The following is a 144,179-nucleotide window of genomic DNA, read 5'->3' on the forward strand; positions in this document are numbered from 1 at the left end:
TTTTAACGAAATATAATTAAATGCATGATATTTCAAATAAAAATATATAAAATTTTAAATTTATATTATTTAAAAAGTCAAACAAATGGTTGTATTTACACTCTATTATGACCCTATAGGCTATGTATAACTAAATAACAATTAAATGCATGCAAAGTATGAATTGTTGACCGACTAAGATGACCAAGAATAAATTACAAATCGATGGAGCCAGTAACCAGAGACTCCATGGTCAAGAAGCAACATGAGATGGGGAACCAAATAGTATATTATCTTTAGATTCTTCTTTTACACTGACATATTCGAGAGATATGATTTTGTAGATTAATAACTTAATGTGTGGATTATTTTAAAAAGCTTATAAAGTTAAAATGGAATAATGATACGTGTCCAATAGTTGTTGGAGGTTTTATTTTAGTCCTATAACTAATAGAAAATTACTTGTCATCGAAGGTCATTTTCCACTCTGGTCAAATTCTCTTAAAAATATAAAGCGACTTTTCAACAATGGGGAATAATCCAACTTATCAGGAGACTTCTCAAATTTCATAGACAAATAAAATTCGGGAAAGTGTGGAGCATATCATTTTTGCCTCACAATTTTGATGTGATTAACTTTGAATTTTGGTTAAAATTTGATGACTTTATATATTATATAAAAGTGATTGTCAACTATTCATAATTTACTACTTGAGTAAGTCATGGTAAATGGTGCGGTACTAAATGAACCGATAAAACACACGTCAATAAGTCATTTTTTTAAAGATGATAAGTTTTCCGTATGTCCCATCCCAACCTGACCATCTCCTCGTGTCCCCAAAGAGGACCAGGGAAGAGACAGATTTTACATACCCACCCCTTCTTGAGATTTATAACTACTTGTTTTAGTTACAATTTTGAAAAATAAATTTAAACAAGTTTTCTTAAAATTTATCTCTTGTAATAATTTAGTCCTTATTTCAATAAAAAAAAAATTTTCTAAAATAATGACAATGAAACATCATGTTTTACTCACACTACATTCTGTATAACTACTTAATCAACACACATATCCCCGTATAATTATATCCTGCAAGTGAGTACAAAGATGGTACAGGACAAGAGTGCTAGCTAGATGTTAAAAAGCCATATAATTAATTTGGTGTTTTGCTTGAGCCTACTCAATATTGCAGTTCATCATTGTGGTCCGAAATCATCCCTTAGCAAAACAAAAGGGGAGCCATTATTTGACGGGCCACCCACATGGACACATAATGAATACTCAAATCATATTGGTTGTGTATATCCATTTATATATCTATTTTTTCAATGAGTTTGGGAAGCAAATTCAAACCTTGAACAAGTATGGTACTTTAAAATTAAAACTGAATTAAGATAATGGGATCTTTATATGATGATTAAAATAGATTTCCTTCTTATCAATATGTTCACTTGCAATTAAACCTATGTCATAATGAACTTAAAAAAGAGATAAAAAGATGCTAGGGAGGTTCTAATTAATATAATATATAGAGATATCATTCAACTCAAAAGCTTAGACATGTGAGTTTGAGTTCATTTATATTATAATAACCAATGACTCTTCTGGTTATTATTTAATATGAGACTTCAACACTTTTAATTAATCACATCACTTACACACCTGTAAATATTCCAATAAAAGGTTCTTATTTAAAAACAAATTAAGTAAAATGTTAATCTATAAATTGATACCTTTGACTTTTAGAGATGATGACTCCTGTTCTAAATTAAACTATAATTCCGATGCATCTTAATTTAAGCAGGTTATATCAATGAAGAAAACCCCCGCAGTTCAATAAGGGTATATTGAGAATTTTATTAAAACAAGATAAGGTTTTGATCGAGGAAGTATAAATATGTTGTAAACCACATTCTTTTCTATCAAAAAAAAAAAAAAAAAATTTGTGTCACTTCCATCGACGTAGACATTTTACTAAACCAAGTAAAACTCTCTTGCTAATTTTTTTTTTTCTTACTTCCTCTTTACTTTTGACTAAATTCCTTGGATTTGGCAATCATCAACAATTGTTGTATAAGATGCTGGAGCTAATATTTTGGGCACATATGGTGAGCATCTGCATCCATGATTGTGAAGTGAGAAAAATGTGTCCATAACAATTAAACCCTCAATGATCAAGGACAAGCATGGTTGCCTTGCTCCTTTAAAGTTATTTCACATTTTCAAGGGCAATATAGGATCATTAGGTGTTTATTTTAAATAATTAGATATGATAGAATCCCATCTAATAGTATCCGCTCTATAATGATTATTTTTTATTATTATGTTAATATACTAATTAGTTTTTTGTGTAAACGAAATTTTAACCCTCAATCTCAAATATTTTATTTAATGACAAAAGACTTTACAAGTTGTATAAACTCAAACTTATTATTTTGCCACAACCTTAATTGAAAGGTTTTATGTAGCCATGTGACAAGCACCAAAATGTGGCATGCTTATGGTGACAGCTATCAAAAATTCACCTCCCCCCAACACGTAACACAGCTATGATTTGCAATTATTGAGAGACGCCTACTTGTAGATGATGACCGTACATGAAACAAACGTTACCTAATATTTTTAATTTTGGTGCACAAAATCAATTCCTATGGTCTATTATGTACTAGCCTAAACTCCTAGGCCATGCCCTATAAAACATTAAAAGCCCACAAAAAATGTCCATCTGAAACTTTCGGTCTTATTCTTGCCTGCAGCATAGTTTTCACAAAATTTGGCTTCCTGTTTCACATCATTTTCGGGGGGAAAAAAAATATCCATGTGCAACATATTGTGCACGAGCAAATTGGGCAATTCTTGAACAATCCAAATCAATCTTGTAATAAAAAGCTTGTGAATCCCCCCCTTCTACATGACTCAATCTTAATTAATTTAATTGTCACATTGAAAATTAAGCTCAAGCTAAGGAAAATTCGGCAAATCCATAATTTATACTATTGATAAAAATTACATTAAATTGCATGTTTATTACTTAACATTTTGATATTTGTTTAAAATCATCATTATACTTTTAAAATGTCTAATTATAGTCTCTATATTTTCATTTTATTTTAATAAAAGAATTTGTATTGTCATTTGATGGAAGAAAAATACCAACATAGTAAATAGAATTCATATCACGTCATGGCTCCACACCATCATGGTGAGTAGTGGTTTCAAATTCATGAGTTTCATTTTCTACATCTACATTTTTCATCCATCGGATAATATGGACATTTTTAAAAACATTTGAAAGTATAAGGATGATTTTGAAATAAAGATAAAATTCAAAAAATTAAACTACCATGACAAAATAGTTCTAATGACCAGCTCTTGTCTCACTTATATTTTATAGCACTTACTGCCAATGTTATCTCGTGAATTATTTGTTATGAAATCAATCCATCACCTAACCAAATCCTCCATGATGTTGCTCTTTCAATCAAAATAAATGGGGTAATAAAACTTGTTGTTTTCATCTTTAAGTTTGCTAGTACAATATTTATTAATGTGATCTCAACCTGTTGCCAATTGCCATCGAAGTTTAGCCCAAATTGCTTCTATCCCACCTATGTATAACATAGTATAAGGCACTGGTGAATACATTAATTTACTAAAATAATAATAATAATAATAAAAGGGTCTCAATTTGTAGGACTTGTAGGACTGCAATTTTTGTCTTAAACTAAATTATTGCTAACCCCAAATGAATATACCTATTAAGCAAATGAATCTGAACAGGATTGGCCTATTGTTTTGTTCATTAATTTATGCTTATCAATTATCATACACTGATCATCATGAGCTTAGATCTGATTAAAATTCAGCCACAAACAATGCATGGCCTTAACGGTCCTAACAGGCTAATTAATAAGCTACGAGATACGGCAATGATACAAAGAAGACCATAAATAACACATGATGTGGAAGTTTCTCCATAGACAAATTAGGCATGCAAGTGGTCCATAAACATATGATTCTTACGTAAAGCGCTAAGCAATAAATCATTGACTACAAACTTTGTCCCTATTGGTTTTTCACATTTGTGGAAAAAAGGCACTTCAAACATGGTATAATTGGATTAGACTCCTCAAGCTAATTAGTGGAATATTAAGCTCTTTTTAATCCATTGCAGGCAAACCATTGGATAGTCAGCAAAAAAAAATATTATCTTCCTTTTAGTGTTGGAATAGTTTTAAAGCCCTCCAATTATTTAAACCTTGGCAAGAAGGGGAAGACTTTTTATCCATTAATATTTAAATTGAGGTTGAAATCATTGAGGGTGTAAGAAATTATGCCTTACCACTCGATGTATTACGCTTACCTCTCACATAAGTGTGGATTTCACGTATAGAATCCACAAGTAGGAGTGATGTAAGTCGTGACCTATTAGGAAATTATGAGAATTGCTATTCAATGCGATCATGCCACATACTTGATTGTTAGGAAGAATCACTAAACTCCAAAGTAAGATAGTAATTTTATGAATCAAAATATTCTCTACACTCTTCTTCTTCTTTCTCATTGTTATATATTGCGATTACAATGCTAAAGAGTTAATAAACACTCTGCAACTTCCTAAATAGTCTTTTACATGACCCAAGAAATAGATTACTAGGTTTTAATAGCTATCAACAAGACTTAATAAATAACTTTTACTAAATAATAAAAGGGAAAATTAAGAATATTAGTTTATGAAATATTTTTAGAAAATTTTTATTGAAAAAGAAGAAAAAAAAAAACAATCGAGTTTTTTAACAAATTTTTTTATTTTCCATCAAAATAATATAAAAAATAATTCATTAACAAATATTCTAAAACACCCATTAACAGGACCCATAATAAAAGCGATATGCATAGAATAATATCACCAAAATCTCTCTCACTTTTGTTTATTAGCTTGACATGAACTTTAGATCCAGCCTGGGATTTTAGTGACATGGTAACCACTTATCCACCCAACTATGGACTATGCCTTTATGGTGTCCTTAGATAGCATTGGCTCAAATCATAAATTCCTCTTTCTTGTTGCCAATGTACGATGGCCACTAACAAGAATGCTGTAGTTGTGTTAATCTTGTACTCTGGTTGTAGCGCGTGTACCCTACTATTTATGATGGAAATTAACTTTAAGTTTGTTGTCTTCTTGGTTTGCTTACTATTCAAAGAAATAAAACTCTTTTTTTTTTCAATTAAAAAAAAAGGAATAAAAAAAATTTGAGATGGCTTCAAAATTGTATTGTAAATTTTATAAATCTTGATGCATTAATGATATGTAAAAAATAATAATTAACCCAACAATAATGTATGAAAAACAAACTTGTTCCAAAATGACCTATTCATTGCTATTTAGCCCTTTTTGATAAAAGTGAGATTGACATTGTTGTAAAAATGGCTAAAATTAAAACCAATGATATAAACAGCTCAAGTCAATCAAATTCGTAGGACCCTTATTCACCATAACCCTCTGTGTGGGCCCTAAAATTATACTTAGCCAAATCTTCCACCAGCTGGGACTTGGAAAGCTTCACAAATTTTCCATGAAAGTGACCCAGGAAAATTCAAGGACCACCCTCATGTCTTACGTTCACATAAATAGAGAGGAAATGGAAAAAAAAAAGTCTAGAATGATGATTAAGAACTTGCTTGACTCGCAACCCACAAATTCATTTGTTTGAAAATTATTATTAATATTTCACAAAATATCATTTTAGCCCTTACATTTCAGGGTCACTTTCAGTTCAGTCCTTATATTTTGGTAGCAGTTAATTTGATCCTTACCATCAATTCACTTGAAAACTAATCCTTACAAATTGATTGCAAGTTGAAAATAACATAAACAACTACCGCATACTTTAACGTGAATAGTCACTCCACAAATACAAAGTTCTTGTGGGATGAGGGACAAGGGTTGAGGCTTAAGTCTCCAGGAAAAAGTTTCGTACACATATACACCTAGGTGTGCATTTGACTCCTAATTAAAAAAGTCAACTTGTTTTACTAATCAGCTTATTGTTGCCACTATTCATAGGCCACATTATCTTTTTTAGTACTATTCATGAGTCTCACTATACTATTTCAACTAACTTTTACCTTTATTTATTTACAATACTCTCAGTAAAAAGTTTTCAGTTTTAATAAAATAAGTGGATCCTAAGTAAAATTTCTATCTTGTATCAAAAAAGAAAATAATATAAACACAATTGACTGCTACCAAAATATAGAGAGCTAAATTAAAAGTGACCCAAAGTGTACGGGTCAAAATGGTATTTTGGCCTGAATATTTCTAATTAATAAGGTGAGGATGACATGGGTCACATTTATCAGACTTTTAAGAAATGATATATATGGAAAACTAATCTTGTACACCCCCTATTTCTCCTAACTAGACACTCCACCTATAGCAAAGATAGTGTTGTCCATTTTAAGTCATATTTATTCCTTGTCAGGGTATGGAATACACCAAACACATGGTTTGCCAAAGTATTGGTTGGGGTCTGGATTGATAGGCATTGGGGTGCTGTACCCGGATTGAACCGCACAACCGAATCACCCACACCATCAATGAATAAACCCCTTTGGTTCATATTTTTTGTGGTCCTGTTTTTGATGTACTTATGATGTTTTTTTTTCCCCTTCTAAAGAATTACTTATTGTGATTCATTCATATCAAAGCTTAATGCTGGCTTTCTCTTAATTATAATAAATACAATTTTAACAATAGTTCTTAGTGCAATTGGTTGTATAAGTGGATTTTGATTTATGAACAACTGCTAATAGTAAGATGACATTGATTCATAATGAAATTCTTTAGATAAATGAGTAATGCTATGGGTAAAAATTTATGTGTGCGTGTGTTTTCTCAAATAAAAAAAAAATGCTATGGGTAATAAAAATTTTATTATACAATCCCTAAAAATTTATGCGTCAACTTTTAAATACAAAATAAAAATTTATTTATTATGTTAGCGATGTAACACAAATTACATTTACTTTCATGTTAGTTTATAAACGTTATGTAATAAAATTGGTAGTACTTTTAATATTTTCTAATCTAATTTCATAAAGAGCTCACTTTAAGAAAATACATCGAATTTAACAAAGTATTCGATACTAATGTCATATAAATTATGGTAAATTGTTCACTTTATAATTTGTTTCTTTTACTAAGTTTCCAAAACTAAAGATTTTCATACTAGATTTGCTTAGAAAAAAGAAAATATATATATATATATATTTTTACACTCTTAATATCATGATAAATTATTTTGTACAGTCGATGTATTATACAAATTCATCATTATACGAGGGTAGAGCTTAATATTTGTACCATCACACGTTAAAAAAACAAATTTCCTCTTTACATTGACATCTAAATGTGCTGCTGGCTGCTGCAAAATTTGGACTAAGTTGGCTTTAGATTTGGTCAGCAAGCAAATCAAATTTCCTTGTGAACCTTCCATTCGAATGCTAAAAGATATTAAATGCGTAACACGGTATAATATTTTTTGAAAAAAAAAACACGGTATAATATTTAATTCATATTCTTAACATGCTTTATTTAATTCTACCTTCAATTTTTGACTTTCTTACTCTTAATCTTAAACTTGAAATTAGAAACCACATCATTTCGAGGAAAGAACAAAACTACAAAAAATTCTGAAAAATCAAATTGCAAAGGATATAAGGTCCCCATAATAATTCGAAGCAAAATGTATACGCTACAATTATCAAATCAAGTACTAAATGTTGTCAAAATTAAGGATTTGTTTGATAATGTTGTTCAATTAACATTATTTAAATATTGTGAAAATATATGTGGGTGAAAAAGTGTTTTGAAAATACGTGTTATGTTGTTTACACAATAAAAACTGTTGTTTAAATTCCACATGTTTGTACATGTACAATATCCAAGTAAAGTAACGTTTTTATATTGCTAGAAAGTAGCATTTTTATTATTGGTACTCAATCTTACTTCTCAAGGATTAGATCTATGTCTCTGAATCAGATCAGATATGGTTGTATAGTTGTATAGTTATAATGGAATATTAAATTATAGCATATACCAATGTCAGGCCTATTTCAGAACTGTCTGTTGCTGTCCATAAATTCAATGGTACATTTTTTTTCCCAACCAAAAAGGGAAAACAAAGATAATCTTCTCATGGGGTTTATTTATTTATTTATTTTTCTATTTTATTTTTATTAGACTTTTCTTCTTAGGTTTTTTAAATTTTACAGGTGAGTCTCTAATGATTTTGATACCAATGTTGTGTCTATAGAATCAAAGAGGGGGTCCATTTGCCTTGAAATAAAGAAAGCTCGCTCTATAGTGTGGGGATTTACAAATTTCAAAGTGGTTGTACTACTGCATCATTTAAAATCAATTATTATTTCCTACGTAATCAAATGAGATTTAAATTCACATGATATTGTATTTATCTTTAAATTTGTGAAATATCAAAATTTCGACCTGAATTTGAACATATGCATTATAAGCTATTGCAAATAATCATGTTTCCTCACAAATGCTTTCCCCATTTTGAAGAAGAAATATTCAATCATTAACATTTGTAGTGTGGTCGTGCAAATGTGCACACAATTCAATTCTATATTCATATCTCATAAGTTACAACACAACAATTTTTTTTTTGTGGGATAAATGAGTGTCCAGAACTCTTCGAATATCTGATTATTCCTTCAAGGGTATGCATTTCTCCTGTTTCCCACACACCAAATTATTACAATGAGAAATCTCATTGGGGTCTCAAGATGTTGGTAAGAGGTTTCGAACTCAAGATCTCGTGAATATCATGAAACTTTAAGAACTACTAAGCCAATCTCTTGGAGTAGACACAAATTCTTTTATAATTTTTTTGGGGGAATAAAAAAAAAAGATGCTACGTCCACAACAATTTTATAACATTTTCACAACAAATCACAGGTGGTTAGTTGTTATTGGTTCAAATTTGAACCTAACACTAAGATTACTTTTTTACCCCAACAATAACAACCAGTAACAACCTGCCACTTAGAATTTGTTGTAAAAATATTGTGAAAATATTATAAACATATCATTTCTCTAAAAGAAAAGCAAAACCCAATTTCGTAGGGCCAGTGATTTTTTTTATCCCAATTTTGTAGGGCCAGTGATTTTTTTTATTATAAAAAAATTTGCTATACAGATTATGAAAAATTCAAACCAAGACAACAGTATGTTCCCAAATTTCATAATGAGCTGATATGGCAGTCACAAAAATTAAATTCACATTTGTAATTTTGTTCAGGTAATCAATAAGAGCAGTACTTTTAGTTAAAAGAGAAATACAATGAACAATAACATATGCAATCTCTTTTCCAAAATCTGAAGAAGTATTGCCAACTTTCGATACTACGCAAAAATGTGTGAACCACACTTTATATAATATGGTAATTACTTGAATTAAGTCATAGACCTTAGGTATTGGTCCTAATAAACCACCCAACTAGGTCCCCACAGTAATAAATTTCAAATCCAGACAACTTTTTTTGTTTTGCGGTATCATTTTTAATGTCACGGTTAGAAAATTTTTCACTTTATATTTTTCCTCATTGACAATGACTATTGATAAAAAATAACAACTCACAGCATTGGAGTGAAAGCTGTGACGGGATTCTTCTAAAAAGTAAAAGCAAAAAGAAGGAAAAAAAAAAGAAAAAAAAAACCTTCTATTCTAAGTTTTTAAGTGCTTATAACCAGTCAAAATATTCTTCCCCTCTATATTCCTGATGTTCTTTAATCTTCCTCAAAGAAAAAAAAATGAACTTTAATCTGATTCTTAAATAAAGAATTATTAGTATGCAGGCTTAAATTGACCTACGCCAACAGTTGGAATTTATATATTTATTGCATATAATTTATTATCTCCATTTTAAATTGCCAATAAATCCACACATCTAGGAAATGAATCACTTGCTTCCATCAAATTTAAAATTTCAATACCAAGTAAAATCCTCTGGTAGACCAACTGTTTTTTTCCCACAAATCCCATGCCATATTCCTTTTTCTGTGTAAACAATCAATAATGCGTTTTAAACTTCCTTAAGTACATTGATAATTTATTTTTTAAGAACACTAAGTATTTTAACACAAACACAGAGAGATGGGAGAATGTCTTATATAAAATCTTATATATTTTTAATAAGTCTAAGGTAGAGTTCTTACTCATCTATTTTAGAATGAGTGAATTAGATTTTATCATGTTTTTTATATTTAAACAAATATTGGCTAATACAATAATACCCTTTTGGTAAATCTAATTCACTCTCTTTTTAAATATATGAATTAAATTTCAACATTGTTGCCATAGAATTAAATTTCAACATTGTCAGCATAGAATTAAATTTCAGTGTTGCTGAGTCGTCCCACATTGGTAAGGTGTGATATTGAGAAGAGGTTTATCACTTGTTTCGCGACACTAACTGCCCACATGCAGTTTTGGTGTTGGCGTGTAAGTGTATTTCTTGATCTCATCATTTTTCCCTATATATATGTGTGTGTGTTTCTCCAAAAAAAAAAAAACCCTTAATAACTCTAATTAATTTATTCTTAAAAGAAAAACATCAGAGGATCCTAATCTTAGTATCGTTTAAAATAATATTTGAAATCTCAAGAAGGTTTTTTTTTTTTATTATTGAAATTTTCAACTTACGACGTCTACTCCTAATGATAACTCTTTATCATCAGGCTAAAACATTAATCAGTTTTTGGTGTAGATGAAAATTGAACCCTAGATATTTATTCAATCATCAGAGATTTTACCAGTTGAACTAACTGAAATTCACAAATCTCAAAAAGTTAGATAAGTTTGGAAGAGATAAAATTAAGTTAAAAAAAATTTTGTTTACTTCAAAATTTATTGAAATAAACAGGTTTATCTTTAAACTTTTTCAGAGGAAAGAGTTTATTTTTATTGTCCAATTACACTAACTATTTTAAGATATAAATATGTATCCATATTCTAACTTGTCCAGTTTGATACCCGACACAAGTCGTGTGGCTTTTAGAAATGCATTTTTGAATTTTTTTTCCTCGTAATGATAAAGTGTTTGTTTTAAGTTTTAACATTCTAATTGACCTCGCGCCCATTGTATTCTGCAAAAGCAGCCACGTGTTATGAGTCATGATCTTTCTTTTTTTTAACACTACTTATCAAATAGACTTTGGCACTGTTTACTGAAACAGAGGATCAGCCAATCAAAACCCACCTGAAGCACCAATCCCATTCTTGTAAATATCTAATACCCACAAGGGCATTAATTAGTTGCATACTAAACCCCAAGAAACCTCATCTTTCCCAGAGTAGAGTAGTAAAGTGGGACCCACTTTTTGTCTGCTGCACTAGCCAATTAATCACTACTTAAAATAGAAAAATATACTAATTTTTTGTAGATAAAATCATAAACTATTTAATTAATCATTTTAATTTGAGAGTTAAACACTAACAACTATAGCTTACAAGATTGGTACTTGTCAAGTTTGTTGCGATTGTTGATGTTGCAGTACTGCAGGCTTGTCTATATAAATATTGACTATTATTTGATAAATCAGTAGGTTTTTGAAAACATTATTATTTTATTGTAGTTAACATGATTTGTTGCGATAATTGATTTATAATAATATGATACAGTATTATCTTAAAAAATGGTATTTGTAACGGTAACAGGCGCGGGCTCAAAAGTAAAAGTAATCTCATTTTAGTCCTAACTTACCAACTTAATAAGCTTTTATTTTGACTAAACAACTTAGTGAGTTGTGAAAAATAATAAATCTGTTGACGTAATAAATTTTGTAATATTTTTCATAATTATTAAAATGGCGGAGTAGCCAGGATCATAAGATAAAAGTTGATAATATTGTAATAATTGCAATTAGCCAACTCAATAGTTTAGGAAAAAAAGTTGTGAAATTTATCTGAATTATTAAATGAAAAATATTGTGTCTGTTACTTTGTAGCATTATTCATGATAAATACGTGTTAGACTTTTCAAATTGTTAAATAGGTTAAAAATATATATATTTTTTTAATATATGTAGTTCCAAAAGCAAGGAAGGTGTAGAGAATCTAGAAATACTCATTTCTTTTCATTACCTCAAAAACCCAGAAATGAATTTCATTTATTTATTATATATATATATATAGATGTAAAAAGAAATAGAGTGTGTTTGTAGAGAGAGAAAGAGATAGAGAGAGAGAAGTGAAGAAAAAGCAGAGAATAAAAAGAGACCGGATGTTGACAAATTTCATGTCACTGTTCTTAGAAGGTCGTTTGTTTGTGTGAAGATTTCTTATCTGGGATCTCTCTCTCTCTCTCTCTTTCTCAGTCTTTCTCTCTCTAAAAGAAAAAAAAAAAGGAAAAGAAATTTTTTTTCTGTCTCTCTCTCTCTCTCTAAACTCCCATTTCTTTGAGAGAGAAAGAGAGTGGCCCAGCAGATCGAAATCTCCACCTTTTCTTCAATCTGTTGACGATCTAAGCTTCTTCAATGGTGTTGCAAAAACACCCACTTTGTTTTTTGCTAAGTAATTGTTGCTGTTTTTATCTTTAGTTGTTGCTTTGGTCTTAGTGATGAGAGAGAGAGAAAGAGAGAGTCTTGGTGACTCTTTTTTTATTTATTTCAATTTTCCATGATGTGGAGGTTTTTTGTTGAAATGATTCAATCCAAGCTGGATTCTTGAGGAGATAGGTGATAAGAGGATGTGGGTCTAAGGTGAAATTTTGTATCTTTATATTTCTTTAACTTTCTAAGTAAATTGATTTTGTGGTTTGTTTTGCCAGATGATTTGGTTAATTGGGTTTTACTTTGTTTTGCTATTTTTGAGTGTGCTAAATTGTTGGCTATTTCTTTGGCTTTGTATTTGTGCATTTGTTATTGTTGTTTCATTGCAGCTTATACACTTGACCGATTTTCCTTTTTGATATTTAATTATGTGCCTTTTTAAAATTTAAAAAAAAAAATTATTGAATTGGTTGGATGGGTATCAAGATTCGATTGGTGATATAGTACTTGTTATGGTAGGTAGTGCTGTTAATATTTTCTTATAATGGCTAATTTTAGATTGTAACTAGATAGGATCTGTTCTATTCACTTTGATTACTGATGTAGATTCCTTTTTAATCTTAAGGCTTCTTAAATTTCAGTATGTTGGTTTTTTAATTATTTTTTGGGTTCGATGTTGAGGATTTGTGTGATATGAAAAGCCTATGGTGATTAAGTATTGCATTCATTGTAGATTAATTTTTTGTGAAGGAAACAATTCTATGGGTTCAATTTCATTATGGTTTTCATGGAGGTTTTCTTATGATGAGCGTTTGGTCTTGTCAAATATGTAACCCCTGAAACCTGACCACTTAAATTGGATTATGCTGTTGCACATTTCCATTGTATTTATGGTATTATGGAATTGTTCCTTAAGTTTCTTGTGACTTCCCCAAGTCAATGAGAAATATAAATTGGTATTCTTGGAGAGCATTATATTGAATTTGGTCTGAGTGTAATGGTCAATATCAATGTGGCATGCGAGGAAGGTACTTTTGTATTATTGTTTTTATTGTTATGAAAGCAAAGTATCGGATATCAGTTGAAGTGTTGGTCCATGATTGTATTTATAAGTATAGATGCTTTATGAGCACTACTAATTATTGTAAGCATGTTCATTATATGCAGAATGCATACTTTTTATCATCATTTATTCATGCTAAGGAAAGTACGTTTACGTTTTTCCTTTGATGGTGCAAGAACTTCTAATATTTTACCGTGTTTCCCCTTTATATATGCTCTTAGATAACACATCTTCTTTGCATGATGTGTAGCTGGATTTTGGCATAGGGTGCTTCAGATAGTTTGATGTTGTCGTGCTCTCTTTCTCCCTCATTCCCCTCGCGTCCTCAACAACCACCCCCCCCCCCCCCTTCTTAAAAAAAAAAAAAATCTCTATTCCTTCTAGGCCAATCTAAAAGAGGTGACATTATTCTTCTAAGTTTCTTGAAGTACTCAGATTGTAGATTCTCTTTATGCTTATATGAAGTTTGCGGAGGGAAGAGATTCTTGAATTTCTTGAGTAAAGAGGAATTAGGATGACTTCTGCTGTATTAATTTGCATTTTAGGTCTATAAGGTCATGTGATGTAGGGGTTGGAGTTAGTGAATGTGGAATAACATAATTTAGGAGTTGCTCGTCGAAGAAGATTTAGAATATGAAATTTATAAATAGATATAGAAAGAAGAAGCAAGCGATCAATGTGTATATAGCTTAACTAGGAAACTTGAACCGTTAAAATATTACTGGGGAAAATCTTGGAAAATATTTGGAAATGGTAAGGCAGACAAATAAAAGTGATGTTTTATGTGGATAAAATGTGATGTCTGTCCTCATACAAAATGAGATCTTGGTGTCTGAATCAAGCACACCCTTGAACTAGTGTCGCCTTTTATGTTTCCACTTCCTATGAACATGCCTAATGGCTCATTTAGTTCCTGCAGCAATCATAGCTTGCTTTTCTAGTTGTAGATTGCACTTGCATGAAGAATTTAAGTCAATTCAAGCATCACAGCCATTTATCCATCAATTCATTCTCCAGACTTTTGTGGTCTGTGCATGTTACAGTACTTGGCTGTATTTGGGCACAAACATTCAGAGGATCATCATACCCATATCAATCACTGCAAAGCATCTAGTGGCTTCATAGTGGCCTGTGCTGTGTTTGATTCCTTTTGTTTTGGGATTGGGGTAGGGAGATGATTCATGCAATAGTGATGGTTTATGGGTGCTAAAAAAGCAGTTTCTATAAGCGAAGATTGTAAAAGTTTATCTTTTTTGAAGATATCAAATGAAATTTGTTTTCTACTATGAGAAATTTGTAGAAGAAAATTCTTGTTTTCTTATATGTATATAGATATCAGCCAATGTTGTTGGTTTCTTGATTTTCTTACTAAAAACTACAGTGAGCAGTTCTGCTAATTGGGAAACTTTACATGAAAGAAGATAGTTATTGTTACTTCTATGTCTTTCTTTTTCTTTTTAAAAATAAATATTTCTTCTATGATTGTTATGCATGCTATGTTTCATTGTAAAAATACTTCTTCATTGATTTTCAGGAATGGGAACAAAAGTGCAGTATAAAAGTTATTGGCCAGAATATTATCCAATGAGGGATCTGAATGAGAATTCTAACAGTTGTAGCTGGCCCCATTATTATGGAGATAAAACAATAGCAAATGGGCAGTATTTTAATGGCTTTTTGCCGAGAGCTTCCACAGATCTATATCCACCTTATGATAAGGATGTATTGAAGAAGACAATGCTTGAGCATGAGGAAATATTCAAAACTCAGGTATTCAAATATTTTTTGGCCCCTGCAGATACCTATGTGCGTTTGGATTAGCTTTTTGCTTATTTTCTGAAAGTGGGCAAAAGTACATGTACCTAGGAAAAGTGAGCTTTAAAAAACTTTACATGAACAAATAAGCTAAATAAACTCCCCCAATAAGATAAACCAAATGCACATTAGTGGTTCAATCAATTGGGTCTATTTAGTTTGTGTAGAGGACCTTATTTTGATATGGGTTAATCAAAGTTAAGTTGAGTCTTGTTTGCTTATCTACTCTATTCAAATTGTAAAAACTTGGATTATTAGATATATCTGAATTTCTGTCATCATCCAGGTGAATGAACTGCATCGCCTTTACAGAATACAGAGGGATTTGATGGATGAATTCAGGAGGAAAGAACTGCATAAAAACCGGATGCCTATTGAGACATCGTTATCATCAAGTCCCCTAGCATCTCAAATTACATCTGAGGACGCTAGGAGATGGCATGTCCCCAGCTTCCCTATGGGGAACTCTGCTTGTGCTAGACCATCTGTTACTGGTGCTGAGGATATTCATTCTCCTATGAGTTCAATGAAATTTCCATCCCAAAATGGGAGCATTTCAAAGGATTTAGAGATGCAGGATTCCAGACCCACAAAGGTTAGAAGAAAAATGTTTGATCTCCAACTTCCAGCTGATGAATACATTGATACTGAAGAAGGGGAACAGTTCAGTGAAGAAAAAGTATCTGCCATGTCAGGTAGTGTTTCTAATAGAAATCATAAAGTTGCTCCTGACGATGGTGTAAAGCTGTTTCGTGACAATGGTGGGAAGACTGGCTTTCAAGGAGATGCTTTGACATCTGATTCACGTTTAAAGAGCAGAAATAGTTTGGCTGACTTAAATGAGCCTATTCAGCTTGAAGAAACAAATGCTTCTGGATATGTTGATCTTCTGGGCCGTGGTGCCTGTCTCCAGGATATTCAAGGCCCTGATATGTCTGCTAGACCAAACTCACAGCTTCTAAGTTTGCCAAAGGGAATTTCTCTCAACTCCCATCATGGAAGCGATAATGGGACTCGAGACAACCGGCACTTAGAGAACAATGGAAATGCAAAAGGATGGTTTTCCCATGTGCTTGAAGCAGGTATAATTTCTTCATCAAGTTGTATCAGAATTCCTTAACTTGGTCCTCTTTGAATCTGCATTTTCCCCTACTTTGTTTTGCTTTCGCCATTGTACCTCACAAGCTTACAAATACAGTCACTTAATCCTGTTTTTGAAGACAGTATTTGCAGTTTTATGTTTTTAATTTATCCTGACTGTTTATAATTTAGAACTAGTTTTTCTTACACAATTATCAGGAATATAAACAGAGAAAGCTAGGATAAAGCCAAAGAACTTAGATTGAAGTTCTTGGAGTGGAAGGATCATAATATTCTAAGATTACAATAGAACATGCATCTAGTTGGCAAGAAAAATTTTGAGCTAGGTAAATAGGAGTTTTAGGGACTTCCTGAGCAAACCATCAGTTTAGAACAATATTTTTTAAGTTACAGGTCTGGTAGGAATGTTCCATTGTGTTAGATAATTTTTCATATGGCTGTGATTCTATTTTCAGGGAATGGGAAAAGCAACGTGAAATCTACCTCTCAAGGTCTTCAACCTGAAATATCTTCCCAACCCTTGCAAGTTTTGCTTAACAAAGCTCATGAACCTTCTGCTTACTATCTAACTGATCAAAGCAAGGCAGGATTGTGGAGTGAAAGAACAGTTTGTGGTTTGGATATGACTGATAGAAGTCATGAGATCTCCAGTAATAAGCATCTGGGGTCAACTGTGGCCTCTCATATACCTAGTCCATATCCTATTGCTCCTTCCGACTTGTCCAAGTCTTGGTCTCACTCGGTTTCATCTTGGGAAAAATCAAGTAGTAACTTAAGCCAGAAGTCAATGTCAGTTCAAAAACAACCATGTTTGAACCCATCTGCTACCTTGAGTAAGAGTTCTCAATCATCAGTTCAAAGCAATGGATTTTTGGGAGATGCCTGGCATCTCAAGAGCAATTCTAGATGTAACCCAGGTTTTGGAAGTGAAGTTCCTAACAGAAATGGATTTTACCAAGGGTCCTCATCTGGCTCGAAGGAACTACCGATTCACCTTTCATCAATCAGCTACCTGAACTGCAGTAATGATAATAATAGAGCTCCTGCCCAGTTGATTAATAATGGTTTAGCAAAGTGCTATAAAGGTTCAGATTGCACAGACATGAAATCTGTAAAAGACGAGAACTATGTGGTGCTTTCAAACAGTTCAACCAACAAAGTACCTCCGCAGCAAGGTTTTGATGGAGGACAAAGGCACGAAGACAATCTTGCAGCCTTGCCATGGCTAAGACCTAATTTTGCTCCTAAGAATGAGGCCTTCAATGCCGGGAGGATTTCAAACAAAGAGGATCTGAGTTTCTTGCAATCCTCACCAAACCAGTTGCCCAACAAAAATGAAATTGGAAAGGGGGCTAATCAAATTTTTACCCAGAATGTAAAATCATTTTCATGTTCTAATGATGTTGAAGTGAAGAGGATTGAAATAGGTGACTACCCAAGTAATAAGAAAATTCTTGGGTTTCCTATCTTTGAAAAGTCTTATATTTCTAAGAATGAGTCTTATTCTTTCACCTCCCCTTCTGTGTCCCTTCCTCTCCTATCAGAAGGTGAAGTTGTGGAGAATAATGGGAAGAATAGAGTCCTTGATATAAACTTGCCTTGTGAACCTGCAGTTCCTGACTTGGGCAATCAGATAGCAACAGAAATTCTGATTAAAGATAAGAAAAGAGATGCAAACGTTTCCAGTCTCAGACATAACATTGATTTGAATTCCTGTATAAGTGATGATGAAGCATCCTTGGCACCTTCTACTCCAAGCGCTCATGTGAAGATTTCAGCAGGGATAGACTTAGAAGCCCCTGTAGTTGTTGATGCTGAGGAGGATGTCATTCTTGAAGAAGCTGCAGAAAAGCAGCATGATCCTCCTTTACCATCGCCAAAACACAAAGCTGAGAAGCCATTGGATGAACTTATGGTGGTAGCGGCTGAGGCAATGATAGCCATCTCATCTTCTGTTCTGCACAGTCAGATTAATAATGCCACTTGCAATGAATCAGAAGCTTCTATGATGGACCGTCTTAATTGGTTTGTGGAGATAGTTTCCTCGTGCGGAGATGACATTGAGAGCAAGTTCGATACTCTTTTGAGAGTCAAAGATGGTGAGGATAATGAAGAATCTTCCTCTGAAGGGAGTGATTACTTTGAGTCCATGACATTAAAACTAATGGATACTAAGGAAGAAGATTATATGCCTAAACCTCTGGTTCCTGAAAACCTAAAGCTGGAGGACACTGGAACCACTTTAGTACCAAATCGGCCAAGGAAGGGCCAGGCAAGGAGAGGGAGGCAGCGGAGGGACTTCCAAAGGGACATCCTTCCAGGCCTTGCTTCTCTGTCAAGGCATGAGGTAACAGAAGATCTTCAGACATTTGGGGGGCTGATGCGAGCAACAGGTCATTTGTGGCATTCAGGATTGACAAGGAGGAGCTCTACTAGAAATGGGTGTGGAAGGGGGAGGCGGCGGTCAGTGGCAAGTCCCTCACCTACCGTGCCAACAAGCCCCGCTTGCACTCCGCTAATACAGCAGCTTAATAATATTGAAGTGGGTCTGGAGGATAGAAGCCTAACAGGGTGGGGGAAGACAACTAGACGACCCCGCCGGCAAAGATGCCCTGCAGGTAATCCTCCATCTATCCCTTTAACCTGATCAATGGGAAGAGTCTTTGATTTATTAATTTAGAATTTTATAGAGGCAAGTGAGGAGTTGTTTCTCTGGCTTTAGGGGATGAGGTTGTTCTGAGCCGTCGGGACTGCCTTTTGTACATTTCTTTGCTCAAAATTTGGGCTTGCTTGATTATCTGTCTTTGAGTGGTTACCAACTTTGTATTATCATAAATAATGTTGTATAATTTCTTCCGGGATATATAATAGCATTCCTTCACTTGGTGTGTGCACAGCTACCGTTCTTGGTTCTAGGGGTGGTTTTCTCATTATTAGTTTTTGCTACTTCATATTTGCTTGTCCAATTGCCAGGGTTGTAATAAATATGTATGGCTAAGAATGTCAAGTTGAAGCATGCTAATATGTGGAAAAACAATGGATTCCTCGAAAGGTTTAGGAGAGATTTTTGGGACTATAGGTGGCAAATCTTGATTAGTTTGTTGAGGATCCATAGTTGATCTCAAATTTTTGGGACAAAGTTTTTGTTTTTTTTTGGTTGTTTAGGAGAGAGATTTCTTATGGAAAATGGATGTCCTATGGACTACGTTTTCCACATGTAACATTGATTTTTAAGTCACCATGAATCTGATGAAGAGCCAAAATTTATGGCCAACAAACTTCACTTATCTAAAATGATTGTGCTGCAAAGTGTTTTACAATGTGTTGACTATAATCAGCAAGATTATGTAAATGGCATCATGTTCCACTTTTCTGATAAACCATTCGCTTAATATCGAAGAATTCTTTGCTACCAACATAATGAGAATAGTACATTCAATGGAAAACATTGTTGGCCCAATTTTCATTCCTCCATGCCAAAGAAACAATAATAATGAACATGCTGCGTTGGGAAATGATTTCCACTAACTTTTTTTTACTTTCATTTCCCTCGTCCCATAAAAAATCAACAAGTGGGAAACTATTTTGCGGGTCAGCTATAAATGACCAGCTGTTCCAAAGTTTTGGATTTAACCAAAAAGTGGTACACTGGTGCAGATATGCACAGGTAACACGAGCCCATGTAGCCAAACACTGTGGATGGGTTGCCTAACATAGTGTTTGGTGGTGATAAAGCGGTCTTAATTCACTGTCTGTCCTTTTGCATAAGAAAGTTCCGGCTGAACTGGTCCACTTGAATAGTTGAACCAACAAAAACATTGTTTAGTGTGATTCTAAGTACTTCCATTACCTCTCCTTTTTAGAAAAGGGCCTCAGTTGTCGGTTTTCTCCATTTGAATATGTTGATTGCATTATTGCACTTGTTGAGGAAGAATCGAGTACACTCTGATGTGGGTTTCAGTTAACTCAATTGGTAAACTCTCTGATAGTTGAATAAGAAAGATAAGATTTAATTTTCACCTACACCAAAAACCGACTGTTGTCTTAGTTTAATGATAAAGAGCTATCATCAAGAGCAGACGCTATAAGTTAAAATTCTCAAAAAAAAAAAAAAAAGTGCACTATGTTAAGAAGGAATTAAGCATTCAAAAGTTAATAAATAAAAGAAAAAGTTAACTGATGCGGATATTAATTTAAAAAACTATTTTAGACTTGAGGACATTAATTTAAAAAACTATTTTAGAAACTATTTTTTGGTAAGGAATTACGAATTTTTATATTTTTAATAAAAGTTATGTCAAAATTTTCTTAAAATTGCTTACTAAAAGTTGCACTAAGGTATCTATTAACATGAATGCCCATAAAAAAAAAAAAAAACCCATTTAACTAAATGTTGCTCGACTCCCTAATTGGTCAATTGCAATTAAAAAAAAAATTTGCTTTAATTAATGCACATCAACACTCATTAAGAGTATTTTTTGTTTTAAAAATGAACTGTGTAAAAATATATCTGTATGTAATGATCGTTTGTCACTGTGATTGGAAATTGCACTCACCTTTTAAAGTATGTTATTTTTTTAACTTCTATTTTTTTTCTAGATAAAAAGTGAGTTTTAAAAAGTTATATCTATGTTTGGCATTATAATAGGAAGAATAACTTTAATTATAGTCTTTTTAGTAGTAGTATAACTTCACATATAAAGTTTTAACTAAAAATCTCTTTAGTGTTTTAAGTAGTCATATTTGTAGACATTTAGAGAACAATAGTCAATTGTAGGGTCCCCCCCTCTCCCCCAAGCTCTCAATTGTAGGACCTCCTTTTAAAGCTATTTTAGCTTAATTGTCACTAAAGAGCTTTATCCTTCTTAAAGCACCCTTAGATCTCTTCCAAAATCAAAACTAGACAAAAGCCTTAATTGAAGTTAGAAAAAAAAAAAAAAAAGAAGGTTTAAAGCCTTATTGTCCACTCTTCAAGACCAATAAACTTCATATATATATAGAAAGAGAGAATGTGAAGGCACGCGAGTGAGAAGGCGCGTGGAGGGGTGACATTCCGTGCGACATAGAACGAGAAAATCATTTCTCAATTGTACGCTGTGGTTGTGTGGTATGTGCGGCTTTTTACATAATAAAATATATTTACATATGCGTCAGGCGTGTCGGTGTCTGAGTTGATTTTAAGACTTTTATTTTTATTTTTTGTTTAATTGTACTGTGGTCTTCATCAAGTCCTCTCTTCCCCTAGATACTCTCCCAACCAATCACATTTCTTTCTAAACTCTCTCTCTCTCTCTCTCTCTCTTCTTTTTCTTTTGTCTTTTTTTTCTCTCTCTTTTCCTTATCGTCATGCAAAAAAGCATATAAACCCATCCCACTTTCAGTGCTGCTCCTGCTTCTTCTACTTATCTGTCCTTTTCTTGGACCTAATATTACGTTACTTCCCTTTTCATTTTTCTTATTATTTTTTTTTGGCTTTGGGCCCCTCCCTTTGCTTATATTGTCCTGTTATATGTTCCTATTTCTCTTGAAGATTCTGGGTTCCAATCATATTTTATGCTCTCAAGTCTTGCTTTCTAGCGTCTTTGATGGAGATAAGTATAAGCTTATATGGATCTTTTGTTTCCGTAGGCTCGAACCCAACAAATAGGATGCCATTATGATCATGCTCAGTTGGAAGACGCTAACTTAAGTCTTCTCTTATCCATTTTTTATTGAGTCCGAATTTAGTAAAAATGGGGTGTAAAACTCATGTTTTACATCATCCAATAGGAGATTGTCATATTAGTATTTTATTTAAAATTTAATACATCCTACCACACCTAATAATATTTCAATAAACTTTCATTTTGGTTGGATTTATATATAGATATTAGAATTGATTTGGTGTGGTTATACTTATTCTTAAATATGCGATAAAGTGACGTGATATGTTGAGATTGGAGGAGTAGATACGGGTTTTACACCACATCTTTACAGAATTTAATTTCTTTTTTGATTATCAAATAGGGGAGTTGAACCCATGCATTTTAGTTGAAAATATTAAAATATGTCAATGGAATTAAGGTTATTAGTTCGTACTTGTTTTATATTTCTCTTTTTTGATTCATTCTATGTTTTTTATTCCTTGAACATGCCTAACACACCATCAATATTGGCACCGATTGGGCATTGGAGAACTCTTCACCTATAATTTGACTAGAAAATATGGTATGTGTGTTTCAGTCCATTGAACATAACATTAAAATACATTTTGAAATGTATGCAAAATGCAATTTTATATGAGCATTTATCTTTCCTTAAACCAAACCATTTATTTTATTTAGAGGCGTCACGCACAAGCACTCATGCCTATTAATAAGATTTTTTTTTTTGTTTTATTTGAAAAGAAGATAAGGATGATGTAGGGAAATGAACTTCTATTTTTTTTTTGGGGTAATTTAAAAAGGAGTAATTCTTTAATTTTTCCCCCCTAGCTAGCTCCCCCATATCTTTCTGATCTATCTTCTTTTAACCTTATTTTACAAAATATATATAAAGATAGCAAGTTATAGAATCCTACCTAAATGAGATCATATTAAATTATATATGCATTGTAAAAATTAATGCTTATTAGAGGCCCAAAAAGAGGGTGGGATTATAAGAACTTCCTTGTATAGGTTCCAATATAACTTGATTTTCAAAGTCACTAAGATCCAACAACGTAAGTGAGGACGTAAATCCCAACCAAATCACATAAAAATAAACATTTTTCATAGGTCACTCACCCTTGTCTATATCTTCTTTTATAACTCAAGCATGAGATAATCTCCGCTCAGTGCCGGCTCAATGGGTGAGCCAAATAGGCAATTGCTTAAGGCCCCAATAAAAAAAAAGTTCTTAAATTTTTAACAATAGAGATATTTTTGTACCAATAGAAATATTAATTAAGCCCTAAATATTCACCAATAAATAAAAAGTAGTTGTTTTTTATCAAAGAAAAACCAGTTAAAGAAAAATATTTTCATTGGATGGGTCAATCATTTAATCTTTCACACATAAATGTTAAAAAAACTCATCAATTTTACACTAGTAAATAAATTTATACTCAAATTCTATCAGAAATATCAAATATATAACTTTATTAAAATTTTCAATCATAATTTTTTAGTATTTGGTTACTTCATCCAATAAATAACGTTTATTTTAGTTGTATAGTCATTGAGTAATGCAATGAGTTCATTTTAATTTGTAATTTTTTTCTAAAAAAATAGATTTTAAATGAAAAAAAAAACCAAAAGTTAAATAAATATTCTATTAATATTCAAAATATGAGAATAGACCCCACTTAAAATTGCCGCCTTAGACCCATATTACCTTGAGCCGCCCTGTCTCCACTTGTAACCTAGAAATTTTTCTTTGAATTGCCAACCTTTATTTAATTATTTTTCATGATCCTATTCTTTACTTGAAAATGCAGTTACGACTAATTAGTTTTTGCAATTAAATTAATGTTGACTTTGTTATAGGTGTTGGAAGCGAGAACAAATAATAAAAAACCATTTTATATAATTTTTCTCTTTATATTTCTTAGGAAAGCAATAATTCTATTGTATTAGGTCACCTCCTGGACTCTTGTTTGAAGAAAATAAAGAATTCTAAACAAATTAGCTAATCCTTCATTTTGATTCTCAAAAAATAATAAAAAATATAGAAAAAACTAAGCTTTCATTTTAGCCGACCTAGCAAAAGATAATGGATGCAGATTGTAACTTTGACGAATAAATTTTAGATGATGACCTTCATTTGATAAATCTTGATTTATAATTATTATATTATCGTCAAAATATTCAATATTAATATTATTTTTATTATACACTAATTATAAAAATATTATTAAATTTATTTTTTTACGACGTGCAAAGTAAGTTTCGCATTATTATTGCCTTCTTTGTCCCCTCCCTTTTAGCTATCTTTCTGGTCAAACGATTTTTTTCTCTTTACAAAAAGCATTGTAGAAAGAAAGTTTAGATTTCAATTCAATATAAAAAGGTAAAGATAGAAAGGGTTTGAGTGAGGATAAGTATTGTCTTCAAAGAAAAAAAAAAATTATCACAAGACGCTAAAAAGAATAATATGATATAAAAATAAAATACACATTCAATTATTATTCATTCAGACATTCATTGGCAAAAAGAAAATTAAGAAAAATCTGGAATAGCCTGTTGTAATAAAGGTGTCTTTATCATTTATATTGTACGATAAAGTTATATCATTCAATGACAAACACTGACAGAATAAGCGTGAGAAATTGGGAATAACTAATTGCAATACAGGTAGCATCATAGCCAGTTGGTGAGTGTCCAAAGCAATTTAATATTGTCAAGCATTTATGCTCTATACGATTTGTTTAGCCATGTGTATAGCACACAGCCACATGTTCTTCACATACCTTAGAAAATTATTTGAAATTTATCAGCAAATTAATTGTATTTATATATATATATATATATTTTATTTTCACAAATCTTTGGTCTAACAATATTTAATCTTGGTTTGAAGATTCTATCTTCTACTAAAAAAAAAAAAATCCATTTATGTTGACAACAACTGCAATTAGTTTTAATTTCAAAATTTTGAAGTTGACTATGAATCTTCAATAAATTAGAGTTGGTTATATGTATTATTTTCTTCTATTCTATTATGTTTGAAATTATATTCTCTGTTACTTTTTTAATTGATAAGTTATTCTATATTTTTTAATTGAGAAGTGCTACGTTTAGAATAAATTCTAGGTGACAAGTTATTACTAGTTTTAACATAAGCCCACCATTGAAATTACTTTTTTACTTATTAGTAACAACCAATAACAATTTATCACTTAGAATTTTTTGTGAAAATGTTGTGAACATAACATTTCTCTTTTTAATTCTCTTAACTTATCAATAAATATGAACTAGCGTCGTCACACGTGCTTCGATGAGACTTTTTTGTTGTTGTTAGTGGTCCTATTATGTAGATTTTTTTATTTTATATATATGTATAATTTTTATTTTGAAAATCTAATTTATAAGTGGATAAAGAAATTTAAAAATTAACAGGAGAGTGGTCCTATTTTTTAGGTAATGTTTTAGTGGGAGTTAAAGTTGCATTTTTACCAAATTGTCCTTTAATTTTGTTTCTACTTAAACATAAGGCTGTAAGAGTATTTTTGAACTGAAAAATAAAGAATCTAAATAGAGGAAGCTCCTTAAATAATAGTATAGATAAATCATCTCAAGTGATAAAACTATTTAAACCTTATTTTTTTAAAAAATTATTGAAATTAAATAAGTTTAAAATTCTTTGATTCTTTAGCTAAAAAAAAATAAAAATTCTTTGATTCTTTTAATAAAAAAGAAAAATAAATAGAAGGAAGGCCCATTAAAAAAACTCACGAATAACCCATTTGACCTAGTGTAGTAGCCCAATCAGTTAAAGACAAAACAGGGACATTGCCCATTAATAGGGTTAAGTGCTGAGGTTTTCTCTTGTGGTCCGGCCCAATCTAACTCATTGACCGGTCAACATCCTTATTGGCCCGGCCCATGGGCCAAGTAAAAAGTAGTTACCTGGCTCGGCCCAACGTACATTGCCCATCAATAGAGCTATGGGTCGAGGTTTACCTTGCGGCTTGGCCCAATGACATTATGGTCCCGGCCCATGGGCCAAGTAAAAAGGAGCTACCCGGCCCAGCCCATCGCATACCTTTGGCAAAAGTCAAACCAGCAATTTTCTTGGCAGAACAGGAAAACAATGGGGGAAGCGTCGAAGCTTTTTCTCTCCAACAATTTCAGATGACCAAAACAGACCAATGAAACTGATCTCTACTCTGCGTACCCACATCTCTCTGAGTCTCACCAAATACCTTCACTTTCCATGGCGCACTCTCACCTATGCAACCCATCACTATCATCAGCAAACCTTATCAGAACCGCCCGAACTCGCTCACACCTTAGCTTCCATGCACTCCATCTCTTCGTACCCGTGGTTTCCTCTTCTGGGTATTTGCCGAAACATCGATTCTCTCAAGAAAGTCCACGGCTTGCTCATTGTGCATGGCCTCACCGGTGAGCTTCCGTGCGATACTAAGTTGGTTAGTATGTATGGTTCGTTTGGGTACGTTGGCAATGCGCGTTTGGTTTTTGATAAGATAGAGAACCCAGATTTTTATTCGTGGAAAGTGATGATCAGGTGGTATTTTTTGAATGATTTGTATGAGGACATTATTGGGTTCTTCACCTGTTTGAGAAAATGCCTCAGAGAGTGTGATAATGTTGTGTTTTCGATTGTGTTGAAGGCGTGTTGTGAATTGAGGAATATTAATGAGGGGAGGAAGGTACATTGCCAGATTGTTAAGGTTGGGAGCCCTGATGGTTTCGTGTTGACGGCTCTTGTGGATATGTATGCGAAATGTGGAGAGGTTGGGAGTTCGCGTGAGGTGTTCGATGAAATTCTTGATAGAAGTGTGGTTTCGTGGACGTCGATGATTGTGGGGTATGTGCAGAATGATTGTCCGGAAGAAGGGATGGTCTTGTTTAATAGAATGAGAGAAGGGTTAGTTGAAGGAAACGAGTTTACTGTAGGGAGCTTAGTCACTGCATGTACAAAGTTAAGAGCTTTACATCAGGGGAAGTGGGTTCATGGGTATGTCATTAAAAACGGTATTGCATTTAATTCTTTCTTGGCGACTGCAATTTTAGACATGTATGTTAAGTGTGGGGATGTTAGAGATGCTCATTCCGTCTTTGACGAGCTTTCTGTTATTGATCTTGTTTCATGGACAGCTATGATTGTTGGGTACGCACAGTGTGGTCATCCCAGTGAGGCATTAAAGTTGTTTATGGACGAGGAGTGGGTTGATATATTACCGAATTCTGTTACGGCTGCAAGTGTGCTTTCAGCATGCGGGCAGCTAGGCAATTTGGATTTGGGAAGGTCAGTTCATGGTCTGGGGATTAAGCTTGGTTTAGGTGATACTGCAGTGAGAAATACCCTTATAGATATGTATGCAAAATGCCATGCTGTCAGAGATGCTCGTTATATATTTGAAGCAGTTATGGTCAAGGACGTGATTACTTGGAACTCAATGATTTCAGGGTATTCCCAAGTTGGTTCTGCATATGAAGCTCTTGAACTCTTTCATCAAATGATATCAGATTCTATCTCACCCGATGCAGTTACACTTGTTAGTGTTCTCTCAGCTTGTGCTTCCCTTAGTGCTCTTGGAGTCGGTTGTTCACTTCATGCTTTCTCCATAAAGGAGGGTTTACAATCATCTAGTGTCCATGTTGGCACTGCACTTCTAAACTTCTATGCCAAGTGTGGGGATGTGAAGTCTGCTCGTATAGTGTTTGATGGGATGGCAGAGAAGAACAGTATCACATGGAGTGCAATGATTGGTGGTTATGGAATGCAGGGGGATGGTAGTGGGTCCCTTGCACTTTTCAGTGATATGTTGAAAGAAAATTTAGAGCTGAATGAAGTGATCTTTACAACTATATTATCAGCCTGTAGCCATACAGGGATGATTGGGGAGGGCTGGAGGTGTTTCAATTTGATGTGCCGGGACTATAATTTTGTTCCTTCCATGAAGCATTATGCATGTATGGTAGATCTATTAGCTCGTGCTGGCAGACTTGAAGAAGCCTTGGATTTTATTGAGCATATGCCAATTCGACCAGAAGTTAGTGTGTTTGGATCTTTTCTCCATGGATGTGGACTCCATGGAAGGTTTGATCTTGGAGAAGTGGCAATCCGCAAAATGCTAGAGCTACATCCTAATGAAGCTTGTTACTATGTACTCATGTGTAACTTGTATGCTTCAGATGGAAGATGGAGTCAGGTTAATCAGGTGAGGGAGCTGATGAAGCAAAGAGGATTGAGAAAGTCCCCTGGGTGTAGCCAAGTGGAGATGGATATCAGTGATGATATCTCACTTCCCAAATTTGCATCTCTCCGGTAGTTATATGCTTTATCATACATGCACACCATAAGATGATAAGGAGTTTTCAAAGCTGTGAGGCTTATTGTCACCAACTTGAATGCAATTTTTGTGGGGTTGTATTATAGAAGGTTCAGTGCTTTCAGAAATTGACATTCGACTGTTGCCAACTGCCTTGCTCCACCATTGTTGATAAGTATCTGAGAGATGACTTGGAAGTTGGAACAGTTACTTTACGATGCTCTAAAGTATACATACTACTAACACCATGATGAGATAAACCACAGGAACTCAAGACACAGGTACCTATCTAAGAAATACATTTTTTGGCTGGGTATCAAATTATTTACTAAAATAGTAATGATTGTAGGCTTTATATTTTTTATTCTAATTTATAGATATCATGAGTAGAGTTAGGACCTTGGTGGGATGGTAAGTGTCCTCTCCCCAAGTGATATGTTGGTGTAGAAACAACTACCTTTGAGAATTAGCTTCCTCAGAATTGGGGATGAAGCTGCCTACCAACTTTCTTAGCCCCATAAAAGCAGTTTTATGCACCTTTTCTTAAGGTAACAAGGGTATCTTCTCTTGTAGGCGAGACTATTTTCCTCGACACATGGAAGCACATCTACCTACATGTTCCAAGTATACCTGAACAAGTCCGATGGGGCTGGCTGTGATGGCCTGATGGGAGAAGTTGAGCCTTGGACCTCTGCTTTATGAGTTGGCTAAGAGTCACATTCTTGTTGTGAAGATTCTTTCTGGCTTCTGCAACCTCAACATATAATAACCCTGGATATAACTTTCTGAAAGTCTTATGCTTTTACAATAAATGCATAAGACCACCTAATGTGACTATGAAGAATGATACGTTTACTTTACAATACAGCCATGAAAGTGTATGATGTTTAGAGGTGACAGTCAAGCCTTCAATGTCAGTGGGTGACTTCAACGTGATATTGTGAGTCATTGTTCAAGAAGGGTAACACAGAATTGGCATTAGATGGTGGTAAGAGTTGACGGAAAATATCTTTTTATGTGGAAACCTTTGTTTATTGAATAAGAATGGGGACAGACATTTTCCTTTTTGTTATTTTTTGAAATCTTCTAGGCATATTGTATCCCATACAAATATACAATGATTAATTTAGTACTTTATATACTGTATCTATTCGCTAATCCATATTGCACATTAAATATATTTCCTTATCAGCTTGTTTTCTAATTGAAAACTTTTAAATTATTAGGAAATTAATTTACGTATATTAATTATCTATTGTTGTGCATTAATTATTTTTATTAAATGAATTTATATGATTATTTTTATAAACTCTATATAGAAAATAATTTTCAGTTGGAATAATAATAATAAATTTAAAACATGACATTCTTACTCATGTTCAATTGTTTTGACAACAATTGTCACAAAAGCCATAAAAAATAAATATTTGTGAATTCACTAAAATTAATCTTAATCCTTTGAATTTCTTAACTCCTTTGTGTGTGTGTGTGTGTGAGCCCACGCGTGTATGTATGTGTGTGGAAATAACATTGTAACATGTATTCTATGTAATTAGAAAGATTATTAATATAATAAATAAGTTTATTTTGTTATATTAATTATTTTAAGCATAATGAATTTTAATATCATTTTTTTAAGATTTATATGAGAAACAATTGGTTTTTTTTATGTGAGAAACAATTGATTTGAAATATATTTTTACTCAAATTTTTTTTTTTTTTTTTTTTTTTTTTTTTTTTTTTTTTTTTTGCAACAATTGAAACCATGTCCAACAAAAAGGGGAAATTTTTTTAGTAACACACAATCAAGAATGTAAAAAAATAAAAATAAAAAATAATTGAAGGATATATGCATTTTTTATCAGGCATGAAACATGCCTATCTATATTAGCTACTATATCATACAATTTTCAATTTGTAAACACACACACACACACATATATATATATATATATATATATATATATATATATATATATATATATATATATAGTATATGATCAAATAACTATACTAAGCTTAGTATATTTCTATTTTGTCTATATAGAAAATAACTAAATATTACAATTTTTTACAATAAAATTTATTGAAATATCTTTTTTTATATATCGATAGTTGTGGGGTGGGATCTGAATCCTGAATATTTCTATTGGAAATTGAAGTGTCAATCAGTTAAGTCATAAAATTTTTGGTACAACTAATCGAAATATTCGATAAAACTAATAATAAGTTGCACCGCACTTCGTGCGGGAACTCAACTAGTTGTTAAGAAAATTTGGATTCAAATCCCCCTCCTCTCCCACTTGTAAAAATAAAAGAAAAGAAATTTAAATCGTTAGCAACTCCTAAATAAAAACAGAATCAATTCATGTCAGACAATCTTGTCAAGTTTTACCCAGCAAATGGAAGTATCGGTTTCCTAAATATTATGCATGCGGAGGGATGCTCAGGAAAGAAATCAAGAATAGCATGTCATAAATTTTGACTTTGGTACCATTCAAATAGTGAAAAATGTATATTCATACATGTCAGAATGATGTTATTATCAATCTTTTTTTCTAAAACTATAAATTTGTATTATATGTAAAAGCAAGAACTCTTTGAGACAAAAATTGTTTAACGAAACTTACAAATTAAGGAGCATGAAAAAAATGGGTTAGTTAGCAAAAGAAAGGCAAAGGAAAAGTTAAATTCATTCTTCTTTAGAGGAATTGGTGAGAAAGGAACATGTTCTATGAATTCCATAATACTGAAACAATTGAAACACTTTGTTTCTCTCTTCTTCCCTTCATTTCCTCCCAAATTAGGAGTAAGCAAAATGTATACAATGCACTATACATAAAACTAGACTGTTTAATGTCTTGATTTGTAAAAGAGCAACCATGTTACATGAAAAAATGAAAGCAAATCACGTTTCGTGAGATAGTCTCTTGCCTTTGACTTGCACAATGTTGATCAAAGAATGACTTTCTACAAACATTAGGGTTTTTAAAAATCTATAGTGTTGTTCCTGGAGTGATATTGAGATTTATTCCAAATTCAATTGCTAACTTCTCAATGTGAACTGTAAAAAATACCTTGGAGAAAAATTAGATATTGACCTTATCTATATTCTACATCACATCCTTGTTCCAGAGCTAAAGTTGGAAAATTATCCAAAATCCTGTACATTTCATTGGTTTGCAAATGAGAAGTGTCTCCAGCTCCAAATCGGTAGACTCTCTTATCAAGTTCAATTGTACTCCACCCAGGAACCTTTGTTAGACCTTTCATCATTGACCTCACCTTCCCAAATTCATCCCAGTCTCCCCCTTCTCCATAAATATTAGATAATAAGGTGTAGTATCCAGTATCATCTGTACTAATATCTACAAGGTCACTTTCTATGCTTTTAATCATGTCCATCCTCCTGTGGATTCGACACCCATTTAGCAGAGCACTCCAGATGCTAGCATCCACATGAAATGGCATTGATCTGATAATTTCATATGCTCCATTGAGATCACCAGCTCGGCTCAGAAGGTCAACTACACTAGCAAAATGTTCTGTATTAGGCTTGATGCCAAAATCCTTCATTGAGCTAAAATATAACTTACCTTCTTCCACAGATCCTACATGACTACAAGCTGATAGAATGTTCATGAAGGTGACTTCATTTGGTTTTATTCCTGAATCTAACATCTGATTGAAGAGTGAGATGGAAGCATTGATCTGACCATGTATTCCGTAGCCAGCAATCATGGCACTCCATGAAACCACGCTTCGCTCTGAGATGCTATTGAAAACTCCTTGGGCTGCTTGAAGATCTCCACACTTGGCATACATGTCAGTTAGAGCTGTATCTACATAAAGATCTTTCTTCAAACCACCAGTAATAAGCTTGTGGTGAACCCATTTTCCTTTTTCTAGATGACCCAAATGGGAACAAGCTTGAATTACACTTAAGAAAGTCACTTCATTCATCTCAATTCCATTCATATACATTTGATCAAACAACCTGATTGCCTCTTCTGAATTACCATTCTGAGAAAATCCACAAACCATAGAATTCCAAGTTATCACACTTTTCTGTTCAATCGTTTCAAATATCTTGTATCCACAATTCACAAGGCCACATTTCGAGTACATATCAATTAGTGAATTCTGGACAAACTCATCCAAAATACCTCTTTTGATAACATGACCATGAATCTGATATCCAAGCTGTATTGAACTCATACTTCCACAAGCTGAAAGAGAACTTGCCAGGCCATATGAATCTGGCATCAGTCCCCGTGTCTGCATCTGCACAAATATCACTAATGCCTCCTTCAACAATCCTTTCTGAGCATAGAGAGATATTAGCATGTTCCATGAGACGATATTTCTCTCCCCAATTACACGAAGAACCTCCTCACAATAATTTAGTTTTCCACATTCAGCATATAATTCTATTAATGCTGGCCCAACAAAATCAAGGTCAGCATCTAACGCTTTTCTTATTACAAAGCAATGAACCGACTTCCCTTCTCTAAGCAAACCTAACCTAGCACAAGAGCATATGACAACCATCATGGTTACTGAATTGGATTCCACTTTAGACTCTTGCATCTCAAGAAAAACATCTATTGCTTCTTGGAAGCAACCAGTTTGGTTGTAGCATGTAATCATTGCAGTCCAAGAAGCAGTATGCCGTTGAGTAACATTTCGAAAGATCTTCTCCGCACTATGTAAATCACCACATTTAGTATACATTACAATTAAAGAATTATCCAAAGACCCTTCACTTTTAATTGCCCTTGTCACAACTTGACCATGAACTAACCTTGCTAGTCTTAGAAAACCCAAGTCACCACAAGCCTCAGCTACACTAAGCATTGTCACCGAATCTGGTTCAACACCTTGACAAATCATCCTATGAAACAAATCCAACCCTTCACTTGCCTCTCCATTCTCAACGTAACACGATATAATCGAACTCCACAAAACCACATCTTTCATCAGCATTACATCGAATATCTTTCGCGCATTATATAAGCACCCCATTTCACCATACATACTAAGCAATGAAGTTTCAACAATAGCATCAGTATCAAACCCACATTTGATTATCCTCCCATGGACCTTCCCACCAATACCCAGATCACCAAAACCAGAACAAGCTCTCAAAATGTTAGGATATATAAACCCATTAACCTGGACTTGATGGTACAACATTTTATGATACAATGAAATGGACTCTTCAAAGAAGTGGTTCCAAACATAACACTTAATAAGTACGCCCCACATGAAAGAATCTGGGGATGGGAAGGTCTCAAAGACAAGTCTTGAAGTTTGGAGGTCACCCATTTGAGAATAAGATTCAACTAGTTTGGTGGAGGCAAGTGGGTCTTTATGGAGGCCAGTGACAAAGAGATGGGCATGGAGTTGGGTTATTGTTCTTAAAGTGGTACAAGACCTGAATAGAGGCATATAGAGTGTCATTATTCTTGTTTTTGAACAGCTTAACAAGGTGTACTTATTTATATCTAGAGTCTAGTTGAACTCAACTCAATGTCAGAGCATGGAAGTGATGGGATAACAAAAAACGGGTTTTGGGGAGATGGGTAGTGCATTGAAGACAAAGAAATAAAAGTAAGTGGTGTAAGTCCAATCTCTCTATCTTTTGGCAGGCTACTGTGTATCATATTTGGGTTGACAGGGATGCAAGAATTTATAGTGGCAAAGGGTTAAGACATGAAGCTGATCTTCTGCAAGCTCTGTTAAGAAATCCATTCTGAATAGGGTGCTTTTGGCTTAGGTTGTTTTTGTTAGGTATTCTGTTGTTTTGGTCTCTCTTGTATCTACTATCTAGGATTTGATCTTTTTAAGTCTCCATAGTCAACAATTTATACAAAACTACCTTAGTGATAGCAAACCTTTTGACCCATCACACATGGGAGTCCGGCATGCCATAACGCGACTTGAAGATTTTTTTTTTTTTTTTTTAGGATAAACGGAGGAATTTTTTTTTTTTTAAAAGTAACAAGTTTATACAAAAGCAAGGTGGCATCATAGATCAAACATGCTAAGACTATACCAGCTACAGAGCTTTCTCTTTACCTAACAAATAATGCTGTGACTATATAAAAATTTACATCAACGAATGCCTAAGAAATAACAAGACAATCTTACAAATACTCAAGGGAAGCTACCATAATTAGCTTCTAAATATTCTAAAGCATGGGCTGCAGCAGACTTGGCATGAGAAAGGGGGATCGAGATGTGGAGTACCATAGCGAGCCTCATTTTGCTTACTCCAAATCATCTAGCTGGTTGTGAAAAATATTGCAGTCTTTAGGTCATTTTTCTTTGCATTATTTGATCAACCACATCCACAAATGATAGATTTGTGCAATGAGTCATGATCTTTCTCAAGCATGTGGACCTCCAAACCTCGTCAGAATATGTATAGCTTAGTAGGATATGGTCTGTTGTCTCCACCCCATCCTCACAGCATTCACACCCAGCATCAAACAAAATTTTTCTTCCAAGTGTTGTGGATAGTGAGTGTACATTGGCTAGCCCCTTTTTTATTTAGCAAAAATTTATACAAAGTATTTTACAATTGTCCAGATAGTAAGTTCTAAATAATAAAAATTAGAATAATGCAAACTATTTTTTAGAGAGTTTCAATCTACGATGTCTGCTTCTAATGATAGTTCTTTATCATCAAACTAAAATACCAATCAGTTTTTGATGTAGACAAGAATTAAATCCTAGATATTTTATTCAACTATTAGAGATTTTACCAATTGAGCTAATTGAAACCCATTAATGCAAACTCAACTATTGTAAAAAAAATAATGTGAAAATTATTTTTTGGTCCACTTAGGCCCGTTTCAATCCATTTAGGTCTATTCAGCCCCTTAGGTTAGGTTAGGTATATTCGGTCGACTTTGGTCTATTCTATTTAGTTCGATCCATTTCGGTCTACTTAATTCTATTCTTTCCATTCAATCCATTCCGGTCCAGTTCAATCCACTCAGCAGTTAGACCATTTTGGTCTATTCAATCCACTTTGGTCCATTGCAATCCATTTGGTCCACTTTGATAATGCTATGGAAGAAGAGGTTTGTGTAAAAAGATGAGTTATTTTATTGATAGCTATTTCACCTTCTCACCATAATGTTGGTAGGTTCTTGATAAACTTTTTTTGGCTTTTTGCTTTTTTTTATTTTTTTTTATGTTATTAACGCTCCGTTTGTTTAGATGTAAAATATTTTCAAATGTAAAATATTTTACCAGTAAAAAATTTGCCTGTAAAATATTTTCAAGTGTTTGAAATGACAAAATAAGTGAAAATGCAAGCCACCACCAGCCACCCCAAATGAGCAAAAACCACCAACAACCACCCCAACATAAATCATTAAACCATAACCAACCACCCCAAAAACCAGACTTGAAAGAGAGAAAAAAGACAGCCACCACCTAAAAATCTGATTGTTAAACCACAAATCTGAGCACAAACCACCAACAATCCACAACATATGAGCATTAATCCACAACATATGAGCATTCATCCACAAATCCAACCAAACCACTATATAACCACCCAAAAGAAAGCCAAAAAAAACTCACAAACCCATATTGAAAACCCAAAAACCCACTGAGCCAAAAACTCAGATTAGAGGGGCTCAACCACCATTCACCGTAGAAACAACCTGCAAAGATGAAACTGAACTGCAATCTACCATCACGTCGACCCACATCTCCATCCCAGCCATCTATCGCCGCCCTTAAACCCAAACACCCATGACCCACAAATCATCCAAAAACCCAGGTCTGTAAATCACACAGTAGTAAAAGGAAGAAAGAAGAAAAAAAAAACCCAAAACTAAGAACCTATGGATAAGTCAACGACGGTGGAGGTGGCCAAGAATTGGTGGAGCCGATGAACGTTTAAGAATAACAAGAACTTAGGTGGGTTGGTGATGGGTGGCGCTGGCAAAGGGTTGAGCTGGTGTTGGGTGGCGTCGACGAAAGGTAGAGCCGATTATAGGTGGTGTTGAAGAAGGTGGAGCCAGTGGAAGAGAAGGATCAATGGTGGACTGGGTTATGGGTACAAGACTGAGAGAGCATGAGAGGGAGAGAGAGACAGATGTATCGAGTGGACTGAGAGAGTGAAAATGTAAAATAGTTTACCAATATTTCAAGTGTAAAACATTTTACAAATTTCTGCCTTAGTTGTTTTAGGTAATTGAAAATATTTTACCTTAAAACAAACACCGTAAAATATGAAAATATTTTCTTGAAAATATTTTACATCGAAACAAACAGAGCGTAAAGTATTGTATTTTTATTTTCTTAATACAAATGATGGATTTACCTATATTTGCTTTCCCTATAGATCATTCAATATGTATAAAGAATGAACCGTTTGTAAGGAGTACTAAAAACAAATTATAACCACACATTGCATTATTTACAAAATATCTAATCTTATATAATAATTAAATGTAAAATGCATTATGTGAAAAAAAATTACTAAATTTAAAACACTTTCAAATAATGAATATAGATAGTTTAATTTTAAGATATAATATATTGTATCAACTATACTTATAAGTCAAATCTACTATTTTCATTTTTCACTTAAAAGGAAAAATAAAAATTGTCAAATTTTTCTACACATCACATGGGTCAGCAATTAGTAATAACAATAAAATCTCATTCATAATTAAAAAAAAAAAAAAGGGAATAGGAATAAGCTTCCCCTTAATGCTCCTAATTATTTAGTTGAAGCTCTCCTCAAAGGTAGAAGTTTATGGAGTGTAAACATTCCACAAGATTGCTCACTGGGGATGGAGTAAGAAGGTTTATAAAGTTTGAGGTAGGAGATAGCAAAAACATCCATCTTTGGCATGACAAATGATATTAAGCTGGGGCCTTGTATTCAAAGTATGGATTTAGAATTATATATGCCTCAACCGATACCCTACAAGCTATGGTAGATGTTCTTCTTGGGAATAAGGTATGGATCTAGAAGCGACCCAGATCAGATAACCTTGCATACATCCAAAGCCAACTATGTTTAATTGAACTCAGAAGATGAGGACAAAGCTCTGTGGATAACAACTGCTTCAGATAAATGCTTGTGTGCAGCAAGCTTTGAGGACATTAGTAATACATCCATTGTAGTAGAATGGCGCAAATTGGTCCGGTTTCATCTGTATATCCCAACACAGCAACCTCTTGTATTGTCTATCATATATTTCACTGTAAAGAAAATGCTATCATCCATGCTGGTGTAGTGCTAAATGAGGACTAGATTGTCAAATGCATAAAAAAGGATATTCAAGGCAGGTTGGAATGCATAGCCAAGTTTCATTGGTCCGTCTTAAATTGCATTATTTTGTAACGATTGGGAGCTGAATCCTGTTTCGTTGCTCAGTACTTAGCTAGTTGAATGGTGTAGCAATGTAGCTTGCTCTTTGTATTTGTCTTGATAGTGTTGGTTGTTGTTGGCGACTTCAGAGTTATTCTTGTCTCTCAGTCTGAGCCTTTGGTTTGTTCTATTAGTTGGTTGGTTGTTTGGTAGAGTATTTCTATGCCTAGTCTGGTTGTATTGTTGCACCATGCAACAGTCAATTAATGAGTAAGATTAAAAGTTTTTTTTTTTAAATCTCAGCCCCAGGATCAGATTTAAAATAATAATAAAACTTTTAAACCTTTTACTGTTTTACATTTCTAACTTTCGCATCTAACAACTCTATGGTAGTTGCACCATGCAATTATTGCGATAGATCCATATCAATTGTTTGGGTTGTTTAATTAAGCTTACGAAGATATGACTTTTTAGGCTTTTAGCCTTTTAGGACAGTTTTCTTCAAAACTAGACTTGTCAAGCACCAAACCTCAAAGAATAGAAAATGTATCATTACCTGGTCTTTGATGTGAGATCCACATGCATGTAAGGATTGTGGGACCGAAATGCTTTTAAAAAACTCGTTTTATGAAAATAAAACAGGCACATGAGATACTTTCTCCTTAAAATAAAGGACTTTGTAATTTGATTTACACACTTAGCTCTCTTCTACTTATAAACTTTGCAGTCAGCCAGATTAACTTCAATGAAATTTAATGATGTAACAAGTCAAATATCACCTACAAATATAGAATTTCTTTTTCTTTTTCTTTTTAAAAGACATTTCTTCCCTTCTAAGTTCTGACCATCATAAACACACACAACACTAGTTTAGTAACTTACAATACATACTTCTTGTTATCTTTTTATTAAATTTGAAAACATGTGACATGATGGGTCATGTAGATTTTGAGAAGGTAAAAGTTACAGGTTGAAAATGTCTTTTTCTAAAGTTTCGCATCGATAGGTGATGCTAATACTTTCCATAGTATCAAATTTTGCTAAAATTTAACGGATCTTGTAACAAGGGAGATAAGTGTCAAACCAAATTATAGAATATCTCCTTGTTTTAAAGACATTGCATAAGGTAGTAATTAACTAATTATAAACTATCCCAAAAAACAATAGAGAAAACCTCAGTCCCTTTGCCTATGTTTCATATATTGTAGTTTATTGATTGTTTGCTTTTGCGCTTATTTAAGATTACCTTAATTTCATATTTAGGAAGGGGGACTTTAGAGAAGCCATCTCCACCACATAACATAGTCATATTCTTGTTACATTCATCCATTTAATTATTGCTGTCAGTCACAAATCACTACTCAAAATATCCATCTTGTTAAGTGTTAGTTCCTTCAAAAACTGGAATGAGTTCCTATGGTTGCCAGAAGGGCCTGAAGTTCCTCTGTAACAGTTTTTTTTATTTATACAAGATAGAATTTTTACTCTAGCCTAATCTATGTGTAAATGTGTGTGAAGCTCCCTTCTAGAGACTTGAACCCCGGCCTTTGCCCCCCCCACTCCACAAGCATTCAGTTGAGGTAACTTTTATAACCGTTATATATTGAATATGCCAGTTTGTCCATGGGCTATGGTTCTGCTATAATCAAAACCATTTATTTCCAAGTGTTTTAATTTGAGCTTTTTTATTTATATTCATAAAGGCAGGTGAAATATATGTGGCCGACCCTAATAAATCTATTGAGAATCTATAATCAATTCCCAAAACTTTGGAACTAAGACTTAGTTGTTATTGTTGTTGTTATATAGGAATAATGAAGACTAAGTGTGTATTTGAATACCGCTTATTTTGCTAAAAACAATAAAAAACTAATTTCTGGGTTATTGTTTACCGCTGAAAACACTATTCAGCACTTTAGCTTTGCCTTAATGCACTGTTCATGTCCCATGAACATGCAAGAGGTGCTTGTCAAAAAAAAAAAAAAGAAGAAAAACATAGAAACGCGATCCAAACGGAGCTTAAAGCACTTGAAACCACAAGATTAACTAAGAGCTTTGGAGTTTGACTAGCACTTCCTTGTGTTTTCAATGAAGACATCTAGGATTAAAATCTCTTGTTCCCCATTGTTTTAACTAATTATCCAAAAATAAAAAGATGAGATAATACATGATTATGATCATAAGGGTTACCATACCCTCAAAAGACATAGGGGTAGCACAAATTTTCCCCTAAAAACATAATTAAATGGGATATATGTGAACTTGAATTGTACATATGATGTACGGTCACTACAGCGCCTCCTAGGGTAGAGGCCTTTTGAAGTCAAAAAAGGTTCTACAAGTTAACCTGTGAACCAGGATGTATATATGCTGTACATTGCCTCCAAGGACAGACCTTTGAAATCATGAATTCTACAAGTAATTGGTTTACAAAGATCATGACTGAAGAGATTCTAACAGCCGAATAAACCTTCATTTAAAAAACTGAGACATAAACTACTAGGTGCCACAAGGTAATCCTACTCCTAAAAGCGTCCATGATCATATACTGGACATTAGCCTCTTAAGCATCACCATGAGGCTCCTCATCTTCTGGATCCATGGGTACTTCATATCGAGGCCTGTTGTATTTCTCGCGCAGTTGCTTGATTGGGATGAAATCTCCAGCTGAGTCCATCCCGTAGAATAAAAAGGAAATATAGGGATGATCAAACCTGCCCTGTACATGGTTAAGAGCAGAACAGAATCAAGAATTATAGCAGGAACTGCTAATCATGTTCTTCAGGAATATTCTATACACACCCAAAAAGCTTCATTAAAAAAAGAAAAGAAAAAAAGAGAAGGGGACAATCACCGTATCTGCTTTCTCTAGGGCTAATAGATTCTCCTCAGGAACTGCAACAAGGAAAAACATTCCACGTGTTCATCAGGGCGTTTGAAAGGCAACCAGCAAAACCTCATAGAAAATAATTTTGAAGAGTAATTAAACAAACAGATGTAAATTACCATAAGCCACCAGTAGATTGGGGTCTGCATGCACATCAACCAAAACCTGGAAAACAATAAAAAGAACATAATTGGAAACAATTATTTGAGCACTGGCAACTCATTTACCTAGCGAAAAAAAGAAGAAGCAAATGAAATGAGCTGAACACTTGAAAATGGTGAAAACTTTTGGAGAATAGTCAATATATTACACTTCCCACATCCTTCCATGAATTCATGTAATTAAGGTAAGGAACAAACTCTCCATATGATCTCAGAAAGATTTATTCATTTCTAAAATGGACCAAGTAGGCCTCTACACAATCCCCTCCCCCTTCCCCCCAATGACAAAAGGAAAAATTATGTGAAATCAAATCTATAAATAATACTGAATATGAGAAAAAACCTCCCAACTTTGAACATGTTTAAAAAAAAAGGTAAGACTAGTTAAACCTGGTAAAATGGCTGACTGGAACCCTGAGACAACTTATCAACTTGGGCAATCTCCCTCCATGAACTTGATTCACAGCATACAGGATCCATTCCACAAATTACAGCACAATAGCCTGAACACATAACATGAGTCCTTAGTAACACTGACAACCAGAGAAGGTCACAATAAGGAGATTGTTCACTCATCAAAATGTGATGAGAAAACTTCTGATTCTACTGATTTTACTTCGACTCTTTTGGGATTCTCTACAGTTTAAGGATAGAATAAGGCAGTTTAATATAATTTCCTTGTAAAACTCCACAATCATGACATTCTTTAAACTTAATCCGCTCACAGCAAAAGTGAAAGACTAAAACCAAGAAAAATAAATAAATTCTCTTTCTGACATGCTATTTGAGATTGAACCTTATGCTGGAATCAAACTAATGAAAGCTAAGATAATGTTGTAAAGTGCATTATATTTGTGTACCAAAAATTTTATGCCTCACTTTCTGCCCCAAACGAAATGAATATTGAGCATTTTCATATGCCAGAGCCTTTGCTGATGCTGCCAAGGACTCTGCCTCAAGTTTTGAAATTTCATCCCGCAAGTTAGCTGCCAAAGCATAATCCTCGCTCTCAATTGCACTCTGCAAGTCTGCACTGCAAGGAAAGAAGCAAAAGGTGCTCTAATTTAATCTCAAAGTTGATACACTATGGCACAAGACAAAGAGGCTGAAAAGAGGGGGAAGACACATATCAGCAACTTCATTACAGAATTTTAAAAATAAACTTAAGCAGATGATAGGAGGAGACAAAGGACTCACCGTAGGCGTATGATACTTATAGCCTTATCTTGAGCTTCACTCTTTGAAGATGAGCCCCTTTTTGCTTCTTGCTGCCTCATGACCTCTGCTTCAACCTTCCAAGAGAAAGACTTAATAAGAAGGCTGGAAATCATTTGATGCATCAATACAAGGAGGCTTCTACAACGGACATGGAAACAAATTAGTCCAGGAAATTATACACATAATCATTGTCTTAAATACTGTAAACACAAAAGGTTGCAATGCCAACAATCCTCTTTAACAACACAACCATAGTTTAATCATGTGTTTCTATAAAATGAAATAAATGTAGCTGCTAGTGTGTGTGTGTGTGTGTGTGTGTATAAACTTATTGAATTTCAAACAAAAATTACTGGCAAAACTATTGAACTATATACAATGCCTCTGAACAAGTCTTTGAAACAGACTACCAATCTAATATGTCCTCTTGCTTATTTTACATAAAAGCAGGAAGAGAGGACTGACTAACCTCGGTCATCTTGTTTCTCAGTTGTTGTGCAATTTCATACTGCTCCAAATTTAGAGCATACTGCCACATGTGTATTCCAAACCAAGCAAAAAGACTTGTTAAGCATGATAAAACTATGATATATGCTATATCAGTCATACATATAAAAATAAAAACTAAAAAAAAAGCCTCTCAAACCTGTACTCGAGTTGCCAAGTCCAGCTGGAAAAAGAAGATCAATATATCCTCATTAGCGCTCTCACTACGCTCACAGCTTGCTTCCAATCCTTGGCCACCTCCTTTAAACAGCCATCCAGCTTCAACCCTAAAATTCTTTTGTCTTAATATATTGGGATTACTTGTTAAGAACAAACGCTGCATGCACTGATGCCAGATGTAATGTCTATCAGTTGCAGATGTTATTTGACCTCTCTTCATTAGCTTGAAATGCTTTCTCCATGAAGGGATTGATCCATAAACCCCAGTACTACAAGAGGTTGTAAGAGTGCTTAATGACAGTCGTTGCGCCATTTCCACCATGCAATGAAGTATCCTTTTCAAAAAAAACTACTTTTATTTTTCCACCCTTTTGTTCGATAATCGCTGCATCTGCAATCAGACAAAAAGGTATATTTGGAATCGACCTACATAGGTAGCCTATCATTGGAACATCCAATCAAACTGAAAACATAAATGTTACATTTAAATCCCAATATGTCCATCAAACATCAAATCACCCAAGAATATAATGTATAAAAACCAAGAACTTGTAGGTATGAATAAGGCAACTTTAAAATCAGTAATAGTTAATCACTCTGTCACTAAGACAGAACTTTGAAGTATCTCCATATCATTTATTTACTGTTAAATGCAGAATAACAATTACGAATCTAAGGCATTCATACAACAACAGCCAAGTCTTAGTTCCAAATTTGGTGTCAGCAATGATCTTCAACAGACTAATCAGGGAATCTAACGCATTCATACACATACGCATAAAACTTCAAGATAGATTCACTTTGATATATTGATCAAGTTAAATGCACAAACAAGACTGGGTTATTCATTTCGTTTATTTTTTATCTTTAAAAAAACACTTTTATTTCAACTTAATAGCTAGGTCACAAAATATAACAAAAGGCACCAATTGTATTAGATGAAGCAAAGCTCAAACTTTTCATTATCAAAATTCATCCATCCCAATGATAAGGCATGTCCAGTTACCTTGTCACCCAGTCTACTAGCAATATATAACATCATAAACATAATGCATCCCATATTACAAAACAACCAACAAGTCTAATTATATAATTTATAAAAATCTAACATGCCAACAAGAACAAACTCAAATGACACATTCATCTCTTGTAAGAGAAATATACTAATAATTATCTTATTATGCATCAGATATATAAATCTTCCCTCTCACATTGTGTAGACCCCAAAGCCCTTACCTTCTTGTGTGCGTATATATATGTATAACCAAAAAAAAGAAAAAAAAAAAGAACACAAACCCAAAAATAATTTAAGTATAAGCTAATCACAAATATAGTTCATTTTTTGTTTGTGGGTAAGTAAGTATAAGCTAAGTATATAGCTTCTCAAAAAAAAAAAAAAAAAAGAGCTAAGTATATATGATAGAACACTTTGTTTGCAAAAAATCTTTCTGGGTTTTACTGCCCCTCCTCAAATACATTTTTCAAAGGTCAAATCCGGGAATTCATTCATTGTCTTGCTGCTAAGACAAACAAACATGGAAAAGAACAAGAATTTGGAAATTAAGGAAACCAAAAAAAAAAAAAAAACATCATAGTAAATTGGATTCATGAATTGAGACAACTAAATATATCAAGAAAGTATCGATATTTAAGTAATGATTGGAGAAGTCACCGGAATGAGGGTCACCGGAGAAGCTTGAAAAGGCTGGCAAACCGAGAAAAGACCCAAGTTTTGTTTAGTCCCCACAAAAATTTTGCACACTATTACAACTAGTACAGAAAACAATAATTGATAAGAATTTTTTTTTTTTTTGGTGGTGGGTAGAGATTTGACACGTGGGATATAAATTGCGTACCTGCGGTATTATTATTATTTTCTAATATTTTTTTAATGGAAAAATAAATAAATTTATTGATGCAAGTGGAGCACATGGGCCTGGTTCATCTACCATTTTGCCGCCAAATATGGGCTGCCTTAAAATTTTGGGTAGGATGATTAGAGATGGAAAAGGCCTAATAGTATTACAAAAGTGGTGTCCATGAAGTAGTGGCGGAGCCAGGATTTCAACTTAGAAGGGGCAAGATTAAATGACACTTTGATACTCATTATTATGATCATGTTTCTTCATAAACTCAATTAACTACATGTGTGTGTATGTATTTCATATCATTAAAATAAAGAAAACAAAAATAATCAAATTATAGTAAATAAAAAAAAATCTAAATACATAATGTTGAAATTAAAATAAATTGAGAAAATAAATTAATGTAGGAGTATTAGGAATATAATAATATACCTATAAAGTTGTATTAATGTTTCAGTGCCTTGCATTCTTTTAAAAAAATTTGTAGAATTAAGCATATATTTCTTTATTTGTTTAAGTAGTTAAAATTAAGATTTATAGAAAGAGTATAAAACTGTGAAAAAAATAAAAAGAAAATATAAGTCCTGTCAAGGATACAATAAAAATTCACAGCAATTTCACAACATTTCTCAACTTAGCACATCATCTCATACATGTGGGTCATTAGAAAAAAAAAATTAAATCATATATTGTGATTTACATCCTGAATGAAAAGAACACAAAGTAGATTTTTTTAATGCTCTATACACAAAAAGAAGGTGATTTCAATTTTTTCATCATTGACCTTTTTTATGTCTAAAAAATACCAGTTTGTAATTTGTAGTTTGTATTATATACTGTGACCCTGTGAGAAGTAAAGAAATTCTATAATAGTGAATTTAACTATTTAAATGGCCAACTAGGAAAAGACGAAAGCTAGTATAGTGATTGTTTTTTTCTCTTATAGTAACATGCTTTCTGATATGTGTAGGGGCAATTTAGACTTTCTAACATCAAACTCTATTATTATACTATTATATAAGCTTCTCAAAAAAAAAAAAAAAAATACTATTATATACAAATTCTGGGGCAGGTCAGGGGGGGGCAGCTGCCCCCTCTCGCCCCCCCTTGGCTCCGCCCCTGCCATGAAGTGATTGAAGAATTTTGATTTGACTTGATAATATTTAAAGATCATATTAAATGAGGGTAATTAAAAGATAGTTTGATACTTATGAGGTTGTCAGTATCTATTGCTCATTGTGGCAACATGAAGCAGAGGATGTGGCAAACCATGTGAGGGACTAGTTCATTTCCTTGCTTACTACTAGCATGGAGTTTGGGTATAGAAGACAATGGGATATTGCTAATTGGCCAGTAAAATTTTTTGATGAGGAAGCTCTTTAGATCTCCTCTTTGGTTACTAGCAAAGAAGTCAAGGATGCCATGTGGTCTCTCAAGCCTTTTAAAGCCCTTGGGCTAGATGGTTCACATACGAGATTTTTTCAACGATTTTAATTGCTGACGGGAGAGTCAGTTATTCAATTTGTAAAGGATGTCTTTGAAGAGGGTAAGGTTCTTGAGCACCTCAATAAAAACCTCATTATTCTCATTCCAAAAAACCCTGGAGCTAATTGCCTAGGGAGTTTCAGACCAATTAGCTTGTGTAATACGGTCTATAAGGTCATCACTAAGATTATTATTGCAAGAATAAGGCTGATGTTGCCTAAGCTCATTTCTCCAATGCAAACTGCCTTTATAGCACAAGGAGTCCTACATACCATGAGTGGGAAGAAAGGTAGAATGGGAAGCATGGCAATCAAGATTGATCTAGAAAAAGCTTATGACAGGCTAGAGTGAAGTTTTATTCGAGATACCCTTTTGCTATTTAACATTCCAGCTTATCTTATTAATGTTATTATGAGATGTATTACATTTTCGAGTGTTGTAGTTATTTTGAATGAAGGGGCACTCGAATAGTTCAAGCCTTCCTGGGGGATTAGACAGGGAGATTCACTATCTCCATACATTTTCATCATGTGTATGGAAGTTCTTGGATTTATTATTAAGGATAAATGTGATTCAAAGCTTTGGGACCTAATTAAGGCCTCCAGGGGTGGATTGGCTCTCTTGCATTTGTTCTTTGCTGATGACTTTATCTTGTTTGGCAAAGCAGATAGAAAAAATTGCCAAAATATCAAAGACGCTCTCGATACTTTCTGTGAGTTGTTGGGGTAGCAAGTTAACAACAGTAAGTCTCAGGTTCATTTTTCCCCCAATGTTCCCAGGGAAGAAAGAGAAGCCCTTTCTGACTGCCTTGCTTTGCATTCTATCCCTAACCTTGGAATAGATTTGGGGTTTCCTTTGAAGATGCTAGGTTTCACAACTCAGGAGTTGATTTTGTTTTGGAGAAAGTTCAAGGGGACTAGCTAGTTAGAAAGCTCATTTAATGTCCTTCGCAAAAAAAGTGGTGTTGACCCAATCGGTTTTGGCAATGATTACAGCCTATGTTATGCAGGGTGATTTGCTTTTGGGCTATGTTATGCAAATGTTCAAACTACATATTACAAAGTCAAAGCGGGTCTAACCACAAGTGGGTTAAGTCTAATTTCCCCTATAAATTATAGATTATGAGTAATGCCAAATGCACAATATTTTTGCAACAAATCATCTGTGGTAATTTGTTATTAGTGGGTAAAAAAGTAATGTTCGTTGTTGGTCCAAATTAGAACCAATAACTGCTTATTACCTAGAATTTGTTGTAAAATTATTATGTACGTAAACATTACTCCATAGATGATAGAGATAGTAACCCTTTATTATAAAAACAAAGCATTTTTACCCCTAAAACAAAATGTCACATAGTGCAGAAAAAAAAAAAAAAAACACTCGTATCCATAGATTCTATAACACTATTTTGTCTTTATTTGAATTTTTAATATAAAACATAAAAAATACCCTCCAGTTATCAATATATCTATATAAAAGCAGAGACCTCATGTTGGAAAGTATGAGGTTGTGCCATATGACACATTCCTTGAAGTTCTCTTTATTTAGTTTTCAACTTCAACAAAGTTTGCATTTATATTAAAAGTATTAGTTCATTGAATTAGCCAATAGAGTAAACACATATATTAATAATCTATTGTTGTGCATAATTATTTATATTAAATGAATTTATATGATTATTTTTATAAACTTTATATAGAAGATAATTTTTAGTTGGAATAATAATAATAAATTCAGAATATGACATTCTTACTCATGTTTAGTTGTTTTGACAACAATTGTCACAAAAACCAAAAAAAAAAATTAAATACTTATGAATTTACTAAAATTAATCTTAATCTTTTAAATTTCCTAACTCCTTTGTGCATGTGAGTACGATGCGATCGCGACCGCATGTGTGTGTACGTGTTTGTGTGAAACTAACACTGTAATATGTATTCTATGTAATTAGAAAGATTACTAATATAATATGTTTATTTTGTTATATTAATTATTTTAGGCATAATGAAATTTTAATATTATTTTTCTAAGATTTATATGAGAAATAATTGGTTTTTTTTATATGAGAAACAATTGATTTGAAATATGACATTTTACTCAAATTTAGTTGTTTTTGCAACAATTGAAACCATGTCCAACAAAAGGGGGAAAATTTTTTTAGTAACACACAATCAAGAATGTAAAAAATATAATAATTGAAAGATATATACATTTTTTAGTATGCATGAAATATGTCTATCTATATTAGCTACTATATCATGGAATTTTCAATTTGTAAACACATATATATAGTATGATCAAATCACTATACTACTCTTAGTGTATTTCTCTTTTGTCTATATATAAAATAACTAAAGATTACAATTTTTTACAATGAATTTTATTGAAATATCTTTTTTTATACATTGATAGTTGGGAGTGAGGATCTGAATCTTGAATGTTTCTATTGGAAATTGAGTTGTCAATCAGGTAAGTTACAAAATTTTTGGCAAAACTTATCAAAATATTAGAGAAAATTAATAATAAGTTGCACCGCACATTGTGCGGGAACTCAATTAGTTAAATTATAATGCCATAGTACACTAATACAATACTTTTTGTCTTTTTTTTTTTTTTGAGAGAGTACTTTTTACACTTAAATCTTCAATATAATTAATTGTCAATCATACATTGCTCTCAATCCGATAATAATCACTAATGTGTTGAGAGTACAGCTGAGCTTAGAATAATCCACGCACTATCCTATAATTTCACGAATTCTCATTTTAACGAATTTGGAAGAGTTCCTACAAATTTCATTCTCTCCCCAAATTCTCTCCATGGGTCATTAAGACGATCACTGTGTTAGCTATGCTTTTTACTTCACTTCTCTCACGACGCATTCGGGGCTACTACTGTCTACTTGCTTGTGAAAATGTACTATTCAGCTCCAACTACCGCCTCCACTTTAGCTTCCAATATCTAACCAACTAGCGTTGCTGCTGTCGATCCAATTAGCCATGCTGCTTTGGTGCGCTCTAGTGCACTGTCCATGCTGCTTCAGGCTCTAGTACAGACTCCAGTACTACTGACCATGTTGCTTCGGGCTCTGGTCCAACTGGCCATGCTGCTTCAGGCTCCAGTCTAGGCTCTGGTCCTATTAGCCATGCTACTTCCAGCATTGGTCCAACTAGAACTATTGCTTTCATCCACGCTGCTCCACCATCGGATTTTGATGATGAAGCATAGTTTATAGCCAATGAGTTCGGTAATGTTCAGTGCAATATTGCCTAACCATTTACGTGCTTGGCTCTATTATCCCATTCTACCGTAGTTAATTCTTTTCCATTTTCAACAAATAAGATGGATCCCTGAGATTGATCATGTTTGAACATTTTCATAATACATGTATTGGTTTTCTGATTTTCCAAATCATATATTGTATCATGATTGATACTGGTTATCTGATTTCCAAATATATTGTATCATGATTTCATTTGGTGTTTCGCCATTTAATGGATTACTTTATCTTTTAACCTTTTCTGTTTGGAAAATAATTGTGAAGAATGATAAGTACAGATGATAAGTATAGTAGGTAATAACTAATTACAGTAAAGAATGATAATTCAAGTAGGAAAGCATGATAGGGACTCTGATAGGGACTCAAGAGTAACATGATAAGTGAGCTTATAATACAGTGCAGGTAGGTAGAATGGAATTGGCCCAATTAGGTGCCAACTTGTTGATGAATGATGCGTAGGGAAATTAGTTTTTTTTTTTTTTTGAGAAGAAAGAAAGGAAATTAGTTACACTTTCTTTGGATACAGGGGAAGAGGGGAGAAAAGAAAGAATTAGATAGGAAAGGATCGAATTTCCGCTGTTTGGTTAAAATGATGGAAGAGAAGAATTGATAAAAATGATAGATTGTATTTCTGTTGGGCCCACTTCTTTCTGTTGGGCCCACTCCTTTCTGTTCGGAAATGTTGTCCACAATATTTTTAGGGTCATGTTAACGAATGCTCTTATGACAATTGTTAATAAACCATAATAGAAAAGTTTTAACACAACTTTCATAGGAAATATAAAAGAGTTGTCAACAAAATTTATTGTTTTATCATTCTCCCAATAAAATATTTTTAAAAATAGCTTCTAAACTAAGGGCATTGGTTAACATTTCCTATATTTTTATCATTAGTAGTAGGTTGTTACAAGCAAGTAAATTTAATGTTAAAAGTCTATATCATGGTTTTAAAAATTGGACCGTACTGGCCGGTTCAATGGGAATCGGACACCAATCCGGTCCGATTATCATTAAAAACTAGAAATTGAAGAAAAAAAGGAATATTGGAAACCGCCGGTTCAATCAGGAAAACCGAGAATCACTACAAGTAAACCGGTTCTTGAATTCTGAAGAATAATAAGAAGAAAAACTATAATAAAATATTTCCCCTAAGATGTTTAATAAACAATTGTGTTCTTTCCCTGAGATCTGAATAGGATTTCCTTCTTTTCGAGACATATTTTTCCTCACCACTATCGTGTCACACTTGAAATTTCCCCAAGATAATATATTTAGAAACAATAGTGTTTTGTGTTTTTTGTCGTTGTTGGTAGATGATTGCATCTTAATATATTAAGAAACAATGATTTTGTGTATTTTTCTTGGTTGGTAATTTGTAAATACTATATAGATGCTTATTTGAGGTTTTTTTTTTTTTTTTATTCAAGTGCAGTGGAAGTGAAGTAGACTGAATAGTCCATACAGTTGCTGCCTTGACCAATTGTGGTAGCAAGAGAATGAAATATGAAAGAAACTCTAGGAGATTCATTGATGAGAATGAATCTGCACATGTATATCACTGTTATTCACTCGGTTCATGAACAACAATTTGGGATGACTACCTCAGCTTGCCGTCTAAAATCACGGTTAGCCTTGTTTGTGTTATTTGAGCATTCTGTAAACTATGGGCTTTTGTCGCACCACTGAGCAAAATGCTCCAGTAGGCAAGTAGCCTTGGGCAAATGCATTAACACACGAGACTAACATTCACCAACGTTTCAAAATTCCTAGCAGTTCTCAGACTGACTGAGGCAAGGAGAGAGCACTTTTACATGTTGTGCATCATTTGTTTTCACATTTTGTCAACAAGCACCATTGCACTCAGTTTATATGTAATGTCCGATTTTGAGATGTTTGCCTTAGGCAAAGCCACACCCTTTGACTGATGGAAAAATATTCACCTCCAGCAAGATACTTAATAATTGTTAGATTGGTTAATATGTAGAGTTACACTTGTCATCCCTACTGGATGCAATTTCATTCCCCTCTCCCTCATTGCATAATTTGTATTTGCAGAGGTTGCTCATTCTCTTGTGGGATCTTTAAATATCCCAAGAACGTGTTCTACAACACTTAGCGAATGTGTTCAAAATCACAAGATATATAACCTGTCAATGTCATTCCCACAACAAGACACATTCACAACCTATCAAAGGAAGGTATGGCTCATTCACTAGGTGCTTGAATGTAAATCTACGCACATTCACGAGGCACAAGTAGCTTTTCAATTCCAAATGCATGTAATTTATAGTATCATGCTTCCTTACAAAATATGAGCTACACTAACCAATTGTAGCAAGCTGATCAAAAGCAAAATATAATAAAAGTGGTTTAAGTGCAACCTAAGTACATAATCATAGCCTAGAAACAAGGAAAAATATCATCCTAGGGAGCAGCCCCACCACACATTACAACTAGCTCACAAAACCAATTTCCAACAAAGTTCCAACAACATACATAAACCCAAAAGACAAAAGAAAAATAAAGATCAAAGCAAGCCGTAGGTGGCATCACCATTCAAGATTGTCTCATCTAAAATACTTTCTTGCAACTGAACTCACTCTGACAGCATGAAAGCAAGCTCTGCCTTCCACTTGGAAATCTGGTTCTTTAGGAACACTATCTGAGTCCATATGAACCACTCCTTGGCAATATGGCTAAGGTAAATACGAAGGAATATAACTGCCATACCAAGCTTGATCAAGTCTCTGACTGTACCCCTCCATTCAAAGAGGTGTACCTCTTTCAAAGAGGCAATAGAGATACTTTTCATATCCATAATTATTGCATCCAGCAAACTTAATAGAAAATTCCCTGTTCCCTAGCCAACTTCAAGTTGACCAACAAAATCCTCGTGTTTAGACCTAAGTTGCTCTAGTATAGGGGCACTCTCTGAGAGAATCGAGAACCTTTGGATGCTTGTCTCTGAACTTGTAAATTTGAAGAAATGAGAAGCTGGACAATCACAACCCACATCTTCATCAAGCCTGGCCAAAAGGGCCTCAACACTCTCTCGTAATAGGCTAGGGATAGCATGGTCAGCATGAGAAATTCCTAGCTCAGCCCAAGTGCTTGGCTCAGCAGTGGCATTGGACGGTTTCTCAGCTTCATTATCTTCAAAAATTTGAACCTGCAAGCACACAACAAGACAATAGAATCACAAAGTGTTCAATGCAAGCTAGAGAAGGGTCTAAAGACTTCAAATCTCACCAGTGTAGCCATGGAATCACTTCTATCACTCCTCACACTGTTGCCCGTGGCTGCACCAACCTATACGAGAACCAGGTTGCTCATTAGAAGAGTATTCATACCACATTTTGAAGTGTTCAAAAATATTCTAATCCTCACTGAGACTATCACTGCCAAATCCTCAATATTAGTTGCAATCTCCATGCCAGCAACGTCCTTAGGCAAATTGGGGTTACCTAAAAAGGCCTCGACACCGTCTCATGATGGGCTAGGGGCAGTAGGGTCAGGGCGGCGAAACCCATAAAAACTTTCTTTAAATGGATTATTAACTAATGCCCTAAGGAGATGGATGGTGTGGAACGACTAAACTTATATTGGGTATCGCCATCTTAGTTTGAGCAGAGGAGCTTTCCACGTTCAAGTAGAGGAGGAGTTAGAAATTCCTTTTTTTGGATGTTCAGGAGTGAGCTTACGAAAGAGAAAGGGGAAAGTAGTTATAGGCAAATTCTGTAACAAAAATGCCCTCACCTCCACATATCTATACTTTGACAACCAAGGTTTTACCTTAAGTACCCCAAATATTTTCAAAAAATACATAAAATCCCTCCAACTTTTCAAAAATTATAGAAGGCCTCTCAATCAACCCTTAGAAAAATAACCAAAACATCCAATCAACGTCCAAAATCACCTCCAAAACACAAGGAACCTTCAATGTGATCATTGGAATCATAAATGCGATTCATAGAAGGAAATCAGGATAGAAGAGTCCAAGCAACTTGGAGTTGATCATGTGGTCACGCCATTTTAATTCTATTAGTGAATTTTCTTCTTGGGGTTTGGGAACCCTCTTATTGCATTTTTCTTTGGATGCGTCCAAAGGTTTCCCATTGCGTCCCCAATATCTTGTATTTTTTACTACATCCAAAGGTTTTCCATTGCATCCCAAATATCTTGTATTTTTTACTTTATTTCTTATTGTTTTATAATTGATGGCTTACATAATATGTAGTAATTAAGTAATGATAATTGATATTGCATAATTGGTTAATTCAACAAGTAGATTAATTCCATTTAAAATATACCAAGATTCTAAATTACTTTTCAATACTAGTTCCATCTTCTATGCATGGCTATCACTTTAAGAAAAGGAAAAGTGCCAATAAGTAGAGATACAAGTCTCTTGATAGATAAATTAACAACCTTATTAAAATTCAATAATTATTTACGATAGTAGAAGGGCATAATAATCTAGTAGAGCTATTCCCTTGGTCATTCATAAAAGTCTTCATTACAATTGTTGAGTATTAATTTTCAGTATTTCTTCCACCAGTCAGTTCTCTTGCTTTTTTTCCACATTTTCTAGGGTGTTCACACCTCCATTAGTTTCAAGATACACATGATAAAAACACATCATCCATTCGCAACCCATTAACTCCATGCAATTAGACACAAGAGTAGACCAAATTTCATATATCGAATTCGAAAAGTTTAGTAAATAAATAATCCGTATGAAATCTGATTCTAGAATAACATGGCGGAAACTTGATTTCTATACCATAGATAGTTTTTGTCGAATTGCCCAAAGTTCAGCTGAATTATTTGTAATGGTTCTTTATATGCATGGAGAAATGGAGAATCCTAAGATACAATGACCATGGTGATTTGTAATTATTCATCTAGGCCTTCATTTACTTGGATTATCTAAGATATTCACACGAACAAATTAGCCATTAAATATCTCCTAATTGACTAATTGTACCAACTTTTGTCATATTCACACGAACAAATTAGCCATTAAATATCTCCTAATTGACTAATTGTACCAACTTTTGTCAAACAATAATTAGTATTATTTTATGACTTAGAGACTGCAGAGAAGCCCATAATTTTTTACTTTATTAAATTACTAATTGTTCCAAAAACTTAAATTATTGAGATATAATAAATTAAATCATTTAATCATATACTTCTAACACTCTCTCTCATATGTAGGCTCAAACTCTCTTTTAATAGGTGAGGTCCAACCCAAGAAATTTTAAATGAAAAATAGAGTAGAGGAGACAAAAATCAATCTCACAATTAGGGGTGGCAAAATTGGACACGACCCGCGAACCCGACACAACATGACACGAAATTAGCAGGTTATGGGTTGAGGCTTAATGGGTTCGTGTCATATTCGGGTTGACACGACGAACCCGTTTGATAAACGGGTTGTGTTAGGGTTCAACCTATAGAACCTGTTTGACCCGTCTGACCCGTTTAATTAAATGAAATTTTACCAATATACCATTCAAACTATAAGTATATAAACTTATTAGTTGTTATAGTTTATTTTCTTTGATGTATTGTGATTGATTATTTATGATATTGAGATATGATTTAGTTTTGAATGATTATTTATAATATAATTATTCATTAGTTCTGAATTTTATATTTAAAATATTTATTTGCTTGTTTTTCCATAAATGTTTTTCTTCATTTTGATAAAATTAGATAAACAGGTCGACACGACTAACCCGTTTAATAAATGGGTCGTGTTAGGGTTGAGGAATCTTGACCCGTTTAATAAACATGTCGGGTTAGTGTTGACCCATATAGTCGGATACGTATGAGTTGACACGACACGAACCCGACACGCGAACACGAATTGCCACCCCTACTCACAATGTGCTCAAATTTAAAAAGAATTAAGGTCGATGGAAAGAAATTTTTCTGGGCATGCAGTATGAATAAGAGCCATGCAATCTAGTGTATGAATAAGAGTAATGCTACAGTACAAACTATTTTACGGTACAAACTATGTGGCAAATCTTTTATTGGTTTTTATCTAGGCCCATTATTAATATCACTTTTTCATTTACCAATAATCACCCACTACATCAACAGTTTGTAATTTTTTTTTTTAAATAGTTTATATCTCTAGCATTATTCATATGAATAAACCTTAGCTTTTTACCTAATAGGATTATAAGAGCACTTACAGCAGTGGAGCTAAATAGCTATATAGTTATTTTAGCTCCACCAAAACACCAAAAAGAAGCATCCAGCAGTGGAGCTAAATCTATATTTTTTTAGCTCATTGCTACCGTGCGCATCTATAGATAGATGTGCACTGTTCATGAGAGCTAAAAAAAAATTAATTTTTTATTTTGTGTTCACATTACCTTTTTATTGTGGTGTTTTTATTGTAGTGAGATGTATTATTTTATTGTGGTAGATATATTATTTTATTGTGATGTTTATATTATTTTATTGTGTTGAAAGCTAAAATAGATCCACTGCTGCAGCATGTGTGTAGGTAAAATAGATAAAGTAACTTTTGGTGGAGTTAAATTGCTAAAGTTTTAGCTCCACTGCTGTGGATGCTCATAGACATGCCGCATTACTTGTCATTACATTATCTTATTTTTTTATTTTTTATTTTTTATGAATACTTGTCAATACATTATCAATTATGTTGTCTTTTGAGATGTTATTATGACATAGTTTCTTAGTGCTCCTTAAATGTACCAAATGCTTGTTATTAATTTTTTTAATTACTTAGTCATTTTTTTTATACAATCTCAACTAAAAATAAATTTAAATAAATCCAAAATAATTTATGAATAAGGGATTGATGTTAATTGGAAAAACAGTTTTAGGAATAAAACATATAATCTAAACAGTTTCAATTGCTTCCTTCTCCCTCACTCCAGTCTCTATCTCCTTCATTTGAGGCTTTTACTCTCTCTGTAATACTTATAATTCGTTCTCCATAAGTATTGAACCTTACATGAGGCGCCGGCTTACAAATGGCAACCAAGTGGGAATTGATCTCAATACTCAATACATGCATGTAGTAGAGCTAAGGTTTACTTACGGGGGTGAGGCTTGTAAACAAATGAAAATAAGTTCATTTAAACACATCAACGTGAATTATTTTTCAATATTATTGTTTATAATATATTGACACATAAATATTGTTATCCTCGCAAATTTACACACCATTTTTAATTTATTTAATTTTTTCCTTTAAAAAAAAAAAACTAAACCCTACCATCAAGTTTTGAAAACCCGGATACAAAATTACATCTTAAAAAAAAACACACACACACACGTAGAGAAAACTACACCACCAATAGCATACCCACCCAAAAAGAATTTGGAAGATTGAGGGTCCGTTTGGATAGAACTTATTGCTGAAAACTGAAAACTGAAAATATTGTAGCAAAATAATTTTTAAATGGGTAAAAAACACTGTTCATGCCAAAAGTTATTGTTCATTGACCTAAAATCACTGTTCATGGCCAATGAACAGTAACAAACAAGCGTAAAAAAAAAAAAGAAAAAAAAGAAAACTAGACGTGGACGCAAAAAAGTGCTATCCAAACGCCCTCTGAGTTATGTTTGTGGTACACATTCCCCAAAGACCACATATCTAAGTTATGGAAATGTGGGGTAAAAGTAACTTAATAATTCTACTACTACTGCAAAGATGAATCAGAGGCCAAATTCGTGGGATCAAAAGATGTGCACCTCTTCCTACAATTACTATATTGCAACTTTTGCTATGTTTAAAAGGTTAAATCCGGGAATTCATTCATTGTCTTGCTGCTAAGACAAACAAACATGGAAAAGAACTAGAATTTGGAAATTAAGGAAACCAAAAAAAAAAAAAAATCATAGTAAATTGGATTCATGAATCGAGACAACTAAATAAATCAAGAAAGTATCGATATTTAAGTAATGATTGGAGAAGTCACCGGAATGAAGTTTACCGGAGAAGCTTGAAAAGGCTGGCAAACCGAGAAAATACCCAAGTTTTGTTTCGTCCTCACGAAAACTTTGCACACTATTGCAACTAGTACAGAAAACAAAAATTGATAGGAGTTTTATTTTTATTTTTTTTAGGTGGGTAGAGATTTGACACGTGGGATATAATTGCCTACCTGCGGTGTTATTTTTTTAATACTTTTTTATGGAAAAATAAATAAATTTATTGATGCAAGAGGAGCCCATGGGCCTGGTTCATCTACCATTTCGCCTCCAAATATGGGCTGCCTGAAAATTTTGGGTAGGAAGATTAGAGATGGAAAAGGCCTAGTAGTATTTCAAAAGGGGTGTCCATGAAGTGATTGAAGAATTTTGATTTGACATGATAATATTTAGAGATCATATTAAATGAGGGTAATTAGGAGAGAGTTTGATACTTATGAGACTGTCAGTATCTGTTGCTCATTGTATGTTGAGAGAATTTCCGAATCAATGATTAAGAGGAAATGGGAGTGGGGATTTTCCATATGGATTAAAATTTAGGGCTCTAAATAAATTGGGCAATTTATAAATAGTTTGAAAAATATCGTTTATGTTTGTCTATTTAGTAAACTAGTCGCTAACCCGTGCTATGCACACTTACCTATTTGTGAGTTAAACTAAAAATTTTTTATAAGTAAACTCTTAAATTGATTAAAAAACTACATCATTACATGATTTGTCCTTGTATGATTTCAATTTATGTTACAATTTAATGAAGAAGTCATTACTTGAACGTGCAATGACTTACAAAAAATTTGTCAGACAATTTCAACTACTGCAAAAAATAACTCAAAAATTTTAATATTAAAACTTCTAAAAGACCAAAAAATATTAAAAAATCAAATGATTCATGGCTTAGAAATTATTGAAACAAAACAAAATATATATGACTAAAAAATAGAAAAATATAAGAAAAAGTTTTTTAAAATACAAGTTTTTTAAAATTACATTTTCCCTCTAGGGTCAAATTTCTAATTCTACCTATTTCATTTAATTCTTGATTTAAACTAATTTGGCGTCTTGCAGATGGCGGAGAACGCTTGTGCTGAGTGTATTGAGTTTGTCGTGGCTGATGATTGCAACAAAACTTGTCCAGCACTGTGTATTGAGAATGTATAACAATATGGTCATGTTAATAACTTTACATTACCACGGATTTTCAGAAGTGAAACACGAACTTATACATATTGTGGGGCTTGATCAGTAGCAATATCGTCGTTTACTGAGGTCTTCACTTACCACTTCTTTAAAAGGAAGAGATGCAATAAAAATTGTGTATTTACAGGCTTCATCACTCACTTATTGTGGCAATCAAAGATATTTAAAAAAAAAAAAGATTTATATTTCAAAATGCACACAATAGAACAACTGCTTTCAAATCTACCAAACTAAAGAAGAACGCGCAATCATTTATGAAGGATTATTGAATTGGCTAGACGGCTTGCCACATAGGTTGCTTCCTCCACTGTAGCATCCTTATCTACTACTATAGCTTTCACTGTCATCTTCGCCTCCTTCCCCGCCCTTGTCACCTCATCTACCTCCGCCTTGGTAGCCTCCTCTACTAATGTGATCTCCTCTTATGAAGCTCAACTCTCACTCACCATCCCATATCATGACAAGTTAAAACTATATTAAATATTTACTTTATTTCTTATTATGGGAGTAAGTTTAAGAAGGGCACTACCACTTTTTTTTATTAATATTTGGTTTCCTCCACTATTTCAAATTATTTTTTTATTTACTAAACACCAATTTCATTATGCACAAGCAAAAACTACATCCTTCCTCCATACACCCCAAATAGATTCAGGCAGGGAGTTCTTATTAGAACAGAAAAAGGATTTGAGAGAGGCAGCACATTTAGCTACAACATGGGCTAAAGCATTTCCACTATTTCAAATGATATAGTAACAAGAAGAAGTAAAATATATCGAGTATGTGTGCTATTTATAACTAAGAAAGACATTATGAATAAATATTATGTACAATACTAATTATTTGCTTGTATAGTGCTCCTCATTTAATTCCTTGAATCATGTAAAGTGACACAATTGTCATTCACACTCACACTCACACTCACACATAAGATAAAAGTATTGCTAGTTAGGTGAATTGAATTTCTTGAGATGAGTATATTATTCTCCTTGTCTCTTTTTCTTTTTTGTTAATATAAGTGTGAGTGAAGTCTCACATTTGTTAATATACCATACTTGGGCCCAAACTCATAGAGTTTAGTTATTATTATTTTTTTTTTTTTGAAAACAGTTTAGCTATTAAGTTAATTGGTATCCTTATATGCTATTTAAATATTCTATTGGAGTCTCCCTAATATGTTTACTTCCCAACAAGTGGTATCAGACCTTCACTTGATTTACTAACCATCTCTAACCATGTTCTTTCTTCTTCTTTTATTTATTTATTTTTTTTTATATAGAAAATTTGGGTTTGGTTTAAGGTTGCATACTTGACATATTGATTGTCTTTTTTCTTCCTTTTAATTTGTGTCTCATATATCTTTTTTTTCCCCTTTTTTTCCATATTATTTTCTAGATAGACTATTATTTAGTTTCTTGACCTTCTTTGTCTATTTCTTTATTTGTGTCTCATGCATGTTTTTGTGTGTGTGTGTGTGGGGCGGGGGGTCTTTTTTTTTTTTTTTGGATTCTAAGTCTAACTATTAATTATTAATATTTTTATTTTTATGCCATAGATATTCCGTAATTTATCGATTAAGAAGACATCATACAAAAAAAGAAGATATAACCCTTTTGCCAAGTCAAATAGACAAATACTCATTGGAATTTTACACTAAGTGTGTGTCTGGATTCTGCTTATTTTACTGAAAACTAAAAATTAAAAACAATAAAAAATAATAATAAAAAAGTTACTGGTTGAGCTTTGGTTACTGTTCATATGCCTAATTTCACTGTTCATGTCTCATGAACAATGCAACAAGCGCTGGACTTAAAAAAAAAAAAAAGAAGCCAAAAAGGCAAACTTAGAAAACGCAAATGCCAAATACAAATGGAGCCTAATTTAGATTAAGAAGAAATAGCACATAATCCATAGTATTTGACCCTTTGTGCTACCTTTGTAATCTCCCCTTTTGATAGTGAAACATCCTCCTCAACTTCACCCATGGTTGTAGGCCTAAGGCTGAATCACGCAAATCTTTATAATTTGTATGTGATTGTTCATTTTATTTTCTATTTGAATCCTATACATAAACCAATTGCTAAAAGAATAGAAAGAGCTTTAATTGTTTCACTTAAGTTATATAGAAATTCTGGAACCCAAGAGTTAAGAATAACAAGTTCTTCGTTACCTAGCATAGAATAACCATTTAGAATAATGAAACAGATTATATTTGCTCAGAAGTGCAAAATTGTATGGATACAATCTTTATTGTGCATCTTGATCAACTGGATTGTAGAGAAGAGAACGAGTAACAAATTTTATCTTAACAATTAAGTTTTATTTCCATTTGACAACCCATGAATGTAGGTCTAACAAGGCCACACCACATAAATCTTTGCGTTCTATATATGATTAATTATTTTTCTATTTTAACTTTCATAAACCCATTATTATTAAATACATTCACAACAATAATACGAAGTAATGTTCAAGACTAAAGTGAAAAGAGAAACGTTACAAAAATAATTCTAACAATTACGTTTTGTGGTGTGGCCATTTGATTTGACATTCTTTACTCAACTAACAAAGATTTCTAAATTCTAAGACAAGGAATCCCAAATCAATTTATAAGGAAATCAAAAAGCCCAAAATTTTTTTTGGATAAGAGAATTGTTAAAAATGTCATCTCAAAAAAAAAAGAAAAAAAAAGAATTGCAGCTATATCAATGGCAAAGCTCTTTATTCTAGATCCCCAGCCTCATTACCTTTCGGGACATTGCAAATCCATTCGTATATTACATGCAATTACTATCAAATTGATTTGTGTTCTAGAATATCTTTAACTTGTGCTTCATTCAATTTCTAGATCTCATTGCCTAAAGATAACACTACTACCATCAGGAAAATAAAATAACATGGACTTCGCCAACATTGGAATTCTCATAGCACAAACGTAGATAAACTGTGGTACATTCTATTATTCATTTCCATGATCCGAACAATTAATCTCATGCAATATGACCTCTTCTGATTAAGGATTGTACTTCAAATTTCAAGAGGTCAGGTGGCCATCAAAGTATTGATGGTCAATTCTTGTAATCAGGTAATAGAATAGCAATGGAAATTTCTTCTTCTTCTTTTTTTGGTTGATAGAGCAACAGTGGACATTAGTTATTAATATTGTTTTCTAGCAATGTGTTGTAGCTTGCAGGGTGTGAATTCAAAGGCTTGAGTGAATGCCTTGTAGCTTGCAATCCCCTTTAGATATCAGGTGGTCGATGCAAAGTTAACCAAACCAAATATTTGCAGAATATGAATTCAACAATTGTACAAGGTAAACAAATAAAGAAAAGAATTTTTCAATATCAATACAACCACAAGCATCCTACTTTCATGACCCTCATACACCTTGAATTTTTTTTTTTTAACTCATCCAAGATAATACAAAAAGGAAATAACTTTATTTCCATTATAAGACAAACAAAAAACTGCTTCAAAAAATAAAATAAAAAAATTGAGATATATACTCTTTCTACAGATTTAATGACAAATTTAATCACCCCACCTAGCACATTTATTAGAAGAGAAACAAATTCCAAAATCGCAATTGTGGACCTGCTTTTATCACCTCACGCAACCGGTAACTAGGGTCGATGATACACATATTTTGTTCTTGGGTCCACAATGAGACCCTTGCCTCCATTCACTTCTAAATCATGCCTGGTAGACCGTGTCATTGAAACATTAGAATCAAACATATGATTTGTTGGATTTGCATATTTGTTATTATCATTGTAGACCAGAAATGGCATGCAAGATGAAACAGATGCAACAAAACTGATACAGGAAAGGACTGTTAAACCAGCCATCTATCATGAGCCTGTGGTATGCACACTGATAAAATATAAATGAATGGGAATCCCTATGTATCATGAGTGTTGTCAGCCAAAGAGTCAAATTGCTTTCTATCGCCATTATCAAAAAGCATGAAATTTTTAGGGGTAAAACTTAGGTTCACTTCATTAGGTCTATACCTTAGGTTCCCTAATTAAACTCAAACACAAAAGTGTATTGATTTTTTTTTTTTTTTTTACAAGTAAAAAGGGTATTGAATTTAATTGTGATTGAGTATGATAACACCATTTGCTTTGCATTGGTCAATGCAACAACTGTGTTTAAATTTAATTGGGGGAACCTACAGTACAGCACAAAAGGAACTATAACTAAGTTTCACCCAATTCTTTTCAATTAATCAAGAAAAAAATGGAGGAAAAAGAGAAAAAGAACACTCAACTGAAATACAAAGTCAGGGATTGTCAGCTGCTCACGGGGAACATATCTGAACAGCTGCAAAAGTCGATCAACATATACCACTTTCTTCCACACCTAAAAGGGGTTCCCACATAAGAGATAAATAAATAAAAAGAGCACACTAGTGACCCATAACTTGGTTCAGGTTCCAATACTTGATCAATTGAAAATAAGTTTTAGACATACCACATTATCTACAAGTAATTGGAGAGCAAATATTGCAGCCTTAAGCCCAAACGTTGGGTGAAGAACATATATTGCCTATACAAAGCAGATAAAGATATCAGAGCAAAATGGTAAATATATTGCTCCAAACAAGACCAAATAATTCAGTGGTGCATACATGTAGGTTGCGCTGGTGTTTCCGACCAAGTATCTGTTGTAATCTTCTCATCCATCCCAAGTCTGGTTGACTGTTAAATGAAAGGAACATGCATGATGTATAGAATCAGCAAAATTAGATTACTTTCAGAAGAAGGAACTTCACATATACAGCATAAAACCTACCCAGATTCCATATACCAGTTCCATTTAGACAAACCATATAGAAGAGCTCAAAAAACAGAATCTTCCTTTTAAAATAACTAGTTTTTTTGGTTCTCATGCAATGCCTCAATATTCTCATTCAATCTTCCAAAAGAAAAGTCACTGTTTGTCTTCTTTAGTATGTGAGAAGGTGAATTGTTGTTATGTTCTAAAGTCCCTCCATGACTGAAGGTTACCATTCAACAGTTACCATTAATATAAACCATCTTAGATGAATAAAAATTTAGATGTTCCAAGTAGCCATCTATATGCCTAAAACTGTCAAAATGTCCTCTTCTTCCCCCTCTACGTATGGATAATAAACATGCTACAATATTTACCACAAGTTTTACTTCTTCCAGCACCATTTTTTTTAAAGTATTAATTCATCAATAACAGTAAATAGAAACAACTAAAGAAATGGGGGAGTTGTGAGAATCGAACTTGCGATCTCTCGCACTCAAAGCGAAAATCATACCGCTTATACTGGCCATCTGTGGCATAAATCACATAAGACAAGGGGTAATTTAGCTAGCAACAATTTTATAGTGTAACGGTTAACCTTGATATACCTGAAATCCGTTGGATAAAAACATGAAATCCCATTCCTCAATCAACATTTAACTACTCTTAGCAAACAAGCCAAGCATAATTTGCAAAGAGGAAGACAATTGAAGTTATGAAGGTGCCACCTAATTTAGTGGGTTAAGTCTCTTAGACTTATGCAAGAGACATTGATCAAATCCCACCTTCACTAAAGAAGGGGATTTTATGGGATGGCAGAAGGTACCTCTCTTCCTGTTGCTCATAGGCCCAATAGCCATCAATGGAACTGGGACAATAGAAAAAAAAATACAAGTCATGAATTTTCTACCATCCTTTGAACTGTTGAACTTGGGATAGCAACAGACGCTACTAACAACCAAGGCAACTCAGAGGGCTGGTTAAAAGTCATGCATTTTGCATGTTTGTCATTTAACACTTACGGGTGTAAAGAAGCAGCAGAGTGGAAGTATACAATAGTATAAGGCTTCTGTATCACGGGCTCGAACTCCTGACATTTGATAATAAAGATGATGATCTTAGTTACAACAGGCAATACTCATAGAAGGACAAAATTTAGAAGATTATAACATAACTATTCACAAACAGTTGTATGCATTTTCCAATATCAAGGAGCAGAAATTCTGAAACTGATGAATCCAACTACCAACTGTTACGCAAAAATATTTCTGCAGACAATAATTAATGCGAGTTAAAGCTGTAACAAAATTACCTTTATGACATAGAGCACAAATCGTTCCAAATCGAGACATCGCAGCAGGAAATGTGCCCCCACAACCACCATTACAGGACGACCCTCACTGTCTACCCCACCACGATAGCTGATATAAAAATGAAGAACTGATGTTAAATGCCAACCAGCACCATCAATTTCAACACATTAATAGCATCTCTAAACAAGAAACACTGAGGTTATCCAAGTGGGGATATCAGAAAACTGCTAGACAGAGTGCTGTTGCATAAAAATGAAAATTCTATCATGTGTAGATCTCATAATTGGGGCTCACCACACACTTAGTTTTAAACTTTATTCTGTAGCCACATATCAGCATCACAGTGTACTGATGAACAAAAGCACATTCCTTATGAAGTTGTAAACGGGGGTTTCTCAAAAGGTTTCTAAGATAATCACTGAAAGTGTACATAGAAAATAGGCAATGGGGAATCTAGGTCCAAAGAGATCACTATATCTGCAGCTGTTAAGGTGGCAAAGAAATCACAAACTTGAAGACTCAAGAACTTTCACCAGTTGAACCAACCTAGACATCTTAAATATTGAGAATTGCATATTAATGGGAAAAATATTGATTAATTTATATAAACAATTAAAATCTATAGTAGGCAGGTAAGCAGTAGAAGAATATGAAGTACGGACACTTACACAATTTTCATCTCTGCAATTTCAGAAAGATTAAGAGAATTTGCTTTAGCAAGGTATCTAGAATGAAGTGAGTATTCTTCAGCAACAGATAATGGAGGTGCACCAAGGTCACCAAATCCAAGCATTCTTGCACAATTCCAACCCCTTTGTGCTTGAGCAGTTTTCTCCCATTGTTCCTTGCGTCTCTGATCGGGATCTTTGATTAATGACATGAAGGCAGGATCCAGATATGAATCCAAATGTGATGAATTCCTATAAAAATAACACGTGTCCAGTGGAGTATTTGAATGTTGAAAACTAAAATCGAGTAATAGTTCCATTACAAAAGGAACAATAAAATGATAAATACAGATGGAGAGCAAATGTGTGCATCAATAGCAACAGATATAGGCAGAAACAAAAGGGAAAACAGGCTATCATAGATGAAGAACTTTTTTAAAAATTTGTCCAGTTAACATTCTTCAACAATGTACACTATGCTTTCTTTCTTTTTTAAAATAGAAATAATTTTATTTAAAAGAAAAAAAAAAAGGTTCACATGCACAGAAGGTGTATCAAACCACTCCTAAAGAATTACAATCTCATGTTCAAAAGCTAAAAAAATAATAAAAGATGGGGAATGCTACCCAATACAGACATCCAATCACACAAGGACCTCAACAAAGAATGTTTGATATATGATTAGTACTCTCAATTCCAAATATTCTCCTATAGTCTTCCTTGCCAAAACTCCAACATATCAAGCACAGTGCCATGGACAATGGAGTAACAGTTGCTCAACATATTGCCCGCTACTCTTGCACATGCAACACCAACCAAGAAGCAGGTTATTACGTTTTCAAAGATTATCCACTGTCAATATTTTCCCCAAGGCTTCTGTTTATATGGAAACGAAACCTTTCTTGATACATTTACTATGCTTTCTTAAACAGCTTTAATTTCTGCCTTGATAAGTATCATTACTAAGATGTCAATTATGGCGGACTCAAAAGAAGTAGAAAAGCACCCAGCAAAGAAAGAGTAGGCTTGTTGAAGTTTGGTTTTTATTTGTGCAAGTTAATATCAGATTTCCCAGCTTTTCTCAGTAACCATTTATCAATAACCATTGGAAGTAAAAGGCTGGAACAATATTATTGTAGAGTTCTATAACGTCCACAATGAAAGAATACATAAAACCGCAACGAAAAGCTGTAATCAAATAAGAATTGTATGAAATGCTGTGCCAATATACAGCAACTATACCAATTTCCCTTTACAAATTTATAGTGACCAATTATGCTGTGTAGCCACATGAAACAAACAAAAAACAACTGTAACCCCCAAGAAACAACTCAGGTTGTAGGTTTACTCATAATAACCTGAATGCTTTTTAAGCAATCCTAACCATTAGCCTACTAGTACTAGATTACCATTTACTAAAAGTCATTTTAAGGCTATTTATCCAGAATTCAATTATAAAGTAGCAATGAAGTGTAGCAAACTAGAAAGAGAATTGTGAAAGTAAAAGATGCACATGTATTATATAACTTTTTTTCTTATTGTTATGGTAAGTCTTGACTCTTGAATCTGCAACCTCTCCCTTCACATTCCTCTTACAAGGAGAGAAGTTGCCATATGAGCTAGAGCTCATTGGCACATTTGTTATATAACTTCATAGTGGCTGTACCAAAGTTGTCAAAGTCATTCAGGAGGCCATTTAGGTTTGGTCAGGAGAATGAAATATTTTGGAATAGGTTAATACTAATGTACTATTTTGGGGTTACCGCTATTTTTATAAATAAATACACACACACACACACACACATAATGATTTAGGTATTTTGTCCCATAAGTTTTAGGGGATATTGGCACCAGTTTAGTGGCTGGTACAGAATGGTAGTAACAACACCGGACTGTACCCATTCCAACTCTTCTATATAATGATTACAATAAAACAATCAACCAGTAAGACCATTCACAGTGGCATTTGATTTTCTTAGATGTATTAAACTTCACTGACCTTCGTACCAACCCAACATCACTAATAGGAAGAACATCTGGAGCTTGGGGAGATTGGGGAGGTTTTGGAATAGTCTTCTTTGGCAAAGGCTTTATTCTGATTTTACGTTCATCTATAATTGTCTCACCATTCTCATCCCCAACATCTGCTGGAAGCTTCGAGATGGCTATCTCCTCCTCATGTTTATCTCTAGGAAAGTAGAGTGGAAGCAACCTACATTGGAAAAATGTGATCAGCGATGATGCTTAAAGCCTACACAGTCGTTAAAACAAGTTGTCACGACATTAATAGAAAATTGTCAAATTTAACTGAGAAATCATATCATTTGATTAAATAAAAATGCACTTTGTGTCTAAAAGGTTCGATATTTTAACCGCAACATTAATATACCTCTTATATATTTCAGTATCGGTTGATGTGGTAGTACAAAAAACAACAGCTGCCACTTTATCTTTCTGCTTCTCAAGAAGCCGCCGGACGGTTCCTGAAAGAGCAAACAAAAGGTGAAATGGAAAGAACAAACTAGAAATATTTAACCCTCCAAAAACAGCCAGTTATGCAATAATTCACAAACATTCACATGATGCTTAGATGCATTCAAAAAATTATCTCCTTCACACTCACGCCAATAAGAGTCATGATAGCATGCACATCACATGAATACCATTTATTAATTCTGCTCCTTGTCATTTCACAGCATTTCACTGCCTCTATTGTATCAGCTAAAGCATTTGAACTTTTGAATTTTCCAATCCATTGGATTGAGTGAGGCCAATACAAAGGAAAAAAAACACATAGATTAGAGCCATTGAAGAAAACTGGAGGCCCCACCACAGAAAAAAAAGTGAGAAATCAATTTTGGGACTTCATAAGTTGGACCATGCCACAGACTTTCCATTTTTCTCCTTCTTCTTCTTTTTTAATATAATTTAATTTTTTTAAGTTTTCCGCAATAAGAACAGAATTTTAGCTTTTCTGATTGTTTGCATTAAAGGCCATCTGTTTATTGCTGGTGGCATCTATGATGATAAATTTCTACATAAACCCCACATAAAGGTTCAATTTACAATTTTACATGGGCAGCACTGACATACACCAAGTAATTTGGCAATTTGTGGAAAACATCACAACAATCAATAGAAGAACTGTAACAAGTAGGAAAATATCTCACTTATAGCCACATGAGCAGCTGGTTCACGAGGATAGTTTTTAGCCTCTGTATATATACAGCCCATAGCAATGCTGCATTCATATACATCAAGCAAAATAAGTTCCAGATTTACAGAACTACAGGAAAAGCACAAGGGTGAGCGACCTAGAACAGAAAAAATAATGTAGCATCTGCTACTAAACCACCTTTTAAGCCCATTTTCAATGAGAAGTTCAAGGCAAGAGCGGTAGCAATGACTAAGAGCATTCTCTGCAGCAGTATGGTATTTCACCGCATACTTGGGACCAACGGTATGGATAACCCTTCTGGAAAGATATACAAAGAAATATGGGATTCAATTTTTTTATACATGCATAAATATAGTTAAGAATAAAGAATGAGTTTGAATATTTAGAGACAAAGTGCATCAAAATGACACATGACACTTTTTTTAACTGTTAAGTTACACACACACTTAGCCGGTTTTGAACCCATGACCTCACCCTCCAACCATTCTTGTGGGAGAAGGAAGCGTCATATAAGCTAAAACTCATTAGCAAAATGACACATGTAACAACAACACAACAACAAAGCCTTAAAATGACACATGTAACACTTACAAAATTCAAAATGACAGATATAACTTAAAAGTAAATAGATAAATACAAGATTATGGATACTGAATCCCAACCAACATGCAACATGTACATTATGATAAATCCCCAAAACTGATAGCTTTACTCATGAGGTATCAACGCAAAATTTATTGATGCAAGAACCAAACCTAAGAAGTTCTCACAATAATTTCACTTGGACATACTTATCAAAAAAAAAATAATTTCACTTGGACAATGAAAAATACTTACCAAAGAGACCTTATTTATTCATCAACCAAATCTGGTAAGTAATAGACAATCACTAGCAACATGGACAGAAATTTATGCTTCAGACCCTGTTAACTAGAAGATAAACTGCACAATCAAGGCAAGTTGAATGATTTCTTCTTCTTTTATTTATTTTTTAATTTTTTTCTTTAAAAGGTGTGCCATAAGTATTGCAATGTTGAGTTAAATATAATAGCACATCATTATTGTCTCTGATCTCCTAGGTAGTAGGGAACATATATGAAGTGCAACAGGGTACAGAAATAATCTTCTGAAATTGCATACGTTTCATCTTTCTTCATTTTTGACAAATTATAGAAAAAGAAATGCACCAATATGCCCACCTAGCAGGAAGGTCATATGCATTAGAAACTTTTGCCATCCCAGTTCGGCATCCACCCTGTCAAGAAACAAAGATTTATCAGTTGAGTCTACTGTTGACATTTCTTATCTCCAGCAAAGTGTTTCACCAATCAGAAAACCTTCATTTAAGAATGAGGGGAGGGGGAGAACCTTGCTTCACCCCAAAATAATGCAGGGAAATCTACGGTTTTGACAATTTTTTTTTTTGGATGAGTTACATTTTTGACAATGTTATGGTACATCCTGACTATTTGCTTTCTTTTAAACTTCCATTGTAAAACCATATGTACATATTGTCATGTCAAACTATGAAGCATCATGCAATAATGCCTCAAGATCAAATCCACTGAAGATTTCTAGATAAAAACTAGGCTAAAGAAACAATTTCCATACCAGTGTAGCACATTCTTCTGCAAGACCAGGTCCAGCTGCAGCATGCAGACCAGGGCTGCTGTGTGCTTCATCCAGGTTCTGTTAACAATCCAATTGTAAAACATACAGGATTAGGTATTAAAACATATTATATGCATGGTGAATCTTATTAATTGTCCAATGCAGGCATGCCTAATGTTGTGCTTTAATTGAGAACAACCATGCTGCCTAGGATGTGTAGAGTTAAAAACTCATACCAACTCTCACAAATCCTAAACTTCTCCACCGGAAGGAAATTTACTGAGGAACCATACTGCCATGGCAAGCTCCTCATGTATTGATTAGCACCCTTTGTGAAACTAACATGGAGATTCAAGAAAATATTCTAATCACTCCTTATATAAGAAATTTTTACCCCTAAGGTGGCAGCTCCAGCACCTTCTAGACACTAAATTTCCTCATGTCAATCAGAAGCCAAACCATTTTCTGCCAAAACTCTGGTCCATCCATACATTAATTAAAAAGAAACATGATTTTTTTTTAATTCCCCATAGTCTTTAACATCAGGTGTAGTAGCAACATAAATCAGTTGCATTTTCCAAAATATTTCAATAGAAGCAAGTTCAGAAGACAGAATCAAGGAGAAGATCCAAAGGCAACCCAGCAAAGGACCAAAATTTGAATAGTCTTACATAACAGTTCCAATGAAAATTATTGGACCCATTGTTTTATCTCATCAGGGTTCAGAATTCAAGCCTCATTCCAAGCTTAAAGCCTTTTATAGCACATACATACAAGCCCAAGCATGCTGATTCATTTGAGTTGTTTCCTCATCCATATATAGCCTCAAAAAGCATGTCCACATGTCACATTTATGTGGCGTTTGATACGGGGTATTGTTTTAGAATTTCCAGGAATGTTTAAAAATTCCTATGTTTGGTTGCAAATTATGCTAGGGAATCAGATGCCAGGAGAATCTGGATTCCCCCTTTAAACCCCTCTCAGTGGGAATATAGATTCCCTTTAAAATAGGTGGGTATCCAGATTCCCAAGCTTAAAGGAAATTATATTTTTTTATAAATTGACAATTTTAACCCTTTTTCCTTATCATTTAAGCAATTGAGATAAAATATATAATGAATCATCAATATCTTTTCCCTTATCTTTATCTTTTCCTGTCAAAATAACATAAATAGGATAGACAACTCTGTTGATATATTCTTTAACAAAGTTCTATTTATGTTTCATGTGTGGAAAAAAAAAATTTGAAGAGGACCCTCCATTATCGCCAAGTATTCACTTTTGCTGTTGTGTGTGTGTTGCTCAACAAATTATTAATAGTTTATATTTTGTTTTTCATTTATTTTGTTTTTTCTCTTGGAAACCTAGTGTATTTTTAAGTTAAGTAGCCACATGGCTGACTCTTAAGAGGGGAACCTAAGGAACAGTACCTAAAGTATTGTACCTAAGTTTTTTCCTTTTTTAAAGCATTTAATAGTTCATATTCAAATCTAAGGATAGAATGAGAAAAATAAATCATTCATTTAAGATTCTTGGGAATAAACCAAACATTAGTATCTCACATTACTAGGAATCTTAAGAGATTCCCAAAGAAACCAAACATAGGAATAACTACATTCCTAGGCATCCAAATTGCAAGGAATCACATTTATAAGAATTTGGATGCCAGAAGTAATGTAGATTCTAGGAATCTAGATTCTAGAAGTAATGTGGATTCCCCGTACCAAACGTCACATTAGTGTGAAAGTAACAAATTCAAGACTGTCATTCCCAAAGTACAGAAATTTATGTTGTTTTGCCATAAAGTTATTTGGCAAAAGGCCAGATTACAAAGTATTAAGTGCTCACCTCATTTGTCGAGTTCACAACAGCATCAACCTCAAGATTCCATGGATTCCCCCTCCAAAGATATATCTTTGAATTAACCTCATGATCAACAGGAAACCTTGACACCATCGCATTGCTACCACTATCCTCCCCGGGAGATGTCAATGGATCAGGAAAGTACGAATTTGAAAATGAAGGATCTTCAGTCTCAAACTCCAAAGAAGACCTTTGCTCTGCATCCTTCCACCGCGGGACTTGATCCAAGCTAACAATAGACTCCCCATTATCCGTCGCTACACCACCCCTGGTTGTGGCCGTACGGTACATTTTTTACAACTCCCAATTACAGTCTCACCTCCCTTATTATTGGGTTTCTCAAACCCAGTTTCACAAACACTATCACACACCACACCTCTCCAAAACTAGCCGCATGAACTATTCTATTGAGTGCAAACCCAAACCAATCACAGAATTCCCCTGAAATCAACACAAAAAGATGCACATACCATAATCACAATCAACACATAAACACAAATGCACCAAGAACAATTCAAAAAAAAAAAAAAAAAAAACTTTTAATCATATACATACAAATTAAACTATTTTATAATGAAACCACCATAATTCTCATCAACGCTCATTACATATAACTATAATTCACATAAATCCCCAATTTTTTTTTGTTTTTTTGAGCTACATAAATCTCTAATCAAGAAGCACAAAAAATAAAGGATCACTCAGAATCTGATTCAACAGCTGAGAAAATGTAGTAAAAACAACATTTTTGAAGATCAAATTCTCATAATTAAAACAAAAATTAAATCCTAGTGTAATTGGATGTAATTACATTTAACACTAAGTTTAAAAAAACAAAAAGATTCAAAATTTCGCTTTCCTCTGTATTCCACAATTTTCCTAGCAACCAAACACGGATAAATAAAATTTGAGCTTCGAACTCTAACCTGTAAAATTTTCCGCGAAAATTGAAGAATTAAAGAACGAAACCCTAGAATTCGATTTGGAAGAGAGAGAGAGAGATAAGAGAGAGAAAGTACCTGTGATTGTGAGTTTGGGAATCACACAATTTTTTTTTTTTAAAGTTAATTTATTTATTTGAGAAATATATGTAATGTGTAATGTAATAATGTAATATGTACAACTATGTTTGCTGGGATGATGAGCTTGCAAAAGGCAGAGATCTTTTTGGTCACGAAATTGCTTGGAAAATTTGCTTATTGTATATCTTTTTTTGTCTTTATGTGATTGTTTGACTTTGAAATTTCATCACTACCCCTTCATTTTTCTTTGAATTCATTCTAAGACCCCTTCTTTTAGTTCTCATTCTTATAATAAAATTTAAGAAAAATAAATAAATTTATACCAACAAAACCCTTTTATTTTTTCAATAAGTCTGGTGATAGATTTGTGTTTGATTAAGAATTGCTTATTTTTAGTGGCTTATTCTTTGTATAATGTGAGACAAATGGCTAAAAATTAGTTTATTTTAAAAAACAAATTGATGTTTAGATTATTTAAAATAAAATTGAGATAAAAAGTAGTATATAAAAAAAAAAAAAAGTTTATAACAACTTCCCAAACCCGCATAAAAATATTTTATAATGATTTTGAAATGGCACAATAAGAATAATATTAATAATGGACTCATATAAAAATAATATCTCATCCATCACAAATTTTGTGAAATTTTTTTATTTTAAGTAATATATATATATAATGTTTCAACTGGAAAAAAAAAACATTATGCTATTTTCGCTAAAGATAATTTGAATGTTTCAATAAAAATCCAAACTGAATTTTCATGAATTTGTCATGTTCTTCAGAGTATCCTTTTTTAACATCATCATTTGGATATCCTAAATATGGAAGTGAATACTTTTTTTGTGTATTGGGCTTGTTTAAGGTTTTTTTAATATTTATTTATTTTTAATTTCCAATTATAATGACTATCCTTAATTCTCTCCCTAGTTGTTTTTTTTTTTTTTGTTGAGAAACCAGCCTACAAAGTTTTGGATTAAATAATACCAGTTAAATTAGTCTGAAAAAACAGTGTAAGAAAGCGGAGGAATAGACTCCATCCGCACAACATAATCTGAAACATGAATAGCATGTCTAATTAAATCATGGGCAAACTTGTTACCTTGTCTCTTTGTGTGAGAGTAAAGTAATACACTAAAACAACTTGAAAAAAACTTAACATCCTCCCTAATTAGTACTTAGTAGCTATCGATAATTTTTATAAAAAAAATTAATTAAAAAAAAAAGTTATTGAGAATTGAGATTTAAATCATAGTCATGCCTATAAGCTTATATTATATGTTTCATTCCTAAAACTGTTTTTCCAATTAACATCAATTCCTTATTCACAAATGATTTTGGATTTATTTAAATTTCTCTTTACTTTTTTTTTTATAGAAACAAACACACACAAGAGAAAGGAAAATGGGTTCTAACACAAAGGCACACCACAATTCCACTTAAAAGCCATGGTAACTTTTAAAGAAAGTTGGAGTAAGTTATACTACACACAACACATAATCTTAACTAAATTTCTCTTTAGTTGAGATTATATAAATGAAAATGACTAAAGTAATTAAAAATAATAATAATAACAAACATATGGTACATTTAAGGAGCAGTAAGAAACTATGCCCTAATAATAATATCTTAGAAGACAACGTAATGATAATGTAAAGACAAGTGATGCCGCATATATATTATTATCAGCCTATTAGGTACATACACTTGGCATGTAAAATGACTATGGTTTATTCATTTTTGATAATGTAAAGACAAGTGATGCCGCATATATATTATTATCAGCCTATTAGGTACATACACTTGGCATGTGAAATGACTATGGTTTATTCATTTTTGATAATGTAAAGACAAGTGATGCCGCATATATATTATTATCAGCCTATTAGGTACATACACTTGTCATGTGAAATGACTATGGTTTATTCATATACTATATTGCTTGGCTCTCATTCATACTGAAAATTTTAATTCTTTCCTCACCTGAATTCTTTTTAAATTTAATTTTTGAAGCAAAAAATTATAGGTAAATTACTTGTTCACTATTTTATTAAAAGATTTTCACATGTTTTAAAGTCAGTTAAATCTGTTTAACAATTTTTTTAATCATAAGTTGACTTGACAATTTTAAATAGGCGAGAATTTTTTATAGAATAGTAGACAAATGATGTGTTTTACCTAAATATGATATTTCTCAAAATTATGGGTTTTTTTTTCCAGCCCTTATCATAAAATAATACTACTTATATAGCACTATTTTGCATAAAATACAATATTACTTGAAAAAAGTTGGAAAAAAAAAATTGTTGGTTGACAGAAGCTGGTACAATTAGTCAATTTTTGGGAGATATTTAGCGCCTACTTTGTTTGACTGCTAGCATCATGATTTTCACGTGCATGTATCTAATAAAGTGTAGAAATAACAAAATGAGAGCTCATCAGGCAATCCAAGTAACGAATAGCTAGATGAATAATTAAAATAGTAATGTTAGAGATACAAATTTTTTCAATATTTTTTTATAAACCACTGATGTGTTCAGTGATTATTGTCCAATTCTGTAATCAAATTGCATTTTTAATTTTTAGTTTTCCATGTAATCATATGGCTCCAGTTAACCCTTCAGCATAATTGTAACTTATCCTTAGTGTGGTATTAGAGCCATATCAAAGCCATATATGGCTTTAACAAGGTTTCCTAACTGGGGAATGACATTGGCTTCTATCTTATCTTCTATTATATCTAGTTGTTTTCCTATGACATCTAAACACTAATTGGTGCAGTTGTTTTGTTCCAGGACCTTTTTTACTAGTTTATCTTCGCTAGAAGGTCTCCTAAAAGGAGTAGCAACTACCTCAAAACCTTGGTGTTTAATGGTTATATTTTCTAGGGGAGGGTGACTAGATCGGACTACTTCCTTCTTCTCTTTGATCCAGTTAGTCTTGGTGATAACACAAGATTTTCTGTGCCATTCAAAATGGTTCTCAAAATATTTAAAGAAATGGACACTTGCTGATATTTCTTTCATGAACTCTTTCCATTTAGGGTTACTTCTATATTTTGTTCCTTGGTATGATTTGCCTTATTGGTTTCTCTTTTGGCTTTGTTTGTTTCGAAGTCAAAATCATCACCTAAAGACTTATGATTTGGGGTGAAGTCCTTTTTTTTATGACATTGAGCTGATGACCCACTAGGGGTTCAGTTTGCTCAAAGTCTGACTGAGTTAGAGAGGATCGATTGTGATTTTCATCCTCATCCACCACTGACTCTTGTTTGGCTGTGTAGCATGGTGTGCTAACTTGGGATCTAGTCTTGACTCCTTGGAGCTCTAGGTCCAAGTCTTTCCTAGGGGTGGGGGTTTGGATGAGCTACACTGGGATGCAAGTCTGTCTCTGAGGAGAATAAGGGACTGCATTCTGGGTTGATGAAGATCTAAGGGAAATCTAAACCTGGACTGGTCAAAACTTAGCCTTACAGTTCCATCAGATAACTGCTGGGCAAAGTCTAAATCTAGGGTTTGGGTAGGGTGTTGGTTCTGAAAAGAATAATTTTCATTTTGCTAGGTCCAATCTTGTGGGAATGTGACCTTTGTCTATTTAAGTGTCCTGGGTACTTTAATTTGTGATCCAGGGGCTGTGGTCTGGATAAGAGCGGTTTCTCTATTTGCTTTGTTGTTAAGGGCTTGTACATTTAGGTTTATCCTGATGCACTTACAGTATACTCTATATGTCAAGTTTAACTATTTGGTTCCTGAAGTCTTGATATTTAGGGTGAGGGCTTTGCTAATACGTAGGTTATGAAGGGAAACTGTGAAGTTGGGGAAATAGTCGAAACAGATTAGTCTACTACTAAGACTGGTTTAGATGGTTTCTAAGAGACTATCCTCAAATCTGATCCTCAAATTTGATGTGTCTTGTGTCCCTAAGGGCCATAAGGATTGAACAATTCGAACCTTCCCTAATTAAGGGTTTAACTCCTACCTGGACTAAGCCTATGTGTAGAAAGTTGTGTCCTTCCTTCTGATGGGCAGTTAGGGTTGATGGTGCAAACAAATAACATGTTTCATATTCTTTGTTTATAACATAAAATTGTTCTATAGTCTTAACATGATAGTCCGTCTTAAGAGATCAAGAAGACTTATAGATCTAATTGGTAGAAACTTTAGGGATATTCCAATCTCCTATGTTTAAATCCAAGTCTGGTACCTTATAAGATTCTGAATTGGGAATTCCAATGTCTTCTGGAATCTCAGGGATGGACGATCTAGAACTGGTGGAAGAGTTATTTCTAAACGTCCTATTCATAGTTTTGGATTAAGAGTCTAGGTTGAACAATCGAAACCTAATCACCTTTATCTTCAAATTATTATACCTAACCTTCAATTTATTACAAGGGGTGCATTCCATGACTGATTGTCATTCCTAACTTCAAGCCTTAAACTCCTATTTCCGGCTAAACGACCACTCGTTTTGGATTTCAGGACTTACAGGTCAAACTCACACTTCTTTAAGACAAACTGTAGGGCTAAACACAGAAACTGGAAGAAGCCATATGATTACAGGGAAAACAACCAAGGTCAAATGACAAAAACAATACCAGCAAAGACAACACATGCTTCAAAACAACCTCTGTCCTGGTATCAGAGCCATATATATATATGGTATCAGAGCCATATATATATATATATATATATATATATATATATATATGAAACCCTCTGCATGATGAACCTTCAAAAAATCACCCTGCATTATTTGGTGCTTAGAGTTCAGCTATACACCATGAATACATGTTAAAAATCTCATCATGCCATTTTGAAGGAAAATCAAAGCATTTCTAGAAGATGAAAAACCTTGCTATGAAGGAAAATCATCCTCCAACCATATATGGTGGGATGTTTGTGACTGTACAGATTGTCAAGAAGAAAAAGTCGTTGAAGAAAAGTAGAAAAGACGAAAGAAAAAGTCTTCCCAGCAGCTTCTTAAAGAAAGATATGAAGCAGGAAATCCGGAAGTTGACCTCCTTGGAGAACCGTCTGGAAAGTTTGACTACTATGTCCTCTATCCCAAAACCAGAAAGCAAAAAACTTCATCCCTTTCCCCATGCAGAGAAAGTTATGATCAAACCAACAAAACCTAAAACCACCACTAATTCCATATTACCAGAAAGTCCTCCCCCAAATACCAAAATGTCAATCCAAGACTCCCAATCAAACCTATACACAAAAGATCTTACCTTGTTATATGTTTGACCGTGCTTCACCCTCCTATTTGCAAAATTTTCCTCTTCTTGAAAGTTTTGACCATCCCCAAGCCAACGTTAAACATGTTTGGAAAATCAAAAACCCTATTGGAACCAATCCAGATGGAACCAAAAAACAAGTCTCCTCAGCTGAAGCAGCTTTAAATTGGCAAGCAGAAAATGCTGTTGCACAAAACCAGGTCCTTTTAAAGATCCTTGATAATCAACAAAAGATGACTGAAGCAGTAACTCATACTTTCTCATCTTCAAATTCTCTTATTGAAGATTTGAAGAAAAAAATACAGTCAGTTGAACAAGAATTGGCAACGATTGCCTCCACAGTCAAAAATTTGTCTGTCTCTTTTCCCCTCATTGGGCAAAAAGAAAAAGAAAGAAAACAGTTGTTGATGCAACTCCAGTCTATGGAGAATTCACAAAAGGTGTCTACTCAAACTCTTCCAATGCAAGTCTACATGCCTTATCAACCGCGTCAATCATTGTATAAAGATCTGTCCATACCTTTAACCTCACCATTCTCCCCAATCTCTCCCTACCAGAACCTCCAACCACTAACCATGACACATCCTGCTCATAATCCTTTTAAACCAAGTGGAATTTTTCCCAGCATAATTAGTCTAACACCACTCCAACTAGAATCTCAAACCAGACAACAAAATAAACCTCCTCTCATAAAAAAAAACCATTATACCAACCACCAGATCCAACTATTGGTGCTTCTTCAAGACCCCCAGATATGAACATGTTGGCCATAAACTCTAATCCCCCAAACTTGATTTCATCATTTCTTAAAACTCTAACTCTTCAAGAATCAACAGAACCTTTTGTCCTCCCAGTCATTGATGACACAGATCTAGACTTGTCTGGCCTTGAATTAGACGGAGTCTTTATGACAGATCCAAATGTAGAAGAAGAAGATGATGTCCTTCATCCTAAACAACCTCCACCTCCACCGCCACCAATATTTCCTCCACCACCTTTCATCCCTGATCACCACATAAGATTAACCTACTCATCAACCACAGATTCAAAGTACTTGTTTACCATTGATAACAGTCCTCCTTCAAAAGGGCACGATGAGATTTTTAACATGTATTCATGGTATACAGCTGAACTCTAAGCCCCAAATAATACTGTTGCACAGATCATTGCCAAGTTTGTAGCAAGACTTACAGGAAGATTAAGACAATGATGGATCAATCTTGGAGAATACAGGCAAAGACAAGTAGCACAGTGCAACACTCTAGAAGATTTTTTCACAATCTTTCATAATGAATTCCTTAGTTCACTGGCCCATTACACTGAAGTAGCAAGAGAAGAATTTTTACTGATGAAATGTTGCTCTTTTGAAAGAAAAGATCTGGAAAAACATTTTGACCGAATGTCAAGCAGGTACTACTCCTTTAATGGAATGAATGATGTCAATTCTAAGCACACTTTCCTTAACTCTTTCCCAGAACCATTAGGAGATGAAACCCTCCGCATGATGAACCTTAAAAAAATCACCCTGCAACAAGCCTCCTTAGGAGAAATTTATCAGCATGTGCTCATTGCTCTTGAAAAACTCTACAATCAAAGAAAGTTTCTTTCAGAAATCGACAAGGTCCACAGCAAGCTTAAGGACAATTGTGAAAGGAAAGATTTGCAGATTAGTGCTATGACAAAAATTGTGCCTGTCCAACCAAGAGAAGAGATCATTTCAAAAAGTATTCTTAGAAGAAGAAACATCCTTAACAGAAGAAGAAGTTTTTCAGGAAAAAGAAATGGAAGTTCCTCAGAAGAAAGCAGTTCAAAGGAAAAACTTCAAAAGTCTGTTTTCTATGTAGAAAGCCCGGTCATTTCGCAAAAAGTTTTCCAAAAAGAGAAAAAGCAGCAAAGCTTTTGGAGCAAGTCCAAATTCATGCAAACGACACCCCATTTTCAGATGTTGAATCACTCTTCTCACTGGATGATGGTTGCTCTCCCCAAGCCTTGGCAGTCATGGCTTATTCTACCTCAGAAGATGAGTCAGATTCAAACAATACTAATGATTCAGACCTAGAAATCCAAAACATATACACATCTCAGCCTCTTATAGCTCCACTAACTGGCCCCACACCAATAGCTTAGGTTCACATCCTCCTTGATACTTATTCCAGACCCATCCCGATAATAGCCTTATTTGATAAAAGAGCAGTAGCAACAATTCTCCACCCTAAGATATTACCCGAAACATTTTGGCTACCCCATCATCAGATGTTCAGAGCAGCCAATGGAGAAACATTTTTGATTACCCAGAAAAGTAAGCCCATTCGCATTCGAATTTTGCCAACTCTTACCATTAGACACCAAGTCCTTGGATCCCCACTTACAGGCAGAGACCTTCTCATAGGATTCGATCTCCTTCATCAGATACCCAGTCTTAGATGGTCATCAAAAGGACTTTTGCATAAATAACACCTTCTCACTTGGACCCAAGTACCTCATTTGTTCTCAATAAATCCCTTTGACTCTTTGAGATTCCAGATTATCAATGAATATTGTGCAAACACTCACTCTGAATTCCTCCTTAAAAATCCAAATCCTTTGTGGAAAAATCCATCTTTTTTCATAACCCTTCCCTTCAAAAAGAATGAAGATGTTAACCCCACAAAAGCTAGTCATAGAGGAATGAATCCAAAACATTTGTCCTTGGCTAAGCAGGAGTTATCCACCCTTCTTTCAGAAGACCTCATTGAACCTACAACTTCTCCATGGGCGTGTGAAGCTTTCTATGTTAACAAATATGCTGAATAAGTTCGAGGAAAGCTTAGATTGGTAATTAATTACCAAGATCTTAATCATTTCCTTGCCGATGACAAGTTCCCTTTGCCAAACAAAAGTGCCATTTTCCAACATCTTTCCCATGCCAAAGTGTTTTCAAAGTTTGATCTCAAAGCAGGATTTTGGCAATTAGGAATCCATCCAAAAGAAAGATACAAGACAGCATTTTACATCCCAAACCACAATTATCAATGGACGGTAATGCCATTTGGCCTTAAAAATGCTCCATCTCAATTCCAAAAAGCAATGGTAACGCTGTTCCAACTGCTTTTGTCAAATGTATTGATCTATGTAGATAATATTCTCCTATTTTCAAAAGATGCAGCATCCCATGAACAATTGCTTACTGAATTCTACAATTTAGTAAAAGCTCAAGAGATAATACTTTCAGAAAAGAAAATGGTCATAGAAGTATCTTCTATTGACTTTTTAGGCGTAAACATTTCAGATGGAAAGTACAATTTGCAGCCCCACATAGCAGTTTTTCTTAGTGAATTTTCAGATATGCTCACCAGTACCAAACAGATCCAGCAGTTTCTTGAAATTGTTAACTATATGTTAGATTTCATCCCAAAAATCTCCAGATACAGGGATTGTTTGTCTAAACTGTTGAAAAAATCTCCCCCAAAATGGAATCCAGTTCATATAGAAGCAGTCTAACAATTGAAAAAATTAGCAGAAAACTTCCCCCTTTACAGATTTCGGGAACAGACAAACAAGTTCTACAGATAGATGCAAGTGATGAGTATTGGGCAGTAGCTCTCTTTGAAGAGATTGATGGCAAAAGAAATATTTGTGGATATAAAAGCGGTGCATTCAAACCTTCAGAGCTTCATTACCATTCTACTTTCAAAGAAATCTTGGCAGTCAAACATGAAATTGAAAAGTTCCAATTTCACCTCCTTGGCCACAACTTTCTTATAGAAATGGACATGTCTTCTTTTCCAAAAATGCTCTAATTCAAAAGAAAAATGCATCTACATCCTCAGTTACTCAGATGGTCAAATTGATTTTCACAATGATCTTTCCAAGTCAAACACATCAAATGTACATATAACCTTATCACTGATTACCTTTTTAGAAAGCCTTCAGTCCTTCATACCATAATAATTTCTCCACCCTTATGTGTATATCCAATAACAGATCCATCCTCATCCTCAGACCCTTCTACTGCAGCCCCTAATGATATCCTTAATATAATAGAGACACTTTCCCCAGAAATAAAAGACCAAATAAAGACCTTGACCCTTCAAGCCAGATCCAAAAGAATCATTGGAGTCCTCCATGATTACCTCAAAGAACACCAACGTCTTTTTCTTGCCATTTTCCCAGACATTGAGCAACCATGGAAAACTTCATTTGCATTTTGGCTAACAAATTGGACTGTTGTACACTATCTCTACATGTGGTACTTACTCAATGAGTACTACTTGTGCCTCCATTTCGAACCAGAATTATACTCATACATTTTCCCTCGTGAAAATAAATATTTTCACCAATTCTGGTCTGAAATTTTGAAAAATGATGCTCATGATGGCCAATGGTTCAAGTATCCTAAAATAGACCACCCCCGTTTTGGTCACAAAATTACTTCTGCATACATAGTAGCCAAACTAAATTCCAAAAATGATGTTCAAGCAGAAGGAATCCTCCACCCTCCAGATATACATTGGGTGATTAATGCTGATGGTACTCTTCACACACATGTGGACGTGTCTTGGATATCTTGTTACTATTCCCTCACAATGGCAGAATCTCTCAATTAAGGAATCTTCCCAGACATAGTACCAGCTGACCCAGATGTTTGCAGACAACAATGGCCACATGAAGACCATTGGAAGATGCCTAATCTTTTAATTGACTATGATGACCTTTACTATCATAATCATGATCCAGATGCAAATGTTGATGAAGAATGGTTTCAAGGTAGAGATGGGTGGGACGGCTAAAGATAGATATATAAATATATATATTCAAAAAAAAAAAGAAGGTGTCAATAGCTACTTTTGTTGACTTTTCCACAACGCCAATTATGTGACCTTCTTTCCTTTCCCTACCATTATTTTGCCGTATCTCTTGCTTTAAGATCACAACTACCACTATTGCATGATGTTCTTCTCTTTTTTCCATAACATAATTATCTCTTGTCAGCAGCATATCCGAAAACGAATATCTACTGCACTGGCATCCTTACATCCAGAAGACAATTGTCACTCCAGTTCCAGGACCCCACTCTTTTGGACCAATGTCAAGAACAAGTCGGCCCTTACAACTCAAAGATTATCTTCTGAATATAAAATTTTTGTAAATTATTGCCTATAAATAGGCCTCTGGTGTTCTTAGTTCGGGAGGAGAGAAAAAAAAAAAAGTTAGAGAGAATTAGCAAGAAAGAAAACCTGGTGTAATATTTCCCAGTTTATGTCTTCCAGTCTTGTAAAAAGCTTGTTTAATCTAATAATATCCTTCAGTTTGTTGTATCTTGTTCTATGTTCTATTCCATACTTTGATGTTATTTTCTATATTATCTTAGTAATATATGCCATTAATAAGCTTTTATGATCTTCTTACACTTTTATTGTCAGTTTGTTTGTCCTTTACTCCATTTCTTTTAGTTTGTTCGTCCTTTACCTTTCCCGTCCTTTGCATATAATTGGTATCAGAGCCTCTAAATATCAAGGTGAATGACATGGTAACATCGTGTCTGTTTGGACTTTAGATGAATTTTTTTGCTAAAAATTTGTTTATTGAAAATTGCTTAAAATGTAAATCTACTTTTTACAAAAAGGAAGGCTTTAAAAATCATAAAGAAAAATAAATTAATAAATTAAAGAGAAAACTGTTGACACCTGCACACCTTGAAGAACTCTTGGATTGCAATGTTCGAGTCAGTATTTTGGTTTAGAGATAATTTTAAGTGGGACTTCAGCGACCGCACGCCGTTCCACGGCTGGATTGAAGTTGCGAAGTGCTTGATCGACTATGGCACCGATGTCAACGCTCAGGATCGATGGAAGAACGCCGTAAAAAAAATAAACACTTTCTCTTCTACTGTTTCTTCGTCAATATTTGCTTTTCGCAGTGTTAATTTTTGTTTTTCACTTTATTTGTTTAATTTGAAAAAATAATTGTGAAATTCAACAGTAATAATAATAATAATAATAATAATAATAATAATAATAATAATAATAATAATAATAATAATAATAATAATAAAAAAATTGTGCAAATTGGTGTGTACAACAGTACAAGTAAGTTTGCATTTGAACAATGGAATTGAAAGTATAACTGTGTTTAAGTTTAAATGAACAGATTCCATCTTGGTGTTCGGTATTGGTAATTAGTTTACCGATAAATTGCTGATTGTTCCAAAAACTTTCAGTGTTAGGAAATAGTGGATTTAATTATTTAACTATTATTTTAACTGTTAGAATAATAGCTTAAGTTTCTGGTAGAATCAGTAATTCATTAAAGCAGGTGATATGAGTTTGAATCATGTTTCTGCTCTACCCTTGATTTTATTAGAAATAAGTTTAGTGGAAAATTCAAATTTCTGCTAGACATGTATTTTCCTAAAAAATTTTCTGACTTTTTCGTTAAAGTAACAATGGTTAAGGGGTACATTGCTTAAAAAGGGTAGTAAATCTTGCAGTTCAAATGTAATGTTTCGATATGCATTAGAAGCAAAAGTCATTTTATATTTTAAATTTTTTTTTGGGGGGCTTAAAGTTAATGTAGAACTGTAATCAGATAATAATTATTTGGAGTTTCTCTTGTGACAGCCATTAGCCGATGCTGAGGGAGCTAAAAAGTATAGCATGATCGAGTTGTTAAAATCATACAGTGGCTTGTCTTATGTAAGTCTCTGGCTTTAATTTTCGTCTTCTTGTCTTTCCTTTTGTTATTTAATGTCATCTGCTTGCAAATAGTTAGTCAGCTTCTTTTTCTTGTCCTGTCTCATTGAGTTGTTGAGTCTACAATTACATGTTTTTTCCCTCTTATTTTTGATTAGTTACTAGGGTTTGGTTAATGGGCGCCCTTAGGGAATTCATTAATCAATCATTTTAGGAATTTTTTTATGAAAAATTGAAAAAGTAACTGATTTTTTTTACATCCTTTTCAATTTCCCATAAAAGTTTCCTAAAATGGTTTATTTATGGATGCCCTAATCCGTTAGTAAAATCCTAGTTAATATACTGGATTGCTTCTTTAAAACTGCGCCTGGTAGAGTCAATGAATTCTGGCTCAATTGGTACTTCACCAATTAGAATAGTTGGAGGGTAAGGTAGAGGGTTTGAAATCCGTGCTTGTATAACTTGCCAATAAATAAATAAATAAAAACCACATTTACTAGAATGTATCTTCCGAATGTTAATAATCTGTTGACCCTTTTGTATTAGTACTAGGGTTTAGTTCAGAATTCATTATTACGAGAGATGAATCTGTTTTTATCAATATTGGAATAGAAGATGCTTTTCATTCTGTTATATCACTGACCATTATATTAGATAATATACATGGCCTTCTTCACTTACAATTCGAACTAGAAAATGATAACGTGATAAGAAAGTCTTCTTAAAGAAAATAGTTGGTATTTGCTTTCAGTAATAGAAATGGGGACTTGTTATTTTATGGAATAATTGGAAAAAAAAAAAAAAGGGAATTCACTCACTATCTTTTTTTAACCTGGACTTTGAATCAGAGTTTTAATGTCTGTCACTGTTATTAAAATGGTGTAACTGTTTAAGTAAGGTTCTAAGAGATGCTTACTAAGGGCCTCTTTTATATTGTCTGGTTGTTGAGTGATAAAAAAAAAACTCTGCTTCTTAAGGAACTAGTTGACAGTTTATGCTTTCAGAGACTACTGCTCTTCAGTTAGAGAAACTCAGACAACATCTTATTGGGTAATTTTTTTAGCAGTGGTTTCTTTTGAGGTGCATCACTGGAAACTATTGTGGTCTGTTGCATTTTGATTGCCATCAAGGATAAACTGAAGTCATAAGTTTTAGGGATTTTATCTTCCATTGACCCCATGTAATGTGATATGACATCATTGTAAATTTTTTTTTTCCTTTTTCTTTTTGATAATTCAATATTTACAATTGGGGAGGGGGATATGAACCTAGGACATCTCCGCTGGAAACATTAGGAGGTGTCGGTTGAACTACAAGGCTCTTGGCCATCATCGTACATATTTCAGCAAATTGAAGTATGATTACTAGGATATTAGACATTTTCTGAGGGTTGATAAGTGGGAATCAAATTTATCAATGAAAATTGAAAGAAAAGATCTTTGGATTACCTACCATAACCTAGCAATTGCCTTTACTTTGCAGCCATGGCAACTGCTACAGCAAATCTCCCCCCTCTACTCTCGGCCATCTAAGAAGAGAGAAGTTAACATGTGATATCCCTTTAACCAAAAAAGGAAAAAAGAGAGGAAAAAGAACTTAGTTTGGTGTATCACTTATTATACCTGCTAATCAAGCTGACTTTAGGCTAAATTGGCATGTAGCCTTTGGGATTTTGAAAGGGACTCTATCTTGGCACTAGGTTCACAATATTTAACTTTGGACAGAATGAGTCTTATGTTTTGTTTGTTTGTTTGTTTTTTTTTTTTGTTTTTTTTTGTTTTTTTTTTGTTTTGTTTTTTTTTTGTTTTGTTTTTTTTTTTTCAGAATGAGCATGAAATAATATCTAATGGTGGCTTTGAACCTCTAAACATCATGGTTGATTTGTAGTCTTGCTTGCACTTTGAGTTCCTAGCTGCTTCTGAAACTTGTATTATTGAAAACACCTAAGGGGTGCTACCTATGAAATATATGGTGTTCTAAGCTCTCATGAGGCTACTTTTTTTGTATGTTTAACTAATTCTTGATCACAAGATGGATAACGTGTCTAAGGTATTCTATTGTATTTTAACATGTCTAAGGTATAGCAATCACTCTCAAAATTTAAATAGGCTGCTGAAATTTAATTGAATTTAATCTCTTTATTTTAAAGTTATTGACATAGAGGCCTACATATAGGTTTCTGCAGAACCTGTTCCCCAAAAGACTAGGAAATCCTGAATAAAATTTTCCTATAAACAGTAAAACTCCCAATAACAAGGAAAAGTAATTAAGAATTTCTACAACTGTTAGAAAAAAGGACACAAAATATAAAATAGGACTTATGGGCCTTGGATACAGCCCATTACAACCCATTCCAGAAAATCTTGAAATTACCAGATTATACATATTATATTATAACTGAAGCAAAGCAGCAGCTTTCTAACCTATGAAGCACGGGTGCGTTTCGGGATTCGGGTGCGGGTGCGAGACTCGGCAATTTCTGAAAAAATAGGGTGCGGGTGCGGCGGGGTGCGGCGATTAAAAAATTATTAAAAATATTTTCATTTATATTTTTAATATATTGCTAAACATACTTTTTTCACATTATATAAACATATACCAAATTTAAGAACAATAGTAAATAATAACTAGAATACAACTCTATTATATAAACATTCTATGATGTTCGAAAATTAAAATACAACTCACAAGTTTAAAACTAAAACAAAATAAAAGATACATCAACAAAACAGTGAGGGATATAAGCATACAAGGGTTTTGGCTGGGAGTGATCTGTGAGGGCTATAAGCATATAAGGGTTTTTGATTTTTTTCCCAAAACGCAACGTTTGCTCTTTTTTTTTTTTTTTTTTTTGGGCCAAGTAAAATGGTGCGTTGCGCACCTGGGTTTTTTTTTTTTTTTTGAATTTCGACCGGTATTGGTTTTCCCGATACGGACCGATTCAGGCCGATTCGGCGCGCGTCGGCCCGATTTCGCGCGCGTCGGCCCGAATCGGCGCCGTATCGGCGTGAATCGCGCCGAAAAAATTAATTGTTTATTGCCCGACGCAGCACGGACGCGCAGGCAGCGGCGTCGCCTGCGTGTCCGACGCGGGTGCGGCGGCCCAAACGCCGCACCCGTGCTTCATAGTTTCTAACCAAAATAAACTTAAAATTAAGACTCAATAATAACTAAATTAGGCTATGAAAGGAGCCAAGAAGGCGCCACATTGAAACTAGACCACAATTCTTGAATCTTTTAGAATTAAATCTTGTTTTTCCTTGAACTCTTTGTTGGCTGCATGAATTTGTGTTTTCTTATAGATATGGAAACAGTTTACAAGTCATATATTACCAGTTTGCTTTAAAATGGAAATGCTATCTGCCTATCTCTATCTCTTGTTTGTGCTAAATGCTTTAGCATCAAATTCCTTCCATTTGGCATAATAAAGCTAGGTATGCCTGAATACTACATGAAGACTCTTTTATATCTTGTGGATTTTGTGTTTTATTTTCTTGTGCGGGCTCTAAGTTCAAGTGTTCTGCAGGGCCAAAATGGAAGTCATTTTGAACCAAAGCCTGTTCCGCCCCCTCTGCCAAACAAGTGTGACTGGGAAATTGACCCTTCTGAGCTGGACTTATCAACCTCAGCTATGATTGGGAAGGTATGATTTTATTTTTCTTGATGTTGGTGATAAACAGATTGTATGAGGGCAAGTCATGAAAACTGTCTTAAGAAGTTACACTATGATTTTTTAAGGTTGATTGTTTGAATGTTTTAAACTGGGCACCAGTGATCTGGTGCATTCAAACATCATTACTAGGGAAATCTGTCTACTATTCTGCTGCCAGAATGCATTTAGTTTTAGCAGTTCTAGAATCTGCATTTGGTTATGGTAAAAATTGGACTATTTGAACCCCTATATTTTGTAATTGCTATTTTTCTTAGCTGGAAAATGTGATTTAGTATGCTAGATTGTGTATGACAAATACAAAAAAAAAAAAAAAAACCATACTAGGTTATCTTCAGGAGTTCCTTTGAAAGAATGAATGGATAATTTATTACTTTTTTTTTGGGATCATGTTACTTCTTATCACATGCTTTCATTCCCCATTACAAGATGCCACCTATGCCCTATACTTGTATTTTATTTCCCCTGGCTACGTAAAGTGCTGAGATGATTATCTTCACCGAAATAAAATATATTGTAGCTTTGATTGCAAGAGTGGGTAGTTTCTTTATGCTAATATAGTTCCATCTTTACTCAGTAATTTCTCTTATTTGTTTCATGCTGTGGGTCTGTGGTGCCTTGTTAGTTCTTTAATTTAGTTTGCAACTTAAATAATTCATATGCTGCTCTGGATATCAACACACAGAACTTGGTGTGTATTAGATGTTCTTTCACTGATGATAGCTGATGCTGGCAGGGGTCTTTTGGTGAGATTTTAAAAGCCTGTTGGTGTGGAACACCTGTAGCTGTCAAACGCATTCTTCCATCACTTTCTGATGACAGATTGGTGATATAAGACACATTTTCTTATGAAATTCCATATAGGGGTTCTGCTATTTGTCTGCCTTTTTATTTACAACAGTATCAGTTGATTGTTTTCAATAAATAGTATATTATTTTCCTTTTTTTTGTGGTTTATATATTATGTCCTAACTCCACCAATGTCATACTCTATTATTATATCCTTTTGCATAGCCAATCTCAAGCCCGGGTAAAGAAGGAGGGTTTGGTAGGTTGATAGGCATTGTTATGAACATAAATCTTATTTATATATGAGCTGGGTAGTTCCCAGCTAGTGACAAAGTTTTAAGGAAAGACATGATTCTTCAAGAGGTAGCTAGGGATATGGCCCTAGATAGGACCAAGTGGTGTAAGAGAATCCATGTATCAGTCGATTAGCGCTTAGTTTGTACTTATGGCTTATTTTATGAATTGATCTAATGGGAAATGTGATCAAAACCAAATTAAAGGATGAGGTTTATATTTTAATTGGACCAAATTTTTATTTTATTTTTAAAATGATTCACTCAGCATTCTTTTTCAGAGTGACTGTATTGAAATTAAAATGGACCTTCACTTTTCATATATCAAGATTTCTGGAGGGCCACTGTCTTTAAGAAAACAATTAATCCTTCCTTGTTTCCTATAATCAATTTTTCTTTCTGATCCAGTTTCTTGTTTATCAAAAATGTAAATTGCTTACCTGTTGTTTGCTTTCCTGATTCAGTCAGGAGTCAGGACTTCAAGCATGAGGTTAATTTTCTAGTGAAGCTTCGTCCCCCCAATATAGTCCAATTTCTTGGAGCTGTCACGGAGAAGAAGCCCCTGATGTTAATTACCGAGTACTTACGAGAAGTCTATAAATACTTTAAAAAAGAAAAAGAAAAAGAAAAGGGTTAGGATCATAGAATCATAATTGTGCGGTTTGAAGTTCTTGCTAGTGATTTAAAGAATGTACTTGTAGAGACACCTTCCTTATTTGTTGCATTCATCTGTTGTTTTAGGGTGATCTCCATCAGTGACTCAAGGAAAAAGGTTCACTTAGTCCTTCAACAGCTATCAACTTTGAATTGGACATTGCCAGGTACTTCAAGTTCTAACTACTTTTGGAAGAATGCCATGCCTGAACCCCATTATTATTGATTGTTGGTTATTGTTGGGGAGATACACCTTAGGGAGACTCCTTGAGTATTTAATATAAAATATAGAGACACGATTAACTTAAAAGGTTTGAGCCCAATAGGTATGAGTTCTATTATGTTATATTAACCACTCATTCTTCTCATCATTATTCAATGTGAGACTTCATTCACATGTGTACATGCAAAAACTATTGCATCTATGTTTGTAAATAATTGTTGTACTTAAGTAGAAAAGTTCATTTAAGTTTCACTCTTTTTTTTGAGGTTTTATAAACTAATTTTGTACAGAGAGATAGATATCCAGAGCTACATTCGTTAATCACAATTAATTGGGCTGCTATGGATCCTCATCAACTAACGGGAAGGGGAGAAATGTGGAAAAAAATTATACATGCATGCATGCATGCGCACGCACGCACATGTGCATGTGTATCAGTTGCATTGATTGGAATTCTGCTTCTGCTTAGATCATCCTTTTTTTTTTGGACATCTGTTTGTGCATTACCTCAGGAATCAAGATTAGGCTCCATCGGTTAATTTTTACATCAATTAAAATAAATTAATTGCATACTGCTAAATCCGCAGTTTGAGTTTATACCAAAAAGCAAAAAAAAAAAAAAAAAAACAATGGCATTTGCATAACCCTCTATTACATTGAATTTTTTTTTTGGATATGTAACGAAAAAATTTTATTAAGAAAAAATAGCCAACCTGAGTACATTGGAGATGTACTGTGAAGGCAAAAATCAAGAACCAGAATTACAATGATCAAGTAAAATAGGAAGGGAAAAACAAGAAAAATGCAACAAAGCCACACTCCAAGCAAGGAGAGTATGTAAGAAAAAAAACTTAATCTCTAGCAAGGATTGCTCACAACCCTCAAAGTTCCTAGCACTCCTTCCTCTCAAAATACAACACATCACGCAATGCGGCACAAGTCTCCAAAGATCTATATTGTGATGTTGCCTGAATTTACCTTACCAAGACTCAAACAACTCAACTACCTTATGTGGCATAACCCAATGAAGACCAAATAAACACATCACCAAAGATCAATTAACAAACTCAATCTATCGTTTGTTATTAAAAAAAAAAGAATTTACAAACTCAAGTGAGTTCAATTGTTATGCTAATCTGCTTTCTAATATCTTATGTGGGCAGAGGCATGGCTTATCTTTGCAATGAGCCAAACGTCATAATTCACCGGGACCTAAAACCAAGGTGAGTTTATTCTGTTTCAGATTTTGGGGGGCATATTAACTTCTTTATATTTTACCGGTAACTACTGATGTCATGCTCGGATCAGTATACTAACAAATCCTTGTAATTTGGAGATTATTAGTCTTTATAGGATGAAATGCTGTTTTCCCCAATTGAAATGGTTAGATTTTATTTCTTTTGTTCTGGTTTACATCATCAAGAACATGTAGCTGGCCTCTCTACCTTCAATTTATTTTACCTGATGAAATATGTTTATAAATTTCAGGAATGTTCTTCTGATCAATTCCAGTGCAGACCATTTAAAAGATTTTGGACTAAGCAAGCTCATCAAGGTTCAGAATACTCATGACGTTTACAAAATGACTGGAGAGACTGGAATTTGTGAGTGTCTCTGATAACTTCTGTATATTGAAATGCGATTTATAATACTGAAAACTTAATTATTTTTTCCCTTCTTATGGGCGTGGAAATGAAACGAAAGACCAGTATATGGCTCCTGAAGTTTTCAAGCACCGGAGATATGACAAGAGGGTTGATGTCTTCTCTTTCGCAATGATACTTTATGAGGTAATGCTTGCTTCTGTAAGCATTTGAGATAAGATCTCAAAGTACTTGAAATTAGTTCTAATTCATAATGTTCCCAACTAATCCAGATGCTTGAAGGGGACCCACCACTTGCAAATCTTGAGCCTTATGAAGCAGCAAAATATGTGAGCGAAACAGGCCTACATTTTGCTCAAAAGGATATATCCCTGAATTGAGAGAGTAAGTTTGTTGTAAAAATTTTATCAACCACAAAGTTGCTTCTCTTGTCATGCATGCACGGCCCAACTATGAATCATGTTTTTTTTCCTAATAAATGAATCTAAGATTTTTGAGCTGTATAATCATTAATAAACTGACTCAACAAAGCTTTACCCAAACTAATTTTTAGCTGCACAAATTGCTGTTGTCATTCTATTCTGTCTAGGTACAAGTATTTCCTCTTTTCCTTTCTCTTCTTTTCTTGTGGTCTTTGGTACATGAACTGTTTAAATTATCAGCCACTTTTTTGCCAACATAAAAATTGTCAGCTGTCTTGTCTTCCTTACAGCCTTGTCTCGTGTTCTTTTTCATCTCCCTGTTGTTCCTGCAACACCTTCAACACAACTAATCTCTTCTAATTGGTCCATCGGCTGATTTTGTTGCTCTAGAAAACCATTGTAGCCGATCTTGTGTTGTATTGGTACTATCACTAAGTCCCAGTTGCTTTCATCTCTTATTGTCCTTGTTTTCTCAATCCCAATTTGCCAAATTCGTTTCAGCTATGTGCAATTGCTCATTCTTTTCTCTTGACATCTATTTGTATGAACTGCGCCTGTTTGATCTCTCACTTGGCGTAGATAATGATTTTATGAAGGTAATATAACTAATGACCATGAGATAACCAATTTGGCAGATTGGAATCTAATGTTCTTCACCCTGCCTGGAGGGTTGCGGGGGTTCGAAACAGGATTAACTGTCAGCATTTATGTAATCTATTCAACCAAAACCATGTCATGCTGTTCAACATTCACTAGGATGCTGATTTACAATTGGATACTCTGTTATTGTTTAGAAGAAAAGCACTGTTGCTAAATGAATAAAAAACTTTTGTAAATATTATCCTAGAAATGCACACTAGAACTTGAACAATCATATTGCTAATCTCTTTTCATATTCAATGGTTTTAGATTAACAGAGCAATGTTGGGCCCATGACATGAACCGAAGACCTCCTTTCTTAGACATCCTCAAGAGGCTTGAGAAGATAAAGGAAAATCTACCGACTGACCATCACTGGAACATATTTAATACATAAAATTCAAGTCCAATGGCATGGTCTGTATGTGGATGATATATTTTTATCATTTCTGCTCTTATACTCTTCCAATTGGGCAGATGGGGATTGTGAAGTGCCTCAAGTGGGTAGTTTGTGAGACTAATAGCTCTGACTGGTTTTCCAATATTCTGGTCAGATTCTTATATCATGAATGGAGCAGGTCATGTTGATTACTTTTCTCAGATTCTAAGACTCGTCATGTTTTATATTGATCTGAACGGACCTATCCAAGAGTCTTATCCAAATTAACATATATGTAGAATGTTTCATCCTATGACTGGATTTTCTTCATTTTATCTTTCATTTGTAATCTGCTTCTGGTCCCAAAGTGTATTTGAGAAAAGAGCAACATAGAATTTTTTGTCTGCTCTTTAATTGTTCTCTTTTAACAATTAGATTAAACCTTTTCAGAGTTACTTGGATCTTTGTGTAAAGGATGGATTTGCAGATTGTGAAGATGTTTATTTTTCTGGACATATGGACCATTACAAATGTTAGGTTCTAAGACTTTAAGGACTAATGTATTAGAACTTCAATATGTATTATGTTGACAAATCATGATAAAAACATTTAGTCTAGGTTTAGACTTGCTCGAAGTTTGGTTTAATGTAAGTTTGGAATTGAGTAATTGTAGGAAATTACTGTTCTATTTCTGCAAGGCTCGATCGATCGAAGAATAGACTCGATCGATCGAGAATCGTGAATCATGAATCATGAATTTTCTACAGAATTTCCAAACCAACCTAAGCCCATTAAGGATTAGGGTTTCAAATCTACTTCTTCTAGTATATAAAGGAAACCTTAAGCACGTTTTTTAAAAAAGCTTTTAAGAGAGAGAAGAGTGTGCCTCTTTTGTAGATCTCGAGTTTTGTACCCAAAAGTTCTCTAGAATCTTTTTGTTGAGTTGTGTGTTAAATCTTTTGTGAGATCTGAGAGGTGTTTACCTTCATACACACACATTGAGCTATTAAGATAAAGATCACATCAAGAACTTGATGGTTGTTTCAGTTGCTGCATAAAGAACATTCAAGAAGATCAAGATTCACAAGAAGGAGAACTTATGGTTGTTGCAGATCAATGGAAGAAGTAGTCCGTGGATTTGAAGCTATCATGGGGTCGTGGTAGTAAGTTTTCTACTCGAGGTAGCAATAAGATGTTAGTGGTCTAAGTCTTATTGCACAAACTTCAATTCTTTCTAGTGGATTTGCTATTTACCTTGAGAATAGCTAGGTTAAATCCTCCCCAGGTTTTTTTACTGGTTTGGTTTTCCTGGGTTATCAGATCTTTATGTTATTTATATTTTTTGCTACTTTGCATGATATGATTGTTTTGTTTTAACCTAGATCTGAATAATAAATCTAAGTATTCACTTGATTAATTAATTAGGTTAAACAATCTAGTTTTTACAAGGATCTAAAACTTTACAATAAAGATGGTACTGCTACATGTATTGTTGTACTCGTTTTTGTTTCTTTCATGAGACGAAGGGGATGGTGATGTGCTAGTCACACAAGTAGTACTAGAGCAAGCTATTATTGTGATGGCTTGAGACTTAAATGCGGAATGGGGCTTGGTTATCCTGGGCTAGGACACTGTGTGGACCTATCAGTTGTCTAGATTACATGATGATGTGACGCACAACTTTGTGTTTAGGGCTAGTTTATAAGTTAGTTTTTACTTTTTATGTACAACTTTTAAAATTTTTTTTTATATTTTTAAAGTATAAGTATATTTTAGCACACTTTTAATAAAATGATTTTGCTAATGTATGCCCTTAGGGCACACAATAATTATTTATTTTTGGAAAAAAATTTCTCGGGAATTGAAAAAGTATTGACAGTTTTTTCAATTCCTGAGAAATTTTTACCATAAATGAGTGGCTTAATGTGTGCTTTAAGGGCACACATTAACCGGACCCTTAATAAAAAAGTAAATAAGTTATTTTCAAATGGATACTAAAGTTTCTAACGAAGTTCTATTAATTGGCCTTAATGATGCTAAAAGCCTTGTGGCTCAAATTGGTCTCACCCAAAGGGAAAAATATGTTTTTGAATGGAATCCCTTCACCCTATTTGTTATGAAAAAGAAAAAAACACACTATTAATAAATAATTTAACATTTAATATTTTTTTTATTAAAAAAGGAAAATTAGACTTTACATATATGTGGTTAGGCTTGTTTTGATTTTGCTATATGTGGTTTGAAAATTGTTACTTTGCCCACTTAATGTGGTTTTCATTAGACAACCTTTATCAACCTTTTCCCTTGTCGTCAGAAAGAAACATTTTAACATATAAACATAAAAAAACAGGTCAAACACCTCTCAAGAAAAGCTTTTCACACAATTTTTATGCACTGGCAAAAGTATGCTCTCATACAATTGCCTGCAGTGTATGCTCACTTTCTTTTGTCAGTCTTTCTCGTATCCCTTTTTTTGTCTTTGATGAATAGTCTGTGTGTGTCTTTGTGGATTAACTTATACACAAAAACAAAACAAAGAATAAGTAGTAGTAATCTAATCCATCTCCGTAACACACACAATTGGGTCTATTTGGATACCGCTTATTGCTGAAAACTGAAAATTGAAAACACTGTAGTAAAATAATTTTTAAATGTGTGAATAGTATTGTAGGACCCAATTTTAAAGTTATTTTTCTGAAAAAAGTATTTGCAGGTCTCGTGAACAGTGCACGGGACCTATCAAAAACTGTTAGACACGCAAACGCTGGACGCGCAAAACGCTATCCAAATGTATACTTAGCCACCGTAAATGCACTTTTCACTACTTTTGAGTCCTTATTAGAGTCTATACTATACGTATCACTGTACTTATCATTCTTCACAATTATCACAAAAGCTAAAAGATGAAGTAATCCATGGCGAAATTCCACGTGAAATCATGAACAATATATTTGGGTATCAGATTACCGATATCAATCTTGATACAATATATCAGATAACCAATACAATACCATGAAAACGTTTTTGGACATGATTGATCTCATTATTTGAAAAAGAAAAAAAAAAAAAAACTACTATGGAATTGCATAATAGAGCAAAGAACCACTGAACTCAATGCGCTTCATCATCAGAATCCGATGATGATGGAGTGGCATTGAAGAAAGCAGCAATTGGATTTTTGCTGAAAGAAGCTTGGCGAGTAGGAGTGTTGCACGAAGCAACATGGACAGTGGTAGGGTCAGAGCTTGGATCGGAGCCCGGAGCAGCAATGGCAGTAGTTGGGTCGGAGTCTGAAGTAGCATGGCAACCGGAGTCTGTACCTGAGACCAAAGTAGCATGGTTGGTAGTAGGATCGGAGGGTCTGTCGGAGCCCAAAGCATGGCCTGTAGAAGGTTCGGAGTTTTGACTGGAGCCTGTATCAGAGCCCAAAGGAGCATCGGAGAGTCCACCGGAGCCCTAAGCATGGCTGGTAGAAGGTTCAGAGTTTAGATCGGAGCCCGTAGCAGCATAAATAGTAATAAAACCAGAGTTTTTACTAGAGCTCAAAGCAGCATCAGAGCTTCCATTAGAGCCCAAAGTAGCATCGAAGTTTCTACTAGAGCCCAAAGTAGCAACAGAGCTTCTACTGGAGCCCAAAATAGGAATGGAGCTTCTACTGGAGTAGAAGCTCAAAGTAGCATCGGAGCTTCTACCGGAGCCCAAAGCAGCATCAGAGCGTCTACCGGAGCCTAAAGTGTGGCAGCTAGAATGATCGAAGTTTAGACTAGAGCTAGCAGCAGCTTGGATAGTAATAGGGTCAGAGTTTTGACCGGAGCTCGCAGCAGCTTGGACAGTAATAGGGTCGGAGTTTTGACTGAAGGCCGAAGTAGCATGGCAACCGGAGCCTGTACCGGAGACCAAAGCAACTTGGTCAGTAGTAGCATTGGAGCATCTACTGAAGCCCAAAGCATGACCGGTAGTATGACCAAAGCCTGTATCGGAGCCCGAACCAGTATTATGATCGATGCCAGTATTAGGAGCGCTGTTTGCTTTGGCATCATTAGCAGAAGCGGAGGCGGCAGTTAAGGCTGGATAGTACATTATCATAAACATATAGTAGGTAACAGCACCGAACAAAATGGCAATCACTAGAGACGCAAAGTAATAGGCAAAACTAACACAGTCATCGTGATCACCCATGGAGGCGAGAATTTGGGAAAAGAGTGAAAGTTGTAGTAACTCTGCGAAATTCATGGTAATGAGAATTTTGGCATTATCCGTACATATATAACTAACCAAGATATTGGAATCTTTTGGATACGTAGGGAATTAGAGGATAGTGCGCGGCACAGTTGTACTCCCTACAACACGTTAGTGATTTACAGTATATCGGAACATTAGAATTAAAGAAATAATTTGTTGGATTAGTATATTTGGATTAGCATATTTGTTATTGTCATTGTAGACCAGAAATGTCATGCAAGATGAAACAGATAATTGATTAAGTATACGTTTGGTTTGGATAGTGTTTTGTGCGTCCAGCCATTTTTGGTGAGTCCTGTGCACTGTTCAAGGGACTCGCAAGTATTTTTTTTTTTAAAAAAAAAGCTTTAAAACTGGGTCCCACGGTACTATTCAGACATTTAAAAATTATTTTGCTACGGTATTTTCAGTTTTCAGCTTGCCAGCTGGTAGATGAAGGGCACGACTGTTGACCTTGTAGTCTTTATCAATAAAAAGAAGATAGATCATTAAAATTGATGACCTAAGCTTTCTTGCCATGTCACCATACATGTGACTTACTCTAACATCGGTTTAAATCTGTTAATGCTAAGAGCAAATTCAAACATAAGATGGGGGAATGGGCGGGTCCTTGAAAATTTTTAGCATCCAAAAAGTTTTCAATTTATTTTTAAAGAATATGAAATACGTCTTGCGATCCTAGGGTCATTTTCTCCCAACCCTAAACTTACCGTCTCCAAAAAGCAGCAAGGCATGGGAGCAAAAAACAAAAAACAACTCTATCTCTACCTTTCAACAGCAACCATCATATAAGATTGAAGAAAAAAGAAAAATGCAATCGAATTTCAAAGAATGAAATTGAAACGCTTAATGTTTTAAAGTCACAATCTTTTGCCCTTTTTTTTTTTGCGTTCTTTTATGGAAACGTGGAAAATTTTTAAGTGGAGTTTTGTCCTACATGTCCCAACATCCTTAATTGTAGGGCCTTACTTTCTCTTAGCTTCTACTTTTATATATATAGTATTACATTAGATATTGATTTGAAATCATGTGAATAAACTGCTGGTTTTCCGTCATTCTTTGGACAATATTCTCCCCCCTCCTTGCAGTAGGATTTCAGAAAGAGCAATTAAGAATTGTGATTGAATGATTAAATTTATTAGTTTCTAACAATTTGCGATTATTAGATAAGTGGTAATTTATTTATAGTATCAAGGCAGATGGAATTAGGTATGAAATATTTTAAAATTTAAAGTCACACCATTACCTATTGGGAAAAATGTTATACAGGTCTTGCATAATGAGCTTATTTACTTCTTTGGATTACCAAAGCATGGTTGAAAAGAAATAATATTCATGATGGCTCATACGGTCTCAAAAGATAAATAAATTCATGAATAACTGCCTAAAAAGTATATATTGGTACACAGTCTCAAGAGATGAGATTAAAAGGCTTAATTATATTATAAATTTCAATACCAGAAGACTTGAGAAAATAACCTAAAAAAATTAGCAAGGGGGAGAATCTTTCCAAACTTAGAATTTAAAAGTTTAGGGAACTGGAGATAGAAAGCTCTATTATGGATTTAGGAACTAATTTATGTGGGAAAACAAATCATGCCATATGAACACTATTTAAGAATTCTATCAAACTCTTGTGAGAAGCCAATAACAAATCTGAAAAAGACTTCCAGTTTGACTTCTTTCAAACTCAGGTTTATTTGCCTCCATCTAAAACAACATTTCTAACAAAGAATGCTTAAAATCACTAAAATGAGACAACATACGCTATATATTGATTACTATCTTAGGCATTAAGCTAATCAGTGCTTTCAAAATAAAAAACTTAGCAGTCTCAATTTTCAAAAGAGAAACAAATACTTATCCTAATGAAGACAAACAAATACTAATCACCTTAATGTCAGTTAATTATTGTTGGGTTCGATTTGTTGTTGTATTTCAAACTTAACCCCACACTCTCAGCACAACCAAACCCATGAAATTTATTCTACAATTTGACATCCAATTCTCTTTTGATAGCATCCAATGATTCATTGTATATTAATAATTGATGAAATTTTTTAAATAATAATAATTTATATCAATACTTGTGAGCTCCTCCGACAAAATCACTGAGCAAGTCCAATTGCTTCCACTAACAGTACTGAATAGAGCCTACAAAACTGTATAGAAACACATAAAAGAACTTAATAGAATTCATAAGCCAACAAATAACCAAAAAAAGAAAATAACTCTATCTCTACCTTTCAATAGCAACCATCATAAAAGGATTGAAGAAAAAAGAATTAAAAGTAAACTACAATAGTAGATAGTCAGTTGAATGAATTAAACCCTAAAAAAAAGGTGTGTACGCAACATGTATTCCTCCTCCTCATTCATAAATGGATTGCTTTTATGTCCATGTCCAATTAATTATATGACCTCGCCAGCAGTAAGAATTATTTCTAATAGTACTGAATAGAAAATCACTTTGAAGTGAATGCATTAACACCACTCACAATTTTACATGAAAAATTTATATCAATACCTGTAAGCTCCTTCAGCAAAATCATCGAGCAAGTCCAATTGCTTCCACTAACAATACTGAATAGAGCCTACAAAACTATATAGAAACACATAAAAGAACTGAATACAATTTATAAGCCAACAAATAACCCAAAAAAAAGGGTTTCTAAACCTTAGTAAATTAGGATTTCTAAGCGTGATGTGCTGCACCCAAAAATACAACTTGAAATTGTATTCAATTTTCAATGAATTTGTCATAGTTGTATTTAAGCTATGGCTCAAGCAATAAGAGGCAGCAAATATTACTCCTTAAAAAACTAATCTCTTCTTGTCTAATAATTTTTAGGAGGGTTGTCACCTTGAATTCAACTAAATTCTCTCAATTCCATCGGTTACAGCACAAACTATGTTGGCATGAAAAGAAACAAAAAATAATCCAAACAAAAATAAAAGACTTTCACAGGACAGACATTAATTTTTTACCAAGCCTATGATCTTCATTGATTCCAATTTCATTAATTTAAACTAAAGTTATACAAATAGCCACTGATAATCAATCTAAAAATAGCATCACACTCTCTGCAAAGTGTTACTATTCTCATTTGCTAAAGCCTAAAATGCAAATAACATTCATAAAACCCCAAAAATTCTTAAGATTAGAGACATGGTTAGGGAGTTTCTTTGTTATGAAATAGGAGATAGCAGAAACATTTTCTTATGGCAGAATAGATGCATCTAGAAGGGGTTTTGATCCAAGATTATGGGAGTACAGTGCCAATTTGATCTCCATTAAAAAAGAAAACAAAATTGAAAAGTAATTATGAACATTAAGATTACTTAAATATCTCAAAATTAATTGGCTGTAAGTTAAAATTTCCAAAGCATTAAGAAATTGAATTGGATAAAGTACCTCTTCATATAGACAATAAATTCAAGCACATGATCATGTTTCTAAAAGTACTCCTTACACCTCAAAACATAAAAAAATGAAAATTTATATCACATTTGATCTACTGGTTCCTTTGAAGTCCAAAATATTAAGGCTTAAAGTTAGCAGCAAAATCACTTACATGCATGCTATGGAAATCCACAGTGGGATGTAGATGCTTGAGATTATTCATATTGAAATTTGACTGTAATTGGTAAAAAATCTAACAGCCCAAGATGATTTATCCATGTGCCAAAAGGGTAACTTCGGTTCCACACACAGGCAACTTTACTTTGTTTATCCCAATTGTGTGTTCTTTTTTAATATATCCTAGAACTTTTTAAGAACATCGGTTCTCCTATAAGTTTTTCATATAACTTTAACCCAACATTAGATCAAAACTCCAACAATGCTTGCAAATCAAGAGGCACAAAACCAAAGTCTTCTGAGTTTGATTTATAGAACCAAAATCAACAAAATTAAATCCTAGTACAAACCATAACAGAGCAAACAATAACAAAAGTAAATCTCGACACACAATCCATTACATAACCATAAAATCAAAATTAAAAACGCATAATGACCCCTTTCAAAGTGCAGTTTACATTTCACAATTACAATTAAAATTTTAACCATAAAACCAAAATTGAACACGCACAAAGACCCCTTTCAAAGTGTAGTTTACATTTCACAATTACAATTTAAAAATTTTAAGAAATTTTCACCCTAAAGTTAGGTACTAAGTAATTGGAGATATTCATTTAAAAAAAAAAGCTTCATATGTCACACAACTATAAGCTACTACAAACTTATGCCATTGCAACCAATGAATCTTGACAATCAACTCAAGTAGAAATGAAATCATAGAAAGATGCTAATACTAAATGCAATAAGAGAGCAATTAACTAACAACACAAATATACCTCAAAATTGAATCTCACATCAAATATTCATTTTTAAATTGTTACACTTGCCGTTTACGCAGTATTTATTAAAAACTACTTAAACCTTGAATTAATACCCAGTTCGAACCGGATAGAAAATTCATTTCGGAATAACCTCTGATTGAATCCCTTCTTAATGCTTGCCTCTCATGAATTCCCTCCCAAAGACTGGAGTTGATCAACAGATGTTGCTCCACCCTTAGTCACTGGACCTATTCCTATCTATTACAGGCCATTCAAATATTTTAGTTTACTGAAAAAAAGAAAAAGAAATTATATTTGTAAAGAACCTGTGATTGGTTGCAAGTATCTTCAGAGGGAGATTTCTACATAGTAGAAGATGAACAGTTTGCTGCAAGGCAACACCATTTCAATCTCTTTTACCCAAAAAAAAAAAAAAATCCTAAACAAAATCAAATCTAATCGGCCAAATACCCAAAACAAAATCAATTCTAACACAAAGACCTTAGTTCAAACAAAATCTAACCCATATAATCATGAACTGATATTGAAAAACCAATAGTTAGAAAACAATAGTTTATATATCTGCACATGAATCTATATCTATATATATATATATATATATATATATATATATATATATATATATAAAATCTAAGAATATAAAAGCATACGAATGATGTCAAGCACATAATTACATAGATATATCAGAATCATAACAAATATTCTAGTGCTTCAACTATTATATGATAAAACAAAGCAATTATATCCAGTGGCGGAGTTAGGATTTTAGTCTAGAAGGGGCAAAATTAAAAGACAATATTAAAAGTGAAATTTATCTAATAAACATTAATCAACAATAATAACAAAATAAATAAAAAATTGTAAGCAAATATGAATATATTTCATATTATTAAAATAAATAAACAAAAACAACCAATTCATAGCTACTAAAAAATTTACAAATTGATGGAGTAAAAATATGATTAGTGTTACTTAAAAAATATAATGAATAAATGTTTGAAATTATTTTTTGTGATTGGTGACATGCTAATTTGTAAGACATAAGTAGTAAAATTTGTAATATCTCTAGTATCATTTAAAGATAAAATGCTGTGAAAAGTATCATAAATAGTAAAAATGATGTAAATAATGATATAAAATAAAAATAAAAAAATAGTGAAATAGGTGGTTTGGTCACTTTCAAGTTTCAACAAGTAGAAGTTTTTTTTTTTTTTTTTTTTTTTTTTTTTCATGTGACTACTAATACAAAAAAAAAATAATAAAAAAAAATTAAGAGTCAAGGGGGGCAGGTGCCCCCCCTCGCCCCCCTCTGGCTCCGCCAGTGATTATATCATATCTCAATAAACCTAGAAATTTCATTGGCTGTGTGCATCTGTAACCATGGCTTTTATGAATCAAAGGATGAAGTGAGTGCAAATAGTGGCGGCTCTAGGAATTTTGTAGACGGTGTTCCTTAAGAAGCATAAATTACACAATCTTATTTTCTTTTAGCTTTTAGGTAATTAGGTTTGATTCAATGTTATTAATTCCATTCTGTTCCGGCCAAAACGGCCTAAAAATACCTCGCCAGTAAACAAACCGGAACAGTAACCCACCCTATTCCACTTTGAAAAAATTTCGGGTCATTCTGGTCTTTTTTGGGTGTTCAATAAATACCGGCTAAAATTCAAGATTTGGCTGGCATCGGTTTGCTCTTAGTTTATTGTCTTCTTGAAAAAGGTTGTACCATTGTACAAAGCTCCTCCTTCTACAGGTTCTAAGATGTTTGTTACGCAACCCGAATTTCAGAGAGGCCGGTTTCTAGACTCAAAACGAGTGACACTTAGGCAGAGTGCACTTGCCATTCCACCAAGTTCTGAACTCTTTAGTTTCTTCATATAGGTCAGTAAAATACATGAAAGAGATAGAGACCAATTGTAGAGATTTAAGTCTGGAAAATCGCCAATGGTGGCATGAGCTCTAAAATGCGCCAAACATAGAAATTGAAAAAGTTTAATGTAAAATTGGTGCTAAGTTGGAGCGCATTTTGGTTGGAGTTTATAAAATAAATGTTTAGGGATATGATACATGCCAATCCTTTCGTCCATATGTGAACTACAGGACTGTAATGTCTTAGTGCTGATTCTTGATAATTGATCCTTGTAAGATTATGGCATCTTTTTTTTCTGATAAATAGCCTATGATAATTGATAGGCAATGGATTCGGTGTTCTTGTAGAATATATATCACTGATAGTTTTAAATGTTTAGACTGACTATAAGTAGCGTGTGTCTAAGTATTGCATTTGCTTTTATTTTTATGCTTCTATCAGGAAGTAACTCCATATGTTAGTTGTTAAAAAGGATATGTTAATTGATGAGGTGAGGTGACATGATATGATTGAATAACGGAGAAGAATACATGTGGTTGACCCTAATTAGTTTCCATAGCCAACCTTTACATTTTGGGACTAAGACTTTGTTCTTGTTATTATTTGTTTTTTTATTTTTTTCACTTAAGAAATTGATCTATTCTCACCATTTGGCATTTTGTGATTTGTTCTCTTGCTCTATTAAGGAATGCATTTTACAATATTCAAATGTATCTTTCAGATAGTCAACGTATATACTTCAAAACAGGATACTGGAGGACAGTTTTGGCCTGTTGTTCACAACACAACAATCTTTTCATTGATAATAAGTTAATAACACAAATAACCACTCTTGGGGCTTTTGGAATTAAACGATCACTAGTGGCTTCAGGTTTCACCATTCCGTTGATTATCTGCACTCTTATATTCAATGAGTATTGTAGGCCGTGATTTCTCCCTATATTTAAGAACAATGATGCACAGGTAGCAATTTAAAATGGACTCCCTCTCTTTCTTTATGCACACACTCATTCTTAGCCTGATGGTTGGATTTTTACAGATTCTTAATGAGATGGATCGGAAAGATGAGCAGAGTGGAAAAGTGGAACAGATTCATCAACTTTTGATTTCGGCTTATCATAAAAAATAATGCATTCTAAGCAACTTTGTTATGATTTCATTACGAAGTTATATAGTTGTGATGCTGACAGATGATGAGAACAGGTTTGTAGCTGAAGGGGGAAGCGATTCAGGATGAAGTCATTATCAGCATGAGAGGCTTTATCTGCATATGTTATTCCAGACTTTATCAAATAAAAGTACTTCTTACTTTTTAGGAAGGATAGCAGAATTAGTAGGAGATTATTTTTAAATGTCCCTATGAGTTTGTTTAGGAGTCCTTTTCAGTTCGTTTAGGCTTGTTTTATCCTTATGTCTGTTGAATTCGTTGAGCAGCACTGTATTTAATCAGTGGGCAGTGAATAATAAGAACAACTAGTATTACAAACCAAATTCTGTTCTCTTTCCTCTATTTCTCATAGATTAGTCACCTCGAATCAACTAAACCATCACTTAAATTTTCAAAAACATATCAGTTACACTAAGCTATGTTCTTTTTGTAAATTAACAGAGCTTTCTTTGCGCAATTATTAGTAGCATGAGAGCTGATATCATTCTAATTCTTTGACAAGATCAGGGGCAAAAATTGATTTGAGTTGAGAATGTACAAATGTTGTACATCAAATTGGAGTTGAGAAATTGTCATCAAATTACGTTACCAATCTCTCTCTCTCTCAATTTTGCACATTTGTATCTTTTTTTTCTTTTTTCTTATTTAATTGTCCATTGTCCTTTACTACAAGGAAAGGAAGAATTAATGGGTTGTTCTCTATTTGAGGTGACTTAAGGTATGTTTGGTAATTGTTTTTTTTTCCTATTTTCTATTTTCAAAAATAGTTTTCTATTTTTAAGACTGAAAAACTTGTTTGACAACTCAAAATGAATAGAAAAAAAAAGTTTTCTATTTTTAAAAGTACTTTTTCGGATTTTTTTTTTGAATTTCAACTAGTCAAACATGTTTTTGATTTTGAAAATACATGAACTTTTTTTCTTTTTATTCTCAAAACAAGTTTCAAAAAACAAAAAACAAAAACTATTACTAAACATAACCTTAGTTTTTTACAAAAACGACTGCATTTTGACATCCTCACTCAACCATTTTAGAACCAATTGAATCATTTTGGTTCCTGGCTTTCATGGTTGAAATGGCAATTTCCAACTTTTGTTGCTTTTTTTAGAATTTCTGATTATTAAAGAAAACTGGATTCAGATCCTCTAGAGTTCCTAGGTACTCTACCAAGTAGAGTTCATTAAATCCTAACCACCCTTTAATGATTTAATGGTTTAGATTCTGCCATGTCAGCATTTCATTAATAATATTTTTAAAATAATAAAATAATGTTGTAAACAAAACAATTAAGATGATTGTTAATGAAATGCTGACATGGCAGAATTTAGACCTTTAAATCATTAAAGAGTGGTTAGAATTTAATGAACTCTACTTGGTAGAGTACCCTAGAAACTCTAGAAGATCTGAATCCAAGAAAACTAGATTGGATTATGATTCAGTTCGTTTTAAAACCATGGGAAAACGAACATGGCATTTCCTTCCTATGTCTTTCTCTCTTTCTCTCTCTCCTTTGTATGTCCCTATGTCAATCCTCTTTTCCTAGCCCGCCAGCTCCTATAAGATTTAGAATATGGCTTTTTGGAAAATTTCGTGTGTGTTTGGGATTAGTTTATAAGCTACTTTTTAGCTTTTATGTACAGCTTTTTAAAATTTCATTTTTTTTTATTTTTCTCACTTTTCAAAGTACAAGTATACTGTATCTTTGGTGCGGTAGTCACTCCACTAGTATAAATGCTTGTGGGATGTGGAGGGCAAGGATCGGGGTTCAAGTCTCCAGGAAGGAGTTTCATATACACATACACTTAGATTAGGCTTGTTAACGTACACTCATATGTGGGCTTGGCTGTTGACGTACACTCATATGTGGGTTTGGCCCATTTAGATCACTTACTTGTACTGCACACTGTACTACTTGTACTGCACTCATATTTGCTTGTACAGCACTCATATGCCTCCTATATAAAGGCACTCATGTATATTATTTTACTTGAGAAATACAATACTATTCAATTCAGTATTTCTAACATGGTATCAGAGCCACTGCTCTGACCTTTTCTTCGCAGTCTTGTCTTTATTGGTGTAACTCTATTTTTCATATTGCTTCCGCTGTCACAACAACCTGCCATGCCTTTTCGCCGTTGAACCTTCGAGTCTTCAAGACATCGTCCTCAGTTCCGGACCGTAGCAGCCCGCCGTCGGGGAGTTCGAACACTGCAAAGACCACTGCCTTTTCCGTACCGCCGTGAATATTGCTCCGAAAAATTTTCTGAAGGTACCACGAAGATCGTCTTGCTCCGATCTGCCTGCTCGTGAAAACCTTACAGTAATCGGAGCTTCCACGCGCTGCCACGCGCCGTCACGCGCCAGGTCCGCCTGCTGACGTCAGCCCTAGACACGTCATCTGCCATGTCAGCTTGCCACGTCAGCCTGCCACGTCATCGCTGACGTCACCTTCCAGCGCGCTGCTGACGTCACCTTTGACCGTTGACTTGGACCGTTGACCGTTGACTTTTTGGAGTTGACTTTTTTCGGGACAGGTTCTCCTTATTCAGTTTTTCGCGTAGATTTCATTTTTGCAGTTTGTTTTTGCATATTGTGTCTCTAAATGGATAAAAAGGATGTTTTTCTTCCTCGTCCCATCAATACTGTATTGGAGGGGACTAGGAATTACTTATCTTGGTCTCAAGCTATGCGCAGTTTCCTTAAGGGTCGCATGCTCTGGCATTATTGCACTGGTGCAATCACTATTCCTGTGAAGGGGGCAAGTGAAGAAGATGCTGTTTTTCTCAATCGCATGATTGAATGGGATAGTCACAATCATATGATCCTCACATGGATTCGAAATACTTCCATTCCCTCCATCTCCAATTTGCTGGGCAGCTTTGATGATGCGAAACCGCATGGGATATGTTGGCCAAAAGATACTCTACCATTCACGGATCCATGAAATATCGCTAGTGGTTGAATTGCATCAACTCGAGCAAGAACCAGGCAGTCCATCAATGACTACTATGATCGCCTTCGCTTCATTCGGGACCAAATTGACCTTTTCGGTCCAACTTGGGCATGCTCAAAAGATGCCCAACAATATGCCGCTATTAGAGATGAATTTCGTCTCTATGAGTTCCCTGATGTCACTCCACAAGGACTATGAGCCCATTCGAGGTCGGCCTTCGAATCGTTGTCCTCCTCCCTCTCTTGATACCGCCGTGAATGAGTTAGTCGTAGAAGAAGCTCGCCTTGCAACTCTTCGAGACTAGGATAAGTTTAATGTTCGGCCCTTACTCCTTCCATGAGCAACCTCAAGATCTCAGTGATTCTTCCGGCTCCAAGAATCGTCGCAGCAGACCAATAAAAAGTTCTCCCCGCAACTATTGCAAGCGCCCCGCCACACTATCGAGACTTGTTACCGTCGCAACAAATCTATCGTCATAGCTTGCTAACACTTGAGTCTACTCCGCCAATGCCTCCATTTCAGTGAGTCCCGCCTTGGATCCACTATCAACCTCTCACCTACCGACCTACAGGAGATCATAGCTCAAGCCGTTCGTATGGCCGGTAATGCATCTCTTTCCACTCGCTTCTCTCGCTTACTCAGAAGTCTCAAACTTGGCTTTTGACTCGCCTCGTTGCAATCACATGACACCTCACTCGTCCTTATTCTCCAAACTTAATCCCTCGCTCCACATCCCCTCAATATTCACATAGCCGATGGTTCCACCATGCATGGGAATAGTCTTGGTTTTGTTTCAACCTCCAACCTCTCTCGTTCCCTGGGGTCTACCATGTTCTGACTCCTATCCTATAATTTGTGTTCTGTGGGACAATTAGATGAACAAGGTTATCGCCTTATTTTTGACTATTCCTGGTGTATTGTGCAGGATCCGAGGACGGGCAAGAGCTCGGGACCGGCCCTAGAGTCGGGGCGTATGTTTCCAAGTGGATAATCTTCATCTTCCACCCGTTGCTCCGGGTCGTTGGCCGCTCGCTCGCCGCGGTGTCTTCCCTACCTTCTCTCTCACTTTGGCACTCTCGTCTTGGTCATGCACCCTCTTCTCGGGTACAACATAGCTTCGAGGTCTGTTAGGTTCTCGTGTCCAAAGACAATTTTGATTGTACTTCATGCCGAGAAAATAGCGCCTTTTACCTTTCATAATAGTGATTCTATTTCTAATAGTATCTTTGAGTTAATTCATTCTGATGTTTGGGGACTTTCTCCTGTTACTAGTATTGGTGGATCTTGATATTTTGTTGTTTTCATTGATGATTATTCTCGTTATAGTTGGATATTTCCTATAAAATCTCGTTCTGAAATTTTGCCAATATACAGTAACTTTGCAAAAATGGTTGAAACCCAATTCTCCAAAAGAATTAAAATATTTCGTTCTGATAATGCTCTTGAATACACTCAATATGCTTTTCAAGCTCTGTTACACTCCTATGGCACCGTACATCATCTAACTTGTCCGTGTACCTCTCGCAAAATGGTCGAGTCGAACGTAAACTTCGTCATATTCTTGACACCGTTCGTACTCTTCTTCTTTCGCCAAGGTTCCTCCTCCATTCTCGGGGTGAAGTCGCTCTTCATGCCGTTCACACCATTAACCGCATTCCAAGCAGTCATCCATAATCAAACTCCGTATGAAGCGCCTCTTTGGGTCACCCCCGACTATCATCACCTTCGCTCTTTTGGATCTCGCTTGTTTCGTTCTTCTTCGCCTCATGAGCACAACAAACTTCGAGCCTCGATCTAGACTTTGTTGTTTCCTTGGTTATGGCGAAACACAAAAAGGGTATCGTCGTTATGATCCCGTCTCATCGCCTTCGTGTTTCTCGTAATGTTGTCTTCTGGGAACACCGCTTGTTTGTTGAACTCTCTCATTTTCGTTCATCCCAAACTACCTCATCCGTACTTGAAGTCTTTCCTGCAGGAGTCTCATGTTCCTTCTCCAACTTCTATTTATCCTCCTTTATACTTTTCTATACAAACACCCGATCCTTTTAATGACTCTTCTGGCCAGGTCGAAGATGAGCAGATTGATGACGAGCTATCCCAACTCGAGCCTAGGTCCCCCGCTCCTGCTCCGCCTGAAGATCCTCCACAAGACCTTCCACCTCGTCACTCAACCCGGGTAAGATCCATTCCTACACATTTACTTGATTACCATTGTTACACTGCACTTGCTACACTCCACGAGCCTCAAACCTATCGTGAGGCCTCCATCGACCTCTTTATGGCAGGTTGCAATGAAAGAGGAAATTGATGCATTAACCAAAAACCATACTTGGGACTTAGTTCCTCTCCTCCCTGTTCGTGGTTGGTTGTAAGTGGATCTACAAGATTAAGACTCGCTCAGATGGGTCCATTGAGCGCTATAAGGCTCGCCTTGTTGCAAAAGGTTTTACACAGGAGTATGGGATTGATTATGAAGAGACCTTTGCACCCGCCTGCCCGCATCTCATCCGTTCGTGCCCTCCCCGTTGTTGCCGCTAGAAAATGGGATCTTTTTCGGATGGATGTTAAAAATGCATTCCTTAATGGGGTCTTGTGTGAAGAAGTTTACATGCAACCTCCTCCAGTCTCTCCATTGACTCCAACAAGGTTTGTCGCCTTCGCCGAGCATTGTATGGTCTTAAACAAGCTCCTCGAGCCGGTTTGCAAAATTTAGCTCTACTATTTCTCGCTCGGTTACACCGCCGAGTCCTTATGATGCCGCCTTATTTCTTCGTCGTACTCAGATAAAGGCACCATTCTACTTCTCTACATGTGGATGATATGATCATAATCGGTGATGACCTTAAGTGGCATACAAGAACTCAAGGATTTTCTTAGTCACAGCTTGAGATGAAAGATCTTGGACATCTTAGCTATTTCTTGGGGCTTGAAATCACTCGTTCCTCGATGGTCTTTATATTACTCAAGCCAAGTATGCTTCGATCTTTTGTCTCGTGTCCGGACTCACCGACAAGAAACCGTTGACACCCCGCTGAGCTTAATGCACATCCGACTCTCCCTGGGAAACCATTGTCTAATCCTTCTCTTTACGTACAATTAGTTGGCAGCCTAGTTTATCTCAGCCACTCGTCCAGTACATTTCTTATGCCGTTCATCGTGCCGCCTAGTATTTGTCTGGCTGCATTTCCACGGTCGACTCACTATGCTGCCGTTCGCGCATTCTTCGTTACCCGAAGGGCACTCTCTTCCATGGCCTTTTCTACTCACCAATCTCCTCTTGTACTTCGTGCATTCTCTCGATGCCGATTGGGCAGAGATCCCACCGATCGTAGGTCCACCACCACCGGCTATTGTTTTCTACTTGGCTCTTCCTTGATTTCTTGGCGAAGCAAGAAACAAACCTTCGTGGCCCGCTCCATCGTTGCGTAATATCGTGCTCTTGCTGATACCACATCTGAGCTTCTTTGGTTACGATGGCTTCTTACAGACTTAGGTGTGTCTACATCCTCTGCTACACCTCTTTATTGTGATAATCATAGTGCCATTCACATTGCTCATAATGATGTCTTCCATGAACGGACTAAACATATTGAGATTGATTGTCACTTTATCCGTTATCATCTTGTTCATGGTGCTCTCAAGCTCTTCTCTGTCTCCTCCAAAGATCAACTTGCAGATATCTTCACCAAGTCCCATCCTAAGGGACGCCTTCGTGATTTGGTTGACAACCTCAAGTTGGTCTCACATCCACCTTGAGTTTGAGGGGGGCTGTTAACGTACACTCATATGTGGGCTTGGCTGTTAACGTACACTCATATGTGGGCTTGGCCCATTTAGATCACTTACTTGTACTGCACACTGTACTACTTGTACTGCACTCATATTTACTTATACAGCACTCATATGCCTCCTATATAAAGGCACTCATGTATATTATTTTACTTGAGAAATACAATACTATTCAATTCAGTATTTCTAACAAGGCTAAAGTAGAAATTCTATCTTGTATAAAAAAAAGTACAAGTATACTCTAATTAATCAGCCCATCTAAACCATTATGAAATCCAACCTTCAAAAAGAATTTATACCCAAATGAGGCCTTGAACAAAGCTTGCCTCGAGACAACATGTTTCGCCACGTAGGTTACACTTATGCCTGTGAACAAACTAAGTTGAGTCGAGTATTAAAAATTCAGGTTTGTTTATTTAATTTTATTTCGCATATGAGTCGAGCTTGAACTCATCCCTAACAAGATTACACGTTCAATCTTGATTCATTTTATTGTCAAACATGCTTGTGCTTGTTCCCAAGTTACTTGCATAACTTTTTTTTTCCTATATTGATGTCACGGAAGCTACAAGAAAACAAACACGTTGCTTTCTGAATGAAAAAATAAAAAACTAAACACGTTAGCTTCTGAATGAAAACCTCGAATCCACGAAGGGTCCCTTGAATTCATAAGGTGATAAAGTCTTGGAATCCACCAGAGAGAAATAAACAAAGTCTGTAGTTTATAAATCTAAAAATTGAATTTCCTTGAAGGCTACAATATGTTTAAATAGTAAAAGAAACCATAGGGCAGCTAGGGCAATGCCCAGAAACCCTAATTCGCGCTAATCACGTAATTAGGTGGCAAAATAGTGATTTTTGCCAAAAATAGCAAAATTGGGATAATTGCGAAAATCGAAAATACTGTCTCTAAGAGACGTCTCAAAAATAAACGGGACCTTATTCTGATTTTTAAACTAGAAGTTATTAAGGAAAAACACATACTACTATAAATAGCAAAAACACCGTTTTCGGGGTCTTAACGTAGAAATTTGCCTAAATTTAGGCGATGCTCATGACAATTGGCATGAGTTTAAATCAAAATGTTGTTTCTCTTCAACCTGCCAAATTTCATGCGATTTTGACACTGTTGCCCTAATGGCCTCTACTGGCACACCCCCTTTGGTCTTGCGTTGTAACTTCCGGTGCCCCAACAGCTCCAATAAAGCATGTGTAGACTCTGTTGACTCTATCTACATCATATATATAGTAAAATTATGACTAAAATATTTTACCCCTTCATAAATTTATGAATTTTTACTATGAAGAGATTGTATATATTATTAATAAACTACAAATAATAATTTGATATCATATAAACTTATTTACAAACTTATACAATTCTCAAGGCAATATAAGTAATTTTTTAGATAAGTATGTATATAGAATTATAATATTGTATATAGTTAATCAAGCCTCAAATTCATGAGCTTGTTCACAAATACATTATCATGTTTGAGCTTGGCTCGTTTAGTAGTCAAACCTAAACTTGGGCTTGTGTTTGACTTGTTTACTAAATAAACGGATATAAACAAACCTTTTGTTGAGCTGAGCGAGTTATTCATAAATAATTTGGTTCATTTATAACCTAGTTATTATTACTGTCAAAACCAACCTAAGAAACAATTTAATATACCAATTGATTACTGGATTACCTACTGAACACCTTGTTACAAGCTTACAACATATGCCTGGTTAATTCATATTACATTCAAAACAATAATAGGAAGAAGAAAGTCTACAAATGCTATCCTGTTGAAAGAAACTGTTCCAAAATGTGATCTTACATGGTAGATATACCCATGATGCTAAGCCAAGAAACCATTATCTAAAGCTCCTTTTATTTCACTCCAACCTTCTGCTTCAAAGCCGCAATGAACTTCTCTTTATCCTCAGCTGACATTCCCTCTGCTGAACAATCTCCAACACCCCATTCTGCTCCACGTAAGCAGTACTTGTCTTGAGTTTCTTGGCGATTCCTGAAAATTTCCTAAAAATGAGTCCATTACAATCAAAGTTCTCAAATCTAATAAAAAGTAGACATCCAACTCAATGAGTATCTCTCGCCCCAACTTATTATTGGCATGATATTGTCTCTTTGAAAGTGACACATAGCCTCATCCCTCAAGGTTTTAAAAGGCCTCATACCTATTAGGGTCCATGTGATTCCATACAAAGCTTGATATTGTCCTCAAAATGAAATGCCTTGGACATTAATTGGTATGAGGCCTTTTAAAACCTTGAGGGATGAGGCTGTGTCATTCCCAATGAGAACAATATCATTCCAATTATGAGTGAGGGCATGACAGAGTACGTATAAATTTGGACAGCAATAAGATAACTCCAATTTCAGGAATAAATACTCAATGGCATGAAAATTAGCATCTTTTATGTGCAAGAGACGCACATAGATCACTATTAATCAGTTGGAAAGTCTTACTTTCCCTAAGGTAGCTGGAGCCTGGAGTAAGTCCTTTATATACATAACTCAGAAACTGAAATCAAATCTAATTCTAGCTCTAGCTCTTTTAACTAAATATTCATTTGTCTTAGGTAATTAGCTTCAATAAATCTTACTACCTGCATCACATTTATGATATTCTAAAACAAGTTACTAAGCTGCACAATCCTGGGTGTATAAGTCAGAAGTTGTTTGACACTCAATTTAATGCTAAAATTGGTAATTGGCCAGAAACTTACTTTTCTTTGTTCAACTTGGTTTTTTCAAGGTATTCCTTGAGCAGAGGAGATTTTTTGAATTTGTCATCAAGTTCTGCATACCTCTTCTGGTTTTCTTCTGTAAAAGAATGCCAGTATGAAGCCATTTGACATATTAAGCTTGAACTGAGTGTTAGCATAATGATAATCATTAGTGAGTATCAAACCGTTGAAGCGATTGAGAAATTCAATTTCGGGCAACTTAGGTCCAGGAACTGATTCTAGTCCAGGGAATCCTGACAGAATTCCAGCTTTAGCTGCAGAATTTAAAGCACAAACAATCAGTTCTATTATGGATTTGCATTTTGTTAATCAAATTTCAGTCAAAAAGATCCAAAATCTTAGTTTTTGCTTTGCCTTTTAATGTATGTCCCCCCCCCCCCCCCCCACATATGGGCAAACAACAAACCAAAATATAGGACAACATAGCTTGAACAATTTCCATCAGAATGCATGCCTAGAGAGGATATTCAACCACGTAAGCTCAACTGGCAAAAGTTTACTATTAGTACTTACTTAAATTGCATATAGCTCTAACTGTGTAGTCTGGCAGATTACTATGGAATCTGATTAGTCAACTAGTTGAATTTCTCCACTGCTAAGTAAACTTTCCTACTTTTTTTTTTCCTTTTTTTTTTTTTTTCTCTCTTTTGGGGATTAGAAATATTGTTAAGAAGAAATTTACAATACAACTCAATCAAGCAGCATCATAGCTGCTACCCACAACACACTGTAACAACAACTAGACACCTAACCAAACAAAGAGCATAAATCTAGTGGTACAAAATGTTTCACAACTATTAATACGGCCTGTTGTGATTGGTGCATAAGTGGAATTTGTAATGAGCCCATGTGAAAGTGATATTATAGGTTGTGAACTTTTTTGGTGTCTCTAGCATTGCTTAGAATCAATCAACATAGCTACAAAAATAAAACCACTAGAGCAATTTGGTATCATTTAGGCTACAGCAACCAACACACAATAATCAGAACTACCCAACCTACAGGCCACACAAGCTCAAACAACTAACAAACCATTTAACCAAGCTTCTGTCTAACAACAGAAAGGGAAAGGGATATATCATCCAATATACACCATTTACAACAGAGAACCCTATTCATTTTTCAAAATAGAATTTGCAGCATTTTCCTCTAGCCTTCAATCCACTGGACAAACTGCTAAGTAAACTAAATTGTTCATGTAAATGACATCTAAGCAACTATACCTAAGTTTTGTTAAAAATATTAATACATGCTATCAAGCTTTAAGTTTTTAGTGCATACATAATATAAAAACAATGTTATATTATAGGAGATACATATTCGAAAGTGACATGAAATAGAGCTAATGAAAGCTAGGTGGTGTATCTGATTACCTGGATTTGACCAGAGAAGAAGAACAACTGAAGCAGCCAAGGGAAGAGACTTGTAAAGAACTTGGCCAGATGGTAAAGAAGTTGAAGAAGAAGAAGAAGACCAAGAAGAACCGGAGGAACTTGTGAGTTTCAAAGTGCACCCAATTGGGATTTTGTTAATTTTATGGTTAGTGGGCTTCTCACAGACATTGAAGCTGGTTAATGAAAATTGAGAGAGAGGAGAGAATGAAGAGGATACCATAGTTCTCTCTCACTCTCTTGCTGAAAGAGAGGGAGGGAGATAGAATTTGCTGAAACTAACGGTGGATAACAATCGGTTAGAGATGCTGTAAGAACGCTCTCATACGTGGCATGCGTTTATTGGTTACATGTTTTGTTACGATTTGCATTTGAATGGTCAAGAGTGTCTAAGACCGAAGGTGGAAGTTAATAATAAGTAAAACATGTCAACGTATGGAGGTAGGAACTTGATAGATATAAAGCAGTAAAGAGTTGTGCGTGTTTCAAAGACAAGCAATCAAGCAAAAAGATATGTTGAAGTTGAACTTTGCGCTTTTTGCATCTTTTTGTTGGAACTTTTTTGGTTTGAGGGCTTTATCCAATCAGGCCACAATCCACAAAATTACAAACTCACAAAAGTTTCAAAGTGCAATTCATTCACCAGAAAGCCCAAACTTTCTAGTTACAAAATACTTAAGCAGCGGTCATTTGGGCCCACATTTTACCCTTCTCTCTTATTCTTTTTCTCTTCTCTTCCATTCATTTTCCTCAAACCAAACATAGGGTAAAAGTTTGTTTCTCACTGTCCTGGTAGCATTGTAATCAATTCTATTAATTAAATTCATGGTGGGGTTCATCATGAAGGTAAGATGAATAAACACCATATCACCGTACCCTAGAAATACTTAATAATTTTCTAAAGATCCAAATGGGCTTTGTAAACTCTCAATATAGGAAAAACCTTGAAATACAAAGTTACAAATCACAACAAAAATGTTAACAGAGATTCCTCCAGGCATCACCCATCAAATTCTCAGTGATGTACACCCTTTTGGCAATTTAAATGAAAATTACTATCCGTATCATATAAGAAAAAAAAATAGAAATAACGATAGCTCTAAGTCTACTAATTGTCCATTATTGAAGATAACAAGATACTCAATTAAAACCAACTAAACTAAATTGCTACGACATGAAAGGCAGATTAATGGGACTTCCCAGCAACAGTTGAAATAGCAGACATTGCTACACTTGGAAGAAGACTGATCTTTGATAATCAAAGCTCAAAGCTATCCATGATCCCTCAAATGCTCCTATTGCTCACTTCCACTCTTCAACCAATTGCTTGAACATTCTCTCACAATTCCCACCAACACCAAATGCTTTCCTTGCCTCTTCTCTTATGTGAGCTGCTTGCACTCTCAACAATTCCTTCCCCATCATCTCTCTAATTCTCTTCCCAATCTCTTCCCCCTTAACCACCATTTGATCATCTTTTCCACCCCATCCCCAACTCTTCTCCCAAACCCCAACCCCACTCATCTCCACCACCTCTGCATTAATCTTCTGATCCCCACCTTGTGGCCAAGCTAAAATTGGCACACCATGCCAAGCAGCCTCAAGCACTGAATTCCAACCACAATGGCTCACAAACCCTCCCACAGCCCTATGACTAAGTAACTCTCCTTGGTCCACCCATTTCTTCACCACCAACCCTCTCTCCTTCATCTTCTCTATAAGCTCATGCCCTACCACTTCATCCAAACCCTCTTCATCCTCCTTGTCAACTTGCTTATCCTTCACCACCCACAAAAACCTACACTCACTTTTAAGTAGCCCATGTCCTACTTCTCTTAATTGGTCCCTAGACATAGCTGTCCTACTACCAAAGCTAACATACACCACTGAACCATCTTCTTGTTCATTGAGCCACTTCAATGGTTCATCCCACTCTCCCTTCTCAAACTCGCATGGCACCAAAGGTCCAATAGCAAACACAGGTGGCAATCCTTCAATCACTACTTTTCTATTACTAAATGCTTCTAGTGCTTCTGATTCTAGTCCTTCAAAAGTATTGATCAAAACCCCATTTGATTTTGGGAGTTTAGGACTGTCTTCCTTGACTATATTATCAAAAAGACTATCTGGGATAAGAAGCAAAGGAGGGATTGACGATCTGGGTATTGGCTTAAGCCCTGGAATAACTTCAAGAACATCACCAAATATAGCTTTGGATGCAAAATTTGGGAAGTGTGAAAACAAAGAGAACATTCTTGCCGACGAAGGAAAGAGAATATAGTTAGATATACGTAAGCTTTCAGTGACTGGAATCACAGAGGAAATCAAACTTACATCATAGATGAGAGCATGAAGAGGTGGAGAAAGTGAAGTAAGGAGAGGAGAGAGGAGGTGGGCTGAACGACGAATCGTTTCAAAATGAAGAAAAAAGGGGTCAGTGGAGTTGGCAGTGGAAGGGTCAAAAGGGAGGAGATGGAATTGCAATTGTGTGACTTGAGGGAAAGCTGAGAGGAAGCGGGTAATGATTTGAGACTCAGTGAGTGACACAGTGGGGTGAGTGGTGATGAGAGTGACAAGGCAATGGTGGTGGATAAGCTTTGTAGCAAGTCTAAGAAAGGGTGTGAGATGGCCCATACCAGCACTTGGGAGAAGAGCTACGTGAGTTTGATGAGGCTGTGAAAGCTCATTACAAGTTGACATGGTTGGTTGAGCCTGAAGGTGTGGTGTATGACTGTATGTAATTCCTCAAATTGAATGAATCCGGTCAGATTGAATTGGAATGTATAAGTGTGAAATTGTATATGTGAAGTCTTAGATCCAATATCTATGGACAATAAAGAGTGTTAACTGTTTCTATGGACACTATTAGGCCTTGAAATTATTGGTCGAAACTAATGCTAAGTTGCTAACAGGTTAATGATACTCTTACATTCATTTTTTTTTTTTCAGTCTTTCAGCTTTTAACATAGTTGGTGGAGCTTTGTATGACTTATGTGATTCCTCAAATTGAATGAATCCAATTAGATTGAATTGGATTGAACTGTATGAGTGTGTATGAAGTAAAATGTGCATATGTTAAGTCTTAGATCCAATCTATATGGACATTGAAGAGCGTTATCAGTTTCTATTGGCACTAGGCCGGAAGGCCTTGAAATTATTGATCTATGCTGTGCTAACTAGTACGGAACCCATGCTTATACACGGGAATGATAAATTGAAGTTGTGTTATTAATGTTAGCTTGAGTTATTAAACATACAGGACATTAGTTCAACCAAGACATTTAGAAGTACTAAAATGGTTTTACGCTAAATTTCTCATTACATTGTTATTATGTATATAATTTTTAAAGCTACTATTGGATACTACATATATAATATCAATTCATAATCATTGTACGTGAAATTCTATCAAATACAACACAAAATAAAAAGAATAGATTGATCAAATAGTATCTCCTAAATTGAATTGAGATAGGTGCATGGGATCATTCAACTTAATTACAACTTTTTAAATTCAAAATCTTTTGCAAACAAAATATCTAAATAGACGTAGTATAAAAAAATATGCTCATTAGTTTAAAGAAAAATAACAACAAAAATCTAAACAATTGAATTTTTATGGAACGCTCACAAAAACAAAATCCAATTTTGATTCTAATTGAAAATCTTTAAGATTTGGTTTTTATATATATAACCTAGTTAGTAATGGATTGTACATAGTCATGATATATTACATAAATTAACTTATAAATTTGAATTATTTTTGTTATACAAAAAAATGGCTCATAAATTTAAAATCATTCAAACTCTCTTTTCCTTTAATTTTATATATAGAGTTAGATTTCTAATTAGGTATTTTTTATAGTTAATTTATATTAGACTCCTCGTTTTTTTATACATGATTAACTCACTTGGCACAAAAATTAAAAAACTTAAATTAGATAGGACACGTGGGGTAAAATTAAACTCTAATTGAAATCTAATTTTTACACTTAATTAACTCACTTGACACAAAAATTTAAAAGCTTAAATTAGATTGGACACGTGACGTAGAATTAAACTCTAATTGAATTTCAATTTAAAATTTAATTAAATTTTTTTCTTAATTTTGGATATATATATATAGGGCAATGATATTCTTACATTCACGTGTGAATATTTTTTTCTCCATTTAAATTATATATATATATATATATCAATTATGAATATATATATAATATAATAAATGTAAAAGGAGTGAGAGAATATTTTAGGAAAGGTAAACTCCAACCTAGCTCGTCTCTACGTACCTTTTATAGCCAACTTTATCTTGAGAAACGACCAACACCGCTACACGTACAGACACCGGGAGCCATAAATATACTGCGTTGTAAGGTTTTACATTCAAACATCAATTCAATCTTCCTTTTTCTTCACATAAAAATTGAGTCATGGCATACCCCATATCTAGAATAGAAGTTGCACCGTTGTCACAATATGGGCGTCACATGAAAATGAATCAATGATTATTAATGACATTGTGGCCCAGACAAGGAAACTGGTAAAGCAATTTGGGACGAACCATTTAAGTGCACGCTTTTTATCCTGTTTTTTATACTATATATATTGCTTTGGTTTCTAATTTTTTTAATGTTGTGTGGATTTAATCTTTGTTGTTATTTTTTAAATAGAAATTATTGACGTGACATAGGACCTTAAATTAAATTTTAATTTTTAATTTTAGCGATGTCAATAATTTCTATTCAAAAAATAACGACAAATACTAAATTGACATGACATTAAAAAGTTGGAAACTAAATTGACAAAATTAATAGATTAGGGACCAAACTAAAAATATGATGTAAATGATATGAACCAAATAAGTTACCCAAAATTAAATTATTTTTAATTATTAATTACGGGACAAAAGTAATAATGCCTGTTTGTGGAGGTAGGATTAATAGGAAAAAAGTGTTTTAGTAGCTATGGACACTTGAGTCAGCAAAAACATGCCTTGTAGTATTAGGATACAATAAATATTTTTAGAGCTTGCACGTTTATAATGAATCCTACCATAAATTTAATTAGTGTGGTCAATCATGAATTTGAGAAAATAAGGGGGTGTTTGGTAAAGTAGTTTGAGATGAGATTTTTTGTAATTTTTTTTTGTAATTTTTTGAAATACGTCTGGGTGAAAAAATGTGTAATGTTGTTTAAAATGTAAAAATATGAGTTTGAGATTACTCACCAAATATGCCCTAAAGTATTATGTCGCTGTACTTTGGAAAGTACTTAAAAATTACTCAACATTTTGTCATAACTATTGATATCATTATCTCTTTTGATTGATGCATAATAAAAGTAATATCGGTGGTGGACTCTAATAAAAGTAATGTTGCTTCAATCACAAGAAGTCATATTAATAAGGGGGTGTTTGGTAAAGTAGTTTGAGATGAGATTTTTTTGTAATTTTTTTTGTAGTTTTTTGAAATACGTTTGGGTGAAAAAGTGTGTAATGTTGTTTAAAATGTGAAAATATGAATTTGAGATTACTCACCAAATAGGCCCTAAAGTATTATGTCACTGTACTTTGGAAAGTACCTAAAAATTACTCAACATTTTGTCATAACTATTGATATCATCATCTTTTTTGATTGATGCATAATAAAAGTGATATCGGTGGTGGACTCTAATAAAAGTAATGTTGCTTCAATCACAAAAAGTCATATTAATATTGCTTTGATCGATATATATTTTATCATGCTTCAATCACAACAAATTATGTTAGCAATTGTAAAAATTGTTGTATCCTTATTATAACAAATTAGGCCAACCCTAGATATAAACAAATTTAACCGTTTCACCTACTCAACTTAACTAACTTAGCCTTAAGCCAATTAAACTGGGGACCTCTTGCACAATTGGTCATCAAAATTTTTCCTAGTTCCCCCAATTAAATATCTAAATTATTTTCTGCCCTTCACTACCTTTTTCTCGAATTTATTTTTATAATTTTATGCCAAATCATACTAACCTTTCTCTTTAGCTTTTATGAAATGGCATTACCTCAAACATGTACTCCCTTTGTAATGTTTGTATAAACGCAACATGTAATTCTATACTTTCTCACACTATGGATATCCTAATAGAATTTTCATTTTTTTGAATTTTTTTATTATAAAAAGTATCCAAACTATGGACGAAATGACACTTTCCTTTTACAGTTTGTAGATGAATGAAACTACCCTCTTGAAATTTGTATAAATTAGTAGGAACCAGGGTGGTCGATACCGTACCGGTACCGGCCGTACCGGCCGGTACGTACCGTACCGGTCAGTGCACCGGTACCGGTACACTTCTATTTTGTATCGGAAAAAATACCGGCCGTATCGGTCGCGTACCGGCCATACCGGCCAATTTCGGGCAATACCGGCCAATATCGGGCGTACCGGCCGGTACAGAAAAAAAACTTTTTTTTTTTTTTAGTTTTGTAATTTTTGAATTTTTGTAAGGACATAATAATAACTTATTTACACTAACTTATTAGTATTATTTGTTTTTTTAGTATGCAATGAACAACTAAGCTTTCTATTTTTTATATTGTGTTTTTTTTTTCCTTTTAATTAATACTAAAGTTTAAAATTATGAATAATTTTTTCTGAATTGAGGTAATATTTTATGATAAACTTTTATATTTACTATAATATAAGTGAAATATTATATGCTTATAACTATGGTTCTAGAGATTTTAGTGTGTGTATATAATATATATATATATATATATATATATATATATATATATAAAATAGCGGTAAACCCGAAACGGTACACCGGTATTGACCGGTATCCGAAATATATCGTACCGGTGGCCAAACCGGTACAACCTCCGGTACGGTATTGACTTCCTTGGTAGGAACATTTTTTAAAAATAGAATATTTTGAGCATATATATAATTGTTGCATTTATATATTTCGTGAAACCTTAATTGAATTTAGTATAATTTACCATCTCCTTTTATCTTTTCTCATATTATGATATATTGATATTTGGTCTATCTTCTACTATGACTTTCATATCCACCATGTTTCTTCATCTTCATGATTTTTTTTTTTTTTTGAGGGAAATACAATAATGTTTCGTGAGCACACCACATTTCTCCATTTTAATAAATAAATATTGACCTCAGATCCACAATATAAAGGATTGGTTTATTTTAAAGGAGTGGGTTAGGCGGTCCTTAATAAAGAATGGGAAAGGGGGTTGGTTGCTACCAAAAGCCATTATTGGAAAATACCATAAACAGGTGACGTAAATGCAATGACTAAAGAGGTGGTTTCTATGGACACTAATAGGCCTTGAAATTATTGATCGAAACTAATGCTAAGTTGCTAACAGGATAATGATACTCTTACATTCATTTTTTTTTTTTTTCAGTCTTTCAGCTTTTAACATGGTGGAGCTTTGTATGATTTATGTGATTCCACAAATTGAATGAATCCAATTAGATTGAATTGGATTGGACTTTATGAGTGTGTGTGTGTGAAGTAAAATGTGCATATGTTAAGTCTTAGATCCAATCTATATGGACAATGAAATGTTATCAGTATCTATTGGCACTAGGCCGGAAGGCCTTGAAATTATTGACCTACGCTAATGCTAATAGGGTAATGATATTCTTACATTCACTCTCATAATTTAAATGTGATTTTTTTTTTTTTGCCATTTAAAATATATACATCAATTATGAATATAATGTAAAATGAGTGTAAGAGAATATTTTACAAAAACTAACTCTAACTTGTGGGTTCCAGTTAGCTCAATTGATAAAGTCTTTGATAGTTGAATAAGAAATTTGAGGTTTAATTCCCAAAAACCGATTGGTGTCTTAGTCTGATGATAAAGAACTATTATCAGGAGTGGACGCCATAGATTGAAACTCTTTAAAAAAAGTAAAAAACCAATTCTAACCTACCTCATCATAACGAGTTCAAATCTTCTATCCCACTTTTCCTGATCCACTCTATACTCCACAAATAAAAATTTGCAACATGTTCACCTAATTAATTAAATACTACCGTTATTTTAACTTTTATGTAATTAATAAGGTGAATATATAATGAGTTTTTATTGATAGAATATAAAGTAAAATAAAAAAAGTGGAATAGAAGCCATAAGTAACATGTGACCTTTTATAGTCAACTTTACCTTGAGAAAACGACCAACACCGCTACAAACAGGTTCTATAAATATACTGCGTGGTAATTAAAGTTTTACGTTCAAACAGCACTTCCATCTTCTTTTTTCTTCATACAAAAATTGAGTCATGGGCATACCCCATATCTAGAATAGAAGTTGCACCGTTGTCACAATATGGGTGTCACACGAAAATCAATCAATGATTAACGACATTGTGGCCCAGACAAGGAAACTGGTAGAGCAATTTAAGAGGAACCATGTCAACTTGTAGTGTATTGATGACCTTTATCTGTAATGCACTTCAGTCAGCAAAAACGTGCCTCGTAATTTTGAGAAAATTTTTAAGGACTCATGGACTATGTCAATGTGATGTAACGTTTTCTACTCTCACATTTATGATGAATCTTGTCATAAATTTAATTAGTACGATCAATTACAAATTTGAGAAAATGAAGTATTATATTACTGTATTTTGAAAAATATTTAAAAATTACTCAAAATTTTGTCATAACTATTAACATTATTATTTCTTATATATGATTGATATATAATAAAAGTAGTGTCGGTAGTAAACTCAAATAAAAATGACGTTGCTTCAATTAGGAGAAGTCATATTAATATTACTTTGATCTAAATCTACCATTGATACATCTTTTAGTATGCATCAATCCAACAAATCATGTTAGCAATTTTAAAAATTGTTGTATCTATATTCTTATTGTAACAAATTAGGCCAATCCTAGACATAAACAAATGAAACCATTTCACCTACTCAGCTTAACTAAGCCTTAATCTAAATTAAATTGGGGACTCTTGCACCGATTGCTCATCAAAAAATTACCTAATCCCCCAATTAAATGTCTAAATTATGTTCTGCCTTCTAATACCTTTTGTCTTTAATTTGTTTTATAATTTTATGCCTATTTACACCAACCTTTCTCTTTGGGTTTTATGAAATGACATTACCTCAAACATCTACTCCCTTTTTAAGGTATGTATAAATGCAACATGTAATAAGTCTATACTTTCTCACACTATGACTATCCTAATAGAACTTTCTTTTCTTTTCTTTTCTTTTTTCAAAAAAAAAAAAATCCAGACCATGGACGAAATGATACTTTCCTTTAAAGATTTGTGAATGAATGAAACTACCCTCTTGTAATTTGTATAAATTAGTAGGAAATTTTTTTTAAAATAGAATATTTTGAGCATATATTTAATTGTTCTATTTATAAAATTTTGAATAAGGAGTATAATTTACCACTTCCTTTTATCTTTTCTCATATTCTGATATTTTGATATTCGGTCTATCTTCTGCTATGACTTTCATATCCAATCATGTTTCTTCTTCTTCTTTTTTTTTTTTTTTTTTTTGAAGGTATACAATAATGTTTTTTAAGCAAACCGTATTTCTCCATTTTAATAAATAAATATTAACCTCAGATTCACAATATTAAGACTTTTAATTGCAATGACCAACAGTGACCAAGTTTTAACAATAGTTTTCATTATTTTTGGGTATAAAATTTAAGGCAACAAGATGTTGTTGATATGCTATAGCTCATAGACTAATTAAACATATCAGATACTTTAGTAGTTATTCAGCGTAAATGGAGGATATTCCTCCACACCATTATGATGTAATTTTAGTAGATTATGGCTAATTTTTTATTTATGAAAATCTAAGATATTCCTTCTCAAAAAAAAAAAAAAAAAGAAGAAGAAGAAGAAGAAGAAGAAGATGGCGTTGATATGGAAAAATGATACCATGTATTAGATATATGGTATCCATAAAAACAGTGTTGCTAGTAGTAGTGGTGACCGTAAAATAGTGTAAGTAACGGTGAATTGAGGGTGGTCATAAATAATAAAATGGTGGTAACGATTGCAAAGCTTGATGGTAAAGATGGTCATAACATGTGCTTGAGGTGGCGGTTGTGACGCATGGTAACAGTGGTGGTGGTGCAACAATGAGAAGTGATAATGGTGGTGGTAACGATGACAATGATGATGCTGATTGTGGTGGTGATGAGAACGTTGGCTGGCAACTACAATAGTAATGATGATGGATGGTGTCTATGTGAAGAGTTATTGTGGATTTGTTTATATGATAACATTGATAAAATCTGAAAAAAGAAAAAGAAAAAAAAGAAAGAGATTTTAGTATTTTAAAATTCCAAGGTTCTAAATTTTATTGACTTATTGAAATTGTTGTCCTGTAAATCCAAACAACGAAAATAAACAATAAAAATTTCCAAATTACAAATCAATATTCCACCTCCAAAAAGAATTAGGAGACAAGTTTATCAAAGCACAAAGCTTGTCATTTATGGCATGTTTGGATGTTTAAAAAAGGAGGGGGAGTAGAGTAGAGGGAAGGGGAGTAATTCAATTACCTTGTTTGAGAGTTTTTTAAAGAAGGAGGGGGAGGGATTTGGAGGGGTTTGGAGAGATTTCAACTACCTCCAACCCCCTCATTTTTAATTCCTCCAAATTGGAGAGATTTGGAGGGAGAGTAGAGCACATAAAATTATTTATAAAGTAAATTACCTAATTTACCCTTATTATATTTATAAAATTACAATGTTAAAAACAAGGGGAATGGCTAATTACTCCCTTCCCCCTTACTAATTATAAAAACATCCAAACAATGTGGAGGGTAATCATTCTCCTCTACTCTCCTCCCCACTACTCCCCTCCCCTCTACTCCCCTCTACTCTCCTCCCTCTCTAAACTCCCAAACAGGCCATTAGATCCAGAAACAGAACCACTTTTCATCTTCCACTCTGCAACAAGTCTTTTAAAAGTCATCTCACAACTTCCACCATCTCCAAGAGCTTTCCTTGCCTCTTCTCTAATGTGTGTAGCTTGCCCTCTCAACAATTCACTACCCATCATCTCTCTAATTCTCTCCCCAAACTCATCCCCCTTCACCATATCCTTTTCACCCCACCCCCAACTTGTGACCCACATCCCAAGCCCACTGCTCTCCACCACCTCTGCATTAATCTTCTGATCCCCATGCTGTGGCCAAGCTAAAATTGGCACACCATGCCAAGCAGCCTCAATCACTGAGTTCCAACCACAATGGCTCACAAAGCCTCCCACAGCCTTGACCAAGTATCTCTCCTTGGTCAACCCAATTCTTCACCACCAATCCCTTTGCCTTCAAACTCTCCATGAGTTCATGCCCCACCACCTCTTCCAAACCCTCTTCTTCCTCCTTGTCAACTTTCTTGTCCTTCACCACCCACAAAAACCTACACCCACTTCTAATTAACCCATGTCCTATCTCTCTTATTTGATCCCTGGACATGGCTGTCCTGCTACCAAAGCTGACATACACCACTGACCCAACTGGCTGCTCATTGAGCCACTTCAATTGATTATTACCCAACTCTCCCTTCTCAAAATCACATGGCACAAGAGGACCAACAGCAAACACAGGAGGCATCCCCTCAACTACTTTTCCACCATTAAGCAACTCTAGTGACAGTGCTTCAAGTCCCTTGAAGGTATTGATCAAAACCCCATTTGACTTGGTAACTTTGGGACTGTCTACCTTGAATATATTTGCAAAAAGGTTATTTGGTATAAGAAGTAAAGGAGGGATTGAAGATCTGTGTATTGAAGGAAGGCCTGGAATTTCAACATCACCAAGCATTGCGGGATCATCATCACTAGCTTTGGATGCATATATGTGGAAGTATGAAAAGAAGGATAACATTATAGCTGATGAAGTGAAAAGAATGTAGTTAGGAAGATGTAAGCTTTCAGTAACAGGAATAACAGAGGAAATCAAAGTCACATCACAAACAAGAGCATGAAGTGGTGGTGAAAGTGAACCAAGGAGAGGAGAGAGGAGATGAGCTGAGCGACGAATCGTTTCAAAATGAAGAAAAAAGGGGTCAGTGGAGTTGGCAGTGGTGTGATCCAAAGGGAGAAGATTGAATTCCACTTGGTTGACTTGAGGGAAAGCAGCGAGGAAGTGGGTGATTAGCTTAGACTCAGAAAGTGAGACAATCGGGTGGGTGGTGATGAGGGTGACATTGCAATGGTGGTGAGCAAGCTGTGTAGCGAGTCTAAGGAAAGGTGTGAGATGGCCCATGCCAGCACTTGGCAGAAGAGCTACATGAGGATGAGGATGCAGAAGATCATCACAAGCTGACATGTTTGGCAGAGCAGTGGAGGTGATTTAACTCTAGAGGATGAAACTTTAAAAGAGAGAGCCAACTCTCAAGGCTAATTGTTAATGCACACTGACTCAAATGTGTCCAACTGTGAAGTACCTGTAAAGAGAAATGCTAGTGCTACAGTTTTACCTCCCCACTGTGTCCTACGTATCTTCTAGTGCTACGGCGTACCAATACGCTATTATTTTGAGAACTTTCAGTTAACTTACCCCGCACAAGTTTCATTACTCATGAGAGGGAGATACAATCATACAAGTCTTCAAAGTACAAATATAACTATCCTCTAACATAATTGGCAAAAGCACAGGCGTAACCACAATATATTCACACTTCAGAGAACAACCAACACACTGACACTAATAACAATTAGCATCCCATGCAGAATATGCATCTCTCATTCAGAAATTGATTATACAAAATTGAGAAACGGCACAAATTCCAGATCGAGGAGGAACCTGGGAACTGATTTAAAATCAAAGGATGAATGGTTGTTGGTTAGCAATTAAGAAGGGAAGGTCACCAATCCTTCAATTTGATCACCCGTGCCGTGTGTGCGCGCCTTCATGCACAGCATATGAGCGTATTCATAAATATATTAATTCTGAGAAGTCACATGGAATCAACAATTTATAAACAATACCATTAACCGCTCTAAGATCAATGCTTTTCTTTTTTGTGATCTCCAGATAGAACAAATTCCACGTGTTTGCTGAAATTCTACTTACTAAGCTCTGCTGTCATTGATTTAATCAAACTGCAAGTAAATGAGGAAAATTTTATAGATCCTTCAATTGTCTCTATAGGCTCTTGATGACTATGATGATGATTGTTTACATGTCTGTACAGTGAATTTCACACTTTTTGCATGACTTAATAGGAATTTAACCACAGTACAATTCTTCAACAAAGCACACTTCAGCCTCACCTAAGGATTCCCCCTTCTAATCTGCTAATTATTTTGAAGTTTATCCTTCTAGCATGGCCTTGGCAGCATCAATTAGAATAGGCCTAAAATCAGCTGAAGCTCGACCAAGCACAGTGTATCCTTCCTTGTCTTCCACATCAACATCTGCTCCATGCCTTATTAAAAGTAGAGCTACCTGTCAAACAAACACAAATCAAAATTTATCATGGAAGAAAAAATTGCTTTGATGCATTCTGCCTCATATCTGCTACATGATTTTTAAATCATCTTTCGTGATGCATTATATATATATATATAAAATAAAATGAGAAGGTTACTCAGTCTCTTGGTACATTGGGGATATGTCTAATAAAACCTCAGACAAAATGCCACTTTTATGAGAACTAAAAATTTATCAACCCACACACAAAAGAAAAGACAGGAAAAATAAGAAGAAAAAGATGGAGAAGCAGCTACTGACTATAAGATGATGAAGTATATACCTACTGTTACTTAACAGCTCAACCCTAGCTCATTCAATAATTTTTTCAACAGGATCTGCAAACCAGGCCAAAGCTCAATATTCAAATCAATAATATAATAAGTCAATGATGAGCAACACCATGCTTGGCTTAAGCTTGAAAACAGTTCCCATACGCATAATGTGGCTACTTTTAGAACAACCGCTTTAGTTTTTACTTTTTAACCACAAAAATACTTGTAAAAGATTCAGATGTTAGAGCAACCAGCAAGATTTAACAAACTGAGAACTTTTCCCATTATATATGTATGTCAACATGTAAGATTGTTCATTCTAACGCAAAGATCCATTGAACTTGGCAAAGCTCATGAAGGAGCTTAAGCTTGGATAAAACCAAATAAAACCATGATTTATGAGAGAAAGAACAGGTTGGTTCAAGCTCAATCTAAGAAAAAACATTGCATAGATGGTCTTCAAGAGAGGAAAAATGAAATTTCTTCTTATCCAGGAAGTTTTTGGCCAATGTGAACGATTAAACTAACCACCAAGCATGCACTTGCTAAAATTAATCCTTTTCCCAAGCATCCTTCTTTCAGCTTTATTTTTTGCAACGAAAAGCAAGAAAGCTATATCTTAACTATATGAGTAAAATGATGAGGCCTCAGACACAGCATAGGCAAAGTAGGCTCAAGCCGCTCAACAATGCATTGTCCCAACACAGAGAAGAGGAAAAAGATAGGCCTCAAACATGCAAAAGTGAAGGTATTAATAAATTAATTTTTACTGAAAAAAAAAATTCAAGTGAATATTACAAAGATATCTTCCCTGGCAACTCCAACCAAGCTTACCTCTTTGTAATAGCAAATAACCGCATTCATAAGAGGAGTTTGACCAGCTTTATCAACAGCATCAACCTCTGCTCCTTCCTCAATTAAAAGTTCACACAATTCTGAGTTCCCTGTGCTAGCTGCCCGATGCAATGGGGTGCAACCAACCTGGAGGCAATGAATGTCATACAGCTAGTGTTAAAAGAGAAAATGCACAAACATTAAAAATGATGTTATTTGCATGAAATGTGCTCGTGAAGATGAAGATATAGAAAACAGAGCTCTGAGATATCAAGTGAAATTCTCTAGTGTGAAGTTACAGGCCTTGTCCTTCAGATTAATCTTTGCCCCTTGTGAGATCAAAATTTCAGCAATCTTCATCCATCCCTTACTGGCAGCATAGTGAAGGGCAGTGCGACCACCATTATTTTTCATATTAATATCAGCTCCTGTAAAATGCAAAAATCAGAACAAATGGGATTCTACATCTTGCAATTTCCCAAAATGCAAACAGGAAGGTTAAAAAAATAAAAAGAGGTAAACAGTATAAGGCACTAGCCCCTAAAATGTGCTATCTTATTCTTTTGCTACAGCTATTATCAAGAAGGATATAATCTTAGTTATTAAACAAAATCTTACCAACTAAACAGCTCCCCATATTATCTCCCTATAAAATAATAGCACATATGCTTGTTTAAGATTTAGAGTGAGCAAAGTAATGGCACAGTTTCCTAAGCCCAGGTTATTTTTTGCCAATAAATCAAACCAAAAATTCATGATCAATCAAATGGTGCAGATTGATGGGTAGAATGGTGATCCACTCGCCTCTAATACAGCCTAAAATGCCCCACATATCTTCCTCCTAGATGAAATGCTACGTTGATTTAGAAGCTTACAAATTTAGGCCTATACATGAAAAATAAGGGGGAAAAGAATTTGGGAACAAGAACTGTATACCATACCATACCAATGCCAATAAATACATGAAATCCATTTTGTGTATAGATAAAGTGGAAACTAAAGAAAATTTGATGTAATTTGGTCCTTTGTCTGACAATTCACATTAATTCAAATTCAATTCATTTCTTTGCCAGCAATCTTATCCCCTTACATACAATTAGGCCCCCAAAAGAAGTTCAGTTCAATTTTTTGTCCCAAAACATGACTTGGGCAAAAAAAATTTCCAATTCTATTCATTTAGCCAACTCATAGGGTTTCCGAATAATATCCATACATGACTAGTTTGGAGTTCATTTAGAGACCAAGGGCGCATTTGTATAAGCTGTTTCAAAATGGCATTTTGGGTTTAAAATGAGCGTTTGTAAAAAAGTGCTATCTATGAAGAGTTGCTATTGCGAAACAGTGTGTTGGGTTTCAAAAACTCGCTTTTATCTCCTAAATTGCCAAACCAAATAGACTCCAAGTATACAATAAAAGGGTGCCTTTGTATAAGCGGTTTCAAAATGACATTTTGGGTTTAAAATGAGCTTTTGTAAAAAAGCTATCTATGAAGAGTTGCTATTGCGAAACTGTGTGTTGTTGGGTTTCAAAAACTCGCTTTTATCTCCTAAATGGCCAAACCAAACAGACTCCCAAGTATACAATACAGTGCCAATCTTGACATGAGAAACAATAATAATTCCAAAAAACAACTATGATAAAAAAAAAAAAAAAAAAAAAAAAAAAATCCTAACCTCTGCTTAACAAAACTTCCACTATTTCCAAATTCCCAATGCTCGCCGCAGAATGAAGCGGCGCCCACCCTTCTTCATCTGCACAGTTTATCACAATCGCTGATTCATCGATTGCTGATAGTACCTTCACCACCTGATCCCATGAAAACCCATTATAACTCTCAAAAATGCAAAAATATTCACTTTAACTCCCCAACAGTTTTATACAGAACTCAATAACTCCTAATACTTCCCAAAAATCAATGCAGATATTGAAGTAAAATCCTCATGAGTGTTCTTTGTTGCTATATATATATAGTCATTTTCTCACAGTTTTCGCGGAAAACAAACAGAGAATAAGAGAGAGAAACGATACCTCGGGATGAGAAGAAGACGCGGCGACGTGGAGGAGGGAGCGGCCGTCCTCGTTTCGGAGAGAGAGGGCTTTGGAGAGCTGGTTCGGAGAGAGTGATTTGAAGGTGGAGGCGTCGCCGGATTCAGCGGCTTTGAAGAGCTCGTAATCTTTGATCTCAACCTCTGGTTTCGTGTTTGGGGGATCGATTTCCATGTCCATGCCGGTCGAGGTTTAGGAAGAGGTTTCTGGAACTCACAAAGAGTCTCTGCTCAAAATTTTGCCTTAAAATTTTTCATTCAAATCCACTTTGGTCCCTACTTTAATCCATTTTTGTCTATTCCGTACACTTTGGTCTATTTTCGTCTAATTTACGAGAAGGTATTACGTAAGACGGTCGTATTTTTATTGTCTCACTGACATGTAGATCCATGCGAGACGGATGTATAAGCATATTGTCTTACTATACGTGGAACTCACACGTTAGTGAGACAATGTGTTTATACGCCCATGTTATCCAAGATTTTTTTTCTACTTTACACTTTAGTTTGTTTAGTCCATTTGGAAGATGCTTTGAGAGGAGAGTTTTGTGTAAAAAGAGTTATTTCATTAGTAATTATATCACATTCTTGACGTAATGTTGATTTCGATGATGCTTTGAGAGGAAAGTTTTGTGTAAAGAGAGTTGTTTCATTAATAATTATATCATATTCTTAACATAATGTTGATAGAGAATTAGAGAGTGTGGAAGAATATAGGGCGGAAAGAAAGTTAAGTGCATGAATAACTTAACTCACAATGTCCTAAATAAAATAAATAAAAAACCTTAACTCACAATGCATTACAAGTTTTATGAAGAGTTTTTTTTAACTCACTTGGCAACAAAATTTTTCTAAGTCCTACGTGTTATTGAAGCTATTACCAATTTTACTACAAAGAGCCTCTACTTAAATTTTTACATTAGGTGAAAATTTCCATTTTACATTAAATTCACTTCAATTCATTCAGTCCACTACGCACTACAGTTCATTTTGGTTCATTTAATCGCTTTGGTCTATTCATTTCCACTTCAGTCCATTTTGGTCTATTAGATCTGTTTCAGTCCATTCGATCCACTTCTATTGTGCTTTGAGAGGAGAGGCCGTTTGTATAAAAAATGAGATGCTTCATTGACAAATGACACCTTCTTAACACAATGTTATAGAAAATTAGAGTGTGGGGTAGGATTATATGCGGCGGAAAAGAGAGTTGAGTATGTCAATAACTTAACTCAGCAATACATTAATTACAAAAGTATGATTTCTGATTTCTGGCCTTACCTATGTCGTCCGCTACAAAATATCTTGATGTAAATCATTGACATCGATTGCTAACAACAAAAGAATAAAAGCGAGGGGTGGAATGGAGACATTAATAATTCAACAACTATTCAACATCTTTAGTTTAATAGTATTTTTCAGCATCAGAAAAGAAGCCTTCCACGAGACTCATCAGATGTGATAAAATGAGCTTATCGAACTTCAAAATGTTGCCACTTTTTCATATCAGCATACTAATTGGGCCACATTCTTGGTTTCGGGTTGATCTCAACCTCAGGTTTCGGGTTTGGGGATCAATCTCCCTGTCCATGGCAGTTGAGTTTTAGGAAGAGGTTTTTGGTACTCACAAAAGAGTCTCTACTTAAATTTTGCCTTAGGTGGAATTTTTCATTGTACATTAAATCGACTTCAATTCATTCAATCCACTTTAGTCCATATCGGTCTGTTCAGCCCACTACAGTCCATTTGGTCCACTTCGATTTATTTTCGTCTACTTTCATCCATTCAATCCATTTCAATGATGCTTTGGAATGAGAGTTTTGATCCCCATTCTTAGTTTTACCCAGTCTATTATCAGTTTTGACCGATTTTTGACTGGTTTGGAAGTTTTTTACTGAATTGGATTGGTGCCCAATTTCCAATTAAACTGGTTAGTTTGGTTTTTAAAACTACGGTAAAAAGAGTTGTTTTATTGACAATTATATTACCTTCTGAACATAATGTTGATAGAGAATTAGAAAGCGTGGAAGAATATGAGGCAGAAAGAAAGTTTTCAAAGTACTACGTATTATTGAAGCTATTGTTGAATTTACTACAAAGAGCCTCCAATGAAATTTTTACCTTGGGTGAAAATTTTCATTTTACATCTAATTCACTTCAATCCATTCAATCCACTTCGGTTTAATTTGGTTCATTCGATCGCTTTGGTCGATCCATTTCCACTTCGGTACATTTTGGTTCATTTGATCTGTTTCAGTCCATTCAATCCACTTCTATTGTGCTTTGGGAGGAGAGGTCGTTTGTGTAAAAAAATGAGATGCTTCATTGACAAATGACACATTCTTAACGTAATGTTAATAGAAAATTAGGGAGTGTGGGGTGGGATTATATGCCGCAGAAAAGAGAGTTGAGTTTGTGAATAACTTAACTTGCAATGCATTACAAAAAGTTAAATATGATTTCTGATTTCTGGCCTCATAAATTGTTTTTAGTCTACAATGCATTACAAAAGTCATCAATTTTCTTCCAGTTTTGTTAGTTTCTTTAACAAAGATGCTTTAATGGAATCTACCAAAATAAGAATAGGATGAGTGATTATCGTAGTGATCTCTCAAACAACTTGCTTTTGTGCTTAACCGAGTCCAACGGTTTTTTTTTTCTTTATTTAAGGAAAACACAGACTCGAAAGTAATATATAGAGTTTTTTAAACAGGCTTATAATACATTATATAATCAAAGTACCACTACAAAATGGTCTAATATTTATAGTAGTAGTCTAGGGTTATAAGGATTGAAACTCTAACACACACAATCAATGTAAGATAAATATTTCTTTTTTTTTTTTTTGTTGAGAAAACAGTAATACTTATTAGAACACATAAACACAAAAGTAATAAATAGAGTTTTTTAAATATGCTTATAATACATTACATAACTAGAGTATTACTACAAGTTTGGGTATTTATTGTCAATCATGCATCTTCCCCTTTAGATGTTGTCCTCTTTAGATGTTGTCCTCTTTATAGTATATTTTGTTAATTCTAGAAAGATTATTTATACATTTATACATTATTAGCCAAGAAAAAACAGGTATAGAATACAGTAACAGTTTTATTTCATTAAATCTTTTTATATAATGGGAAGAAAAGATGAGGACCCTCTTCTAACAAAATGAGTTCCTCCTCATTCTCCTTTGCAAACCGAGCCAAAACTTGAGCAGCATAATTACATGAGATTATTAGAACAATATTATTACAAGGCTCAAAAGTTGTGATAAACCCGAAAACCTCTCTCTTCCTTCCTGGGTTCTTGATCTCGAAATTGGAGATGAGATGGGGCGTCCCTTGTTTTTCTTTAATATATCTTTATTCATAAAATAAATAAATAAATAAATAAAAATCTAACTCTCTACTAGATAGTACACCTCCAAAAACAGAAAAAATTTATGTCCAAACCAACAAAACTCTAGCAAGGAATCTTTCAACAATTACTAATTTTTCTGTTCAGGACTGTGTTTGACATTTCTAGAGGAAGCCGTCCTCTCTTTGGCATTGGAAGCTTGTATTCTACTTTCGTTCTTAAACTGAGTTGTATGCCATATGCAATTATTCTCCAGTCAATTTTTTGTAGTGCAAGCAGGTCTCAATTCTCAATGTGCTGTGACAATCACTAGAGATAGAACAAAGCTCCTAGATCCTTTCAAAAAGAAGATGCCATAATCATATAAAAGATTATTCATGCCTGCCTTATATCTTTGAGTTTTTGACAAAGTGTGCGTGTGGATGGAACGTTTCTCCCTAACTCTGCTGTTTGCGTTTTTTCAGTGGGTCTCACGGATACTATTCACGGGCCACCAAGAATTGAAAAATACAGTCATGGGTTCTGCTACAGTATTTGTCTTTAAAAATAAAAAAAAATTTTGTTACAGAACTTTCAACCATATATTTTTAATTTTCAGTAAAATAAATGTATCCAAACCCACCCAAGTTGAGATATCCATGGCCCCACCAGTTCTGATTGCCCTTATTTGATAAACGATTATCATTGCAAGTCAGATTAGAATATTAGGTATGAGAAGTTTACCGACACAAAAAAAAAAAAAAAGTCACTAAAATTTCGCATTCACTTTTTCACTTACATAAACTTGCCGGCTCACCTCAGGTAGGTCCACCACAGTACAAAGATAAGAGAGCGACTGAATTTTTTTGTGAATTACCAATAGACTTGTTGAATTAAGAAAAGTAAATTTGAGATTAAATATCATAAATTAAAAGTATATTTAGAGTCACATTAATTAAAATTTAAAATGGTGTGATGTCATATGTACTGTTATATAGAAGGAATAATATCTTAACTTTAACATAGACTGTCAGTTTTTTTTTGAGAAAGTCACTATTTTAATTTTAAGTGATGATATACAATTAAATTTTAAAATAGAAAACCCATCTGGAATGTCAACATGATGGTTTCATAATCATAACATGTGGCCACATTTGTCATAGCTTATAATCATAAGTTTTAGTTCATTTAATATTAATATCTACTAAACAATATTAAAATGCATGAGGGTTTGGTGAAAATTTGAGGAAATTGATCCACTTCATTTTAAATGAATCCATTTCATGATTTAAATTAAATATTAACAAAATGACTCTACAATATCAGACTCCTGTTAGTCTCTAGGAAATTAAGTGACTATTTGATGGATAACATAAACAGTAATAAAAATGAAGGACAATATATTCTTGAAGAAATGTATTACCCGTGAAGTGAAGTTGATAAATCCACTCCAAAAACCCCTTTTCATTCGTTAAAACAAATCGCTGCAAAAACTTCAATTTGAGATTTCAGGTAAACATAGTCCCCCATTAAGGGTGACCTGAGAACACAAACTGCATTAGCTTTACATTAGAGTAGCCAACACTAGTTGTGCTCTCAGGTGTCACCCTTATGGGGTTTACTCTGATACATGAAGAGGGATGTTATCCTGATCATCTGGGATTTTTGGTTTTCTTGGGTTCTCTCTCTTAGTGTTGTCATGCCATGTAAACAGGAAGCCCCAAAGGGGTGACCTGAGAACACAAAGTGCGTTAGACATATTTGGAAGCCAAAGCTCCTTGTGTTCTCAATTGTCACTCCTTTGGGGTGTACTCTGTTATATGAAAGTGGACTTTGTGATATTGAAGATGGGTTTTTGTTACTTGATAGAGTTTCTCTTTTATAAGAGAACCTCATGTCACCATGTTGTCATTCTTCCAACACTATAAGATGTCGTCATTTTTACTACATTTTAGCTTGTCCTTTCAGTGATAAATTTAGCAATTGAGCTAGTAACAGAAGAATTTGATGAAAATAATAGCTTGATCTCATTTAGAGTGATGCTAGGTTGTTACAAATCTTACCACATTAACTTTTTAAATTGATGTATTTTACTTTTAAACACAAGACAAAAATATAAAGAAATGCTAAATTTTATCATCAAAGATTTACAAATTGACGTGCTAATAAATGTAATTGAGTAGTACCACATCAATAGCACTATATATAAATGGTAGATTGAATTATATTATATCAATATCGTTTAAACAAATGTTGACCATCACGATTTTGATATCTATTCAAATTATCAATAATGTAACAAATTTAATCCACTCATTTCAATATAGATGGATATAATTTTCTAGAACTTCTCGTTAGAATTATCTTAAGAATTTTAGAAGATCTTAATATGGGGTCCCATCATTAAGCTTGCAAAAATTCAACATTTATTTTGAGAGAAAATTAACATAAAATAAAGAATATTTTAAGAAAAAAATTCATTTTTACTTTTTAAATATTTGTATTATTTCAAAGCAAGACATGAATTAGAACGAGCACATTATTTTTTTAATTTATTTATTTGATGAGTTGAATTTGATCTCAGCTTTTAGTACCACTAGAAATTAGTAACAATCATTTATCAGGATAAGAGATGACAGGAGTGCTGGAATGGAAAATTTATTTATTTTGTTAAATTAAAATAAAGCACATAGTTACAATCAAGAAAGAAAAGACATCGACAATATATTTTTGGTAAAAAGGAAATAACATTAAAAGCTAAAGAGAAGCAAGCATCTTAGGACAGCGCTTGTTAAGCTACAAACCAGGAAATTGAAAAGAAATACATTTCTCGAGTCCGTAAGTGCACTGTCATACATAATAAGGTCTAACGATTAGTGAGTTCCCCTTTTTGCCAAATGATTCGCACATTTGTTTGCTTTTCTAAGGTAGTAACTAAGCCGAGTTTGGGGAATTCTGGAAGCTAGGTGCCTACAGTCATTGACAAAAGAAGAAATAATAGAATTAGGTTGGTTGGGATTAGATATCACATTAATAACAATTTTAGCATCTAGTTCAATGATCACAGCTGGAAAATTTCTATTAAGGCAAAGTGTAAGGCCATTTCGCACAGCCCATAATTCAACAATATAACTAGATGTGACGCGAATACGGTGAGAGAAGTCAAGGATCTAGTTACCATCTTCATCCCGAACCACTCCTCCCCCTCCTGCTAATACATTGATTTTCTTGCACGTTATCTAGTTTGTCTTTAATGTCTTAAATCCTAAAAACTCTTTCAAGGTTTCCAAGAATCCAATTGGTAGATCCTAGAATATCAATTAAATTGACATTCTGGCATACAGGCATGTTGCAACTCAACATAAACCTTGCAATATGTGATTGCCATGGGAGAGTTGAAAACTTATAGAAAGATGAGTCATGATGGAGAGTAAATACTTTCTTAGTTTCCTCCAATATTTCAATAATTGTTCTGACAAAAATTTATAATTTTTAGTATTTTATTTTATAAACAAAATCAAAAGACAATAAGAGTGTGATTTTATCATATTTAAAAATTGCATGATATAGTAGTTGACATATATAAGCATGTTTCATGCCTACTCAAGAATGCAAATATTGATTTGATAAAATAAAAATGCAAATACTCTTCAATCATTTTTTTTTTCATTTTGATTATGTGTCATTATTTTATTTTTCTTTTGTTCAACTTTGTTTCTACAGTTTCAAAAGCAACTAAATTTGAGCAAAAATATAATATTTTAAATTATTTTTTTCTTGTATAAATCTTAGAAAAATAATATCAAAATTTAATTATACTTAAATACTAATCTACCACTTAAAATAATTAATATAACAAACTAATTAAAAATATTTATCCTATTAGTAGTCTTTTTAATTACATAAAGTAAATACTACAGTGTTGGTTTATATATAAATATGTCATTAGAAAAATCTAAATGGTTAAGATTAATTTTTGTGAAGTCACAAATATTTAATTTTTTATAACTTTTGTGTCAATTATTTTCAAAACAACTAAACACAAGAAAGAATGTCATATTCTGAATCTATTATTATTATTACTAGTAAGATCCATTATTAAATGAGAAGAATGAGCATTGCTAGGAAATTATTCAATACTCATGAAGTAATGCCTCATCTTCTCATATGAATAATAGATACACTTAAAAATATACAATAAGATATATATATATATATATATATATATATAATATAATTATTATTATATATATATATAGTTTAAATACTATTGATAGTCATTTTTATATTTTTTTTAACTCTTTAAAAAAATTTGTAAGGATATTATTAAGTATAAAATGTAAATTGTCCATTTAAAAAAAATTATTATGAAGCACTTTTTTTTTACGATTCATTTATTCTAAACTCTTTAGTTTTTGTACTTAATAACTCACTTGGATGAATATTTATGATGTAGTCTCACATTTGATTCTAAAATTAAGAAATAAAACTCTTTAAGAATAAATAATTTAGAACAAATGGCGCAAATCTGAAACTTTAATTTAGAATTTTAATTTGAGTTTCTCTCAGTTTCACCTATTATTATTATTGTTGTTGTTGTTGTAGGGATGGTAGGCCTAGAAGTGTGTATTGGGCCGTGGGCCATGTCTGAGAACGTTTAATAATTCGAAGATAGGTAGCGTTGGTATGAGAGTGCAAAAGAGTGAATGAGCAAAAGGGCTTGGTCCTGAGGCTCCAGGAAGGATGTCCAAGGACTAATGCTACCTTAGCTTAACAGGGTAGAGGTCAAAAGGGTTGACCTGCCATCAAGGGCAAGGCTCTAGACAATTCCATTGGTAGGGATAAGCATTAGGAAGGGATAAGGCAATAAGAAAGTGAGAAATATCTAAGGAAAAACTATTACCACCGCATTAAATACTCTGTAGTTAACTCTCTAACTGCATTTATGTGGAGGTGATACTGAATAGTGAAATTCAACCTTACAGCTACCTATAGGAACTTCAAGAAGGTGCTAATAGGACAAAGATCAAAATTAGCCATTTGATCAACACGTGGAGGGCTGAGATGGAATGAAGAAGAGTAATATAAAGAAGTAAAACCCCATTGTAAGGAGGATGGGATTTTGGAAAGAAAAGAATTGTAATTGTAACCTACTCTAAGAGAATTCTATTCAAGAACAACTCTCCTTAGATTTTGCCGAGGAAGAATTTCCTTACATAAAATTTGCTTATCTTTGTTTTATTATCATCTTTGACCCATTATGGGTGTTGTATCAAACATTAGAGCCTAGTTTTCAGCCAGCTCTCTACAAATTCATTGCATGGGGCTCTTTGGGCCTTAATCCATTGACCTTTTGGGCTTAGGATCTAAAAGCCGCCCTTATTATTATTATTATTATTATTCCAAATAAAAAATAGTTTTTTATATAAAATTTATAAAAAACAATCATATAAATTCATTTATTATAAATAATTAATGCTCAATTATAAATTTTTAAATATATGCCTTTACTTCATTGGCTAATTCAATGAACTAAAGAAATAAAATATCAAAGAATGCAGCACATGGCAAAACATTTTACTCTCTCACATAATAATGTTTGCACTTATATATATATATATATATATATATATATATATATATATATATATATATATATATATATATGAATTGATTGATTTCATTCGTGTGCTAGGTAAATTGACAAATACTTTCAAATATACCCTCACTCTTTCTCCACTTCTCATCGTGTACCATAAACTTTCTCTTTTTAATTACTTAGTTGCCGCAAAATGATGCTAGATTATTCCATAAAACACAAATGACAAAACACCCAAAGTTTGGAATGACTTACTAAAACTCCTTTATATTATTGTATGTGTAAACTATTCACCATATGTGAAAATAAATTATAAATTACTCACGTTATGACACATGTCCATGTTTATTAGAGCTGCATTTTCACATAATCACATAACACAATACAATACCAAGGCCTAGCAAAAATAAATCAATACCAAGTAAGAGTTTTGTTACACTCATAATTCCTACGATTTAAGTATTACATAATTAATGGCTTACACATAAATCAATATCCGGCAGAGGGTTAAGTGTATTACACTAATTTTTAGGATAGTTACATGTTTTATGGGAAAACTGTATGGGAGATTTTGTATATTTTCCAAAAAAATAATTAAATTTTTTTATTTTAATATGTAATTGATGTGTAAACAGTAAACACAAATGGAAAAAAAACCTAAGTGCACATAATTACCCGCACAAACGATACCATTTCAATGCGTTGTAAAATGGTTTTCATTGTTTCACATCCAAGTATCCAACCGTTTGATATCTTGTCCACGTTCTATCGCATCTAAAATTCGGACATACAACATGAAAGTGTTAACATTATGTAAAACATTTCTCATGCTCCCGTCAGCACGCAGATAAGTAGTCACACGTAGATAAGTAGTCAAGGTACACGTACCCTCCAAAAAAGAGAAAAGTTAATGGATACATGTCCTAGGCTAGATCATCCAATACAGTGCAATTTGAGATAAGGCCTAGAGAGAAAAGACACATATTGGGTTTATAGGCTATAAGATATAGCAAATTGCACAAATTTTATTCTTAGTTAATAATTTCTTGACAGAGTACTTCGCAAAAAAAAAAAAAAAATCTTGACAGAGTAGATCTAAGTCTGCTTCAGCCACTTCACAATCTAAAAGCTAAACAGAGAACAAACATACTATAGAACATACAACACAAGATTAAAATTAAAAAAAAAAAAACACAAACACAAACACAAACACACAGACAGAAACAAGGGTGTCATAATATTAGAGATACACCATATTAAGAAACTGCAAAGCATAAGCAGTTAGGAGATTGGAATTCAAATGTTCATTTCTTCAAGAAACCTTGAGCCATTTTCACGTAGCCCCCAGTCCCACTTTCAGTATTGCCTTCACTTTTATGATCACCAGCAGCAGCAGCTGAGTTTGGTTTTGAGTCAGTGGTGGTGGAAGGGGTGGAGGAGTGGCTAGGAGTGGGGGTGGTGGGCGTGGTGGAATGGGATTTGGAGGCGGGGTTGCCATATTGGTCGAGATAAGTCTCAGCCTGTTCCACATACTTGCCATAGCTCTTTTCTTCCAACTTTCCATAGCTAGAGGCAGCTTCCAAAAGATCACTAGCTGCTCCAGCTGCCCTGGCCTTGTCAACTTTGCTAGCTCCCTGGCTAACAGTGGTTTGGCCTGACTCAGCTAACACCTTGGCACTGGCCATGAGCTCAGCGTTTGATGGTTGGCGGTGTTGGTGTTGGTTTTGGTTTTGGTTTTGGTTTTGATCATCCTTTCCTTCAGGGCGGCGAGTCTCAGAAGAACTGTTCTTTTCTTCAGGGAGGTGAGTTTCAGAAGAACTGGTGGATTTCTTCTGGAGATCTGAAAGAAAGTTCATTGTGTTTGTGAGAGAATCTGAATGAATTGGAAGAGGGTTTGCTTTGTAAACAGTTGTTGGAGATATGAAGATAATGAAGATTTGATCTGTTGTTGTATATAAGGAGTCCAAACTTTCTTCTCATTTTTACTGCTCCACTTGATTATTTACAAATAAAAAATTTAACATCTATATATATTTTATTATCTAAAATTTTTAAAATAAATAAATAAATAATTTATTATATTTAAATAATTAAAATAATAAAAAATATATATTTAATATTTAATAAATTAAATAAATATATGACATATTTTTAGTTGTAAAAAAAAAAAAAGAGGTGAAATAGAAGATTTGAATTCGTATACAAAGGTGGTTGTGAGTCTTGTGACTCGTGATGTTTCCACTTAGTGATGTCTCTTCCTCTTCATCAGCGTGGTTAGCGTGTTCCCTCACAGCTTCACCCGTTTCATCCAAGCCGGCCACACGTTTGCTAACTGCCCCGGTTGTCAGTGATCATTTATGAGTAATTGACTACAAACTATACCGACAACTTTTTTTCGCAATATTGGCATAACAATTTGTGAGTAATTGACTACCAA

General features: G+C 34.1%; 10 protein-coding genes and 2 pseudogenes across 13 annotated transcripts; 3 read left to right on the forward strand and 9 right to left on the reverse strand.

Moving 5' to 3' along the window:
* Nucleotides 1–12,306: 12,306 nt before the first annotated feature.
* On the forward strand, nt 12,307–19,432 carry LOC142628059 (uncharacterized). Its single transcript, XM_075802012.1, has 4 exons — nt 12,307–12,767; nt 15,155–15,390; nt 15,722–16,517; nt 16,992–19,432. Exons 2-4 carry the CDS (start codon nt 15,157–15,159, stop codon nt 19,181–19,183), a joined length of 3,222 nt encoding a protein of 1,073 aa, XP_075658127.1. The 5' UTR covers nt 12,307–12,767; nt 15,155–15,156; the 3' UTR covers nt 19,184–19,432.
* Nucleotides 19,433–26,318: 6,886 nt separating this feature from the next.
* On the forward strand, nt 26,319–29,477 carry LOC142627387 (pentatricopeptide repeat-containing protein At2g03380, mitochondrial). Its single transcript, XM_075801234.1, has 2 exons — nt 26,319–28,797; nt 29,090–29,477. Exon 1 carries the CDS (start codon nt 26,366–26,368, stop codon nt 28,514–28,516), a length of 2,151 nt encoding a protein of 716 aa, XP_075657349.1. The 5' UTR covers nt 26,319–26,365; the 3' UTR covers nt 28,517–28,797; nt 29,090–29,477.
* A 1,841-nt stretch (nt 29,478–31,318) lies between these two features.
* Nucleotides 31,319–34,314, reverse strand: LOC142629582 (putative pentatricopeptide repeat-containing protein At1g69350, mitochondrial). The gene has a single exon (XM_075803589.1). The coding sequence runs from the start codon at nt 33,977–33,979 to the stop codon at nt 31,619–31,621; it is 2,361 nt and encodes a 786-aa protein (XP_075659704.1). The 5' UTR covers nt 33,980–34,314; the 3' UTR covers nt 31,319–31,618.
* Nucleotides 34,315–40,084: 5,770 nt separating this feature from the next.
* Nucleotides 40,085–44,602, reverse strand: LOC142626839 (clp protease adapter protein ClpF, chloroplastic). Its single transcript, XM_075800547.1, has 9 exons — nt 44,467–44,602; nt 42,775–43,185; nt 42,598–42,657; nt 42,108–42,202; nt 41,771–41,943; nt 41,301–41,413; nt 40,869–40,914; nt 40,717–40,757; nt 40,085–40,581 (listed from the first exon to the last, which is right to left on the reverse strand). The coding sequence occupies exons 2-9, from the start codon at nt 43,114–43,116 to the stop codon at nt 40,426–40,428; spliced, it is 1,026 nt and encodes a 341-aa protein (XP_075656662.1). The 5' UTR covers nt 43,117–43,185; nt 44,467–44,602; the 3' UTR covers nt 40,085–40,425.
* A 7,412-nt stretch (nt 44,603–52,014) lies between these two features.
* On the reverse strand, nt 52,015–53,296 carry LOC142627137 (uncharacterized). Its single transcript, XM_075800938.1, has 3 exons — nt 52,812–53,296; nt 52,674–52,733; nt 52,015–52,593 (listed from the first exon to the last, which is right to left on the reverse strand). The coding sequence occupies exons 1-3, from the start codon at nt 52,854–52,856 to the stop codon at nt 52,285–52,287; spliced, it is 414 nt and encodes a 137-aa protein (XP_075657053.1). The 5' UTR covers nt 52,857–53,296; the 3' UTR covers nt 52,015–52,284.
* Nucleotides 53,297–61,872: 8,576 nt separating this feature from the next.
* LOC142627881 (uncharacterized) lies at nt 61,873–73,194 on the reverse strand. 3 transcript variants are annotated; one of them, XM_075801763.1, is made up of 16 exons: nt 73,039–73,194; nt 72,005–72,460; nt 70,157–70,234; nt 69,745–69,800; nt 68,723–68,842; nt 68,538–68,608; nt 67,757–67,850; nt 67,367–67,579; nt 65,368–65,619; nt 64,699–64,807; nt 64,409–64,476; nt 64,213–64,254; nt 63,241–63,310; nt 63,084–63,158; nt 62,881–62,972; nt 61,873–62,306 (listed from the first exon to the last, which is right to left on the reverse strand). In XM_075801763.1, the coding sequence occupies exons 2-16, from the start codon at nt 72,308–72,310 to the stop codon at nt 62,231–62,233; spliced, it is 1,722 nt and encodes a 573-aa protein (XP_075657878.1). In that variant the 5' UTR covers nt 72,311–72,460; nt 73,039–73,194; the 3' UTR covers nt 61,873–62,230. The 3 variants fall into 3 exon arrangements, with proteins under 3 accessions (XP_075657878.1, XP_075657879.1, XP_075657880.1); XM_075801764.1 differs by having other exon boundaries at nt 72,946–73,061; XM_075801765.1 differs by lacking the exon at nt 64,213–64,254.
* Nucleotides 73,195–81,830: 8,636 nt separating this feature from the next.
* LOC142629217 (serine/threonine-protein kinase VIK-like) lies at nt 81,831–93,976 on the forward strand (annotated as a pseudogene).
* A 19,688-nt stretch (nt 93,977–113,664) lies between these two features.
* On the reverse strand, nt 113,665–116,474 carry LOC142627350 (uncharacterized). Of its 2 annotated transcripts, none has more exons than XM_075801195.1 (4): nt 116,143–116,474; nt 114,934–115,023; nt 114,749–114,845; nt 113,665–114,038 (listed from the first exon to the last, which is right to left on the reverse strand). In XM_075801195.1, exons 1-4 carry the CDS (start codon nt 116,381–116,383, stop codon nt 113,912–113,914), a joined length of 555 nt encoding a protein of 184 aa, XP_075657310.1. In that variant the 5' UTR covers nt 116,384–116,474; the 3' UTR covers nt 113,665–113,911. The 2 variants fall into 2 exon arrangements, with proteins under 2 accessions (XP_075657310.1, XP_075657309.1); XM_075801194.1 differs by having other exon boundaries at nt 113,665–114,027; nt 116,143–116,461.
* A 630-nt stretch (nt 116,475–117,104) lies between these two features.
* On the reverse strand, nt 117,105–119,017 carry LOC142627692 (UDP-glycosyltransferase 708G1-like). Its single transcript, XM_075801559.1, has one exon. It carries the CDS (start codon nt 118,858–118,860, stop codon nt 117,463–117,465), a length of 1,398 nt encoding a protein of 465 aa, XP_075657674.1. The 5' UTR covers nt 118,861–119,017; the 3' UTR covers nt 117,105–117,462.
* An 8,022-nt stretch (nt 119,018–127,039) lies between these two features.
* LOC142629218 (UDP-glycosyltransferase 708G1-like) lies at nt 127,040–128,629 on the reverse strand (annotated as a pseudogene).
* Nucleotides 128,630–129,284: 655 nt separating this feature from the next.
* Nucleotides 129,285–133,151, reverse strand: LOC142629991 (uncharacterized). Its single transcript, XM_075804049.1, has 5 exons — nt 132,791–133,151; nt 132,436–132,568; nt 131,066–131,190; nt 130,763–130,909; nt 129,285–129,629 (listed from the first exon to the last, which is right to left on the reverse strand). The coding sequence occupies exons 1-5, from the start codon at nt 132,986–132,988 to the stop codon at nt 129,495–129,497; spliced, it is 738 nt and encodes a 245-aa protein (XP_075660164.1). The 5' UTR covers nt 132,989–133,151; the 3' UTR covers nt 129,285–129,494.
* A 9,580-nt stretch (nt 133,152–142,731) lies between these two features.
* On the reverse strand, nt 142,732–143,710 carry LOC142627836 (nodulin-related protein 2-like). The gene has a single exon (XM_075801731.1). The coding sequence runs from the start codon at nt 143,596–143,598 to the stop codon at nt 143,047–143,049; it is 552 nt and encodes a 183-aa protein (XP_075657846.1). The 5' UTR covers nt 143,599–143,710; the 3' UTR covers nt 142,732–143,046.
* Between the last annotated feature and the right edge of the window lie 469 nt (nt 143,711–144,179).

The sequence above is a fragment of the Castanea sativa genome, chromosome 3 (genome assembly GCF_040712315.1).
Source record: "Castanea sativa cultivar Marrone di Chiusa Pesio chromosome 3, ASM4071231v1".
NCBI lineage: Eukaryota > Viridiplantae > Streptophyta > Magnoliopsida > Fagales > Fagaceae > Castanea > Castanea sativa.

Bases quoted from the DNA above. Each gene is read 5' to 3' on its own strand.
- LOC142628059 (XM_075802012.1), top strand. From the start codon at position 15,157: ATGGGAACAAAAGTGCAGTATAAAAGTTATTGGCCAGAATATTATCCA. The intron at 15,391-15,721 runs GTATTCAAATAT...GTCATCATCCAG, and splicing joins AGGAAATATTCAAAACTCAG to GTGAATGAACTGCATCGCCT. The intron at 16,518-16,991 runs GTATAATTTCTT...TTCTATTTTCAG, and splicing joins TTCCCATGTGCTTGAAGCAG to GGAATGGGAAAAGCAACGTG.
- LOC142627387 (XM_075801234.1), top strand. From the start codon at position 26,366: ATGAAACTGATCTCTACTCTGCGTACCCACATCTCTCTGAGTCTCACC.
- LOC142629582 (XM_075803589.1), bottom strand. From the start codon at position 33,979: ATGACACTCTATATGCCTCTATTCAGGTCTTGTACCACTTTAAGAACA.
- LOC142626839 (XM_075800547.1), bottom strand. From the start codon at position 43,116: ATGGTGGAAATGGCGCAACGACTGTCATTAAGCACTCTTACAACCTCT. The intron at 41,944-42,107 runs GTGAGTCCTTTG...CTTTCCTTGCAG, and splicing joins ATAAGTATCATACGCCTACG to TGCAGACTTGCAGAGTGCAA. The intron at 40,758-40,868 runs GTAATTTACATC...TCCTTGTTGCAG, and splicing joins CAATCTACTGGTGGCTTATG to TTCCTGAGGAGAATCTATTA.
- LOC142627137 (XM_075800938.1), bottom strand. From the start codon at position 52,856: ATGGAGATTGCAACTAATATTGAGGATTTGGCAGTGATAGTCTCA. The intron at 52,734-52,811 runs GTGAGGATTAGA...GTTCTCGTATAG, and splicing joins ATTTGGCAGTGATAGTCTCA to GTTGGTGCAGCCACGGGCAA. The intron at 52,594-52,673 runs GTGAGATTTGAA...GTGTGCTTGCAG, and splicing joins GTGATTCCATGGCTACACTG to GTTCAAATTTTTGAAGATAA.
- LOC142627881 (XM_075801763.1), bottom strand. From the start codon at position 72,310: ATGTACCGTACGGCCACAACCAGGGGTGGTGTAGCGACGGATAATGGG. The intron at 64,255-64,408 runs GTAAGTGTTAAA...CTATTGTCCCAG, and splicing joins TCTGCTGCTTCTTTACACCC to TTCCATTGATGGCTATTGGG. The intron at 62,307-62,880 runs GTTGAGTGTTCT...ACGGTCTACCAG, and splicing joins ATCCCTGACTTTGTATTTCA to GCATGATTTAGAAGTGAATG.
- LOC142627350 (XM_075801194.1), bottom strand. From the start codon at position 116,383: ATGGTATCCTCTTCATTCTCTCCTCTCTCTCAATTTTCATTAACCAGC. The intron at 114,846-114,933 runs GTTTGATACTCA...ATTCTTTTACAG, and splicing joins ATTTCTCAATCGCTTCAACG to AAGAAAACCAGAAGAGGTAT. The intron at 114,028-114,748 runs GTAAGTTTCTGG...GGAAATTTTCAG, and splicing joins ACCAAGTTGAACAAAGAAAA to GAATCGCCAAGAAACTCAAG.
- LOC142627692 (XM_075801559.1), bottom strand. From the start codon at position 118,860: ATGTCAACTTGTAATGAGCTTTCACAGCCTCATCAAACTCACGTAGCT.
- LOC142629991 (XM_075804049.1), bottom strand. From the start codon at position 132,988: ATGGACATGGAAATCGATCCCCCAAACACGAAACCAGAGGTTGAGATC. The intron at 130,910-131,065 runs GCCTGTAACTTC...CATTGCCTCCAG, and splicing joins AGATTAATCTGAAGGACAAG to GTTGGTTGCACCCCATTGCA. The intron at 129,630-130,762 runs GTAAGCTTGGTT...TTTGTTTGACAG, and splicing joins TTATTTGCTATTACAAAGAG to GTAGCTCTACTTTTAATAAG.
- LOC142627836 (XM_075801731.1), bottom strand. From the start codon at position 143,598: ATGAACTTTCTTTCAGATCTCCAGAAGAAATCCACCAGTTCTTCTGAA.